The 143595-nt window shown below is 41.2% G+C and overlaps 7 protein-coding genes across 11 annotated transcripts in view; 2 read left to right on the top strand and 5 right to left on the bottom strand.

Annotated features, from left to right (window-relative positions):
- Window positions 1-33890: 33890 nt before the first annotated feature.
- CHRNB4 (cholinergic receptor nicotinic beta 4 subunit) lies at window positions 33891-45877 on the top strand. Its single transcript, XM_035553992.1, has 6 exons — window positions 33891-33945; window positions 38387-38532; window positions 39392-39436; window positions 39563-39672; window positions 42720-43692; window positions 45737-45877. The coding sequence occupies exons 1-6, from the start codon at window positions 33891-33893 to the stop codon at window positions 45875-45877; spliced, it is 1470 nt and encodes a 489-aa protein (XP_035409885.1).
- Window positions 45878-51820: 5943 nt separating this feature from the next.
- On the top strand, window positions 51821-58944 carry CHRNA3 (cholinergic receptor nicotinic alpha 3 subunit). Its single transcript, XM_035554135.2, has 6 exons — window positions 51821-51875; window positions 53700-53839; window positions 53916-53960; window positions 55159-55268; window positions 56261-57272; window positions 58710-58944. Exons 1-6 carry the CDS (start codon window positions 51821-51823, stop codon window positions 58836-58838), a joined length of 1491 nt encoding a protein of 496 aa, XP_035410028.1. The 3' UTR covers window positions 58839-58944.
- A 1110-nt stretch (window positions 58945-60054) lies between these two features.
- CHRNA5 (cholinergic receptor nicotinic alpha 5 subunit) lies at window positions 60055-74594 on the bottom strand. Its single transcript, XM_035554133.2, has 9 exons — window positions 74462-74594; window positions 68679-68830; window positions 67805-67849; window positions 66307-66416; window positions 64508-65339; window positions 62466-62495; window positions 61562-61653; window positions 61373-61465; window positions 60055-61030 (listed from the first exon to the last, which is right to left on the bottom strand). The coding sequence occupies exons 1-8, from the start codon at window positions 74577-74579 to the stop codon at window positions 61402-61404; spliced, it is 1443 nt and encodes a 480-aa protein (XP_035410026.1). The 5' UTR covers window positions 74580-74594; the 3' UTR covers window positions 60055-61030; window positions 61373-61401.
- A 6208-nt stretch (window positions 74595-80802) lies between these two features.
- On the bottom strand, window positions 80803-86356 carry PSMA4 (proteasome 20S subunit alpha 4). Of its 2 annotated transcripts, none has more exons than XM_035553810.2 (9): window positions 86270-86356; window positions 85860-85904; window positions 85722-85764; window positions 84759-84921; window positions 83347-83424; window positions 83055-83143; window positions 82046-82176; window positions 81687-81810; window positions 80803-81207 (listed from the first exon to the last, which is right to left on the bottom strand). In XM_035553810.2, the coding sequence occupies exons 2-9, from the start codon at window positions 85860-85862 to the stop codon at window positions 81053-81055; spliced, it is 786 nt and encodes a 261-aa protein (XP_035409703.1). In that variant the 5' UTR covers window positions 85863-85904; window positions 86270-86356; the 3' UTR covers window positions 80803-81052. The 2 variants fall into 2 exon arrangements, with proteins under 2 accessions (XP_035409703.1, XP_035409702.1); XM_035553809.2 differs by lacking the exon at window positions 86270-86356 and adding an exon at window positions 86167-86203.
- A 97-nt stretch (window positions 86357-86453) lies between these two features.
- On the bottom strand, window positions 86454-92519 carry HYKK (hydroxylysine kinase). Of its 3 annotated transcripts, none has more exons than XM_050712920.1 (5): window positions 92457-92519; window positions 91223-91575; window positions 90389-90543; window positions 87655-87838; window positions 86454-86963 (listed from the first exon to the last, which is right to left on the bottom strand). In XM_050712920.1, exons 2-5 carry the CDS (start codon window positions 91566-91568, stop codon window positions 86500-86502), a joined length of 1149 nt encoding a protein of 382 aa, XP_050568877.1. In that variant the 5' UTR covers window positions 91569-91575; window positions 92457-92519; the 3' UTR covers window positions 86454-86499. The 3 variants fall into 3 exon arrangements, with proteins under 3 accessions (XP_050568877.1, XP_035409700.1, XP_035409701.1); XM_035553807.2 differs by lacking the exon at window positions 92457-92519 and adding an exon at window positions 91986-92237; XM_035553808.2 differs by lacking the exon at window positions 92457-92519 and adding an exon at window positions 91753-91972.
- Window positions 92520-94066: 1547 nt separating this feature from the next.
- On the bottom strand, window positions 94067-119833 carry IREB2 (iron responsive element binding protein 2). 2 transcript variants are annotated; one of them, XM_035553806.2, is made up of 22 exons: window positions 119739-119833; window positions 118554-118643; window positions 115170-115335; window positions 113869-114006; window positions 111772-111993; window positions 110117-110186; window positions 108719-108902; window positions 108097-108236; window positions 107218-107389; window positions 105898-105998; window positions 105232-105348; window positions 103952-104111; window positions 102989-103124; window positions 102201-102285; window positions 101466-101622; window positions 101039-101163; window positions 100671-100775; window positions 100255-100397; window positions 98998-99145; window positions 98793-98915; window positions 97926-98111; window positions 94067-97284 (listed from the first exon to the last, which is right to left on the bottom strand). In XM_035553806.2, the coding sequence occupies exons 1-22, from the start codon at window positions 119755-119757 to the stop codon at window positions 97174-97176; spliced, it is 2898 nt and encodes a 965-aa protein (XP_035409699.1). In that variant the 5' UTR covers window positions 119758-119833; the 3' UTR covers window positions 94067-97173. The 2 variants fall into 2 exon arrangements, with proteins under 2 accessions (XP_035409699.1, XP_050568876.1); XM_050712919.1 differs by lacking the exon at window positions 118554-118643 and having other exon boundaries at window positions 94108-97284; window positions 119739-119793.
- A 20346-nt stretch (window positions 119834-140179) lies between these two features.
- Window positions 140180-143595, bottom strand: part of CRABP1 (cellular retinoic acid binding protein 1) — an 11839-nt gene continuing 8423 nt past the window's right edge. The window contains exon 4 of the mRNA XM_035554016.1: window positions 140180-140386. Coding sequence (XP_035409909.1) covers window positions 140336-140386 — 51 coding nt within the window. The 3' untranslated portion in view covers window positions 140180-140335. The remainder of the gene's footprint in view (window positions 140387-143595) is intronic.

The following is a 143595-nucleotide window of genomic DNA, read 5'->3' as shown; positions in this document are numbered from 1 at the left end:
TCATGTATTTGCTTCACCAGACCCTCTTCTTGCTTGCTTGCTATATTTGCTTGGTAAAAAATGTTTTCACAATTAGATAAGGGAATGAAAAATTGAGAGATCCAAAACTAAGAGGCACTGAGCACCCTTGGATCCCTGCAGTAAATAACATTTGAAGCACGTCAGCTAGCATCTTTGATTTACGCTTTTGCTAATTCTCTTTCATTTTGCACAAAATGTTTTTAACAAAGATTTGTCGGAGACAAAAAAAAAAAAAAAGTGTGTTGAAACAGTAATTGCTTCTGGTTTTGGAAGGACAACAAACAGGCTCACCTCATATCATCCTATCAATCTGGTTATCAACAGACTTACAAGCCTGCTCTTGGGGAAGCAATCTCGCAGCAGCTGGATTTTTGGCAGAGTCCACCCAGCATTCTGTCCTGTCAAAGGATTGGACACCACCCGTAGCATGCTCCTTGTCACACACTATAAGATACTTAATCTGCAAAATGAGATCTCATATTTAATTGATGAAGGAATGTCTCACAGGGAGGTTGATTTCTCTCTCAGTGCTAACTCACAGACTAACAGCAGGTCAAGATTTTTTTAGTCATTAAAAGAGAAACACAAAAGTGGGAGTGCCATTCTAAGTGCCATTTGCCTCTCAGTTTTCAGACTTCCAGGCTTTGTTTTGTTCTAAAGGGATTTGGAAGATGTTAGGGAGCAGCTGCTCACAGCAAAGGTTATCTGATGAGCACCAGTGTCAGAGAACATCAGCCTGAGACAGGTGTAAGAACCCTACACCACACTGTGCAACGTGCCTAAGGCAGTGCTGTTAAGATTTCTGCAAGCCCGGCCTGCATTTTGTCATATTCCAATGTGTAACTTTACCTGCGTTGTGAGGAAACCTGTCTGCCTTTTCGAGGCGTGGTCAAGTGTGGAAAGACACTACTAGCACCATGCAACATGGATGAAATAACAGAAAAGGAAAAAACAAAAAGCAGGTTTTAGTCAACAAACTATTTGAACAAGAATATCAGAGGTTGAGCATCACAAAACCTATTGACGGAGGAGACCATGGGAATACAGAACTGCTTGAAGGCACAGAAAAGCCATACCATCAGTGCTGTGGCTGCCACTAACATCCCTTAAAATTCTTTGCTACAGCCAGGAACTCCGTGACCATGCTCGCCTGCAGCCTCACACCTTGCTCAGAGATGCTGGACATTCTATTAAACTCTTTGAAGATCTTGTTGGAGTCCTCACTGTCTTCATTTACAACAACCTTGTAATGCTGGGGAATTTCACATTTGATGTTTGAGAGAGAGGACAACAATGAGGTTAGGACAGCAGTTCACCAGCTCTTGATTCAAAATGGTATTTGCATCAGAATTCCTGCATTAGCTGGGCAAGGCGTTCCTTGCCTATCTTGCAGACAGAGCAGGATACTCTTCCCTCCACCATTTCATGGACACGACCCATGTGGGACAGTACAAATAGATGTTCTTCGGAACAGAGATGACGTCTCTGAGTGCACAGCAGTGCAACAGGGCCCTGATTTTAATCTATTCCTGAGATTCTATCATAATATACTTGACAAGAGTCACTGCAGCAGTCACCTGTTGACACTAAAAAAAAAAAAAAAAAAAATCAATTTACTGTGGTATATTTGACAAACCTCTGCTAGCATCAGCACTAATTTCCACCAGAAGACATGACCTAGAATCTTTGCACTGGAAATGAAGGAAGCCATAAAAGACAAAATTCAATAATAAGTAGGAAAATGTAAAAGTGAAGTAAAATTAAAACAACTCATTGCTAAACTTCTGGAAGAATTGTGCCTAAATGAAATCCTATACTGCACATACAAAAGTTTGTCATCACTGTAAATTTTTAGGAAGTTTCCTCTGTCAAGTTTTATCAAGAATGAATAATCCGTGGTATTTTTACAACGCTGATGTCAGCAGCACATGTAAGCTAGCTCATGATTTTCATTCAGTAACAACATGGGGACAGGCTGTTACAAGTTTAACTTTATTTGAAACCCCTTGGGTCTTTCTACAGTAGTTACACAGATTGCTTTTGACATGAGTTGCAACTGCAGATGCCAGTCAGGGACCAGCAGACAGGCTAAAAGCAGCCTTTATCATCGCTCTAACTGTAGAGGTCACTGCACAACAAGGATTGCACTCAATATTCAGTCAAGAGCTTCTGGCTTAGTCACAGCTGAACAGACCCTGTGGTATTGTAGTACAGGGCCCCCGTCTTTAAGTTTTTCAAGTTCTCCCTACATGTATAATACCACCTACTGCACCTCGGTTTATATTATTCATTAAATAAAGCATACTGGAATGGAATTTAAATGAAGGATGCTATAAAAAAGTATCTCGATGTTACTCAGGAAAATACAAACTTTTAATTTTTCTGAATGTTTTTTGAAACTATTATTTAAAATGTAATTTGAAAGGCATCATACATCAAGGGTTCATAGCACTATGCCTTCATTAAATGAGTTAGAATTAAATGCAAAATAAATGCACATTTTCTACAAAATTTTGAACTGATTCGTACTACTGAAGTGATGGAGGCTGCTGACTGAACACATTCAGAAGATCAGTGTAAACATCTGCACAAATGCTGTCTCTTACACAGGTGCATAAAAATGTACTTTCTTCTCGTTTTGTTTCAATTAAGTAAGAATTGAAAAAATCTGGAAAGTATATTTTCTTCTTCTAATCCCAGACTAAAATCCAAGTAAGAGAGGCTAAAATCTACCAGTTCTTAATTTCTGGGCACCCAGCAGTCGAGTAACTACATCAATTCACTCTAGTATTACAAGAAATATTCTGTATGTAAATCACTGATCTTAAATGCAAAACATGCTTTAACAGACTTTTTTTTCTAAATCATTCAGCATATTAAATAGGTATTAACTCCTTCCAGTCAAAATTAACGGACATTTTCCTGTATTCTTGAGTGGAATTCCATTTGTAGCATATAAAAGCACCAGCCTGAGAAAGTACCTGCTGCATATTCCCTAGAAGAAGCTTTTATTTAAATCACTTCCTCCACTTACTTTATGCATACAAATATATAGATAAATATAGATGCCTGTATGTATATTTGTTTTCTTGAGTACTTTTTCCTTTCTCGTAGCACCAGTATGAAGCTCCCCCCTAAGAAATTCCCAGCTCCAGAGAAACTGAGAACTTCACTGGGAAAGCTAACAGATGAATTAATGATGTTACTAACACCAATACCAAAACAAACAACAATAAAAAAATACTCCATACAAATACACATGAGGAGAACCATTAAATGCTATTGCTCTATTGCTGCTAGCTTCAAAGTGTTACCGACATTTCACTCCTCCGGATGACTCCAGGGGGTCACTCAAGCAGCCTACGCCATCTAAATCAGCATGCAGCAGTCTGCATCTCAGGAGCAGGTGCAACTGCAGATCTGAAGGGTTCGCATTAAAGCTGAACCGGCATTTGAAAGCCCATTCAGCGAAACGAAGCTCAGTGTTGCAATTTGCTCTTTGCAAGTAATCCTAGTGAAGTTTCCTGACACTGTCTACACATTACAGCACTTCTGCACATTGATTAGCAGCCAAGAGCTACACGCATAAGCACGAAAATGCTACTTGAAACACTCATAGGACAATTTGCATGTTTGTTGCAGAGCCTAATTAGGATTGTGGTGCTTGAGACTAAGTCAAAGGCAAGTCAAACTTCTCCAAAGAGTTAACACTCAGCACGCTGCACAGGAGCTGAGCAAGCATTAGCACGAATTAAAACATGCAGCCCAGTGATGGTTCTCACATCCACAGATGTAACACAAGTCCATTTATATTCAGAGAAGTGTGGATTTATCTGCTACAGTGACATAGGAAAATGCTGCCTAATGAGGACTGACCTACTTTAAGAAGGAGGAGTGCACCCTCTATTTGCCTCTCCCTTCACTGTTCATTAGCAAGTCCTTTTCCCCTCTGACAGCCCCAGACAAAACCCAGCACACTGATGTTCATCTTCACGCAATGACTGACAAAGTCACATTTTTTTTTACCATCCCTTTAGGATCTGACTGGGTAACAGTAACTCTGAAGTCACCAGAAGGAGGACAAACAAACAAACACAAGGAAATTCCACACAGCTACTGCCTGACTTAGTCAGGTTCGGGGAACTCGGCACTTGAAAACTCAGAACCACAGCCCCTGCAAAGCATGGGTGTTATGTGATGTTAACATCATCATGACAGGGCCAAGGGAGGTGCTCCGAGCTCCTGGCTGGGGAACTTGTTTGAAGATTACTTATTCCAGCAATGCTAATGTACCATGAGGAAGAGACAACAGTGCAAAGCAAATTAAAATATTCCTCTGATTGCATTGAAAATTCAGTTCCAATTAAAAATCACTGGCACTGGGGGGAGGAGGAAGGATCTGCTTATCTTAAATGGCTCCTAAATTAGAAAAAGTCTCAGAAAGGCCCCTTACCCAGACAGATTTAATGACAGATTATTTCAGTAGCAGAGATCATGACTGCATTGCACAAGTACTTCAAAGAGAATCTGACTTACAATGTATCTGCATCCCAAATAGACAAAATATACCCAAGGTCAGAGAGGAAATGAAAGCTGATGGGGTTGAGATGCAGTGCCCCAAATCATGCTGCAGACCAGAGACAGGTCTACAACAGGTTTCCTGACTTCCAGTCTGAGACTCGGTTCAAACAGCCCTGAGAGGATATTACTCTCTGCATAATCTTCCTTCTGCTGCTCGTATGTCCGGATTAAACCAGAGACCTTATAAGCAACTTCTGAATTAAAAGTAGTCTTTCATCATAAAACCAACTTCTTCCAAATATACCAGAAAAATTTCTATTTGCTGATGTTAAAATTAACCTTTGTTCACATATTACACATCGTTCTGTCCTCCCAAGGTTTCCCTTTTTTGGGGCCTATTTACTTCCTCTACTACTTGTACGGCTTTTTTACACAGATGTGATATAAAGAAAAAATATTAATACCTAAAACCAATTAGCTGTGAAAGGATAAAGATATCAGGATAAGGGAACCACTGAATTACCTGTAATTATCTTAAGTTCTCCATTCCACATGTCTCAGGTAAGTAGCATCCTTTTACAGAACATACAAAGTAACTACAACTGACTTGTACAAACTAGCCGACAAGCAGTTGCATGAAAAGCTGCTGGGCAAATGACCATTATTCAGAGCAGTAACTCAAACAACAACATCACTGCATTTCTCACTGTTTCTTAGCACGTGTGAAGAAATCAGGGGGGTCTGATCTTTTCTGATATTGCAATTTCCTTTTTTCACATCTGGGAAAACATAAAAATTAAGTGAATCACTGTACTATAAACGTAAATTGCATGTTCTTGCACTACAGCCAGCTGAAAACCTTTAACTCTTTTCTGTAGAAGGGTAGAAATACTTCTTTATTCTCAGATAAGAAACAAAATCCAAGTTCATATGTAAGAAATCTCTTGTCTTCCTATCAATGCTTCCTGGCCTGCAACATGAAATGACGGCAACACATGGTGGATTAAACTGTCGCTCTCGCTGTATTTCCCCTCCCAGCTGCCTGCTCAGCCCTGGGGACTGTCACTCCCCCAGAGACCAGCACACAAGCCCACTCCCAAACCATTGCCTTCCTCAGCCTGGTAAACTGCATTTAATTTTGGCTCAATTTATACTCCATCCAAAAGATTACAGCCTGTCAGGTGCTCACTTGTGGCCCATTCAGCTCTCTGGCACAGGGAGAAACAGTGAAGAGGGCCACAACTGCTTTATCCCTTACAACTTAGTGCACTGTCAAGTGCACACCAGTCCTGTGAGTCTGCTGACACGAATCTGACTGCAACTTAGCCATGAAAATAAACCATGGTCAGTATCTTGTCACAGCAATAATTTAATGCTGCCGTTACTTACGCTGACTACTAAACTGTGTCTTTCTCCATCCAAGCAAGCTTAATTGCTTGCAGTACTGCACATGCAAGAGCAGAGCACAGTTCAGGTGAGACCCCTGTGGACAAACACTAACAAGGTCTCCCTGGTTCTGTTATCCCCTGCCTTCACTGCTGAAGACACCATCCTCAAAACAGCCTGAGAACCACACCTGTTTCCATATGGGGCTCAAAAGGCCTCTGGGCAGGCAGTCACTGGGGTTGGCACCAGAGCTGGGAGGCAAAATCAAGTCCTGCTTCATAAGGTAAAACATTCAAACGGTAGTAAATAAATAGATAGAGAGATAGATAAGTAGAACTGGTTAGTATCTTCCTCTTCTTTAAAGTGCTTTTATGTGGGCTCACCAGAAAGCACAGCAGGTCAGCATTAAGAAGCAGAGAATTAAGTCATTCTGCATTATTTCTGTGTATCATACTGACATCCACAAATATAATTGGTAGCTAATGGTGAATTAGTGATGTCAAGAATCCTTCCCTCTGTTTCCCTTAAATTACTTTCCCCAGGAGAAGTACTGAAAAGGAGACATTAAACTTCTATTAAATAGCCACTGACTTTCAGATGAAGTAATTCAGAAGGATGAAGCAGAGACAGTAACTTAGTGAACTAACTTCATATCCTAGGAAATGGTTTGTCCTCACATCAAGCAAGAACTAGATGGTCTCAAGAAAGCCTTCCTGGTTCTGCCCAGCCCACAACCACACAACATTTTTCACAGTGGCTGTGTTGAGAAACTACAGGAGGGAAGCTCCAGTGTAGTGCGCACATCCATCAGTATTAGCCACGTACTTTTCTGAATTCTGAGATGGAAGTAGGAAAGGACCAGGGTCATAGATGAATTTATAAAAGGAAAGCATCAGCTTAGTTAAGTCTGGTTTTGAGAAGTTTCCAAATATCCTAGAAGAATCTGGAAGCTTTCTTGGTAAAACCGCACTTGTGGTCATAATGAATACATGTGCAAGAGAGTGAAGCCTCTGATTAGAGAAACGTATAGTTGCTGTTCATTAAAAATAGCTATGGGCAGCCCCACAATAGGCACACACTCCTCAAATGCAGCTGCCTCTGGGGAGGAAGAAAACAACAAAGCAGGTTTTTCTCAACATGACTTATTAAGCATTAAATAGGCTTCATTCATGGCACAGCATTAAGTGCTCCATTTCAGACAAACTCTGGAGTTCTTGGGGTAAGAGGTAGGATGTCTTCAGTGAATTTTCACATGAAAAGACTGGCTTGATGGATGGCTCTTACCATGATAAATTGTTCATCCCAGAGCACCTACAGTCAGCTATAGACCACAAAGGGCACCTTTCCTTTCAGTTGCATTTCTGTAAAGGCATTTCTCATTTTCTACTGTAAAAAGACATCTAGTTCCCTTTCAAGAAATTCGTCGTCCAAAGAATTTACCTTTTTCATCCAATTCTTGTACATAATGAAACCATTTCTGCCACCAGTTCATAAAATTTATATTATTGATACTTTATTATTCTTATTTTACTGCATCTTTACAGAGAGAAAACTTTGCTTGCCACATTTAATCAAGCCTTTTCTCTTCTTTCAAATTCATACCAGACTGAAAACTACTTTCAGACACCAAGCTTGCCCTGTGAAGTTCATTTTTGGTTGTTCTCTCAGTACTGCTTTTTTCAGATCAGTTTTACCAGTACAAACAATTGTACTGGTAAACCAGTACAAGCAACTATATTATTAGCTATTACCAACTCCCTACTTACTGCTGCAATCCAACATAATATTTAGATCACACCTTCGAATACTGAACTATAGCCATCTCAAGTTATCAATGTAAAAAGCAAGACTACACTTTCTCATTAAAATACCTAAAATAAATGAGCCTTCAGTATTTCCTCCTGGTCTCCATAGAAAACATGCATTCTTCTATAAATGCAAGAACTGTATTAACTAACAAGAACAGAAATTGGGAGTTTAAGTAGATTGTGTTGTCTCTATGCACGCATGTGAAATTTGATAGTAAACACAGGAGGTTATCTCACCAATTCTCCACAGCTGTAATCAAATTATATTTTTTTTAATTCTGGACCTTAGCCTTAGTCCTTAGACATTTAAATCTGAAAAAAAATAAAAAAAAGCAAAGCTATACTATCATTAGCAGAATAGCATCAGCCTAAAAATCTGTGTTTATATTCAAAACACACATGCAATCAAGACGTCTCTCTCAAAGCTAAATTTCCTTGCAGTCCCATAGCTGACTTGAATAAGAAAGTTGCTTGACTGGTTTGGTACAAATACAGTTATTCTGGAAAATTAAATCTAAATGCAACTGCAAGGAATTTCAGAAAGATCTCCCACAATACTAAATGACTGGGTATTGAAATTCAATGTTCTTAAAACATAGTAATGCACACAAGGGTAAAAAACCACCAACTACATACGTGTGTACTTAGTAATAGACTAAATTACTTATAGCCCCTCAAGAAAATAACATGGAATAATTACTAATGGGTCAATAAAAATGTTAGTTTGATACTCAAAGGCCGTAAAAAGGGAGATGTTTGGAACGATTATGTTGTACTTCTCTGATATACCCGCATATGAGTGCTACTCTATTTCTTACAGTCTTCCCTAAGCATCTTATGTATTACCAACACCAGCATAGATGGGGTATTTGAGTAGGGACCTTTAGTTGCTCCAGTATGATTGTTCTTACCCCAGGTGTTATTTCCTAGTCACCTTTTCCTGCCTACATTTTTTTTTGAGGGGGGGAATTATGGTTAATGAAGATAAAATTGAAAATGTAATTCTTTTCTTTAATCCCTGCACACAGTTGAGATGTCATAGCAGAAGCTACTGAGCAGCCATCACTGTTTCTCACAGCACCCATTGGGCTTGACAGTCACAGGGAGCCTGCACCCAGCTCTGCCCAAACGCCTCACAGCACCACGACTGCTCCCCCCCGCCCCGGCACTTGTTGAGAGCACTTGGATTGCTGTTTGCAGAGCGTATCTGGAAGACAAATATGTGCTCAAGTGGGACTGATGCTGGTTCAGAGAGAACACCTTCAACACTGTGAGAACAGCAAGAGGTGTCTGGATGGATTCCTTATTTATGTGTTTATCTTTTCCACATCTGGAACCCTGGCATCTTATACGTTGGGACTAAGGACAACTTTTACAAGACCTGCTGATGCAGGAAGAATAATCAATTACTGTGTAAAGAGCAATGAATTTGATTCAGAATGAACCAAATTAATTGTGTTGCATAGGTACAGCAGCAGAGGAAGCAGTGTTTGCTAAGCATTCCCTGCCAGACACTGCATCCTTGCAATATAGTCACAGGGTGACTACGCAGATGTGGCAGGACTGAGCTGGCACAAAGTGGCAGCAAAGCAGTGACAGCATCCCCCTGAGAATGTGTATCTGGACAAGAATTGCCCAAAGCAGTGCCCCTGCTCCTCACTGCCTAGCACCAGGAGACAACAGTCCACTGAAAAGGATTTCAAAGAGACAGAAGGCCAAGACGGGTATCCGGGGCCCCCTGCAATTAAACAGGAACACAGTGCTTAATCCTACTGGTGCTACCGAGAAATCACTCTCCCTGCATGGCAGGAAACACCTGAAGACAAATTTTCATGGTGATTTCTGTGTTTTTTAGACCAGGTTTAAGCATACTTCCTTCAACCATTGCCCTTGGAGGCACTGTAACCATTCCCAGCTTCCGCAGGCAAAATGACTCATCTCCTGCAGTCACCATACCTTCCCTGCTCTGCCTTGGGAGCTGACAGAGAAATTCTTCCAGCTCCTTGATCTCCTCTGTGCACTTTCATCTCATACCACACAAAACTAGGGTGCTTACTGCTAAGGCCCAGTTATTGGCCGTTCATCTGTGAACTACTGGAATTCACACATTACAGAGAGAGTTTGGGGCAAGTCACTTGCATTTCTTCATCAGTTTCTGTATTTATGAAGTAAGGGGAGTAAGATTTATGCTATATGGAGAGTGCTCTCCATTGTGTGAGGGTACCAACTGCATATCATTACAAATAAAAAGTATTTCTCATCCATGAGCAAACTTTTTAGAAACTATTCTATACTGATTGTTATTAATGGGCTGCACTGATATCTACAGCCTGGAGCGCACACCGTTTCAGAGACCAGACCCTCTCTATTTCGTGCAACACTCGCCCTTCGTCTTTAAAAAAAAAAAAAAAAGACAGCATCACACAACCTAAATGCATTTGTAAACTGAGTAAATTTCACTATTTCCATTACCCACTGACTTTTCATTTTATGTCCTCTAAGTCCTAAGCACCCTGAAAGCAGAAGTGACTTCTTAAATGATTCCATGATTAGAGCAAGTAAGGAGCCCCAAAAAAACATGAGAACGTACTTTCAAAACCCTTTTGCTTTTATTCTGCATTTGCTACACAGAAAAACTTTCCAACCCAGACGTGGGGAGCTCTGGCAAACAGGTGAAAAACCCGAGAGCTGGCATTATCCAGTATTTATTATTTTTCTTCATGTCAGTTCTTCCACATCAGAATTTTTACAAGAGAGTCTGACAGTTCTACCAGCAATGCCAGGATAGAGCAAAAGACAATGAAATTTTTAATAAAGAGGTCACTATAACGCTCTGCGTGTGTCCATTTTCTTAAAGGCCTCTGGGATAGCTGGATATATAATTGCATGCCTTTCAGGAAAGTGGAATGGACAAGGCATATATATTTAAATATTAATACTTTTTTACTGCTCCAAAGCATTAGAAGCATCTCTGCTCACTACACACTGGAGAGCTGACCCAAGCACCAAACATACAACCCACCATTATCTTTCCAATGTCAGCAACATATTGATTTTTGTTCCTTTTATTTGCGCATCAAGGCTCCCACGGTCTGTGCATGTGCAGAGATATAAATAGCACACAGCACGCTGGCAAGCAGAGCAGTGACAAAGTGCTGTGCTGACTGCTGAGTGCCATCCTGAAGGGATCAGCACTTTTTTTGGATGCTACTTCAAATCTTTGTAATTGTAATAGATTGAAAAGATCAAATGTGCCAAACATGCAGATTCCAACTGAGTGCAAAATAGTAAGCACACAAAAGTCAAGGCCATGGAAAGAAAATACTCTCTAGAAATAGTCGCTCTTCCTCTCGCTTATCTAATCCGAAAGGATTTAGCCTAGTACTTAGCGTTCACACTGGCTAGAGAAAACAAACAATCCAGCACTGTGCATCTTCCAAAGCATCTGCTACACAAATTGAGTGTCCCAGAATACTCCCAACTTTACCACGCTGTATTGGAGTGAAGTCATGGACAAAGACAAGGGAAATAAATTACTACAGGCTGGGCAGAAAATGAATTTCTGGAAATCCAGGCTCATCTTGTCATTGACCTCAGTAACATTGTTTCAGGGATAATTCTACCCACAGCATAGCGAAGAGATGACTTCAAAAATCTGTTCCAGTTGACAGCAGAAACAGAGAAGGGACGAACAGGAGCGGTGCTGGGAGCATTCCCTTACTCCATCCCAATGGAACAAGGGAAGCACAGCAGTTAATTGACCCCAGCTCTCAGGCAAGGGATGGTTTGGTTGTTTTCAGCTACAGTTCATGGTTACCCAGCCCTTGCTAAAAGCTGTTCAAGAACAAGGAGGACTTGCCCAGTCTTCTCACCTTCCTACGTATACAACACTACCGCGTACTTTTCTCTGCTCCCCAAGAATGACCTCACTGGCTGCTGTACGTGCCAAAATATTTATCTTATTATACATGTCTATCAGTCTCCCAAAGTAAAGGCAGTATGAGAGAGAAGCCCAGCAAGACAGGCTTCAAAACTTCCTTTATAGTGACCTAGACAAACCAAATGACAGTCTTGTCCAGATTTCTTAGGCAGGTCTGCATCCAAAGGAGACAGCCTGGCATTTACAACGCTAAATGCTGCTGCTGCATACTTCAAAGGGAATCAGAGCAGAAACACAGTGCCTACACCCAGCTATGCAAGCCTTTCAAGGACAGCACAAAGGAGCAGAGTCTAAATCTCCCTCCTTTCCCAGGTTTCCTAAATCTGAGATCAGTAAGTATCTGCCAAAATGCTTGCACCTAGTTATCATTCAGAGGTTGCGAAGTTGAGTGTGAGCTCTAGTGCTGTTCTGGAAATCCCAAGGAGAGAAGTAATCATCCTCTCTTGCAACATTATAAGCAGCACTGACAGAAAGCATTTTCCACTCAATTTTTGATGGTGGTTTTTCTTCCCCATTTTCTTCTCCCTGTAGAGCAACAGGAGACTTTAAGGAAACACCAACAGTGCAATGCACAATCTTCCCCTTTGTGATCACAGCAGGAACAAAACCAACGGTATGCAAAGCAGAGAACTTGCTTGTCTGCTCCCTCTGTAAGGTGAAAAAAGAGCAGTGTGACATGATTTTTTAGTGAAAAAATCTCTCCAACTCACTCTTAAGAGCATATAAGATCAATTCAGTTACGTGATCCTGTCTTTTTGTTTGGGATAAGACAGCTACGCATGCTGGAGTGTAAATCACCACTGCACTATGGCAGGCTTCCCCTCCTGAAACGACTGAGACTGTAACAGATCGAGACCTTTACTGATGTGTGCTTACCTACGTGCACCTATTGGATCCCTATTAACATACGACATATCACCTTCTGGCTGTTCCCACCTTCCTGTTATTTAAATGACTTATTAAGTAAACTATCAGCAATAAACAACCTGCAGGTAAGCATCCTTTATAGCAGTAGATGAATTTGATTTTTTTAATTGCTGCAGGATTAAAAAAATCTAATTAAAATGCACAACTGAGAGCCAAACGGGAGCAGCATATGACATGACCTCCTCAGAAGCACATGCTATAAGGAGTCTGTTGCAATGCAGGCACCAGGAACCAGTTCAAAGCTGTGTCCTCTGCGAGCTGTCCAGGGACAGCAATCTTTCTAGCAGAATACACAGCTGGTCCTCAAGCCATATCTCAGGAGCTGGGCTATCTGTCTTTTGCCTTGCAAAAGCCATCAACTGCTATGTGGCATTCGTCAGAATGATGGAGCCAAATTGTTTTCTGAACAGTGATAGAAGGAAAAATAAAAACTAGCTGACCTATCATATCGTTTAAACCCATAATGTCTGCAACAGAGCGTCAGCAGCCAGAAATTCTAATATCTCATCGCCAGACTTACAGCATACATCTTTCACTTCTCCTGATCAAGGCAACCTTGACACAGGAAAACTGTACACAGGTTAGTGCCCGAGTTTGACAGACATTTGTTTAAGTTGAGCTCCCTCCCACAAATAGCTCAGTTCATAGCAGTGTATTAGCCAACAGTAACAAGTTACTTCTTAGCTGTGATGACAGCCAAACTCAGACACAGCCTCATGTTTTAACAGGAGATGCTCAACAAAGGCACTGCCAGGGTAAACTTACATCCCCTTACACAAAAACCGGTTTTGCATAGGTAATGAGAGCTCCATGTCCATGTACCCCTGGAGAATGGCAGGGAATGGCTTGCCCTCTGTGTGAGGAGGAGCCAAAGGCTCACTGCTTTGGTGTGCTATGCTGTGTACCTGCTATGTGGCTCTGGGCCTCTGTTGCTTTTTCAGCACACTAGCTTACTTGCTTGCTCCTTCTACAGAGTGCCATGGAAAAATACTCACAATATTTCTGGGCTGTAAGCAGCTGAACAGTGCTGTTTTTTTTTAGCTGGAGATGAGGAATTTGCAGTGATGAGGCATTGGGTACCAAGCTCAAATTTTGTTAGAGACTTCTGTGGGCATTGGATTGAGTTTACCTGTTTGCAGAAAAGAACTGAAAATAAAAGGATGAAATTCCAGGGTTGCTACCCTCACACACATGATATACAGGATACTTTCTATTCTTTGGCCTAAGCAAGCTTTTAGGTTCTGCTTCTGGTTGCTGACTTCATTTCCCTTGCACTTGGGCAGAGAAAATATAACTGACCTCTGAAGGGGAGCAAATCATTGATGTTCAGAAACAGTGAAATCCAGTCTTCATCCTGTTCAGGACCACCAGTGGATTTGCACCTGCTCAATGCTCTTCAGGACAGCTTAAGCCACCTCCAGGCAGACTCACCAGCTTTCTCTCCCCACCACCTTGCTCTTGGCATCTTGTTTTACAGGTTAGCAACTTCTGGAAGCTGACACTACTTCCTTTGCACAATACACACACACACAATGGGAGCATTAGGCCAAAGGTGGCATCTTGACACCATATGGCATAATAAAGACCACAGAGGTGGTAAGTCCACCCCTTATCATGTGCCAAACCTACAGTTCCTTAGCTGTTGGTTCACAAGCCTCTATGCCCTCTTCCAGCCCTGCTCTGCACTTCTGCTGTATTCAAAGAACATAATACCGGATCAGGCTTAGCTACCGACACCGAGCCTGGGTCTCTTGTCTAGCCATTAAGTGCACAAAATCAGCATCAATGATGCTCTGAGATAAAGTAAGCAGAAAAGAACCAGCTGACATGGGGACAAGGGAAAAGGAAAACTGTAACATGGAGTTCAATGAAACTGGACTGAATCTGGCTTTCCAGCATTTAGTTCTCCAGCTGGCTAGTGGCAAACATAGCAAGAGCCACCTGTGAAGAAACTTCGTGCATTTCCAACTTGCTGGTCCCCCACCAGTGTGATAAAATGGGAAGCAGAAACAGCTGAAGTGGGAAGCAGAAGAGGAGGAGGTGTGTAAAGGCAAGGGAGGAGTAAGAAGGTGCAAAGAATAAAGATAGAGAAGATGGGAGAGAAGGAAAGGATGTTCCTATAAATTAAACAGTGATACAGATCCTGAGGAAAGTTAATTCACAAAGATATTGGGATAAGCCAGTGCTGAGAGATTCAAATGAGAGAGAGAGGAAGGACTGGGGAAAGAAGATTCAGTATAAGCAACAGTCTAATAAAAACTACACCATCTGAGTGGAAAGCAAATAAAAACAGGGTCACTACAAAGAGGAGAAGCCCGGTTCCTCAACTTAGATGGGTAATGACTTCATACTTTATATTCCTAGCCTTGCTTCTCAAGTAAACAAGACTTCTGCATGTTACATTCCTGTCTACTTGGCCCCCAGTAACTTTTGAACTTCAGAGCTTATTGAAGCCTAGCTCACCAGAAGGGCTAAGCTTCCAAACACAACAGTACATTTGCAGCAACAGCAACCAGCAGTGTAGAGAAATGCCAATATGCTCATCTGAAATTAAAAGCATCAGGAAACCTATACAAAACACAGCCTTGTGAATTAGACACCATTTACAGCCAGTCCTGAAGTTTTCGACTCCAATTTATTCATGACTATAAGCAATTCTCCTTCAATGACCCCAGCCACAAAAAAGGATGCAACTACAAATCTGAGTTTCTGTGGAGTGTTTTTTTTTTTTTCTTGATAATTTATTTATTTATTGGCAGTAGCAACTCCTTAGAATACAGCACCACTTAAAATTGAACATAGTTGCACATTAACCCCAAATACAATAGTATGGCTTACTTTATATAAAGGAAGCATGTACTATGGAGCCTCGCCTTGGATATAGTATCAAGTTATCTTGACTCTTTGTATGACCCCAAGCAAATCATTTCAAAGAGTACCCTTATACAAAGTACTGTGACGATTTTCAGGTGCTCTGAAATGTTGCCAGGCAAATTACTAAGGATTCTCCCATTCTTTCCACAGGCATGCACACAAACGTACCCCAATCATTCTGGTATTTAGCTTTGGACTAACAGCTCTTACCTATAAACACGTCCTTCTTACGTCTTCACAAGCTGACTACCTACAGTTTTGTGGAATGTGACTCCTTAGACACCTGTCTGACCTATAGGCATTGCAGTGCTGACTAGCATGACCTCCCAAACCTCTGTACATCTTGTTCAGACCCCCATCTTGTGAACTATTCCTCGTGGCTGAGTAGCTACAAGGTCGTTGAAGCAGCTGCCAGTGCAGAGCAGGCTGTCAGGATGCTACTGAGCCTCGCCTTAGTTTTGTCATACAGTTTAAAGACTCAAAATAATGAGGCTTCCTTTATCAACTAAGGGCTTCCTGGGGAAACAATATTGCACAAATACTGACTACATGCACAGGCAGCCCCTCAACTGTACCTGAAAGCACTGCATTGTTTCCAGCACTGACCAAAGATTCATTTAGATTAGCAACATGTCAGAATATTTCTATTATTTGTATTGCACTGACTAGTTAGTTCAAAGCTATCTTTTGTGCTAACTACAACACAGAGGGAAGTTTCAGGCACAACCTTTCCAAACAGGAGTCTTTTATCCCCTGTACCAAGTGCTGTGAGATTCTCCCTCTTATTGCTGCTGCTTGAAAACAGCCTGTATCCAAATCATATTAGTAAAATACTAATCTGCCTTAATTGGAATATTTTGCAAGTGTATGTAATAAGGTAATAAGGAACATCCTAAAAAATGATTTACAAGACAGCAATGAAGCCAACATATACCTCAATGTGAAGAGCATAACTGCCTGCCAAAGCATAAGGGGTGGGGAAGACATTGTGGGATCTGCACCTCCCTCCAGGCTCACCGCCTTGCTGCCCCACACTCAGACTCTACATGAGTGCCAGGACAAAATGGATGGACTGATGTTGGATGAGTGCCAGGACAAAATGGATGGACTGAGTGACGGACTGATATTCATCTGCGCTCTGCAGAGTATGACTTGTGTATAATCAGCACTGCTTAGTTTAACAGGAAACAGCATTTCATGCTGATGGGGTGTGAGCTCAGAGCAGTTCTATTTCTGCAGCTTTGGTGACGTCCCCAGCAAAGGGATTCTGCAAACACATGATGGGTAATGGGAGGAGGTAGGATATCAGAGTCCTCCGAGTGCAAGCTGGTGGAGACAGGACTTGGGGGAGCTGGCAACGTGACACTTCTCCCCACCTACCACACAGCAACTGACTTCAGTCAGACAGACAGAGAGAAATATAAAATGTGGGAGGTGTGAGGGGTGAAAAAAATCTAAATAAGCTACTACATCACATGCTAATGCTCTGGGCTCACTTGTCACCACTTTCCTCCAAAATTGTTTTACGAAGAAACCCACTTAGTCATATAAAGGCTGGAATAATTCCTTTGTAAGCAGAGACCTGTTACACAGAACATGAGTGTTTTGGAACCCCCTCTTTAAAGTTTCTGCACACTGATCAACAGCATCTCCCTGTCTCCTTCTTGGCTCCAGCTGACAAAGCCTACAGTTAGGCTTTGAGAGCAGAGGGAAATTCTGTTGGCTTGAAAATCCAATTTCCTTTCCAAGGCAGACATTTGTATGCTTGTAATCCTACTCTTCCATGCCGGCCACTCTACAGCCTCCCTGATCCGAGCGTGATGTCAGGGAGACAAAATACAGTTCGATTACAAATGGATTATAAATCTTGTATATGAAAAGTGAGTTGTCGTGTTTCCCACATCCCCCCCAAGGATTCATCAAACCTAAGGGATACATTTGAAAGAATTTTTTGCACCTTAGAAGCATACACTTTATCAAGGCTAGTTTCTCTTGACATTGCTGGAGGCAAAGCTTTTGGCATCTCTGCCATTTCCACATCTAAGTTAGCAGGTAATAATGAATCTTTAACATACACCACACTTCTGCTTCCTCTCTCCAAAATACAAATTATTCAGAATAGGAAAAATAAAAGCAAGTTCAAAAACTCCATGCTAGCTTTAAATGAACAGAAGGGAAACCCTATGCCATCTTGCTCCTGATTCTTTGTAGTAGCCATTTCACTTGTACTCTGCTACTTCAGCCTTCTAACACAGAGAAGAGTCAGATGTAATCTAGAAGTGAAAGGAAGTCTCCCCTGATTTTAAAACCTTAAGCACTTTTTTCCTCATGCTTTTTTACCCAGTCTTACATAAAGCAGAAGCAAATCCAGCTCGTGACATCCTTGGACCAGATGCACATACAGGAAGGACTACCACTGGGTACCACTCCTGCACAGACAATTAATTACGCTTATTCAAAAACAGCAGTCACTTTTCTAACAGAACATAACCTCTCAGCAAAATGGGAAATTTTGCAAAGGATATCTGTGTTGGTCCAAAACATACTTGCTTTTTAAATGAGAAAAAGAAAAAATTTACTCTCACAGTTCTGCAAATTTCAAAACTGACTTTCAACTGGAAAAAAAATGCATTAATGTTTTTCACAACTACAGTTTTTCAAACTCTCCAAGCTTTTTCATCTGCCTTACACCCTCCCTTAGCCCACCAAGTACAGCCTTACAGCCTGGCCTCTGGGAGCTTTATCCCTCCACCACCACGAGCCTCTGGAACGAGGACTTGCCATCAAGCAACGTGCAGCTGTGCAGAGCAGAACAGCCTCTCCCCATTCCCCTCATGTCAATGGAAGTTGCAAAAGCCCCTGCCTGCTCCATCAGTAAATTTGTAGAAACTCAATGCAGCTGATCACTAATTAAGGAAGATTTGTTTTCTCCCCTCTCCAAAAGTAAAAAAAAGAAGAAAATAGCTAGTGTTAAATCAACAGTACCATTTTCTATGGCATATATGTCTTTGCTGTTGTAAAAGTATTCTTTAGGGGATACTTAAAACTCCTGTATATAGAATGGTTGAGAACGTTCAGATTAAACTGTCTTTTGCTCCATTTTCTTTTTAAACATTTACGTTGAAGCCATTTTAAATTCTTCATCCTGACACATCTAGCTGTTATAGAGAAATCCCACATTCCAAGCGCTCTGGGAAGTTTCTCCTCCTTCATAGAATCATAAGGTTGGAAAACACCTCCAGGATCATCTGGTCCAATTCTCCTCCAACCACCAAACTGTTTCTCAACACCTTGATTTCCAACCCCCTTCGTCTCCCATTCCTAAGGCTGCTTTAGCTCTGTGTTTCAATGGCAGCAGCCCAAGCCCATTCTCAAGAAGCGCGAGGACTAAGGGAACTCAGGTCACCAGGAGAGCTCAGAGGATCCACGTGATCCTTCAGACAAACCACTCAGCTCTAGTGGCAAAGGATTCACCTTGTTCTTCTCAGGCACTCACATTCAGTAGCTGTCTTCAGGTGAAAAACGACCTCTCCCTGACAGCTGTTAATTCTTGTAGCTCCAATATGACAAAAATTAATTACACTCAGAAGTAACTGAAACGTTAACAAAAGGATACTTGAGCAGAAACAAATAGTCTTGTAAATCATAACAAGGCAGGGCATGTCTTTACTACACAAGGTAGGGGCAAGCAGAAATACCCAGGCTAACTATGAATTTCAAATGACTGCACATGCTTGAAACCAGGCAGGTCTCCTGCTCCTAGTATTGCAAAGTGGTCATTCAAAGCAGAGGAACTAGAAATAGAGGGATATGAATACTTAAATAGCTCTGGGAAAGCAAAGCAGTAGCAATCAGAGACTGGAAGCACTCCACCCCAGAATATCTCCAGTTTAGTGACTGCAATGTTCTCAACCCATATAAAACCAAAACATTTTGTTTGGAATGATGAAAACTTGTTTTTAAAGAAACTCCACATGAGAAATGCTCAATAAATTAGTTCAGCTTTGATCTCGCCTGATATGTTTTTTGCCAACCCCTGTAAATCAATTACTCCTACAGCCTCAAATGGGAGTGTACCAAAGAAATCAGATGCAGTTCTAGTCTAGTGAAAATGCGATTGGTTTTGTTCTCCTGCATGCTCGCATGCTTCACACTTCCCCAAACATGGAGCAGATGAAAATGTAGACCGCACTGGGTAGCACTCAAAATAGATTTTTAGCTCTCCAAGACACAGTAGTCTCTGGAGACTCTCAATTACATACAAGAAATTGTAATGTTCCAGTTGAATTCTAAGAATACACTATCTCCACTGAGAAAAAAATACATTGTATGTTTATATTTAACTCATGTTCACATTCAGAGAGACTGCTGCTGTATTTTATGTGACAACAGGGAAACTATAGTGTTTAACCAGGCATTGGGATAGACATGTCACAAAAACAATTTGACAGACATTATAAGGACAGCTAGAGATAAATCTCTCTCACACACATGTTAATTATTCAGGAGAATCATATCATGTATCAAGCAAGCAATTAAGAAACTAAGATAGTTTGCTAATTACCTTATATGCACTACTTTTCAAACAAATAAATGACCCAGTGAGTTATATCTACTACTTGCCAAATCAGATGTATGATCTAGTGAATCAGATATATCATCTCCACAAACAGAGCCTCAATTTCTTAAACCAGAGGCAATATATTGCCTTATATGCCATGAAGCATCATGATCTATACTAGACCTATGCAAGCTGAAGACAACATCCCAGGACACAAAGGCTGTGCTACAAGCCAATAACTTAAAGAACAAAGATGACCCTTTGCAAACAAGGAAAAATCAAATAAAATGTGGAAGTAATCCATTAAGCATGTAGTGAGATCTCTACCTGACACTGCAGACACAAGAACTCCAAGCACCTTGACAAACTACAAAAAGAGCTTCAAGAATGACTTATGGTCTGGGAAAAGAACCCTGCTTTATTAACAAGACACCAAGAAACACAAGCTATTTTGTTCATCCACAAGAAGGCTAAGAATCTAAAACTTGTCTAGTAGGGGAGATTTCAGAGTATGAAAGGATCTTTGACAAAGACATAATGATATGCAGTGGTTGAAACCTAGAAATAAAGTGCAAAATTTTAACAAAATAATTAAGCATCAGAATTCTGCGATTTAAGGATATGGATATTGTCTAACTGAAAAAGCATAAGTTTTGCCATTATGTTCTAGATTAACTTTAGTTGTATGTGAGAGGTAAGAATCCTGTGGTCTGTAGCAGGGAGGACACACATAATGTGTTCTGCTTTTAGAGTCTACATATCTACAGTTGTCACACAAATACATAATTGTAAAATTCTTATGAAGTGAATAATCCTGTGCCTCCATTAACACATGCAGGAACGAAGAACATAGATCGTTCCACCTGCTGTGCATTAGCATACTGAACCTTACAGCAAACCTGTCATTTATTTATCGGCAGACTCTTCTGAAACCAGACATGGTCCTCTGCTAGGACTGAGGAAAAAGTCAAAGAAGCTTTTCTCTCAAAGACTGGGAAGGTTTGGATTTGATACAAATCCATCCCCCTCTCTAAGGAAGCACCACAGATACGTGACAATTTTTGAGAACTGAGAACTACATTCTAATACTAAACCCAATTTTGTCACTGATTAGCTACATGATTTGCCCAGATTTCAATCTCTCACTTTCAGTCTCCCTATCTGTAAAAGAGGACTAGTTGTACTTCAGCTGCCTAGCCAATGTGTGCCCCAAACATGCTGTGTTAGTATTAAACAGGGACTCATCATCTCCAGAAGAAGAAAAGCCTTACAGGGAGAGCTGTAGTGTTGACTAATGCAGCCAAGGCACATGGGTACCATTAGCTCTAAACTGGATGATGAAAGGTGGATGCAAGACTTTTGCAACAAGAGCTCTGGAAACAGCCACCCTGGGCTTAAGTGGCTCTGCTTTTCAGAAAAAGCTTAGCTGCAAAGCTTAGTCAAAGCACACTGTTACTTATTGAGCCTGCACAAGGCACTGGCAGCAGGGAAGAGGTGGCCTGTTCCCAAACGCACATGGCTATTGTGCAACCCAGACTAAGCATAGCATCCATCATTCTGCAGCACTTTTTAAAGCTGTTACTGTATACATCACTGCAAAGCCAGTGATCAGACATGCATGTGAAATGTGCTAAACACAAGGAACAGATACACAATATAAAATATTAAAGCAAAAAGCATGTCTGGCCCCAAATCCCACAGTCTACTACCTGAAAAACACCCTAGAGCAGAGGGATACCACACAAGCAATGCCAAAAGCTGCCCTTCTGGTATTTCTCTAGCTGTGAGTAGTGCAGGAGGACAGCACAGCTGTAGGACTGCAGCCCACCAAAGAGACAGCATCCTGTGCTGAGGGTCTGGAGTTTAGAACTACGGCTCTGAGCTTTGTGCATTTTCTCAGTGCCACCTTTAGCTGGTTCACCCTGAAACCCAGCTCCAGCTTCCTTCCTCTGTGTACACGAAAGCATCTGCGCAGCAGCCCAGGCACAGAGGACCATGCTAGCTACCTGCTGGGAAAAATGCAGATACGATAAGGTGCACACGGAAGGTAAAGATATGGTCAGTTGCTGCCAGACAGAGCTCCCCAGGGACATTACAGGGGTCTGAAAACAAAGAGTAAGTGGATGTCCCAAGGCCACTGCAAACATCTGCAGCAGTGCAGTGCCGTGCTGAAGGCAGGGCCCCGAGCACAGGCCTGGCAGGCTAAGGAGCTACGAACAACCACCGAGAGTCCAGAGGCTCACTGTAGGCTGTCACGCTGGCTTGCCACTGGAGAGGCAAACCTTGCCTGTTGCTCCTTATTACAACCTCCCCGAACGTCAGTAATTTGTGGGGGGCCTTTTCCTTGTTAAAACAAATGATTGCAGGGTTCTCAAAAGCACAGCTGCCATAAAGGATATAAGCCTTAGAATTAGTTACAAAACTGAGGTCCTCATAACGATTTCCTTTCAGTCATATCTTATTATATCCACATAACAGAATCCCAAGACAGTAGAAACTGTCAGTATGCAAGATGCTCTAAGACTCTTTGAATTAAACCCTACTATTGTCCTAAATTATAGATAAATTTCTCCCTTTACTTGGTGATATGCAACATATTTTTTCTTCAGGGCAACTATATGATGTCAGCACAAATTATTCCTTTCCGCACAGCGCAGATGATAGGACCAGAGGCACTAAAGGAGCTTACAAAAAGCAAATCTGAATTGACAGAAGGAACTGCTTCCTTTGATTTGGAAATAACAAATTTGGCTGTGGCATGCTAGGTAAGGCAAAGGAGAGAAATAAAATTTGGGACATTGGTGGAGCTTTAAAAACTTCACATACATAAAAATCAAAATTCAACTTTGCATTCTTGCTCTAAATTACAAAAAAACAATAGAAGTGCCTGTCTTTGGATGCTCATATCCCTCCATTAAATATCTACTGATGTGCAAAACTGAGATAATAGGTTATTGTCTAGTAAACAAGGGAGCTCTATTTGCGGCTTGGAAAAAAAAATGAATATAGAATCTCATTTAGAATGCTTTCTAGACGGCTTCCTATTCTTTCAGTTTTTCCTAGTAGACCAAACCAGAAGACACATCAGAGGAAATGCTAGAGGTCAGGTGTTTGGGAAAGGTTCACAAGATCTATATGAGGCAAGGCTTGCAGGGGGTGATAGCATCTTTTACTAGATCAAGTAATACAACCAGAAAAAAAAAGGCTGTCAGGAATATGGCTCTAAAATGTTTTTGTTAGCTGATATACAAATACTTAATTTGTAAATCCAAGAACATGGAAATACTTCATTATCTTGCATAATTTTCCTTTATAAGCATTTTATTATTGCACTGTATGCACTAGAAGTCAAGCTCTCGGTTGCCATCTGCCGTTTCTTTGTTTACATTTCACCATTTTGATCAGTGTCACAAGGAGTCTTAAAGAATTGTTAGGAGCAGGCACAAATGCTGCTTCCACAGACAGCCTGCCAGAGCGAGGTGACTGAAGAAATTCTGGGAGGCTTTTTTAATGAAATGCTGCCCAGCTATTCATATAGAGAATGTGTAATGCACTCTCACTCCCCAAATAATCCCAAAATAATACCAAATACCTTTTAAATGACCTCAAGGGAAGTCACTCATATTGAAATTTTTAAGCTTATTGCACTTCTGTATTTACAGAACCACATGCCCTATACATCTGTCCTGGCCTTATTCCCTTGCACTTAGCATGTTTAATTTTTAAAGAGTTGATAGACATCGAAAACATCCATGTTATCTGTTAAATACTTTCCAATCAATAGCCAGGTTTGTCAGTGCCTCTAAGAAGGTCTGACACAAAAATCACAGTAAACTGTGTTCCATCAAACCGAACTAAAGAATTTCTGCTTTGAATTTCTATGCTCCTGTAGACAACTATTCTGGAATTATCCGCTTCACTCTTCTCAGACCCTTCCCACTGTCTGCACCTTCAGTTTCAGTATCTGCCAGAGGCAGAAGCAGCAGGTGTTTCTGCCTTCTTACAGAGACTAAATTTTTGTTCTCACGGCTGTCTGTGATTCAGAGCTCCACACAGGAAGGTTTCACGGAAGAGCCGTGAGACAGCTTTCTGCTGGGCTACAGCTGACTCCAAACAGGGATCCAGCTCTCATTGGCAGCAGCCATAAACTGTTTGGCCTCCCCCAAAACTTTGTTAAACCTTACCTGCAAATAAAATCCAGTTTATGTCCTGCCAAAGTAATTAAAATAAAAAGGAATCTCGCTAACAACCCCCAGTGCTGCACTGAAAGCCTGCGTACTTTAAAAGTGCAGAAGCCTGAAACGTTGAAGCTGGAAGTCCAGCCTGTCCCCAGCGCTTTAATGGACTTCTGCCAACTCTTAATGTGATTTTAATGATCCTCCCTTTGAAGCAGTGATAATGCAGGTTATTGCTCAAGATGTGTTCATCACTATAGCCACATCTGGGTTTTTGTCTTCAAGAAGAAGAAAAAAACAAACAAAGGGATTACAAAGTTAAAAGGACTTTAATGACTATCAGCCCTGATGAAGCAGTATTTATTGCCAGGTTAGCTTCATGACAGATAGAGCCAATATATCCATTCCAGACCTTCAATCCCCTTCAAGATCTGCAAATCAATTTGGAAATAAATCCAGAAAGCTCTCTGTAGCTAACAACAGAGCTCTCTGATGAAAGACGACTTCGTGTTTGCTCCCTCTTAGTGCCCTTTGGTAAGGGGCATGTAGCATCTACCTTGCTGACACTGCAGAGCAGCCAGCAGTGATTTCACAGAGCCATGTGAGCTGCTGGGAGAAGATCTGTGACAACCCTTAGGAATGCTCCCTGACCAACTCAGAGCTGACCTATTCAGCTGCCATGGGGAGGCAGGGCACCTACGAGAGGGAGGCAAACATCTCTTTTGATAGCTCTCCCTTCCCTGGTTCAGTGCATGTATTAAAGAACAAGCAAAAACCTCTGTGTTATTAGAAATTAAGTGTGAAAGCCACAGTAATGCTGGGCTTCCTTCTGCTTTTATGATTCCTTTTCATTCCTTGCCATCCTAGCCTTTTACAAACATTAGTTAATTCTCTGGCAATCCTTATCTTTGCTTTACAACCGGGGAAGCTGGAGCACCGAACAGCGATGGTATTTACCTAGACAAGACCCTGGAGACTCATGGTAGAGCTGAGAACTAAGCCCCTGTCTTTCGGCTCTCAGTCTTGTATCCTAAACCCTTCTGTTTTCTGCACTTTCCAAATTACACATCTTGAAACGCAGCACTTCTAAATAAAAAGGTAAATGTCAAACAGCACAATTGCCATTCACTGTTCTCCTATTCCTCTGCTGGGACAGGCAGATACGGGTGCTCTGATTCCCTTCATCATGGGTGTGAAACCGAAACCTTTGGACTCCACTACAAACAGCTGTAGGGTTTTTTTTCCTGGCACACAGGTTATCTGAATGACAGAAGAATAACACATGCATGCCAATGCCCTGTCCTAAAAGCCCCAGTGTACAAAACACCCATTACTAACCTGGCATGGGCCCAACACAGTGAAAGCAAGAAAGGAGGTAGCAATGGGCAGTTCTGCCCCAGTGAAGAAGAGAGATGTTCAGAAATCAAGGAAAATTCTTCACATGTTGCAATGATGTGCTCTGCACGACAGCACTTATGGGTTTTCCAAATGACCATTTATGTAGCAGAAAGCTTTCTATTGCTATTAGCACCCTGCAGAATATAGAGGCATCTTGAGAAGAAAAATTATTTTACTGCCAAGTAAACAGGGATCCTCCTAATACAATTCTGTCTGGTGCAAAATCTGCCAACCTCAGAGATAAACCTCACACCACACTACAGTGAGCATGATCTGCAGGTCTGGCCCTGCACCATTAAATTCCACATGCACTTGGATTGAAAATATTGCATGTGATTTACTCATAACACCTACTTTTCATAGTCAGTAGAGCTCTTCTCAATAGCTTACCACAACTGGTAGAAATTATGCAGAAAAAAGCAGTAGTAAAGCATAATTTTAATCTGCCTCACTGAATGTGTATTTGCCTTAGCACAGTCTAATTACTCTTTCCTGTCTTCACTCTTGGGACAGGTATGGTTTATTTCACAGGAATGTTACACACTTGTAAATGTTGGCAGCCAGAGTAAACAGTGAACAGGTATAAATACTGAAAAAGCCTTACTAACTGACCCATAGGTTTGGTTTGATAAAGCAGAATAAAGTAATTGGGATTAAAAGGGGCGATTCTAGTAAATCTACAAAGCATGCTGTAAATACTAATAACATTTCACGGGAGCTCTGTCAAGGGATGTAACACATTGCTGTCACAGGAACGCTGGAAACAAGGCGACATTCACAGGGATTTGGCAGGCAAGGAAGCATGGTTTCTTAGTCAGAATAATGTAGCAAGGTAGATAAACAGAAGAAATAGAGCTACTTACTCCTGGAATTTACTTTTAGAGTTTTTACTTCAAAAAGTGCAAGCCCAAAGAAACGCTTACGCTGCATATAGGAGCATATTGGTATTGGCTAAAATGTGTTCTTAAACATCCATATATTTAGCCTCTTTTTATTAATTTCAGAAAAAATACAGGCATTACAGAAATGACCACGGCTTCATTTACAATGTTTTAAAAGAATGTATAACTGTTTGCCACCAGACTGATACCCCTACCAAAGTCAGGGAAGAGCTTCTGAGCTGATGTGAGCCTTTCTGAGGTAAGCATCAAATTCATTCTAGATATTAGTTTCGGGATTGAAATGGAGAGAGAGATTGCATCAGTGATCAGGAAAGAACAACTGACCAAAGCTCATGGATGAGACCCTGAGGAGAGCTAAAATCAGTGACCAAACCACCACCTGAAAGAACATAACAACCACTAAGAGCATATTTCAAACTCAGGCAAGAGCTGCAGCACATACCAGCAAAAACTTGCAGTCAGGAATAGCAAAGGCAGATGACAGACTTAAACAAATGGGCACAGATGCAGTCTTGGAAAAGACAATGCAACTATCTGAAGATATTTCTAGAGCACCTGATGTCACAGAATTGAATTTAAGCACCAAGGTATAGTTTCTTTGCTCTATACAAATTGAAAGCCTTCTGAAAGAAGGAATTTGGAAAATTTTCAGACATAAACGACATCACGGTGTTTACCACAGCCTTCAAACGGAGGAGGCTGGAGGGAAGACAATAACTGAGGTCATGAGAGTTATAGATGAGTGGGAGTTAACTCCCCAGGATATTTCAGCTGCTGCGGTATAACACAGAGAGAAATGGTCACAGAGCTACCTGACCCAAATCCACTACATATCTTAAGGAACGAGATGAGCATCATGATGTGGACCAAGAAACGCACAGTGAATCAGTACAAAACGTGGCATTTTACTGCAGTCAGCCAGTCGGGGACTACCCTACTTAGAATCTTCTCCCAGATTGCATTTTCCACTGAGAGAGACTTGATCTACTGAAGCCTTAAAAGCGCCTTCCCCAAGTTGGAATTTTAGTTCATCTCCCTCTTTTGTGCATGTCAGCTTTACGTTTTTAAAGAAATCAATAAGGTCTCCTTCTGAGGACAACATTGCCTTACATGAACTGGCTACCTAGATTTCTGTTACTGTGCCTTGTTTTGGAGTGGCACTTTCACAGGTCCACCTCCCCTCTCCTCCCTGTGACGTTATACCATCTCACTTTTCAACAAGTACAAGATTATTTCCATTACCACAACACCAACCATGTTTACAATCTTTTAAAAGATGTTTTGTACTTTTCCTTCATATCCCCTAGAGACTTCCCCTAAGTAAACTTGAAGGAAATTTCTATCTAGATTTTGGGAACATCTTTTCTGCCAGTGACATAAGCATGGCATACATAGTGGAGAAATCTATGTTTTATTCAGAGTCGTTATTTTCTATAATCAAGAAGAGAATTTAGGGTCAATCCCCAAATCTCTCATCCTTTTTTTTTCCTATCAGTTGGAATTTTACATAACACAAACAGAGCTAGAATTCAGTCTTATTTCTGAGTTTCTTTCAGATTCCATTCATGATTTTTCACATAGAAAAGTCTCTCACTATCTTAGTGATAACATTCATCTCCATTTTCTTCTTTAGCCTCCACTAAATTTTCAGTTTGATAATCAGGAAATATTATTACACTGAAATCCCTATAAACTGCCTGTCTTTGCTCAAGACAATCAAAATCTATACAGAGGATGGTTTCTATAAATATTTTTATTTTTTAACATTTATTCAACTCACTTGAACAATCGCACTGTCATACAACATGAAAATTCTGCCTACATATTTATAAATTTGCTTTTTTTTGATCTTCACTATGTGATATTTTTACTTCAGAATAAAAACATTTCAAACAATGTCTTGGCGTCAATTCAGTAATGTTGTTTAGGGGTTCGGTATAGAGTGTTTCAATGAGGTTACCCCCTTAAAGCTCTAATTGATCAGCTGGGCTTAATCCCTCCATGGTACAGTTTATATGAGGAGTGATTTAATGGAGATAAACAGTTACAGCATCACAAAGTTTAGATTAAACGACTCACAAACACTGATTAATCTGGGCTACATGAGTGAACAATGAACATGGGCTTCTCACTTCTACGATATCCAAGGTAACAGATCACCACAGCAGGAGAAAAATACAGCTTTGAGTTTCCCAAACAACTGATAATATTAGACTCAACTGTTTTGTCCCCAAACAGGGAAGCCAGTGGGCTACATTATAAGACTATCCTCAAACATTTCATCAAACCTTTTCCAGCTCCTGAATCTGCCCAGGCACGTCCAAGATGATGTATCCAACAGCAGACAGCTCTTTTGGAATAGAGCACTAGTTCACTCCCACTTCAAACCTCCTGAATCCCAACAAACATACATCTCAGATGTACTTCAAAAAGCAATATAAATATGTGTGTGTTTGAAAATTTACACTTTCAGTGGATACATTAAGACATCGTGAAACTGGCTTATTATTATACTGGTACTGCTCAGCACAGAACTGAAACATTGGGCTCTATGTGTAACAGGCAAGCCTGCAATGAATCTCAAAGCATATAAGAGGAAGCAAAAAAGACTGATAAAAATAAAAGCATCAGCTCCAAAATAGCATAACACACCCTCAGCTGCTGCTTCTGCAGTGCTTTAGAAAACACTCTGAACCTGTTACACTTGTGCAGTTTGGAGGTTTAAGACATTGATAATAATCATTTAGTGTCAGATGCTTTACTATTACTGCCTCAAAGAATCTACAAACATAACCCACCTGCTAGCTCATAAAGCATATGGTGATGACTTTAAAAATAAACCAGAAAAAGGAAAACATTTTTTTTCCAGAAGTGACTTTGTCTACCATCAGACATATTCCTAAAGTAGAAAGGTGGCTTTTGCATTGATCCTTAATCATTCATATTTTGACAAGGAGAGACAGAATCACATCCATTGCTACTGAATCATTTGCATGCATCATTTGTGTTATTGTCACAGTACTATTAGTGGCAATTCTCCGGAACATTTTGTTGGTTTGGAGCAGATTGTAATGTGATGATACATCAGGTATCAACATACAGTATCATCATTGTTCAAAACATTAAAGGAATGTTATTTATCTGAAAATTTGGTAGCATCCACAGCCCTGTTTCACACTGTCATTTACAAAAGTGTGATACAATGATACAATGCCTGAAGACAGCCTATCACAAATACTTGTCCATGTTAATCGGATCCCATTTGGGAAGGCAAATATAAGTACAGAGGTGCTGTAAGAAGTGGACTTTATGACATTATTTCACATGTAGACATGGTCCACCACCATAGAGTATACCTCTGGATGAAAACTAATTATCCCATATAAAGCATCTACTAATCAAAAAAAAAAAAAAAAAAAGGGGGGGCAAGAAAAAGGAGCTTATTAAATTCCAAAGTTTTAGATTACAATATACCAAATATTCCATGCATCCATGCCCCTCCCACTGCTTCCTACCAATAGTTGTCTGGCAGGAGGACCTAGCTAGTGTCATCCAGCTGACAGTTAATGGAACTACAGTGCCACAGTTTTGTTTTGCTCTGCAGACTTACCAGTGCTGTCGTGTGACCTTCTTCAGTGAGGCTACAGCAGTACAACTTATCTCAAAAACATTAGCAACCAGAATGGCTCAGGTACCAATCTGGTGTGATTCTGGTATCACACATCTCTAACGGAACTGTAAGTAGGCTTGCAGGGAAAAAAATATTTCCAAAAGGGAGAATGTTAACCCCAACACAGCTGTTCTAATGAGCTTGTTTAAAAAGTGTTGACTAGGCAAAACTATGATTTTAACTACAGGGGGCCACAATGGCTATTTGGAGAACTCACGTATCAGAAGTTCCATTTTTTCAACTGATCAGAAAGCCAAGTATGCCTCGATGTTGATGAGATGAGCCAAGACCTTGACAGGTATCACTGAAGTTCACTTCGATGTAAGGTGCTAGAAAAAACAAAGTTTGCCATTAGTTGACATCTTCTGTAGCAATTTTCATCCAGCAAGTGACAGCTATTCTGCAAGCACAACATAAAGACGGTCTTCTGTGTTTTGTAAGGCCAGTATTTTAGAAGATGATCTGAAGTCCCTTATTGATCCAGTTTAGACATGAGCTCAGCCCTGAAATTCATTTCAATGTCACAACTGCTGGAAACTAATTGTTGCTTTCCACCTGGAAGCATTTATTTTTTCAGTGATATCCCTCTATCTGTACCTGCCTCACTAAGGTGAGCAACTGCACTCCAGGCTGCTTCTGCTTTGGAAGCTCCAGCATTTCTGACTGGTTCTTTCCTAATGCAAGTGGAAACTTCAAATCACTGTGACAAATCCATGAAAAGGATCTGCCAGTTTTCTTGTGCACTTGGCCATCTTATATTCCTCATGTACCTAAAAGCTTTAAGACTGTAAGACATGCAAAGCATTGCAGCACCAGGAACAGTCCTGAGTGGATGGCTCTCTGCCATGCTATTCCCATGCTTGCACAGTGTATTAACATGCAAATCCAGAATAGTGCATATGCTAATGTCTACGAAAAGACTTGTCATTTCAGGATATCAACTTAATGAACAAGTGGAATTCTATAATATCACCCTGGGGAAAAGGATTGCATAGCACAAGTGATCAAGGAAGCCCTTCAGTGACCTGTTGGTAAGAATGAACAGACATGAATGGCAGAGGAAAGAATATGGCCAAAGAGAAGAAACACAGCTGTGGTCATTCTCCCTGTCCATCTTCAGCTTCAGCAGCAAAAATCAGTGAACGATCTGTGACTCTGGCTCTGTGACCACCCACCACTTTGGTGAATCTGTCCCAGTCAGTTTTGTTATACCTTGAGCTGCTATTCAACTCTCAAGCATCAAGCAGTGTAGACTGTACAAGTGCAATGGCTTCAGGGTGCATACATCTGTTACTCCTGTGACTGCTGCTGAAGCACAGAGGTCGGGTTGGCAGATGTAAGATTTGCCTTTGAGGATAAATAGGTCATACATCAGAAAGTAAAAACAGAGAAACAGATGCAGTCTTTCTTCCCCAACAGACTAGTACTTTGTTCAACCATACCCATAACAACTAAAGGCGCAGCTCCTTGAGAGCAATTTCCCGTACAATATTGCTTAGCAGCGGGCACAAGAGCATAGCAAAGTCTGATGGTAGAGGCCTTTGATGAGGTACAAGCGAAGCACACCATGGTGAGGAGCTAGGAGTGAAGGGCTCAGCATAAACGCTTTCCTTGGCACATACTTACTAGAGTTTGTGACTATTAAAACGGCAATTTGCTGTAGGAAAGTTCAGTTTCAACATGTGCTTTCTCTGCTTTCCTCCAGCTTTTGAAGTATTATGTTTTCATTGCACTTAGTCCATTCATATGCAATCACTTGGATTGCACTGGCTTCTTTCATCCAAGCAGATGTCCCCACAGTGACTATTCTCCTGTTTGTCCCACTGAAACCATTCTTTTCCTCCCTCAATTTCCACACTATTTTGAAAGTAGAATTCTAACCTCCTCTGTAAATCAACTCCAGCAAACACAGAGAGAATAAGAGAGAAAAGGAAGTGATGAAAGCACAAAAAAAGACTTACACTAACATGCAGAAGCCACCACAAGAGACCTCCGACACCAGGCTGGACCTAATCATTATCTTTTAAAGTAACAATTAACAAAACACCATAAAGCTTAAGAGATTATAACTGAGGGTGTTACATTAAAGGAGATTACTCGAGATTGCAGGTGAAGAAAGGTGAGAAGGTACCAGCCATCCTTCTCATGATGGACGGCTGACAGCTTTTTAAAGAACTACTGGGAAGCCTCAGTGGAGGATATGGTATAGTTGACATACCTTGAATTTTCAGAGGAAGGAAAGGCAACAGTTCAAGCCACTTCATCAAAGCTGACTCATAACAGCTTGTTTTATCTAAATAGAAGTCCATGCAGTGAGAGCTTTTCCATTTGTCTCACTGAATCCATCCTCCACCACTAAAAAAAATGAGCCCAAACCAACCAATTTACTCTTCAGACATGTAACATAGATTGTAGATAGTACAAAAAAAAATAGAGTTTATTTATTTATTGTACTACCTTTAATGGTAGCTCCTTTAAAGACAACAAAGCCACAACATGCTGGTCTGTTTAGTGAGGAAAAAAAAATAGATGGTGGCTACAGTGCTTAAAGGAAAGGCAATGAATTGCTCACTGCTACACAGACAGCTTGCCCCAGAATAGCAGCAGTTGCCCTTCTCCAAACAGCCCCAGTTAGACAGCAACTGTGCTTGATGCAGAAGTAAAGATTAAGGGTCTGGTACATACATGGGTTATGCTGGTAAATAAGGAATGCCTCCACTGGGAGTTAGACTGCTGGGAGATGGGACGAGCACAGAACTGCATCCTGTGGCCATCATATGCAGAGAGGAATCCCAATATGGGGATAAAATAGTAACTAGAAGATCAACATATGTTTTCTAACCAGGAACTTCAGTCTGTCCTACAGTGCTTCCAAAGGACACCTAAGCTCTTCTTATCCCTTCTTTCTATACCTCTTCCCATGGCAAGTCCCAAAACATGATACTCTATACTCTGCTGAACCCTTTAGCTATAAATGATAACTTCCATAAAATTTCTCTAACACTGCTCTGGAATGTCTTTATGGCTATTGGCTATTTCTCACCAAGCTGCATTTGCTTTCTTCTACAAATCCTGTCAAATGCTAATGACAGCAAATTCCCCCTTCCTCTCCAGCTGCTCCCAAAAAGCCTTTTAGAGTTCTAGTTTATAGAGATCACATGTGTGGGCCTTGGAGTCGAAGAGGGTTGGAAACAGGCAATGGACTGTTTCTCTTGACACAGAAGATAAGCCTCTGCTAGGGCTGTAATTAATTGACATGACTTTTACTAACAGGTCTTATGGCACAAAGTTATATCCAGCTCTTCCCACATAGCTATTCCCACCCACTGCATTTATTAACCAGAAATCCTTCTAAATGTTACCTAGTGGCATGAATTAAGCAGTTGTGTTTTGCAGATCATGTTCCTTAGCTTGCTCTTTCATTTCCTCTTAGTCAACATTATCACATTATGTTCCTCTTCTTATGTGCTTTTCCTCTCCACAAAGCTCTTTAAACAGCTGCAAAGGGGGAGGGACCACTATGCTTATGAAAACTCCACTTTGCAGAATGCTTCTGCCAGGTCCTACTGTCTGTCTCTTTCCAGGGATTTAATACCTCCAAGATTCAGGTTTGCTTTTACATCTCTTCCTTGTGCAACCCTGACAACAGAGCCTACTGCCAGCTGTCTTAATTGAAGAACAATAATCCAGCTCTTCTTTTTATTGCCATGAGGAATACATACACCCTCTTTCTCTTTGTAGTGGGCTCCTATTATTTTAACGGTAAGTGATCTTTTCTTTCAGATACAGTTTGCAGAACAGTGTTAGCTTTCAGGGCTACGAGATAGGACGGTGATATAAGCTCTCAAACCATTTGTAACTACCACCTCAGTAGGCTGCAGACTTTACGAAGATGCATGAAATTGATTGTTTTAGTGTTGTTTCTGGCTCATTCGGTATCAGCAAATCCACTAGGATGCATATGGACAGGCAGTAAGTTGGACATAAAATGACAGAGCAGTAGGAGATGACATTGATAACAAGTAAAGAATGTTCCTTTAGATGCTCCCAGGATTATCTGTGACAGGAAAAGCAGGTATTGCGTTTAGAATGAAAAAAGAAAAAATGAACCAAGACATAAAGCATAAATGACAGAGATCTCACCCCTCTGTACAAATATTGACTCGAGTTTGTGTATTTGCAAAGTTCTTATTTCCTAATTGTTTGATTCGTACATAATTAATGTTTAATTTCAATTGGAATACATAAATATATATTTAAAAATATAAACATACATTAAGAACATTTTCTTTAGCCCGTCAGAATTTCTTGCCTATGTTTTAGCCAACATGCACAGCTCAACAGCAGCACACAATAGTGCATTTACCTTGGGAGCATCTTCCCACGGAGCGACTCCACTGAAGTGTTCGGAGTGAAACTGGCTGAAAGTGAACTGGGACAAAAATCACATTTTCCTATATGTACCTAGTCAACCTGCAGTTTTGTTTCTTCTGTTACTGAAAGCCAACTTCAGAAAACATCTGCTTAGTAACAACTGCAGGGTGAGGGCCTACTTTAGATTACACATTTCTGAATCCATCAGCATTTCCTTTTTATTCGCATTAATTGCAGTGCAGAAGTTAAAACAGCCTTTAAAATACAGTAAATTCACTATTACTTCCTTAGGAACAATAATCATTCCAAAGTAGTGTGCATTGTCCTAAGACGCCATATAAATCTTTTTACTCAGGAGTACACTGAGAAGTAACAACATCACTAAGTAATTTCAGAGAAGATAATAGGATTGTCTTATTGCTGCATCCTACTTGCTCTTTCCTAATTATAGGTGGGAATTTGGTATGTCACCATTGTCAACATAAGCCATTTGCAAGAGAGGAAAGTCCAAAATGACAATAGGTTGTGCAATATATTATTTCTAAACTATTATTATTTCAACAGTTATTAAAATAACTGATTAGGGAAATGGGGGAAGCATGTCTTAAGTTAAATTCTACAATTTAGACAGTGATAACAGTGCACTTGCCTGTATTTGTTGACACTGCTCCTTATTTTGTTCTGTGGAAATCATGCCGATGTATTTGTTACTACACTGAAAATAAGCAATACAGCACAGGCTGAGGAGTTACTTCATTTTTATATTTAACTTAGACCATGTAGAAAGGAAAGTTTGCACAGAGTAGTGAATCACGTCTGGTTTTGTTTCTTCTACTGTGAAAGCATCCTAAAGCAATTTGTTTTTAATGGTAATAACCCTACACAAAGAATACAAACTTACTGCAGAATCTGGGCTGCAAGTTACGGGGTAATTTGCTTTCCTTGTCATGGAGGAGATGTGTAGCATGTTCAGTGAAGCTACAAAAATTTCCCTAGCTCAGGATCCATCCCAATGTGTTTTCCCTATTACTACTTTCAGTACACAAACACACTTTACCCCCAAATTAGGGCTGCTCCATCATTATTGTTAAAATCATTTCTCTAAAAGCAACGTTTTACTCTCTGCAGCATTTGTGGTGATGACTGCTATTTGGAAAAAAAGAGTTTGTGAGGGGAAAAAGTGCACTTGCATTTCTTCCAACTCTGAGGAGAAAAACAGGAGTTTTCAAATGCGCAACCACTGACATCATGAAATGCATATAAGGACAAACTTGAATGCCTGTCAATTTTGTTTTCATTAGGTGCCATCTGGTTACTATAAGATTGGTAATGGAAAGTAGATTATAAAAATTATTCAAGAGCCACTCATTTTTACACTTTATTTACAGACAGATTAGTCCTGGCAACCTTTAAGGCAGGGCACTGCTGACATCTAGTGGCAAGTGATACAGGCAGCTGAGTGAGGTAGAGTAGCCCCTCTGACCTTAATTTTTGATGATTAAGTTCTTTAAGGGTTGGGATGGCATGGCAATTTTGTTAACAATTCTTCATTATAGGAACCCCTTCCCTAAGAACAGAGAACAGTATCTCAAAGGGGTTCATTATTTAACAGACTGTTTTTATAATTAAGTCATGGCAGTCATTCAGTTGCATAAAGTTTATTGACAGAGGCAGTACTTGGAAATCTGAGCTGTTCTCATCAGACATGGAGACCCACAGTATGTTGTGATTTGCAGACCAGATGACCATGACTTCCCAAATCAGGTTTCAGATAACAAGCAGTGATTACTGTAACTTCAGAATTAGGTTTCTGTAAATATTCTGCAGTTTTCACTTTTCTCACTGCTTAGGCAAACACTCCATACACTAGAATAATTACAGAAAGATGGGAACACAGTGAAAACATATTTAACAATTCAAACAAGAATTCACTCTCTTTGCTAGCAACGTTCAGCAACCACTATATGAAACAAACCAAATGACAATTTATTTATATTTGAATTATAGCAGTCAGCTTATGTCACTTATATATACAGCAGCAGCACAAATATTTGCTTAAAAATTAAAAATAAAATAAAATAAAAATAACTAATCAAGATTATCTCTTCAGCTACCACAAGGCTTTTCAGCTATCCCTGTAAACACAAAACAATCCATTCCTGGAATGAAGCCCCATTTTCTACACAGTATAAACCTTAGCTCCATCTTAATTGCAATACAAAAGAAAAAAAAAAAAACAGAATCTGGAGCTTAGCAAGGATCAACATAGCTTTAGCTTGATAAGCCTTTGATTAGGCAGGCTTACATTGGGGATGAATATAACATTAAAATATCATATCGTACTAAGGTTTTCCTAATGACTTGTGCAGGAGTACAAGGCAAGTGTGAATCACAAAATAAACCAACCCAACAAACACAGATATTTTCCCAAATGGCTTGGGATGTACTTGAGAAGCCTATTCTAGAGGACACTGTTACAGTTAAGGACGTGTGACAAAATCTGTGCTACCAATGACGTAGCACATACGCCTTTTAAGAGAATTAAAGCATGCCTGCTGTTTATCTCATCCTTTCCCCACAGCTTGAGTGAAAGCTGTTCTTAGATATGAAAGATCTGTTTGATTAAATTTTCTCTGATGTCTCCCCACTTTCGTACTGGATCAGAAACAAGTTCTTATGGTATTTTTATATCTGAGTGTAATTCAAAATTACCAAGTTTCAAGAGAGATTTGTTCCCTCTAGCAACTTACAGACCAGTTCACATGGAAGCAAATATGCTATAGAGACACACTTTTAATTTCTGCAATTTCAAGGGTTGTTAGGTGCCCTTTCCTACCGAAGAATCATGTTATTCACTGGACTAGAATCTGTTTTCATTAATGCCTGTGTCCATCACTGTCAGGTGTATCACACAACACAGAATTACTCTACATACAGCAGAATCTCTCTCCTGCAAAGGGACAATACTGCTGGCAGGTTGTTACCAGGACCTTCGTCATCAGTATTATTACATGGTCAACACTGGTTTGAAAAGTCCGCCACCATGCCATAAAAAAGCAAACACGACAACATGGGACCCAGTCACCTCTGGAGCTGTGCAATAAGCCATCCTGCTCCACAGGGCATGTTCAGGCTTGGTTGACAGCAGCCTGCAGATACTGTATTTTGCAGTTACTAGACTCCAGCTTTAGCTGTCTAAGATTTAAAGCATTTGTGCTAGTCCATAAATCAGGTTTGGTTTTACACATAAAGTAAGGCTTATATTAGTGCCTCTGGATTTCATATAAAATTATTCTGAAACAGAAACATCACTGGCTACCAAAGAGCTCCCAATCCTTAAAAATACCCTATGACTCCTGCAGCTCATCCTCCGGTTTTCCCTACGCAGATCAGAGTCTTCCAATTTATACCTGTGCCTGCAACTCTTTCCTTGTCTCCTGTGACAATGAAAAGTCACACCCAGACTCCCTCCATTTAGATCTTTGATACATTCTTCCTGTGTTATTAAGAAGGTGGGTTTCCTTCTAGTTTCTGAACGCACTCCCAAAAGTACCTATCATTCTGAGCTTTGCATTTTACTGTGGGGGAAAAAAAACATAGGGCCCTGAATTATCTGCTTTTGATCTATGCTTTGTGAAAGACAGTCAGCTTCAGCAGAACAGATACTGGTGCAAGCACCATATCCTTCTGCTCCTGCAAAACGATGGTCTTTAGAAAATCAAAAGCCCTCATTACTTCATGAAGATGATCCGATGCACAGGAATTCCGTGATCTCTACATCATGCCACTTGGTGTCCCTTCCGTAACCCTGTTATGTGATGTTTTACAGGAAGCACCGCAGCAGATGCTGAAGAAAAGCTAATGAACCACCTACTGAGTCCTGACAGGTACAATAAGTTAATTCGCCCAGCTGTCAACTCGTCCCAGTTGGTATCTATAGAACTGCAGGTTTCCTTGGCACAGCTCATCAGTGTGGTAAGCTCAAATTAAGCTATGCCTTTTAGTTCATTACTATGTACACAGCACTCTAAGTAAAAGCTAGATTGGTGTTACTCTGTCCCCACTATTTTCTACTTTGCATAACATGTAGTAGGCAGGGCCCATACATGCAATTTGCAGGTTTTATTTCAGAATGCAGCTACAACTATCTATGCCTAAGGACAGCAGCCAGATCTTCATCCAATACAAACCCACTGATCAAAAATCAAGATCTTTCTCCGGATTCAGTAAGGCTGCAGTAAGTTACAGCAGGTCAGGATCTCTCCTGGGCTGTGCACATAATGTCACTGCTTGCCATTACTCCTTGGGCTGTCGCTGGACTCCCTGACAAAGCATTCCCTTTCCAGATTTCTTGTAGGCCCCCTTTGGTACTGAAAGACCGCTATAAGGTCTTCTGGTAGAAACTCCTACTAGTTTCATGAAGATGAACCTCCTAGATAAGAGCTTACATGGCAAACCTTACATTAACCCTACACAAATTCTTCTAGAGCTTTTTGGTGGCCAAAGTTTGCCTCCTGTTTCAAATCAGATCCACAGGGGAAAAAAATCAGCTTGCAGGGGAGAAATTGTTCCCAAGGAATGGCATTCGCACCAGTCACAACTGTCCTTGTTAAAAGCCACTTGGAGCTACCTGCTTGTGGGGTTACTATACATTATCAGTGTGTGCACAAAGCTGGGCATCTACCAGCAGAGAACTGCCTGTTTTGAAATACACCACGCAAAATCATTCTGTACAGTTGGAAATATCCTTGAAAGCCCAGAAAGAATAAATCTTATTACTGCAATAAAATGGAACATTTCAGAGGACAGCTTTTCTCTGTCTCTTCCCCTGCAGAATGAACGGGAGCAGATCATGACTACAAATGTCTGGCTGAACCAGGTAACAAAACACACAGATGCATGATCTTGCAAACCACAAACAGCACTGCTTTCCCTACATCACAGTGATTGTTTTGTTTGTGCTGGTCTGGATACTCCCATTGCTAATGTGTAATTCTTCTCCTAGGAGTGGATTGATTATCGTTTGGCTTGGAAGCCCTCTGACTATGAAGGAATAAATACGCTGAGAATACCTGCAAAACACATCTGGCTGCCAGACATTGTGCTTTACAATAAGTAAGTAAAACATCCCTAATTTATACAGACAGCAAACAAAATGTTAACCACGTATTGAGAAAAAAGCATCAGAACCAATGATGTAGGTCTGACAAAAGTCTGAAACTAAATGGTAGACATTTTAGCCAGTATCAAGTACATCTGACTGAGGTACTGGCCTTAAAGATCATTTCAGCAAAATCGGGGCTCTAGGCAGAGAGATTCTAGCAGACCTGTGGCGAGTCTGCAGCATGAGTTGTTACAACACCAGAAGATCGATGAGAAGGCTCACAACTGAGACGTAAGTCTTTATCAGATTAGACTACTTGGAAAGAATGAATTGTAAGTACAAGCACAGCTGCACACTGACCAGGTTTCAACAAAGACATCTGGAAGTCTATCAGACATCTTAGGCACTGTCCTACATTTTTATCTCCTACTTCTTCTCCCCTTCCACCACAGACTACAGGACATAAATCTGCTTCAAGCTCACAGACAACAGAACTCCATGAGTTAATATTAATTTTCAAAACCAGATTATATTCTATTTTCATAAAGCATTCAAAAGTCAATTATAAGAATACATAACAAATCTGTCAACATTTGACCCCACTGCTTCACAGTACTAAGAAAAATAAAACCTTGGGGCTAGAACATAGTTCGATTTTTCTTTCAGACAAACAACTGCTGATTTTTTTTTGTTTTTTTAAGTCTCTAGCAAAGCCTTGAAGTAGGTAATATCAAGTTTTTTGGAAAACAAACAAACAAAAACCACAATAACCAAAACTTATAATACACTTTCATGATACTTTGAAGACCAATGAATTCATGAACACAGGATGGTTTACTAACATGTACAGATGGGAAACCTAGGAAGTTTATATATAACTGAATTAAGTCCCTGGAATCCTACTACTGGAAATCAGATTTGAGAAATATTTAAATACTAAAAACTATTGTATTAGTCACAAAATAATTCAGCTAGTGGCTTAGGATGTACTCTGCCTCGTCAAATCTTGTTCTGCTAAATTGTGTCCCCGCCCCCGGCTTCTTTCTTCCTTATTTCCCAAATAGTATCATTTAGTGGATTGTAAGAAGGGCAATGAACATTTTTTTAAAGGCTTCCTAAATGTACAGAAACAAGCTTTTAGCCACACCATATTGTTTTGTTTTTTTTACATCAGTACAAAGCTTGAAATTAAAGTTTTAGGTGAAGACCAATCCCCCTGTAACTTTCTTCTGCTGGAGCAGTGTTTTGTAGGCAGGAGTCAGTCCATGGTGGTCCTAACAAGGAAGACAGACAAGCATTCCTGCACCACACAGCTCTGCCCAAATGCAGGCTGCACAGAGGGCTGTGGAGGACACTGAGACAGCACCAGCAGCTTGGCCTCAGTCTCCGAGCTCAGGCAGGGGCAGCAAGCAAAAGCACCTGCATATTCTCAGCCCAGAAGTCTATGCAGTATTATGGCTTAACTGTAAATCTAACTCAGGGAAATAGAGACGTGAGAGACAAGATACAGTTTCTTTACTAAAAATACATATATACATATATATATATATATATATATATATATATACTCATTGACTGGCAAGCAACTAAAGACCCTTACACACTGTAGCCTTTCACTTCTGCACTTACTTGTTTCAGTGCCTACATGAATTAGCTGCAAGGGTCTCAGCTCAGCAGTGCTAGGCTCCAGGACGTCTTTGCATCGCCAAGTGTAACCAATCTGGAGAGCAGCTATACATGTGCCAAACCTTGGATGCTTGCAGCAATTTTTTGCTCAGGAAAATCAACCTTAGCACTGAAATAGCTCTATTTTTATGACTTGTCAATGGACAGGTGATTCACTAGACTTTCTTATTAACTCCCAAGGAGCAAATTTCCCATTGGAGTAAAAGGGTGCTATTTAATCAGTCAGTTGAACTTCCTTTGTTTACACTTTGAATTTGGTATTTTAGTTTTGCAGATAATATATTGTCGCTAAATTGTATGCGCTTCTTTACAAATGTAGCTGTTTATCCAAAAGGAAATGGGATGTATCTAGTCCAGACTCACTTTTGCAGCCTAACAAGTGTATAACCCACTTTTAATAAAAGCAATTGAGTTTCCTCTTCCGTCAATAAAGAGTCACTGAAAGTTCCTCCTCCCTACTGTTACAATTTCCTTGGGTAGCAGGACTGGCTGAGTTTGAAAGGCGTTGCATAGCGTGCTTGAAAAGATGCAGTGAATACACTAAGAAACACTAGATTTCAATGAAATTTCTCACAATTGACCACATTTCTGCCTCAGGATACTTCATAGGATAAACAATCCCATGTTGTTTGCCCAGAAACACTGGGAAAGAAACCGTACTGACTACTGACTGATAATGATCCTCTCCCTGAATTAAAGGACCCATCATAACACAGGAGACTCTCCTGGTGGAAGTTCAGAATTTGGAGGAGATACAAAGCCAAGATCATTTGTGGGCATTAAGAACCCTGTGGCTTGTCTGGCCTGGTTTTGTAATACGTAAGCATTAACTGGAACAAGCTAATCAATTATAAACTACATAATTACATTTCCTCTGCCTGCACTCTCCCTGCATTTTTAACTAGCACTGCACATCCTTATTTCCTTGTCTAAGTCATTTAGGAGTATTGCTGTATGCTCTTAGCAGTGGCTGTGTTCCAGACCAAAGGTACCTCTGTTTTCTTGCTGGATGATCTCATTTTTACACAGCCTTCAAAGATGCAGTAAGCCCTAATTACCGTAAAAAATATTTAAAAGTACGTTCAGTTCTTTGGACAAAATGGACATGCAAATTTATTATTTAATAACCATTTTATGAAAATAATTTTCTGTAAGCATTGGCCAAAATACCAGTTTTCTAACTGGGCGAAATGCAGCTATCAAATTATAGCTGCCTACAACATAGATTTCAAAACTGAAATCTTCCTAAGCTTTAATTCTAGCAACAATTGAGGCCCACAAGACAAAGAATGCGAGTTTTTCTGTTTTGAACTGTTTTTCCTTTTAATGTTTGCTGGTCTTCTCTCCTTTTTCTTCTCCCTTGTTTCATTAGTGCCGATGGCACATACGAAGTTTCACTGTACACAAATGTAATCGTACAGAATAATGGAAGCATTCGCTGGTTGCCTCCAGCCATTTACAAGAGTGCCTGCAAGATCGAGGTTAAGCATTTCCCATTTGATCAACAAAACTGCACCTTAAAGTTCCGGTCTTGGACATATGATCATACAGAAATTGATATGGTACTAAAAACTTCCATGGCAAGCATGGATGACTTCACACCCAGTGGAGAATGGGACATTGTAGCACTCCCAGGAAGAAGGACTGTAAATCCTTTGGATCCCAATTATGTCGATGTGACATATGACTTCATTATTAAAAGGAAACCTCTTTTCTATACCATCAATCTTATCATTCCCTGTGTGCTAATTACTTCCTTAGCCATCCTGGTGTTCTACTTGCCTTCAGACTGTGGTGAAAAAATGACCTTATGCATATCTGTGTTGCTTGCCTTGACTGTGTTCTTACTGCTGATCTCCAAAATTGTCCCTCCAACATCTCTGGATGTTCCGCTGATCGGGAAGTATCTCATGTTTACAATGGTACTAGTCACCTTCTCAATAGTTACCAGTGTCTGTGTACTCAATGTCCACCACAGATCTCCAAGCACTCACACTATGCCTCCTTGGGTAAAGCTGGTTTTCCTTGAAAGACTTCCAGCCTATCTGTTCATGAAGCGTCCAGAAAATAATTCTCCACGGCAAAAGCTGTGCAACTGCAAAAAGATGAGAGCAGAGAATCTTTCCATAGACCCAGCCGTCTTGTACAAGAACTCTACTTACTTTGTGAACACAGCTTCTGCCAAAAAATATGATATGAAAATCACTGAGACTCTTGACAATGTCAGCAACCATCAAGATTTCAGGTTAAGAACAGGCATGAAATTTTCTCCTGAAGTCCAAGAAGCAATTGATGGAGTCAGTTTTATAGCAGAGCACATGAAAAGTGATGACAACGACCAAAGTGTAAGTAAAAATGAGAAATCATCCTGGTCTTTCCGAACTTCATCCCTTGTCCTCTGTAGCATGCCGTTCTTCAGGAAGGAGATTTGAATTCCCTAGCTAGCTTGAAGATTTTAGAGATTCTAGCCATAGGTTGTCAGATGAAATAACGTTTGCCATTAAAACAACTTAATGAATAGTAATTTGGTAAAGCCAATGCTTTCCTAGAAAGTAACTTGGATGTTTCTAAAAAACAGAGAATGGTGGTTACCCAGTAAATCACAAAACATCCTCAAAAAAGCTGCATTGTGACATTCAAGTAATGTCTGGCAGGGGGAAAAAAAATACTGAGTTCCAGGTCTGGGAGAATGCCATTTAAGAATATTTTTCCCCAATGTATTCAGAAAGACTTTAACATGATCAGCCCATGTTAACCAGAAACAACGTACCTGCAGCTCAAGCTTTAATTTACCTAAGTGTGCACAGAAGAAGGATTTAGTAAAATTGGGAAAACAACTTGCAGACACCTTCATCCTAAGATCTCTGTCCATAACTGAGCAAGACATTATATTGCTCTGTTATGGCAAATACAGTGGGTAGAATCAAAACCCTAATGCCAGCAGAGACGTTACTTCTTCCATTTGAGTTAAGTGAGACTTGTTATCAGCTATGAGAAGTACAGGATTCAAGTGTTGCTGGTGTCCTGTTCACATGCCCTACTCATGTGTAACTAGCTAGCACACTGAAGCTGATATAAATACACTGCACATAATGCTTGGAAAAACTCAAGTGGTTCGGATTTGTTTAGACCACCATTAGGAAAAACTGTCGGGCATCCTCTCTGTGACCCCGCTCAGTCCCAGATCCCACTCAGACTCTAGGTTCTATATTCCTGCTGCGCTCTCCCTCCTTCAGCCCAGCAGACTAAATAATGTTATAGTCTGGCTTCTGATATTGCAGAAGTCCCTTGAGGAATATGCTGCTGAGTAGTTCATGTTTTCTATTAACTGAAATTACTGTCAATATAAATAAAGAAGATCAGAAGTTAATGTTAGACATGAGCCTATACATATTGGAACTGACTGAACAGAGGCACGCTTTCCAGAGCAGGAAAAAAATATTCTAATAGCTCAGAAACTCATGCAAGAATATATTGCATATTAAAGGATCTACAGAGCCTCCACTAGAGGCTAAGAACAATTTCCGAGGGTATTTCATGCATTAAAAATGAATTGAATGCTTTTTACACAGGGTCTTCTGATATTACGTATCATTGTTTTCTGGATTCATACACTTAATTTCTGCAATCTTCATTACCATGCTCTGATAACAACCGCTCATGTACATTTCCTATAGCCTCTTTTCAGAAGTGCACAATTCCCATTAGCAGCAGTGGAAATTAGAAGGGTGCGCTGAAAGAAATCTATATAATGTTCTAATGTAAGACGTGAGATAACTGACGAGTATGGTAAAGTCACTGTGATGATGTCCCACGTGTAACTAGAATCAATGACAGAGGAGATGCAAATGAAGATTGATGTATTCATCCTTTACGATAATAGCCTCAAAGTCACTTCAGGTTGAGAACAGAAACTAAGGCTCATGTTGTGTTTCAACACATGCAAGGCCAAAGAGATTTTAATAAAAACAGCAGTACTAATACACATTAAAACCCTTGATTAAGAAGACTGCTGATAAGAGAAGAACTCAGAAGCTAACCTTGTTTAACAGCAGTAAATACTGTTTGTATTTGTCCACTGAGATTAATAGCATCTGCAAACTAAAATTAAAGAAAAAATTCCTTAATTGGATTGTAGTGTGGGTCCTTCCGGACTGACACCAGGCACTGACGCACCAAAGACATCTTAGATAAATTTACAGTATTTTTCTCCACTGCTCAGAATGGTTGCAGGAGAAAGAATCCTTCCCAAGTCTAAAGTGATTTTATTCCCTGAACCTTGAGATTTATTTCCTTTTGTTTTCATAATCAAAGACTGCATCAGCAAGAGGAAAAGCAAAAGAATACGACAAATTGCTAATACCTTTAATTGGCTTTTTTTTTTTCCAGGTCATTGAAGATTGGAAGTATGTTGCCATGGTAGTGGACAGGCTGTTTCTCTGGATATTCGTCCTTGTTTGTGTCCTTGGGACTGTTGGATTATTTCTGCAGCCACTTTTTCAAAACCACATTGCTGCCGTGAACCCTTAGTTGTCATTTAAAACTGTCAATGCCTACATAGATGCTGGGTCTCTTTTTGCTCTGTTTCCCCTCTGTTAAATCCGGACTGATGTCAGCTGAGTTGCTCTCACACCAGATTTATGGTAGGGATGTGGAAAGTAGAACTTGACTTGCTAGATTATTGTGATAGGAAAAAATCCAAAAACATTTCTTTTTTTCCAACAAGTTCAGGACTTCTGGTGGTATCTTGGCCCTTTTGTCAATTGTTTGACGTCTGAACATTACAGAGAAAGGCATTTACTGTACAATATGCCAGCTTGGCTCACAAGGATTATTTATTAAAAGGTATTTTATATACATTGCTTCAGGAAAGCCATTTTCTTTCCTTAGAATACTGCACTTTCCATACTTCAACGAAGGTATTTAGTTCTTTCAAATGCATCAAAACTATTTGTGTCTGATTTATAAAGAGCTCAACAGGTGGAATCACTGTTTAGCTGCTTTGAGTGTGATATTTAAGACTGAACAGAGGAACAGAGCCATACCTCTGAGGTAACCACTAACAGGTTTCTCACCTTGCCATTTCTGCTACTAGATCAATCAGCAGAGGCCAAATTAACATATTGTTAACAAACGTTTATATGCTCTGTTCAATGATGAAATATAAATAAAACGTAAAATTTCTCCTTTATATAGATTTAGTCCTGAAATGTTCCTGCAAGTTTAACAGCTCGTGTAAGTAGTGTTTACATATGCTTTCACGAACCTAAAGGCTGAAAGAAACTCCAGGAAAGCATCTAGAGGACACAACAACCGTGAAAGGTGGCTGGAATGAGGCTAGACACCTGAGAACAAACATATCTGTGCATTTTGCTGAGGAGATGTTAACACAGGTTTAAATACCACCCTCAACAAATTAGCTATGAAAGCTATCATTAGCTAACACACGTACAGTCTTTAAGCCTTCAGCAAAGGGCAGATCAGGGCCTAAGACTCCCACCACAGGACAATCTCACCAAACTTTGTCCCAGCCAGCTCATAACCTCCACAAAGAGAAGTGGGCCGCTGATTCAAGCTAAACAACCTCAGCTTTTGCTAGGGACGCTGTCAGGACACAGAACAATTTTACCACCACTGATAGGTACAACTAGTGACTGGTGAACAAACTGTTAAAACCTACTAGTTCTTCTGAAAGGGACCTGAGGCCGACCTGTCCCAGGGGAGGATTAGCAGATACTTAAACATGTATTATTCAGCAAGCTGCCGGTGAAGACACCTCTGGTTTATTTGCCCTCATCAGAACTAAGCGACATCCCTACCTAGATCACCATTCCCTAGCAGCTACAGACAACTGCACATTTCAACATGCCAAACCACTCACACAGAAGCCTTTCCAACTGTTCAGAGATAATCCAGGACCTTTGCTGACCCCTGCGTTTGCTCCTAGCCCTTGTGCTGAACACTCCCAGCACTGCTGCCACCCCTGCCCCCTGCTGCAGCCCCACTGCTCCCCGTGCCACCACCTGCAACTGGAGTGCTTGAAGGAGTGGCCTTCCCCAGGGGCCTGAGCACTGCAACACAGCAGCTTAAGAAAGACGCACTGAAAAAGCAACTGAAGTGGGGTGGGGAAGGCTCCATGAGCAGCAGCAGCATCTCCCCTAGGCCGTAGGCTAGAAGAAGGAATGGCTGTAACACTCTCATCCTCCCTTCCAGTCCACTTAGGCTGTGTCGTCAAGCTGTGCCGTGAAGGACAGGGCAGGAGGGCGAAGGAGGCCTGTGGGATGGCCCTATTAGTGCCGGTGTGCCCTGTGACCACCGGAGCTGCCTCATCCTCCTCTCCCAGAGGGTGCCAATGCTCTGGTCCCCCCCGCGAACATTAACTGTTCTGGGAATTTCCCATGGTGCCTGGTGGGTGGTGTAGAGTTGGAAGGGATCAAACCTTCCTCCACGCCTTCTCCCTCTTAAATGCCTTCTCCCTCTTAAACCCAAATAGCAGAGCTATTTGGCTGCAGGCAACTGTGAGACTGCTCACAGCAGTGAGATGAGATGGAGCACACGCAGCCCCAAGGGAGCAGAGGGGAGCCTGTGCCCTGCAGGGGGGCACTCCCCCATGTTAGGTTATACTCCAGAAGCTGCCGTGGCACAGAACACCACAAGCACATGCGCGCACACTGTCACAGCTGCTACACAGCCTTTTCTGCTTACAGAGAAGCCGGAGGGAAGCCAGAGCAGCTGCTGGTGCTGCACAGTGTAAAGGTGAAGCCCCTTTACATCCCGCAACAACCCTGAACAGCCAGTCTGGAAGGGGCAGCACAGACAAGCACAGACTTGAACACTGTCTCCAATCACTGCACCCACCTGCAGGGCAGGAGGGAGAGGGACTCATCCATCCAAGCAAGCGAGGCTGCAGCCAGTGGTCCTCAGACCCCGCAGCCCACCAGCAGGCAGATGCTGAGAGACCCCTCTGCGCTCCTTTTCTCCCCCTCCAACATCACTCCGGCTCCATCTGGCTCTCACAGCCTCCATCAGTCTCCTACCAATAATTACCCTCTTGCTTCATCCACCCCGTACTGCCTGAACGCATCTGAACAAGGCCCCCAGTGCTCCTGTCTCACTTAGTCTGATCCTATGAGCAGCAGCGACGGGTAACGCTTGGCTCTGTAACTGCAGCCTTCAGCTCCATTACCCCTGGCGCAGCCGAGAGCTTCCGAAAGGATCTGGCAGCTCAGCTAGCAGCCACCACAGAGCTCAGGCAAATCCCGGGCTCGACTTGACAAACCCAGAAAGGGCTTTCAGAAGGCACACCCCTGGCCCCGGGAAGATCCCATCAGGGCTCGAGCTCCTCGTTCAGGATATGGTGGGCTCTAGGGCTTTCCACGTACCATGGCTGCCTTACTCCTTTTTAATCACGAGTAAAGCAATATGCTTTTCTCAAGTTATGTTCTCAGAAACCACTTCGGCATTTTTGTCAAATTTTCAAAAGTAATTCCACCCATAGCAAACTTCAGAATGGAAAATTTCACCAATTGCTAAAATTTCACAAAATTTTGACCTCTTAAAACTGTGGTTTCAAATTGGTAAATGCTATTTTTGCCTAACTCTCAGCAGCTCTGCCTACGTAAGACATAAAGCATCTCAGATTAACTTGTCCAAGAATCACAGGGTTTTCCATCTTGATTTCTTGACAAAATTTCAAAACCAGAAATTTTCCAGAGAAATTGAAACATTAAAAATGTATTCTTGCAGGATAATATGAATATGATAAGGTCCCAGTTCATCAAACAAAATAAACTTTAACATTCCCACTTTTCAAGGTTTTTACAGCAATAATTTTCATTAAAAAAGGAAGACTGTGGTCATTCAAAACATATTTTCCACTAAAACTGTTTCAATGAAAGTGCACAACCAGCTTTTGCTTCCCTTCTAGTGAAGAAAAGGCTCTGATGGTGCCACCTCCGTTCCCTAGTACGATGTGAGGGTATTCTTTTTGTCATCACCTGAGTTGACCGAGATTTGATCTTAACAAATCTTAACAAAAAGGAAGTCATTTCAAAGTAGCATGATCATTAAAAAGCAAAGGCTACAAAGTTTGTTACTGCAGATGTTCTTGGGGGAATGAGCTTTCCCCTGTCCATACAAATTCTTCTATGTACTTCTGCAATGCAGTCATGGTGACGTGTTCTTATCGTATCACTCTCCCTGGCCAGAAAAATAATCCTACCTCAAATCTGAGCTGATTTCACCAGGAGCTTCATCACATAATGTTAGAGATAAAACATCTATGCATACAAACACAGCTGGAAATTTCAGCAACTAGGCAAATTAAGCTAAAATACCTGTACCTCTGGATACAGTGGCTCTTCACTGCCTCTGCAGACCAGCCATTTCCAAACTCTTCAGCTTTGGATACAGAATTTTTGGGAACACAGACTAGGCTCTGATTCTTGAAGCTTTAGCTCATTTCTAGTTAGGACTCAATCAAACAAAAATCCCAGTTATAATGTTGCTCTTTCATGGAAACCAATAAGGCAGAAAGGGAAAACAGCTAATCTCAATGTCCTGGCAAGGCAAGAAAATGTGTTCACAAAGGGTTAAGCTGCAAGACAAAACCGCTGAGTTCTCTGGAAAAAAATAATAAAATCAAATGGACAGTAAAGCCTATTTCCTCCAAGCTAATAGAATTACAGAAATTATCATGAGAGCATGTGTCTGGGGATGGAGTGAATGATGCTCTGAGAGATAGAGGAAACTGGATAAACAAGCTCTGTGCCAAGAGCAGCTGAACCCAGCCTAATGCTCATTCTCTCAGCACTGCCTCTTAACACAGCGCCAAATGGGGTCGTCATTTACCCTTCCCTAACAACAGGGACAGAAGCACCCACCAGGGGCTGCTCCCCATCCCACACCGCTTCCCTCTCACCACTACCCACAACCGGATGAAATCCCACTGTTCTCCCTCCTCCCTCCACACGCACTGCCCAGATGAGTCCAGCAAGCTCTGTGTGCACGAGCCCTGCGCCACCTGGCCATGCCAGGGGGAGGCAAAAAGCGATACACAAGTTAACAAAGAAGCTGATGGGCACCTGGGGAATGAGCCACTTTGCAAACCATGATTTTGACTGAAGAGGAAACAAACCAAACACTGATGGCTCTGAAAGGCTGATATGGGATGATCCCTGGCAGTAAGCCTTTCCCAGGCAAGAGGAAAAAGGCAATCCCTTACACCTCAACTTCAGCTACATGTTCCTACTTAAAGGTCTAAATTCAGAAAAACATGCCAAGAAAAAACAAACAAAAACCTATATTCCCACTTCTCTCTCTTGACTGGTGCAATATTCCCTCCCCTGAAGACTTTTTACTATAAAAACTCTGCTAAAAAAGATCCTGGCAGGAGCTTCAGTTGTTTTTATTTGTTTGTTTTGGGTCATTTTGGTTTTGATTTTTAACTTCAGGAAGAAAATCCGTGACAATAGGAAAAAATTGAACCTACTTCCTCTGCAGTGAGAATTTACAAGCCTCCAGGATCTCTTCTACACAGGGTTATGGTTTGAAAGTAACCTTCACCAGAACTTCAAATACAGTGTCCCATTCTCTCCCATCTCCTTTTCCTTGAACAACGGGGTTTTGCGGGATCAGGCTGGGATCCTATGCTCTTATTCCCTTTCCCAAATTCCACCTTTATAACCCATTAAAGCAGGGATGGTCCACCACCAGTTATTCTCAAGTGCTTTGGTTAAGTTTGGCCTCCAACTCAAACCCTTGGCTCTTGCCAGACCCTGGCTGCTGTATCACTCTGGGCTTAGATTCTGGGAAGTTATGCTTGTGCTGAATTACCCCTGGGAACAGCAACATCCTTCTTATACCATGAAGAACCAGGCTACAGTCAAACACCTAGCACTACCACTTGCAAGGATAAGACACAGTCAGAAAAAAAACCTCAACGTTAAAAGCATAACTGGAAATTCAGGTCTCATGATCTCAGTTCACTGCTAAATCAGGTGTCCCTAATGCCGAAACCCATTTCAGCACAATTCAATTATAAGATTTTCATTAACTAGACTTCTCCTAGTAGCTTGGCATGAGAATTTTTTAAAGAAAAATCCTCTATAGCAGCTGACGGGAAAAATCTTCAGCCTCGTCAGAGTACCAGATTCGTTTACGCACCAGTTTATGGACTCTTGCTTATTAATCTTGCCAGGACACCACTCTTTGCCTACAATAATATCTATTCTGTCTGCAATTTATTTGCTGTTTTCAATGCTCTGACAGTCCGGGTAGCTGGAAAGGGGGCAGCACAGCAAGTCTAATGGGAGCTCACTGCGCAGAACTGTGCTCAGGGTCCTGCCGTCTGCTGCTTCCAGGCATTTCACGCATCGGAGGAGCGGAGCTGCCCATACTTCCTATGCTCGTACAATCCTGGCAGCTCAGCTCATCTTCAGCAGCCTCTGTCGACAGACAGTAATTCATAACACCATGGAGAGCATACACGCTCTCCTTCTAACCGCTGCTCTTTGCATTCTCTCTCAAGGTGAGTGATCCTTAATTTGTTTTTTCTTTGTCGGTAAAGGGGGGACTAAAGAGGTGAGCAGAAGATGGCTTTGGCGACAATTATTTTAAGAAATGTTGAAGCTTATTGCAAACTAATGAAAGAAACGTTCAGAATCCTACCCCAGCTTTTTGTTACATAGTGGTTTGGTTTTTTTTAATTCCTTCTTGTGAAGAGGTTAAGTAGTTCTGAATCAAGATGCCAAACAAGACATACAGAGCCATTTTAACATTAAGAAGTGAGTGCACCATACATGTAAAGATTTGGTTTGATATATTGTAGAATACTGAAGGACTAGAAGAAAGAAAAAACATTAAAAAGCATTAAATATGTGCTGTAAACAGTGTGCATTATATCTGCAGATATAGAAAGCACAGAAGCATTTACATTAAAAAGAAAAAATATTAATACACTTACTCTCTAGATAAAGCAGGTGCTAGATTAATCAGATCGGTGGTGACACATAAAAAGTCTGGCAATTTGGGCTTGACTATAATGAAGTGTAGTTACAATCTAGCTTTAACATGATTCATCTAGAAGATTGAGTATTTCTTCCAGGAAGTCTCAATCTGAGAGATGAGGTATCAAAAAATAATTAGGGTAAGGCTAGCAGTTAAAAAGTATCAAAGAAGCGTGTTCATTTTTTAATTAGCAAGTTGGCTTAAGTGATTTCACTAATCTGAAAATAAAGTTGTCTTTGAAGTTTTCACTGAATACAGATTGACATGAGGGGAACCTTTCATCTGAGGGAGAGAAAAGCTCTTACAAAGATCATCTGCTAACAGATCAGCCACCTGCAGATACTTCTGCTTTCCCTGTCTTCACCCCCTTGAAAAACACTAGCCTGGAGGAAAAAAAAATAAGTGTCTTTGCAAATATCTGTAGATTTGTATTTGTGCTCCAGAGGAACTGTAGAGTTTGTTCAACAGACTTAAGGTCTGTGTCTTTGCCAAATTCACAGTGATAGCCAAAAAATACAAAAATAGTTTTGTTTTTTTTATTTTAGGTTGAAGTACTAGAAAACGTGTTGTCCAGCAGTGACTTTAAAAAAAGAGTCCCCTAAAAAGGAAAGGGCATTGACTTTTGAATAGCGTCCAGTTGCCAGGATGCTCGTTGTCTAGCTAGATCTGGGAATAAAAACATAGTTTGAAACACAGTTTCTCACACCTACCTCACTCTAAGCAGCTGAAGGAGCCTGTTGTTCAACAACTCCAACTTACAGCTTTCCCATCAGCCACAAGGCACCATGAGCAGCAGCATCAGCAGCAAAACGTAGAAAAGGAGTATACTGCAAATAAACATTACTTAGAATAACAAACAGGCAATGACCACATTTATTTGTATGCACTGAACAACGCTGAATACAATGGTTTATCAATTTTTTATCTTATTTGCATATTTCAACAAGCACCCTGCTATCACCACTATTATCACGCTGACATGACTGGGACTAGAAAGCAGAAAGTTACCCTTTATTGGGAATCTTTTGCAAACCCTCCAGCTGCTCCCACACTGCGCAGTCTGTGGGGTTCTGCTCTCCCCTTCCTCAGCTCCGCACCCCTACGGCTCCCGCAGGCCTGGGGGCCTAGGCCTGTGGGGGAAATGCGGTTTTGCACCTCGAACTCCTCAGTACCCCCTTCAAACTATCTTTAGAGCGCATTTGGGGAGATGCACGTGAGAAAAGCCTGTCACGGGTGGCTGCCAGCGCCCACCGGGGGCGGCGGAGCTGTCATCCCGGGCCTCCCCCGGGCCGTGAGGGAGCGGGCCCGAGGCCCCGTGCCCGCTCACCGCGCCATGCCCCCACAGGCTGCGGCGGCTCCGAGGCCGAGCACCGGCTGTACGCGGCCCTCTTCAAGAACTACAACCAGTTCGTCCGGCCCGTGAAGAACGTCTCAGACCCCGTCATCATCCAGTTCGAGGTGTCCATGTCCCAGCTGGTGAAGGTGGTGAGTACGCGGCCCCCCGGCGCGCCCGCGGGCCGGGGAGGGCCGGCGCCGTTCCCGACGGAGCTCTGTTTTACAGGACGAAGTCAATCAGATAATGGAAACCAACCTGTGGCTCAAGCACGTAAGTAGGGCTCACCGCCCTCACCACAGCGCGGCGTGAAACCCCGCTCCCGCCGGGGCCACCTCAGCCCTCCCAGCCCCCCCCCTACAGAGGAACACCGCAGCCCCCGAGAGGCGTCGAAGGGAGACAGGCGGGGCCCGCCCCAGCCCCGGCCGCTCCCCTCAGCCCCGTTGCCGTACCGGGAGCGCGGTCACGACGCCGGGCCGGGCGCATTACCGCCCCCCTGCGGCTCGCGCGGCGCCTCAGCGCCTCCGCCAGTAGCCGCGGCCAGCGGCCCGCGGAGCCCGGGGGCTCTTCCTGCCCCTCCCGCCCCCTCATGACCGGCCGCACAGCCCGCTGCTAGCCCCGCTGCCCTCCTCTGCCGTCAGCTCTGGCTGCCACAGCGCGTACAGGCGGGGCGTACCGCGGGAAGCAGCTGTTTAACTCAGGGTCAGAGTTGTCAGCTGCAGCCTCACCCCTCCAACGCTTAATGTGCCTCCAAATACATTTTTTCCCTCAGGAATCCCCAAAATAGTGTCTTGGTGGATAGGAAAATGTACAGAGGAAACACCTCAGCGTGGAGGTCCCTGGCCTGGCCATGCTGTGCTGTTTAGTCACCACAAAAGTGACAACAAAGCAAAAGTATCAACTTCACTTACAAGGAACTTTATAGGTTGAAAATGCAAATAATTACTGTTGTAAATAACAGCTTAATAACCAACTTAATATCTAGTTTCAGCTTAATATTCAAATTGGTTAAACTGGGGCTTAATGAGCGCTAATGAACAAGACTGTTACTTAGCTGAATGATGCTACCTGCAGCTTTTCCCAACCCATCTGCTGTAGGGGTCCTTCATTCAATGCTCTTGTCTAGAAATGGAGCTACCTAACAATTCCTTTTCACTGTTTAACAGTGGACCTGGCTTCTTGGGACCTAAATTACTATTCACATCCTACACTTTCATCTTTTCTCATCTACTGGGTACACATTCCTTGTACAGGGACTCGTACATGCCTAAGTCATACTTAGCCCCATGGGCCCATGGTCTCCACGTGAATAAACGCTAAACATACATGTTTAACTAAGAAACATCTAATCATTGTAGTGTCCAGAATAAAACAACCCTAAAATCAATATGACAGCACTTGTTTTGACTTTGGTCCACAGAATTTCAATTTCATCACAAACATAATGTAGACTTACTTCTTCCATAATTAGATTTGGAATGATTACAAGCTTCGGTGGAATCCAGCGGACTATGGAGGTGCTGAATTCATCCGAGTACCATCTGGCCAGATCTGGAAGCCAGATATTGTTTTATATAACAAGTAAGACTCTTGCATGTTTATCTTCTTAATTCAAGCTTAATTCAGGGGTAATGGTTTTAAACTAAAAGAGGGGAGATTTAGATCAGACATAAGGAAGAAATTCTTTACAATGAGGGTGGCAAGGGACTGGCACAGGCTGCCCAGAGAAGCTGTGGCTGCGCCATCGCTGGAAGTGTTCAAGGCCAGGCTGGATGGGGCTTTGGGCAGCCTGGGCTGGTGGGAGGTGTCCCTGCCCATGGCAGGGGGGTTGGAAGTGGGTGATCTTTAAGGATCTTCGAACCCAAAGCATTCTATGACTGTATTCTTTAGGAAGAAGGGAGGATATTTATTATTTAAAAAAAAACAAACAAACAGCAAGTTCACTGGACTTGCTGAAAAAGACTGCTTTTCAACATTCCACATCTCCCTACTGCTGTTCTTACATGTATGCCTTTGTACACTCCTTTTCTAACTGCAGACCCAAAGAAGTTTAACTACCTTCTTAGTTTTACTTTTTCATATGAACAAATGAAATTGTCACATGGATCTTATAAGATCAAGATAACAATGTGGGACTTAAAGAAAAAATACACCAATACACTACTCAGGCAAAGACACACCCCAACCCTAATCCCTCTATCTATAGTTACTACCTCCATGGTCCACAGATGAGGTGGAAATACCAATACTGCACATCCTCTTATCAGCCCTTGGGTTCTGATTTGCTTGATCTCACATTTGCTGTTTTGTATATTGACTGCACTGAGTCCTGTTCCTGTAAAAGAGAATATTGCCTTTCAAATTCTCCACAGTAAATTTACACAGTTGTTTATTTTAATTTTTAACTGTGCAAATTTATGACAGCCACTGACAGTGCTGCATATGCAGTTCAGTTCCACATCAGCACGTAACTGCTGCCTTTCACAAACCAGATTAAAGTTCTAATGTATATGAACTGTTTACACGAAACTACCTGGATCAGTTACATTCTGTTACTTTTATTTGCTTTACAGTGCAGTTGGGGATTTCCAGGTCGATGACAAGACAAAGGCCCTACTGAAATACACAGGTGATGTGACCTGGATACCCCCGGCTATATTTAAAAGCTCGTGTAAAATAGATGTAACCTACTTCCCATTTGACTACCAGAACTGCACCATGAAGTTTGGTTCCTGGTCTTACGATAAAGCCAAGATTGACTTGGTTTTAATTGGCTCTACAATGAACCTGAAAGATTACTGGGAGAGTGGAGAATGGGCTATTATTAAAGCTCCTGGGTATAAACATGACATCAAATATAACTGCTGTGAAGAGATATATACAGACATCACATACTCTCTTTATATTAGGCGTTTACCTTTATTTTACACTATCAACATGATTATTCCATGTCTACTGATTTCTTTTCTGACTGTATTAGTTTTCTATTTGCCTTCAGACTGTGGTGAGAAAGTGACACTCTGTATATCAGTCCTTCTATCTTTAACAGTGTTTCTTCTTGTTATCACGGAGACTATACCTTCTACATCCCTGGTAATTCCACTGATTGGGGAATACCTCCTTTTCACTATGATATTTGTAACTCTGTCTATTGTCATTACGGTATTTGTACTTAATGTACACTACAGAACACCCAAGACACACACAATGCCTGTGTGGGTGAGAACCATCTTCTTGAACTTACTTCCCAGGATCATGTTTATGACAAGGCCTGCCAGCGATGAAGAGACTAATCAGAAGTCAAAACCATTTTACACTTCCGAGTTTTCAAACTTAAATTGCTTCAACAGTTCTGAAACCAAATGCTGCAAAGATGGCTTTGTATGTCAAGATATAGCATGCAGCTGTTGCCAATATCAGAGAATGAAGTTCTCAGATTTCAGTGGCAATCTCACAAGAAGTTCAAGCTCTGAATCTCTAGATCCTCTGTTTTCATTTTCAGTTCTGTCACCAGAAATGAGAGATGCTATTGAAAGTGTTAAATACATCGCAGAAAATATGAAAATGCAGAACGAAGCAAAAGAGGTAAGAATGTATTTTACTATTACTCAAAATGCAGACAGCATTTGCAATTAATATATTTTGTAAGAAAAAAAGATATCTTTAAAAAAAACAACACCAACCATTATTTTATACAAGTAAATTACACAAGCCATATTACAAATACATGCAACTTTGAATGTAGGTAAGTTTGGTGAGCAGCTCTGTTGCATTCTTTTCGTTGACAACACGTATACAGGGTGAAGCATGTTAGGGTAACTAGACAGCCAGCTCAGTATCAACTCCTACAAGACTTACAGTGTAGATTTTCCAAATTATAATCTTAATAGTGGAATTTGCTGTTTCTGTGGCCTTAGAAAGTTACATTCTCCCTACACCTGACCATCAGTAGAGAGAATAAGACTTAAACTTCCTTCACAGTGAAGACGTTTCCTATTCTGCTGCTGTGGAATGAAGTAATGAAGTGAAATGAGACAACTGCTGTAAGACAGGGACCATCATCTTTCATAAATCTGCATCTTGATGCACTAAAAAACAAAACAAAAACTGTTTATCAGCATTCCTCAAACATTCTAAGAACAGCAACCACACCACCACAATCATCACTGAATCTAAATCCTATGCAGTAAGGCACTTAAAGTTAGGATGAAGTTAGTTTGTTTATGCTGAAATTAGAACTTGATTTAGAATTAGTTGATACAGAAAATGTTGTTTTTTTTTTTTAAGAAGTCTGCCTTCAAGAACTGCTTCAAAAGACTTCAAAAACAAAAAAATTCCCATTTCATATTACACTTCCTGAAGAAAAATTAAGTCTAAATTTAAATTATGATCTGAAGAGTACCTAAAATGATCACCTAATGTAGTTACTCTTAATATGTAACATACATAGATACATATATATTCGATGTCACTCTTGTTGTAATGTCCACTGGAAAAAAAATTGGAAACTTCATTCCCTCTTAAATGTGAGGTAAGGAGATTAGTTTTACATCTTGCAAGAGAACATGGTAAAATTTCAGTATTACACAGGAAACATATCAAATAACTATATACCAATTAATCTTTGTCTGCTACATGCTGCTTAAAGAGCAATAGGAACAGTCTACTTCAGTAAGCTTTTTCTGGGCAAACCTGATCACTTAAGAATGTAAGGCTTTTCACTTTCAGTATTAGCATACAGAGGAGAAATTGTACTTCCTGATGTTTAGTGTCTTGGTGAACAACTCCTTGTATTTGAAGAAATAGCTTTTGGCTTTAGCACAAATAGCATATTCAAACAAAGCTTCTTCAAGATGAATTAATTTATCAATGAAAACAGCAACATGAAAGTTGTACATACATGAAAGAAAACCTACATATGGAAAAAAAAAATCAGTGCTTGCTATATGAAATGCTCCTAATGGCTAATGCAACTTACTTATCTAATAAACTTGTTTACTTGCTATTTGATCTATTTTTCAGATTCAGGATGACTGGAAATATGTTGCCATGGTAATTGATCGTATTTTTCTATGGGTTTTCATCCTGGTATGTATTCTAGGAACAGCAGGATTGTTTTTACAACCTTTGATGGCTGGAGATGAAATGTAAAAAATCAAAATGTTATATTGTGAAGTCAAATAAAACTTTTGCCAACCAAACTCTGCACTCCTACCCCAGCACCTGATCTCTCTTCTATGTGTTTCAGTAGTAGAATAAGGATCTTTCTTGGCCTCAACTTTGCTTGACCAAGAAGGCTTTATTAAAAAATGTGAAAACATGAAAACAGTATTTTGAACCATTATGACAGCTAATTCCAAAGCAATGTGCACTATACTTGCCAGCTATTTTTTAAAATAACTGGAAAAGATGCAGATCGTACATTAAACTTTCTATTAATGTTTTAAGAAGCTAGTAAAGAAATTGAAAATTGCATGAATATTCTGAGAGTCAAGACAAGTAGAATACTTTGGACAACTTTGTCTGGTGTTAAGTACCTTGAATTCCTGACAGGATCTTCTGGGAATAAGTTCATATTTAGTTTAAGGAATGCCCTCGTGAGGATGAAATGATTTAGAAAGCATACATACCAAATTGTTTGAATGCAGAACATTGCCACCTAGTGTATAAACTGATGCAAACTGTGGGAAGAAAGGATATGGGCACATTTATTACAGAAGAAAAAGAAATAGGTGAGTAATAGATGATGGTAATTAAAGCATTGTCATGTAGTGTCTGTGTATCCCCGTATTGTCACTGCATGAGGAGTCTGTCAAAGTCATCTAAACATAATAACGTTTAAAACTGTATACAAATCAAACACAGTAAGATGCAGTCAGTGGGTTATGCAAAGTATCAAAATGTGGTATGATATTTTGGACACAGAAACATCCTGCACGGTGTTTTATTATAGCAGAAGGCATGTAGATATTAAATATTCCTGTAAAGTATGCTAAAATTGTCTCTTGGGTATATGACTTTTTTTTTTAATTAATATCTGCAAATCATTTAATAATAATAAATAATGAATAAACCATGCAACAAAATACTGTAATGAGAAAATGTTTTGTAAAGATATGAACCATTCTCTCTGTACCAAACTGGAAACTTTTTAGAAATGCAGTGGTATCAAATGATGTAACTGTTATAAAAATAAAGAGAATGAAGCTGTTGAAAATAGTGATTTTTTTTCCCATTTATTTTGACCAAGTGACAAAAGCCATATAAAGCAGCATTAGGTACAATTCAGCACATTCAGAAACGAGTTACATAAGTAGCTTATGGATGCTTCTGGGTCTGTTATTTATATTTTTTTTCATTTCAAACACACCTCAGGATGGGCTGGAGACACCAAGGATTTGAGCATCATCTTTCTAATCTGAACATATCATATGATTATAGAAACACCTTAAAGAATTTCAAGGATTTGCAAAAATTGTTAGTTACTAGTATAAAGATTGGGACTCCATTGCCAATATGCTGCCAAACATCTCATGATATAATTGGGCAGTATCCTCCGGTCATCATTGAACAAAAAGATGCAGTAAGGGAGGTAGTATGTGTGTGTGTATATATATATATACATATATATATATATATATATATATAGCTAGTCTATACCTTTCCTTACTTTGTTTTCTGTTCAGATAAATTTCAATAAGCAATTCAAAAACAAGGACTATAAAAAAAAAATTTGATTTTGAAGAGAAAAGAAGATAGCTAAAGTACTTTACATTTTCACACAAAGTTACTCATGCATTAGTCTTAGTAATACTGAGAAAGTTAAAAATTACATTAATAGATTAAATCAGATAATCATTATAAATTCAACTTTAAAATAAGTTATTGTGGGAATACAGAATATACTGATATCTAATGACAGATGTAATTGTATATCTAAGAAGAGATTCCTTTTTCAATCGTAATTATTTGAAATTAGATTTTAAAAATTATAAAAAAATAGAACATTGGTTGGCATCATTTCCCTGCCCGTGAGACTGAAGAAGCTATACAAAACCAAGAACATCCTGCAGATGAAAGAATTTGAAATAAACTTCCAGTTATATATGTTATGACATGAGCAATCGGTATTATAATCAGTACAATGTCAAACAGAGCTATTCTAAAGGTGATAGAGGAAAAATGTATCTTTTCCCCAAATCCATAACTACTATTACTTACATTATTAACAATATAACAATTTACATTAAACTTTTCACCTAAACATGCTATAATTGGTCTGAGAATTTAACCAAACAAAAAACTTACCAAGATTTGTTCTTCCTTGACATTACTCCATTAGTCTTGCAGGATACAAATATGTTATAAAATAACATAGTAAGTAACTATCAAAACTTAGGTGTAGGAAAACACCATCTCATCTCTTTCAGAAATAAAACTTTCAAGAAAAGTGACATTGAAATGAATTTGAATTTAAATTCATTATTAAAATATATTTTAATGATATAATTAAAAAGTTGCAATATATATATACACATGTTACTTAGTTTTCAACACTCAGAAAAAAAAAGAAAGGATGGAAAGCTTTAAGTCCTTGCTGTTCAGTTATATATGGTTCTGTAAGTGAGAGAACCTATAACGGTAATTTGCTAAATTCGGTTTAACAAACATGAAAATTTAATCACCTGTACTTTGTTATATGGCATAAGCATTTTCAGCCTATTTCCTTCAGAAATGCATTCTCCAAATTCCTGCTACTTGTGCTTAAAAACTTAATTCTGCAAAACAAACAAGGTCGGGAAAAAGCAACATGTTTGCAACTAAGATTAGTATCACAATCTTCATCAAGAATAAAGAAATCTGGATGTTCTGACCTATTAGAACAGTTGTGCAACTTGGACATCTCATTTAATTGCCTTTGCCTCTCTTTCCATAGCTGATACAGAGATCTCAATATCCATGTATCCTGTAAGAGTTTTAAGGCCTACTATGTTATATGCTCACGTTAGTATGATAGAGTTAAAAAGGTTTTAAGTTCAGCAGCAAATTCGACTGAAAATTTATAAAGACACAACACAACCAAATCACTATTTGTATGCTGAATATGCATAAAGTTCAGATATTTTTATCATCATTTTTAATTTATGCTGTAGAAACTGTACAATTACAATACATTGAAGACAGCTGATGCCAATATAAATTCACCTTTGCATACTATAATAAATAGAAATAAGCAACTCTACTGTGTAAGTATCTGCAAACATTTAATACGCAATAGAACAATTTGCATAGTAATTTAATAATGAGACTACAGCAATCATCATTAAAAAAATTTAAATCCTTGTACTTCTCAGCAGGTGTCAGTATATACTGTTTCTGACATATACATGCAAGTGCCTGAAAAGGTTCTTTTGAGCCTGACCTGATTTAGAAGTATATTAGTAGACTGGCACTAAGCAAATTGACTTCTGGGTATCCTATATGCCATGCTTTAGCATCAAAATAATTTTATGGCTTGGGGTTTTTCCTTTTTTTTTTTTTTTTTTTTTAAACCAGAAACATGCCTATAAAGAACATGCATGGAAACAGAGTTACTGCAAACCTTTTTAGAGACAGACGTCAGCAGGAGACAGATCCAAAAATATTTTATGCATTTGTACTGCCTATGTGCATAGGTACTATTATACTTGCCCATTTATGAATAACAGGAATAAATAACACAAGTGATCCAATTATTGAAACCAGAAGAAAAGTCCATAAAAACATTCGATCAAGCACCTGAGCAATAAATTTCCAGTCTTCAACAACCTAAAAACCAAAGAACACATAAGAGCTGTTCAGTACATGCAAGAGCAGGTAGAAATACAGCATCAGACCCTGCAATAGTTAACCACTTCACATTTGCTTCCCCCTCCCAATCAGGTCAATTTGATAACCCCTCTTTCATATTTACACACACAAACACGCACACACACACACACTATATATATAAGAATCACACTATGACCTAGAGCAGGAACAAACTTCTCTTTATGACTGGTAAACCATACAGCACAAATATTAGATTTTAATGGAGCAACTGACCCTGACAAGCATTGAACATCCTCAACTATATAGAGAGAAAAAATCTGTAGGCAATTTTATAACACACAAGGACTTAGGATTCATGCCACAGCCTCGTCATAAAGTAGAATTCCCAGGCAGGAGCTAGATGCAAAAGTTGTATAAGATTAACAGTACACAGCAGCTGTTGTATTATATACAAAACCTGAAAACTGAAGTTATCACTGCAGGAAATTACACACCAAGGAGAACACTCACAGTACTTTCAAAACTGTTTTCCTTTTTGATAGGATTACTCCCATCTATACATAGTTTTGCAAGTACGTGTAACATAGTTACGCAAACAAATTAAAACCCTGCCAGACAAGTATTTTTCATTTGAAATGGAGCTGTGTACATTTCCCAGGCCTACTACTTCCTAAGAGGCAAGGCTACAACACTAGTTGTGTACATTTTATTTTCAACAATCAGGGCTAACAACTTTCTGCAGGTAAAGCTTGCATTCTCTGGAGGCCAAATAACAAAACACAGGTGAGTCCCCCCGTCATCTATGTATTCAGTTCTGAGGTTTAGAGTCGCAGCAACATTTCACAAAAAAAAAAAAAATCATCTTTCTTGTCACTCACAGGTCAAACAGAGTAGGCTCAGTAAGAGAAAGAAAGCTAACCATCATTTTACTGGAAATTATATATTTAATAGCAAACTACTTTATTTGCCTTGTATAAACAAGGCATGGGTATACTATGCATTGCATATACACTGATCCTGTTTTAACAGTACAGTGGATATACCAGTACAGTAGATATTACAGTTATTCAAAATCCAGGCTGTATCTCTTGCGATAATATTAGAATCCTGAGAAGTTGCATCAGAGGAGTTAGCTTACTCCTAGGCTAGCATAGGAGCACATACCTCTCAACAACCAGCAACTTCTGAAGACAATCATTTCTGTGTAAATTGAAAGAATCTCAGACTTCACTGTCAGAAACATGTAGCAACATCATGAGACCAGACAGCAAACTTCTGTATTTCTATACTGGCCTGAAAATAGCGTGTCGATCTCTCATGCTCCGGTGGTGCCAGTTTCAAAGCAAGGAAAGAAAATAAATTCATAATGCTCTTACCTGCATGGCGTAAATATCCACTAAGGATAGTTCAGAGTGCAAATGTACAGACTGAAAAAACAACCCTCAGACATCTTTCGATATAATTTAAGAACCAATAATGATAGGGCTACAAGAAATCTCTTGAGATTGTTGAGTCCATGTGTAATCTCAGCATAAAATGGCTAATATACAGTAATAGCCTGTATTTGAAGTAATACAAATTACGGAATTCAAAAAATGCTTTTATTTGGAATCAAAAGCTCCAAAATAAGGCTTAGCAGTATTTATTGTAAAGATGTAAGCCAAACGTATGTTTCAGGTAGCCTTCAGGTACAAAATTAAAATGAGAAATACCTATTTCTTTCATCATGAAAATACCTACAGTGCTGCTGGATGTTAACAGCTACAGTATATGCTCTTATAACAGCCAAGTGACTGAAAACGTATAATTAACATGAGTTTACTTCTAGAAAAAAACAGAAGTACATAAAGAATCCAAGGACAGCCCAATATCTCCGTATTGTAGCATACTTCTTTCCCATGAAGTACAAAAATTGGAAATCCTAGCGCATATTTAATATGCAACCACTTAGCAAACCATTACTTGTTTGATTTCTAACAAAATTAGCGTAATATGACTAATACACCCACCTCACGAACTTCATTTTCCTTCATAACATGCCTCGTAATATACCGGATAGAATCTAGAGCTGCTTCCAAGGTGTTCCTAGATGATTCTGATCCATTCATATTTCCTGTTTCCTCCTTCTGCGCAAAGTATCTATCTACGTGACTTCTCATGCAAAGCAGCTTGGGAAGCTTGTGAAGAAATATCTTGCGAACCCAAGGTGCCATAGCATTGTGTGTAGACGAAGAGCGATGATGAATATTGATAGCAAAGACAGTTATCACAATGGACAATGTCACAAATATCATAGTAAACACCAAGTACTCTCCTATAAGTGGGATAACTTTAGAAGACGATGGAATAATCTCTTCAATGACAAGAAGAAAAACAGTCAAAGATACCAGGACTGAAGTGCAAAGGGAAATTTTTTCACCTTCATTTGAAGGAAGATAGAAGACAAGGACAGTTAGAAATGAAAGTCCAATACAAGGAATAATGAGAAACAACGTGTAAAAGAGTGGCAGACGTCTAATTATAAACGAATATGTAACAAAGGGATACCAGCAGCATCCGTCAGTTCTATTTCCTTTGCTCCCTGTTGCAGTCACTATTTCCCATTCTCCATTATCAAAAAAGTCTCTTTTGTCAACATCATAATCTTCTAGAATTATATCAACTTGTGAGCCATCGTAAGTCCAGGAACCAAATTTCATAGAGCAGTTTTGGAGGTCAAAAGGAAAGAAGGTTACATCAATAGTACAAGAACTTTTATAGTTAGCTGGTGGAGTCCAAGCAATGGTGCCATCATATTTTACCACAGTTTTTGTAGACGTTCCCTCAAAACGTCCATCTGCACTGAAAGAGAGATATACGTATGCATTTATGACGGAGTGTGTGTGTTTTAAATAGGAAAATATGTTTCGCTAATGTCATTTCAGCTGTTTGCTCCTTCAAAATTTTGTATTGCAGAGTCCACTTCTCAAGTTTTTTTGGTTGGTTGGTGTTTTTTTCTGTTTTGTTTTGGTTTTTTAAACCTGAATCTCATACAGGTAGACAGCTTTTCAATAGTGAAGAACATTTTTAAATCATGAAAAGATCTGTACAACTTTCGGTGGTTCTGATGATTAAAGCAAGGGATTGTAAAAATCCTGACTTTTAGCCCCATGACCAAACTCCAATGTTTCTGTTGCTAATACAGCAGAAATATATTTAACTTTCATGAAATTATCATTATTCAAGAAAAAAAAAAAACACTCTAAACAGATAATACTTGGGTGCCACCTCCAAACTTGAAGTTATAATCAGTGTAACAGCTTTTCTTGTCTCTGCAAGTCATAAAAAGTAAGTGTTGTACACGCACCTGAATTAAGCAGAAAGGTTCATTCAAAATTTATTTCTTCTGGGATCCATTACTTTACAGAAAACAAACTTACAGTTGACGGTCCTTCACTTTAAATCCATGCTGAATATGACTTAAAACAGCATGAGTTAGTTAATCCTCTCCCATCACACACTCCCGCTACACTATTAGTTTGTACCCAACACTGTGCGAGACGTTGTCTTCTAATTAACAAAGAGCTAATATGAATAAGTGGAAATAAACTTTTCAAAGACTGGAAACCATACAGAAGCAAGTGTAAACTTGCATTTTACATAGCAACAAAATCGATATGCATTTGGAAGCAAATTCTAATGTCTTCCACACATTCTTAGCTCTATTAAATGTACATTCATGGTCCATTCAGCGAGCCCTGTACAAGCAGCTTGGATGGTAAAGTGAGAAACACTAAACGTATTTTATATGAAAAGATTAAAATCTTACTTGTCATACAACACAATGTCTGGAATCCAAATAGAATCTGATGGGACACGAATAGATGTTATTCCAGCATAGTCTTCAGGATTCCATCTTAATTTTACATCTATCCATTCCTGTAGATGCATGAAATGAAAAAATCATAATTGTGAAGTTTGTTTAGGCAGGACAAGAGCTGAAGAAAACAGATATAAAGGCAATTTAAATTAAATAAATGCATCAAACTTCCAAAAGTCTTCTAAAACATACAACACTGAATGTGCTGAACAGACAACTGATATCACGTTTGCTTTCTGTTATAAGAGCCAATTCACAGTATTTCTGCAGAGACCTTAAAATATTAAATTCCTTTGTCAGAGCATGTTTACACAAATAAAACATATTATAAGCTGAAACAAATTTGAAGGAACAAACAGGTTCTGAATGAACATAGGGAAGTTTGGAAACTGATCAGAGGCAATATAAAATTTTTCATCAAAACAAACAAAAAAACTGGCTGCAACTCACCATCCTATTTCCACCAGCAATGCTAAAAATAACACCATTAAAAACATAGTAGTATTTTGGTATTTTTATATTTGAACTAAAAGCTCAAGAAGAAAAAAAAAGGCAAGTTTCTAAGAGTTAGATGTATGACAATTTTAAACACATTCAGGTCAGTTCTTATTTTATTTGAACTGGTTCAACTGCAACAAGTTTTGCAGAAATTACTAAGAGGGAACAAAGTTTTCTCATCAACATATTCCTATTTATCTCATATTTGCTAAGTAGCAACAAAGTTTTCCAGAAAATAAATGCCTGAACTTAGTTACTGGAGAAGAAGAGAATGGGAAGAACCAAGAAAAACAAAAGGAAGTTGCCAAATAAAAATAATTTAGTTAGTGTGTAAGTAGAATTACGGTCTGCAACAATTCCTCAAGCTTAAATTCAGAATGATTTGTGAGAAGCATTTCCCAAGATAATAGTGGCCACTCAGTGTACCATTGGACTTTGATTATTATCAAGCCTGAGGCTTTCTCATAATGAGAAACAAATATTCTTAAGAGGAAAAAGTAGCTTTCTGTAGCAAGCATATACAACTCTGAAATTCTTCAGTGGTAGTTATCCAACTTCTGACAACGGAAATACATTAAAACAATAATACAAACAATTACACAAATCCATCATACTTTTCTTAACGCAGTTTTAAAAAGAAAGCTTATGTACCAAAGCAGTTACTTTTACGGCTATACACATGCTTTGGTCTGCATGCAGCCATGCAGTGCAGTGTCAGATTTCTTTTAATCAGGTACTTTTTCTTCCTCCCAATTTACTTTTTTTTTTTTTTAACTGACTTTTATAGCAATTAATCCTTTAAAGCACTTCTAGGGACATTTTGTAAAGGTAACACATAAAACAAGAATTCATGCACTTAAGTTCTCAATACATAAATATTTAACGTTACTTCCAACTTTTGATTTGCAGTTATGAAACTTCAGTTTTTTTACTCATATTTTACACATACCTGTTTCAACCAGACATTTGTTGTCATCAATTGATTTTTCTCATCCTATAAAATGAAGTGCATTTATGAAAAAGATTGCACAGCACATTCATAGTAATTAACCTCTATAGTTCATGCAGGTTTGTAATTTAAAATACAGAAAGCACTTCTAAAAACATTCTCGTCTTTGGTAAGTACATTTATATGAGAGCCTTTTAAACTTTACTTTTTTAAAAGGTGCATTTTCCCTCTTCTGTGCCTCTTTCCTCCCTTCATTTTATTTTGACTGTTTTTCACGCAGTCTTACTGATTTTCTAAGAGGAAAAGAGCTATAAGATGAAAAACTCCTCTTGCAGCCATAACCAATGTATTCAACATGAAAAGAATATTCTGAAGTTGAAAGTTTCAGGAAAAAAAAAATCTGGTTCATCTTTTTTATATGACAAGTAATGCCAAGAGATAATCTTTCTTACTATGGAAGCAACGTATTTGAAGGCTTTCAGGGTATTTGTTTATTTTTTCCTGGTTAGGAAGGTGAAAAAAGGAGTAGTATTTGCAAGTGTTACTGAATTTTAAAAGAGAAGACAGGTAAGGCTTAAAAATTTGCCTTTTTTTTTTCCCCTAGTGAATAAGTACATTAAAACACAATTCCCTAGGCTTATTAAGCACTTCACTCACTTTTTTTTTTTGCTGAAAACTACTAAACGTAAAAGCCCCTTGTTTTCTCAATCACTTTGTCATCACTTCTTCATGCCCCCCTTCTACAATGTATTTCTCATTACGCTTATAATCACTTTAAATGTTTAATCTACCATGTTTAAGCTAAAATATGCACACTTATTTCACCTCATACTACATTCAAAAATTGTAAGTAGGGAAAAAAGTAAATACATACCACATCTACTAGCTGAGAGATTGCAAGACCAAACTTGATTTTTATTGTATCATTCAAGCGTTCCACTGGACGAACCCATCTTTGATAGTCTTCAAATAAGTGTTTAAACAAGCGATCTTCACTTTTAGCAATAAAAGACGGTTCAGATACGCCTATACAACAAAAGTAACTTATTAACATTGATTTAAATGAACAGAGTACATCTGCCTTCCTGTAAGACGACCTCTGGTATACCAGCACAGCACCTCCAGGGTACACGCTGTCCAGAGGCAGCTTCTCTTATGCTGTGCTAAACAAGGACGTGCTCCCTTAACACTTTTCCCGGTTTAAAAAAAGTTTTTTCAAACATTTTTTCACTCAGACCTACAGTATACTCACCAATTAATAAGATGACCACATTTACTAACAACCCCCCACCTTTGGATGTTTTATTTCCTAGGACCACACAGCTCACCCATCACACAAATTGCAGGTGTTCAATTTCTCCTTTCTGTGTGTCTGTATGCTTTTAAGATTATAAGGTGTGTAACTGTTAAAGTTTGTTACTGGTGTTAGCACCAAGAAAAAGATTCTGAAGAACTGGTGCTAAACAGAAAACAAGTACAGGAGGAATGAAAGGTGAAATACAGTTAATGGCTTAGGACAGCAGGCTGGCTACACCGGTCGGAGGCGAGCAAAAAGGGGATAAAACCTATGAGTAGCGTGATTAGCAAGCAGACAATCTGCAGCGTGAGTCCCGCCCTAAACCAGACAGTGAGGAGATGGAAGCCCCCAGCTCCGCCACCAGCGCACTGCCCCACACTCCGGGAAGGTTTTGTAGCCTTTGAAGGGCCATTCTGAGCACCCCTGTGCTTACGTGGCTTTACTTTGGCTGACATCAGGTAAGTTCTGCGTCCTAAATCCAAGGTAGTAGCCACCCTGTTCCGTGACAAACCCAGTGGCAATGTCTACTTTTATTTACACCTGAAACTCTTCCCCACTCAATCTTTTCCAGAGTGATTCCATGCTGAGCACAGAAAGAGCCCTCAGTCATAGGAGGAAGTGCTAGATGTTGGCCAAAAGTTTCTCTCTGCAAAGCACACTCACGATTTAAAACAAAAAGCCACCAACTTTGACGTAGTTTGTAGTTGAAGCATCCTGTTTGCCGAAAAGCTCAGTATGAATTGCAAGCAGTAATAAAAGTAGTGACAAAACGTGTACGCTTCCTTAGAAAAAGAATATGTGGGAATTCCAGGAATAAATGACTTAAGTCAAAGCATTTCCTAATTGATAGGACTGAGTGGTAGCAACCTCGGGTGGTCCTTGGATCACCACCTGGTGTGCTTGGAGAAGAGATTCACGGTCCAGGGGAGATGGGTAAGGGTCACTTTTTAGGAACCTAATGTTAAGGTGCAGATTTAAAATAAATACATATTCTTAATGCAGATATATAACCAAATATCACTACAATGAAAATAACACTACTAAGGACAATAATTGTGGCCAAATATTCTTACTTTCCGGTTAACGCTAGACTCTTTAATGACCCATTAGCATAACGTATAGGCAGCTCTCCACAAATCTAACTACTACGGACTACAATACAACTAGTTTGCCCACAAACCAGAACGCTGAACGCATATGCACAGTACATATGCTTTCAGTACACTTGCATTTTTAAGATGATACTCTCTTCTTTTTAGTACATTTTACATGATTTATAACAAAGGAAGCACCTTGAAGGCTACAAGTGCAACAGCAACAGTTTACACCTTATTCTAAAACTGTTCAGTGGTCATTTGGAGAGAAATTAAAATATATTTCCATCTTTCCTATAAACTCCAATTTTTTCTACATTCAGCATTGGTGTTTTTCCTCTAAGTTTACAGCCCTGGTCACATCACAACGTTTGGGTAGCTGGTGATGACTTTAACAGCAAGCCACGTTTATAATGCAGCAGACAGGAAAAAGCAGAACAAGATGATTTTCAATAGTACCTACACAGATCTCTTTCTGTCTAAAGCTTTCTTTGCATTTTCAAGAACCTCCTGCCACCACTTCATTGATCAGAAGAGATGTGAAAACGTTTTATGCTCAATTTAATACGTTAATCTTTTCATTGATTTCCCCTCCCCCCCCCTTTTAAATGATTGCGCCAGTTTCTGTATGGCCCTCAGTATTTTTCCCTACTTCTCCTTCTGTGCCTTAGTGACCGGATTGCTGTCAGCTGCTGACAGTTCAAGTACCCAGTTAGGAGCAAGCATCAAGAAAGCACAAAACGAAATGTTACCAGAATGCCCCTACGTCAAAGCAGGATTACCACCAATTCTGCCCAGTTTGCTGAGCAAGAGCCCGAAGAGGCAGTCCCTGTGTTCTGTACTTCCTACGGGCCTTTTTTTCTTCCCTGGCTAAGAAATAAAGCCAAACGCCACCACAAGCACAGAAAACACACCAAAGCCAAACCAGACCCCACCAGCACAGGAAAGGCAGCCTTTCTTAACCATTGCTTCTTGGTGGCTCTTTGTGCAAAATTGTTCTGCTTTCTTCTTTTCAGACACTGTCTGGATACCTCAAAGGTTAACAGCCTGCGAGTGACAGCCCTGTGTTTCTGTCACTGTGTGTGACTACACCCCTTAGAGCGCTACCTACCACAGTAACTTTTAAAAATTTTCCATTTATTTCAGGATTTTCAAGTTCCTTGGAGGATTTCTACTTTCCCTTGTACCTAGCACAGCAATAACCTGCCAACCAGCAGCAACACCCAGTGACTTATTGCAGGCATGAAACTCCCAAGGATTTTGAACTGTGATGTTGCTTGGCCCTAACCACTAGGAACAGAGGTACATGACCTGCAGACAGAAAGCAGGAAAGACATTTCTTACATTCAATTTTAATGAAAGTTTTCCACTTGGTAGTTGAAAAGTACAACTAGACTATCCCCTACCAGCTTAGCATCAAGGGATAATTACTGCTCGCATTAACGAATGCATGTGCAAGTTCTATAAATAACAGATCAGCATACTGTATGGCCACACAGTTTGCAGTTAATCAGGAAACACGATCAGCTGCAGACTGTCCCTTCCCTGTGTAGCGTTCTTTAGATGCGCTGTTTGGAGCACAGACTGCCCCTTTCCGAGTACCCACGTTGTATGGTAAGTACATGGATGTGCCAAACACCTTCCTGCGCTCTCCAGCAAAGCCAGGGCCAGCGGCAGTCTCCTGATAAAGCACCACCTCCACGTCCGGAGCGCTTCCTTGTGAGTCCACTGGCACCCACACTCTGCTCCATTTTCAGGGTAGAGAACTCTGATCCTCCTCCCTGCCCAGCAGCGAGGGCAGGCCTATGAACAGGCTGCCTAGAAGCGTGGGCAGAGCCTCAGGGCAGAAGTTCCGGTATCTCAGAAGCCACTGGGCCCTTTTTTGTTGGATTTAAGAGATGCAGGAGTCTGTCACCTCTCTTAGGCCACTTTTAGCCTCAGCTCACCACAGGAGATGTGCATCGTTCTCACCCGACTGTTGACCTGCCAGCAAGGACTGAGGATGAACCACAAAGGCAGCACCGAGGAATGCTGAGTGCAAGCAGCAGAAAACATTTACACAGAAAGTGTGGATAGCACAGGGAGTAAAAGGAAGAGCGAGTACATAGAATTTTAAAGGTCGAGCCATTTATTCATACAGATTTAATTTAGGGGGCATGCATCATGGAAGCAAACCTAAGTAAACACTTTATCAATGGATGTAAATCTTTATGCAAATAGGACACAGGCCTTGGGCTTTTGACAAGTTGCCAGCACAGCCCTGGATAATACAAACGTTGCACACTGGCATTATCTTCCGCCCACAATAGCAGTTTGCTCATGCAGCTTGATTCCAGTCTTGGACACACTGGAACATATGAACACAGCTCACAGATATTCAGAAACTCTGATAAAAACAGAGGCAGAGCAGGAGATTTCAGAACATATCAAATAAAAACCAGGTTTAACCATTGTGGAAAGTGGGAAAGTACCCAAGTACTTCCTTTTCCTGTTCCTCTCACAAATCAACATTTCTCCACAAATCAGTGTTTGCATTTTTCTTCCTAAGAATCTCCAAAGAAAGAAAAAATACATTAAGAGTAAAAATAAAAATAAACAAATAAATAACAACGCAAGAGCCACTTCCAAGGAGGAAGGCCTGCAGCTCCCTGTTGGTCAGGAGAAGGATCGGTTGTGTCAAGCTGAGTGGCGCACGTTGGGGTGAACGAGCTCCCAAGGAGACACCACCACAGCCCCACACACGGCACAGCAGTGCTCTGGGTGGTGGTTAACTCCTGGCTCAACCCGTGCATTTAAATCTCGCCTCCTTGTTTAAGATACACAGCAAGGAACAGAACTTATGATTTGGCTGTATATTAAATCAGCTCATGCTTGATCTTGTCAAATCAGAATGATCCAGGATAAAAGGTTAGTCCATCACTAGACTATTAACTAAAGGAAACATCAAATTTATTTTCATTTGCTTTTAAGGTATCATCAAAACAAAGTCACATCCATAATTCACTTCTGCCCATTAGAATGATTGCTGTACCACACGCAAAACAGCAGTCTAAAATAATTTTACCTGTATGTCAACTGTACTTTTTGAGGTTATTATTTCAGCTTGGCCCATATCTTAATAATAGGCAGCAGTAATGTTTTCTAAGCTTAACAGCAAATCTCATTTTATTTTAGATCAAACGTTGTGAAAAAACAGCTTTATCCTTACTACATATGGTGCGTTCTCAAAGTTACAACTACTGGCTTATGCCAAAAGGCCAAATTTGGCCTAACCTGGTTGCAGGTACTTACATACACTGCCGTATGTGCTACATAATGCCCCACAGTAATACCACTTCACAAGATCTTTCACCACGATGAAAAGCACTGCTTTTGTAAATACTGAGACCACGACTTTTCTTTTAAACCATATTTAGCAGTAACAGATTGCAGTTTTGTATGCTGAACTAAAAACAAGATGCCAAAACAATTCACTGTCCTTAAGCCACACTTATGGCCATTCTTAAACTTTGTGCTAACATTCAGAAGAGTCAATTTTATTTTTCATTAATTTCCTTTCTGCTTCTGAATACTGCAGTTGTGACTTCAGGATTTTTTTCCAAGAGCCTCAGCAACGTGCCCAAACCTTACACAGAGTGTTCAGAAGTGGTTATTTATCCGTAATTCCTCGCAGGAGCGTTGGCTTCGCCCCGCCGGCCCCGGGCCCCTCACGCCCGGTTCCTCCCCACACCCGCTCCAGGTGTCAGGCCCCGGCCCGACCCCGAGACCCTCGGGCTGACGCGTGGCAGACCGCGAGGACCCGCGTTACAGACGTGTAGGATCACCGCCCGCTGGGGCGGCGGGACCCGCTGCAGTGACCGGAACGGGCTTTGTGAAGTTTGCCCTCCCGCCGGCTGCCAACGCAGAGCGCAGGCACCACGGACCTGGGATCGCGGCTTTGTGAGGGGTGAAAGGAGCGGGACTCCGAGGCAGAGCCGCTTCGGCGCCTCGGCAGCGCTGCTCGCGGCGTGCAGCCCAGCTCGCCGGACACTCCTTCCCCTCCGCCGGGCACGGCTCCTCAGCGCTCCTCAAGGGCCGCCCCGCGCCCGGCCTCGCTTGGCCTCAGCCCCGCCACACCCGAGCGGCCCCCGCCGGGCCCTCGGACCCCCTCAGCGCCCGTCCCGGCGAGCCGCTCCCGCGCAGCGGCTGCCCGGGCTTCGAGAGGGCTGCCCGCTCTGCTCCGCGCCGCGCCGTGCCCTCCCGCCCTCGCCCCGCGGGGCGCCTTACCGGCGTAGGGGGCACGGGCGGCGGGGCCGGCTCCGGGCTTGCCGAGGACGGGCACGAAGAGGCAGGCGAGGAGGAGCAGGGGGCGGCCGCAGCGCAGCCGGGCGCCCGGCTCGGCCATGGCTCGGACACGGCCCCCACCGCCTCAACGCCCCACGGCGGGCACGGGGCTCGGCTCCGCTCCCAACGGGCGCCGCTGGCCCCGCCCCGCCGGGGAGCCGTGAGAGGGCGCGAGGGGCGGGCGCGGTGCCGGTGGGGCCGGTGGGGGCGGCAGCGCCCTGCCCTCCCCCCCCCGTCTGCCCTCCGTGAGGGGAGCGGCGGGACGAGCCCCCGACAGGCGACCTCCTGGGCCCCTTCCCCCAGCGGCCCTGCCTCGAGGTGGCCCCAGGCTCGGGAGACGCGGGATCGGAGCCCCCCGGGCTGCCGGGAGGAGAAGTGTCCCGTGAGGGAGCCAGTGCGCGGCAGGCGGGGGTTGGCGGGTGCCCCTGAGGGAACCTCGGGCACCTCCCGGCCGCTGCCGCGGTCACAGAGGGGCTCCCGCCGGGCTGGGGGCTGAGCCGCGACCGCTGCGTCTGTCCCCCAGCGGCAGCTGCGCTGCGAGCGGTGAATAACCAAGGTAAAGCGACCCGGGGCAGTGCAGAGCTCGACTCTGGTAACATGCGCGTCTGGGAGGGGTGCTTTTGGCCGAATTTCAGGGGAAAAGAGATTCCTGAGCAAACGACTTTTTAACCTCCGTTCCATACAAAAAAAATTAGAAGCTTTTTCTAAGTTTCTAAACCGGAATGTTTTAGCAGTCGTCATCAGAAATAGATAAGCTGATGCAAGCTAAAAAGACCTAGGGTATTCCCCTGTTCATGTGTGTTATGGATATCCGACAAATAATGGATGCTCCAAACACAAACTTTTTTTCAATGTCAGGTAAATAAAAGCTGTTAGGAAGGACACCTTTAAAAGCACCAGCTGTGAAATATGAGTGATCTTTCCTAAATCATCCTGATGTTAATGTACAGAGTCTACACATTTCCACAGAAAATGGAAGCAGCTGGCATTAAGCGATACATTTTTCGTCTTTAAGGCACTGTTTGTGAAGATTTTTACATTTACACAGAGAAAAGATTTGGAGAGATGGGCTAATGGCTGTACCCGGTGCTCATCATCTGCTACATGAAGTGCTAGAGAGCAGACTGCTCAGAAAAAATGGACCTTGTTCAACTCGGATTATTTATTACAACTTTAGACTTCCTAGAATGAACATTATCCTAAGAAGTAATTTCATTAAGCACATTGTCAATTATCAAAATTCTCTGTATCAAGTATTCATTTTATAGAAGAATAGTTATCTATTTTTGTACACTATGAATCTGTTCATCAACCAAAATGGAGTACTTCAGCATTTCAATCACTCCTAATTTTTAAAGTCATCTTTTTCTATATTTTCTTATTGTCCTGCAGCCATATTTAGGCTATGCGTGTCAGTGCAAGGGACAATGCAGTCGGTACAAGCCATCTGAAAAACAGGTGCTTACACAGCAGTTTCTTCCAGCACACTTCTGGTGGCATGTTGTATTGATTGGAAGGCTCTGCAGTGAATACGGTCATGCTGTATATTGAGAATCCATTCATACATTGCATGCCCTCCACAATCAAAACGTGTGTTAAAGGATGCAGCGTATGACTCTTATTTTGAAATGCTCAGTGTGCATGCAGTGGCCGACCCAAGATTTTACAATAAATAAAAACATATTTTAGCCCAAAGTGTGGCACAAAAAAAAAAAAAGGCAATGAAAAGAAGAAAAATAAGCCACAAGCATTCTAATCTCTTGTGTTGCACTGGAGTTTTGATGTTTTCCACGTACTCCAAAATTACTCGGCATTGTTTCTACAGAAATTGGAAATCTGTAGTATTGGATGGCAACTGGTCCACCGCTGCACTGCACCTGCTATTCCTACCGTAAGGTTATCACGTAAAATCCCTATTTCTATTAACAGCTTATGTGCATTGCAGTAAATGCATTTCAGAGCCATGATGTTTAGTTATCGGTGCTAAAGATAGCTGCCACTCAAACATGCAGGACATAGCACACTGGTTTTATTACATAACCATGAATTTGTTTGCAGCTGCGTCCTAACTAGAAAAAACAGATGCTCTAAGATAAAAAAGGATTAAACTGTCTAGGTTACATGCCCAATGTTTTGCTAAATATTTCATATAACATCATCTGGCATACGTTAATTATGTCATTATTACTGTTACAGAAAAAGAGTAGTAATAAATAAGAAACCAATTTTTTCCTTCTGCTTTGAACTTGGAGCAAAACGTTAATACTGAGAGCATCATGTTAAGTGACAAGCAAAACAATTACATGAATAATGTCTGGTATCTTTCAAAGGGTCCTTCTCAGTGGGAGCTGACGTCTGAAGGTCCCTGCAGAATCATGTTCTGTGAATCTCCAGTAAATTGGCTGATGGCAGCTTTTACTGTGCACCAAAGAGTACTTTAACTGGAAAGCCGAATGCTGAATTAATCACAGATAAAAATAGCAAGCTGTTCAGTTTTCTTTGTGAAATCAGAAATATTTCAAAAATTTTCTACGAAGCTGAGTTTTCTCCAGATGAAAGTCAAGAGCTATACAGCCAGCAAAGGGTACTCGTCAGTTCTTTCAGAGAATTTATTTTAGCAGTTCTTCCTATTGTAATAGAAATAACTGCATTTAAAACTTTAAAATAAGGAGAACTTTTACTACAGAAAAACTGTAATGGAAAATTTTCTTTAAAGGACATGAAAGACATATAAAGAAGTCCTAGAACCTCATCTGGTCTGAAACTACAACACTTCTCTCTTTTCTGCTGTACCCGAGTGTATTAACTCCTTGGACTTAGATGTCTTGTGTATACATACCTATGTATAATCCATGCATCACATATCACATACAGCTCTGTGGCCTCTAAAAGCATTACATCTAAATGCTTTGTAATAATTAGCATATTCTTTCTCACCACACAGCAGAGAAGTATTATCCCTAGTTTTAAGATTATGAACTGAAAGAATAATGACCTTGAGAATCCATTACAAAACAGAAGAAGCAGTCAAATTTAACACGTTCTTTAGCATCTTAATGTGTGTATTTTTTTTTTAACTAAGCGAAGAAAAACATTCAGATGAATTGGGATGCATATCTAAAGGAATCTTCTATCTTTCAGTGCACAATACAGTAAATCACTCATAAGAAGCAGTCTTAGAAGTTGAATTGACTTTATTTGAACAGAATACGTTAATCTAGAAAACAAGCTAACTTTTTTTTTCTAAACACTGACAAATGCAAGAGACAGCACAGGTATTACTAGAGAAGCAGTAGTTTCATTATCCGTTAAACTACTTAAGAGTAACAAAACACATTACAATTTATTAGGACAATCTATGTGTGAGTACCTGTCCTAGCAAGTTCTATCATGCACTCAAGTGAGATATAAACTATCCAGTCTTTAAGTTTACTAACATCATATTATGCAAACAATTTCAAGTAAATACTTTTACCTAATTTGAAAAATTTGTCACCTTCCACAGCACCACATGAAGTTCTGGTGTTAAAATAACATTTAATCCACAGCAATAGCTAAATATTTGAAATACTTATGTAATACACTGTAAACTCTACATAAACACTACATACACCCAATAAATAAATAAATACAAAGAACAGGAAGATCATTTTGATTAGCAAAGAAATGTATCGCCAGAATCATTTTTCTGTTCTTACGACTTATCCCCAAACCACTCCCAGAAAAGGCACAGATAGTGGTGATTTTTTTTTTTTTTAAACACACAAAGCCAGAATCAACACAGTAGGCCTGAGCAGTCAAAGGCTGCTCTATTTCTAGGAAAAACAGGTAAGAAATTTGCAGTAGGTGTCAGAATGTCCCAGGAAGATTCGATTCAACAGAAGATCTCCAGCATCTGCTTACTGTCCTAGGTTCTAATGCAGACAAGAATCAGACATGAGGTTTAGCGGAATGTTACTGAATATTTTGGATATGGGTGTTAGCTAGCGTATAGCTTATTATAAATATTGTAGTTACTTGCATATTCCAAGGCAGTAGAGACTCATCTCACAATCAGCTAATAATAGCACTCGGTAGAGATGGAGCTTTTAAAATTAAAATGGTTATTACTGTTCAAAGATTACACTTGTTAAATATTTGCGAATACTTTTAGTAAACAAAACCTTTCAATATGTAGACCTTTTAAAATGCAATGTAACTACACAACTTATCATGTTTCCTTACACGTAACAGAGTAGAGATGAGAAAATGTAAATCATTCCAATGTTTGATTAATACAGCATCTGAAAAGTTCCCCTTTACCGGGAAATGATGTAGTGTTTGGCAAAGAAATACTATTGGCAGTTCTTTAAACAAAGACCTACATGTATTTGTTTTCCCCTTTTCGTTAGAAATAGCATAACTTAAGAAAAAATATTTTAATACATTTATAACCTAAACTATCTAGTAATACTTGTAGTACACCAGTGAGATTACCTTGCATGATTTATATACATTGGTGAACCGTGACTTAAATGCTCTAATGGATTCCTAGAAGACAGAAAGCATTGCTGGAGTCTATCACGTTCTGTTTCAAGTGATCTTTGACAAGGTGGAAAAAGGTCCCTTTCAGCATTGCTGCTTTTAGGGCATATTCTGAGCTCTTGTATAACAGCCATCCCCAGTGATTTAGAAATCTGCAAAAGATGCTGAAATATTGCATTTATGGCATCAAAGCATAAGAAGATTGGGCACTAAATTTTCTACATAAAAATGGAGCTTGAGGTATTTATACAGTCCTATAAAGGAGATTGTAATCTCCATGTATAGTGGAGATTAAACCTTTCTCAACGGATGGTGTCTGCAACTATTCAGAACTTGTTACATATCATTCCTATGTTATGATATGGAAGCAAAGATCTAATATTGCACAAGGTACAAAAAAAATTCTAACCTTTATTAGCTATAAAATTTGAAAACAAAGTACTGAGTATAAAAGACTAAAGCAATTGTCCTGCACTGAGACTTGCAAAATTAACAACAGTGCTGCAGCCTGCTTAGAACCCACATCACTCCACAGCGCTGCCCGTACAGAGGTTGCTGAAGTGAGCGCGGTACATCTATGCAAGCTATAGCACAGACACCTCAAGCCAGATTCCTTCCTCTGTACTCAACACCAAGCCTTACAGCAATGAGCTCAAAAATGGGTTTTGTTGAGACTAAGGGTAATTTCTGTCCCTGTTGACAATGTACATTTTATCAGTGAAAAGGTCTGGGATAGGTTAAAAATAAGGTATGGATTCACTCACTTTCTTTAAATGGTCATATTAAATCCTATGAACATCGGATATCACGCGCGCATGCACACACCCACAATCAATCCGGGTCAGTCACAGAGGCTGAATCAACAGTAGCACAGTTTGAAGAACAGCAGGTAAGGCCTCTCAGTTAAGAACGGGTCAATTGAGTGGGCTTTTCATCTTGCTTTTTACAACTGAAAGGATGTAAAACAATTTTCACTAACTTGTTTACATTTCCTCTATAAATTCCCAATCAGTTTCAGAACTAGCAGAAATCTTTGTCCCTATTCTGAATGCAAAATAATAATCTCAACAAAAGTTGTTCTGATTTTTAATTCATGTACATATATTATGATTTCTCAAGTGGTTAACTGGTTAGTTTTCTAGCCTGTTGTCAGACAGAAGGGAACTGAATTCTTTGGGGAAGTATCAGCAACACTAAGCTAAATATAAAACATGTATATTTCTTTTCAGGATAAAATGTAAAATAGTCAACGTGGCCTAAAAATTGCACACTATTATTTAACTATTTGTATTTAGACAAGTTAGCTTATCATTTTCCTGTGGCCTTTGTAAAGTGTCTTTCTAGTTTGTGTGACTATAACTAGTGTTATATGATTAATTTTGTAGAAAACACATGCACTCATGAAAGGTTATGCTAAACTGAACACATTTGCTACAGGGCATGTTTAAAATACTACTGCTTGCAAGACCATCAGTTTGACACAGCCTGTTATAGAACAAAATAGGCCAAAATTAAAACTTGGCATGCCAGCACACTTTATTTCAGTATTTGTGAAGTGATCACGAATGATTTTCCAAACTTAGGAGCCCCTTTCACTACTTTAAAAGACCCCCCCACACGCACACACACAAAAGTCTAACAATTCTAACACCATATTTGTTCTTTACCAACTAGCGTATACCTTTAATGGTTTAAAGCGATTAACTCCCTCAAGATTGTGCATAACCAGGCATTACTGAGGAAATAAAGACACTCATCACTATTCTTCTTAAATTTTATTCCATAATAAAAAATAGAAGATGAAAGAAAGAGTGTTCAAGAATTAAAGCAATTATTGGTCAATATAAGGAGCGGAAAACTAATTATCTGAATGATGATTAAGGACCTGGTTCAGCAAAAGTAATTCTGGGTCCCCCATGGCGTATTTGTAGGCTGCTACAAAACAGAAATCCAGATTATCTTTTACTGAAGCAGGTCCTGTATTATCTACAGGATATTTGATTTCATATTCTATTTATCTTTCTCTTTTTGTTCTTTTTCCTTCTTTTCACGTTCAGCTTTTGCTTCCTCCTCCTCATGTTGTTTTATCAACTGCTCCACCTCCTTCTGCTTCAGAACCCTTATTACTGTCTTTCCGTTCTCTCTGGTCAGTGTTGCAATTTCAACTGAAACATATGGAACAGACAGCGGCATTACATTTTGTCCTTTTGAAAGAGCAATCATTAGATGGGTTAAGATTTGTTACAACTGGCAGCGAAGCAGAAGGTTCTTGTCCTGCCTCCACCTAATCAACAAAGCCTGGATGTCGAGCCAGATGGCAGCAGTCCTCTTCCGCAGCAGCACACCCAATACCTCTCCAGTGATTCTTCCAACAGACACATAGCCACTTCTGCTACTGCATCCATGTGGCCCAGCTACAGTCCCTGAACTGTGGTCTAGCCCCTGGAGCTGACCACAGTGGATCATCCTCAACCAAGTCATAGGTAGGTCTCTCAAAGTTAACAAGGATTGCTGCTACATTGTCAAAGATTTTTTACATGAGCACTAAAAATCCAGTAAGCCATGTGTGGAATATAGGAATTCACAACTTCTTTTTTTTTTTTTTAAAGGAAAGAGTGTTATCCCATGTTGGAGAACTGCTTACCTTTCTCTGCAGAGAGTTTGCTAACATCCATGGTCTTGTTTAGAACCTTAATGGCTAACGCAAGCGCAGTCTTTAAGGTCATTTCCCCTTCTTTGTAGTCTTGTTTTAGCATTGACACAGCCGCCTATAAATTCCACAGAAATTAAAATGGTATCATTGGGCAATCAACCAAAAAGTTTTTTGCCAGATAATATCAAAACATAAGTAATTGTGTTTGTACATTTATCCATTTCTGCTCTGTACTCATAATCAACAATTCAGTTTAATTAGTACAATGCAATTTATGTGCTTTTGTTTTCATTACTTTTTCATTGCTTTGGGGGAGGGGAAAAACACAGAAATTGAAACACAGAACTTACAGCACTATTATTCCCAATGCATGTGGCTTTCCATCCTCCATAATTTCCACTAGGATCACTTTGATACAACTGAAATCCATAATGCTTATCCCAGCCAATGTACAGCAATGAAACACCAAAAGGACGTTTTCCTGTTGGAAAGAAGGCCATTAGTAACCTAAATTTAGTAACAAGATTGGTCACAATTATTTTCTTTGATTTCCTTTTTCAAACCCTTTCCTGTGAACTAGGATTTAACAGACTGTTCTGCACTTCTGTTACTTGAGATAAGCACTACAGCATTATTTCTTTCTAAGTGAAGGGGGGGGGGAGGGGGAATAGCAGAGGTTTATTTCATTTAACCCCAATAAGCAGCTCATCTCCATCTCCACAAATTGGAATTTATCATCTCTGAACTTTAACTCAAAATTCAGCATTTACAGTACGTAGCTTAGTTGTTAAAGCATTTAATTTATAAGAGTCAAAAGGCAAATACATTAAAGGTCATTCTTCCACACTACATATACATAAAACACCAGAATAGTCAGTTCACATTCTAAGGAACACTCCTTACAGTGCCATTTTCTAACATGTTCCTCAATCCACCAAAATACTTTTTTTTATTAAAGTTTTACAATATTAATACCCTGCTACGTGTAGCAGAAAAAAACATACTTGCTATTCATTACAATGGAACTTGTAACCGAAACTTTTAAAAGGCTACACAGCAAACAATTTTCTGTTGGTCTTTTGGAAGGCGTTCACTAAACTCAAGAGCACTCAAAGCACTGGGCCTGAACCTCAGCCATCAGTTTCTCAGTGACTAAAAAGCAGCATCTTCAATAGCAAATCAAGTTTGTTACTAATTATGACTGCCTGTTCCCCTCCTAAATTTGGCTACAGTTCTTCTCACTTTAACTTGTTACAGAAGAATTCAGTAGCACTGTCCAAAGACTCAGTTGCTTCAAATTACATAACAGAATCTTTCTTTAGACATTTAAAAGCACTATGGTTCCTCACACCTCCTTACCTCCAAACTGGGTATAGGCCTGCTTGATATCACACAGCGTGGTTACCAGCTGCTCACAAGGAATGGGCTCCTGATACTGTAACAAATACCTAGTATCAAAGACAAAAGAGTTCTCAAAAATTTTGTTGACAGTATCCTGGTACATCTAACAAAAGAGCAAGCTCCTAAGCTAAAGCCTCTCCGATCTAGCTGTTCTATTTCAAACAATCTGAGTGCGTGTTCATTTTGCTTTAATACACAGACAGAACTGAATCTGGCATCGCAGGCAAGTAAAAACTATCGGCAAACCTACCTCTGGGCAATCAGTCTCAGTTCATTTGTCAGAACGTTGGCATCGGAAGTTATTCCTGCAACACTGCAAGCCATATCCCTGCAAGAGAAGCACACGAATGAACTGGATTCCTATCAGTCTCCAATAAATACCCATCTTCACGTAGTAGTTCAAGCAGATTACCTGCTGTTGGGTTTCTCTGATCAAAACTACACAGCTGCCACATGCAACAGATTGCTGAGCTCCTGCATTTAGAGTACGTTGAAAGTATAACTGTTTTGGCAGGAGCAGAGGTGGACAGCAGAAAGCAAGCAGGTCAGCTACTCATACAGTTCTGAGGACTATGCCAAAGATGATTAACCATGTTGACAAGATTCTGAGGATCTTCACAAGAGCCACTAGCTACACGCAAGTATCTATTCTGGGCACCACCTGACACAGACTGCATGCCAGAATACCAAAGGAGCCATACAGCTTCTGTGACAGCCTTCAGTGAGATTCACCAATCACACACTGCATTCATGTAAATGTGAATTAGAGATATTGATGATTACAAAAATCATCATTAACTGCTTTAGCTGAAAATTAATCTTCATTTTCAGCAACATATAGTTTGCGTCCTTGACTGTTTCTTAATCTAACACCTTTTATCTAATTCTTAATTGTCTTTATTTTTTTTTTGCCAAATCTGATACTGCTGTAGAATTTTCACTACCAGACAATAATCCACATTCTTCTTAGCAAAATTAAGAACTTTTCAGAAGACAGAAGAGCCAGCCTAGACCGGCTCCACTCCACTGCAGTTACTATACCACCTCCTCGGAAATCCAGTACTTCCTACAGTTCCATCTGCTTTCAAAATAATTCAGAATGGGAAACTGACAGATGAAAACCTGTTCGTGTTTCATATGCACCTTACAATAAGGCTGAAGCTCCATAACAGGTTTAACTTTTATAGAGCTAAAAGGTCACATCAGTGACATACATCATCTCTGCTACAGCTGCGGCAAAGAAAGCTAAGGCATGTTTTACCTGATTTGTCTTACTATCTTTGAATAATACAAGGGGAAAAAAGACTTAAAAGAGGATGCTGAGCTGACGCAGCGCAGTCATTTGTGGATTATCTATTACCCATCCACCCCTTGGTATTTTGTAACCAGAGAACTCCCAGTTTAAGAGTGATGTAACAACATTATAATGTATGGGTAAGTAACAGGAAACAGGCTATTCCACCTGGAAAATTCTCTTTAGAGATAAAAACACGATGCTTCTTTAGAACAATCACTGAAGGCAATAACGACAAAGTAGTCATACACACCAGTAGCACTGAACAAAACAAATACAAACATTTCAAATAAATCCAGGCTCAATGCTAAAATGTCTGAATAGTTAGCGGTAACATCAGTGAACATCTGGTCATCATTTCAACTTACTCATTAAGTTTGTATATTTTCTCTGAAAAAAAAACTTCATCGAGAAGCTTGTGAATGTTGCGTCTCTCTGCAGCTAGCAGAACGCCATCGTTTGCTAGAATCCCCAAGCAAGTACCCGCATGTCCGATTGCTTCCATCGCATATTCGACCTGATACAATCGACCTAGGAAACAATTTAAATTATAACAGCCATAAAGTAGCACTGAATGAGACCAAATATGCAAAAAGGTGACTTAAATTTGCAAGAATATGACAGATGCTTGGTGTGCAACTTAGGATTAGTTCTTCAGTCTATCACCAGTCACTAGCAGATTAATTTTTTTGAAATACAGGAAGGAGTCAGAAAAGAGAAATCCACAAATCTGATAAGGCAATCTTGGGCAGAGTCAGTGTGGAAAAAAAAATTTACTAAGCAAAAAAAAAAAAAAAAAAGAACTCTCTGAAACAGTAGAACAAGACAAAATGAGTTTTAACTGAAAAAAAATTTATACTAGATTTTGTATCAATCACTTCTACAATACATGGAAAAAAGTGATTTGCAAGTGCTTGCTTCAGTACGTACAAGAATAATAGGAAGATACGATCACACCAGCAGGATGCTATGCGTGTTCCAGGGGCTAGGGGGCAAAGCAGTAACAAAACCCATCCACACTCAAACAAAAGATGAACGGTAAAGGTTTATTTGAATTATTTAAAAAATGCAACAGTGGAATTTGGTAGAAACGTACGCGCGTTACCGCTTGAATTAGAACAGAAAAGAATTTAAAGCCTCCACATTTGACCTTTGGAGTCCGTACAGAATCGGGCACTACTCCGGGCAGGTAAATACGATTTCTGCAACTCACGTGTGGGCGGAAACGCGACCGGCCTTTGGGGAAGCGATGCTTATCTGTGTGATGCTTGGTTCTGAAAAGCGGGTTAAAACACTTAGAGCTTATTGGAAAACGCGGTGTTAAAGAGTACCTTCTGGAGAGAATATGGTAGTTCTGGAGTCGTATCTTCGAGACTGCAAAAAGCAACAACAGCCCGTTACCCACCCGCTTGGTCAGGCCGCGCCGAGGGCACACGCAGCCGCGCGGGGGCCGCGGAGCCGCCACTCACCATGGTGCCGGCGCGGCGCTGCGGGCGGGCGGGCGGCGAGCGGGCCTGCAAGGCAAACGGCAAGGCGCGGGAGCGTCACCCCGAGGCGGGACAGCGGCACCGGTCCCAGCCCCTGTCCCTGTCCCAGCCCCGATCCCGATCCCGGTCCCGGCCCCGGTCCCTTTCCCGGCCCGCCGCGCCCTGCCCTCCCCTCCCGCCCGCCCGCCCGCAGTGCGGAGTCATCCCCGCCGCCCCTCCGGAGGACGAAGGCCCCGCAGGCTCCCAGCGCGGCGCAGGGCCGCCCCGTCACGGCACCCCCCGCACTCACTGCGGGCCGGCCGGACGGCGGCGGCGGCGGGCTGGCGGGCCCGGGGGGGGGTGGCGGGGCCCTGCCGGCGGGGAAGGCCCGGGCGCGACTGCCGCTCCCGCACCTTCACCGCTGCGTCGGAAATGGCCGCCGCGCATGCGCGGTGCCGCCGCCCGTCCGAGGGCGGGGCGCGCGCGTGCCCGCCACGAGGGGCCGTAACGGCCGCCCGCGCGCCGCCTCACGGACCCCGCCCCCAGCATGGCCCCCGCCGTCAGCTCGCGGCTCCGTCAGCGGCCACGCACCTTTACTGCGGGGCCGGGGGCGCCGTGCGGGGGGGCAGGGGCAGCCCCCGCCTCAGTCGGCGGCCCCGCGGGGCCCGTAGGCGCGGGCAGTGTCAAACCAGAGCTGCTCGACGGCGGCCTGCCCCGCCTCGGCCATCCGCGTGAGGTGCCTCCAGCCGGTGCGCGCCGTGACCAGCAGGTAGTCCCGGTTCTCCGGGTAGGCCAGGGCCGTGTGGGCCGCGATGACGAGGGACTGCGCGAACCTGCCGCACACCAGGAGGAAGAGGGCGCCCCGCTCCTCCTCCGTCAGCGGCAGGACGCGCTCAAAGCCGGCCAGGACGTGGCCCCCGACCCGCAGCGGGTCCGCGCTCTCGATCATCATGTACATCATGGCTATCGCCACCTCAAACACGTAGTAGCCGTAGCTCATGTCACTAAAGTCCAGGATGCCGGACACTGTGTACTGAGGAGCCCCCAAGGAAGGAGAGGTGGAGTCCACCAGAATATTATGGTCATTGAGATCTCCATGATTGATACCTAAACACAGAAGAAACAAATAATATTAAATAATTATTAATCAGCAGATTTGTTTTTTTTTCCAGTTTCTCAAAGCAACGTCTATTAAAAGATGCACAGAGGCTGCAATTAACACTCAGCTACAAAACCAGACTAGTTTGCCCCTGCATCAAGTGCTGCCTTTAACAGCCTTGCTGCTCCCTAGGAAATACAAGGGTCCTAGAAATTCCACTAACTGGTGGCCAGACAGCAAGGGAGAGGTACAAAATCTGATTCTGCTCTGGTAACACCCGTGATATGCTAGAATAGCAGAGTTTTCAAATCATCAGATTGTCAAGTTATCACAACATCATTGTGAGTTGAATTTAAAGAAATATTAAATATTTATTTAGACCTTTATGAAAGGAGGTAGTGTACTCCATATATTCTTAAGCTGATGAAACAGCATGAAAGTCATGACCTTAACTGGAAACAACCTCAGCAGAAAGGTGAAGAACTGAACCTGACTTTACCAGTACTGCACAGCACGTTCCCCCAGCAAGTTCTGCACTGCCAGCAGCAGCAGTGCAGAATTCAGCACAGTATTTTTTTTCTTGTGTGCTATGGATAAAGGAGGCTTCTTTTGCCTTTTTTTTCCTTTCCCATGAACCCAATCTCCTGTAAGAAACCTGTGTCTCAGTTCAACATAATTTGTTGAGAATAAAATACTCACAGGCTCGAAAACTGCTTAGTTTGGGTATGATTTTCTCTTTAAATTGCTCAATAACTTGTTCCACAACTTCACGATATTGGTTCTGGCCCAGGGCATAAATGTACCGATCTAGAAGAGGGACGTTGGCCAGGTTCCAAATGAACTGGCCTCGATGCAGACTTTTTACTGATGGATGATGGAATTTCTTTAAAAAAGCACAAGAGAAAATAGGCCATAATTAAAAACCTGTTCCTGTGATTAAATGCCTTGATTCAAAGCCCCTTTTAACAGGTTCCAAACAAGACTCGCTGAAAAGCACCACACCATTGACCATTTATATCAACCAGCAAAAGAATAATCTGAAAGATTATTTCAGGCAAGCATCTTAAAATCTACACAAAACATGATTATTTTTTCCCCCTGTTCTTTAGGTACATAAGTTATCTTAAGTCCTTTACCGCTGAACTCATTTAAAATTGATGCTTTCTGCAATGTTTCTGCAAGTGATACTGACTTTGTAGCAGTTCTGAGGCCTTGCCAAGGCTGGAGCCGCACACAGGCAGGGCTTGGATTGTGCTGCTGAGCTGGCACTACAAAAAGCTGCCGAAGCCTTAGAGACAGAAACCGCACCAGCGTGTCAGAAACTGCACAGTCAACACAGATGCACTCTGTGCACTTAAAGGTGGCAGCTTCTGGGGTTGAGCCTTAGAATCCACTGGCACATGATAAATCCTGAAGACAGAAGTACTTTACAGAGCTGCTGGACAATTTTATTCTTATGAAAACGTCTACAGGATCCAAACGTCCCAGCAGTACACAAAGACCCCAGCGAATTGACCCACATGCAGTAGGCTATGCGCATCTCACTTTACTTGTTTGGAAAGGAAGTTCAGCCAAATCAGCTGTATATGACTTTGCCTTCGTGCATCCAGGTATCCTAAATATTTTAAACAAACAGGATCTCTCTCTCTCTCACTAGAAGTAAAAAAGGTGGTTTGGAAAGTGACATTTTGGGAGGAAAAGCATCTCTTTATACTGGTGTACAGTGAGCTGTACACCACTCTTATCCTTGAACCCTCTAATGCTCATTAAGGTGACCTGTGAGCCAGATTCTGCCACTGCACAGGGCACGTATAAACACTTCCCATTACAGCTGCTGCCTTCCTCTTAAAAAGAAATTAATGCTTAGAATTAAGGCTATTACTTAAAGATACCTAAATGATAGTTAAAACTAGAGCTATATGAAAATTTATGGAGCAATACCAAGCCTAAAACACAAATCACCACAGAGAGTCCCTAACGCTATATAAAGCACCACCCTGGTGCTTTCTGGTGCCATCTGGTGAGCAACCACTGCAATTTCCCCCGCACAAGTCAGGTATTCCAGCAAACTATGAGACACCAGATGCATGAAAGGTAATAAAAAGGTAGAGATCTTAATCTCATGAGCCCTCATCACTGTGAAGCCATTAACAGCCACTTTTTTCCACTTAGAAAATGAGAGACGCATCCAGACAAAAGAAGGCACCAACAAGAGAAGGTGGAGTTATTATTTTGTGCACAAAACAAAGCATGGCACATTCCTTTGCTACCAAACTGACCAAGCAATTAACTGGATAGAAAAGGCTGTACGTTCTGATCTGTCATCAAAAACTAGAGTATCGTAGGTATTACTTTTGGTATCAGTGATATCTGGGAGTTTTGACAGTAACAATTGCAATTTTCTTTCTTTTAAATGACAAAACTTGGTAAATAATAATTCTTATGTTACGGGCATGAAGAGCATTTCCCTTCAAAATTTGCACTCACATCTACTGCTTCCTACTGGGCAGGAGAAGTCACAGACATTTTTTGAGACTAGCTGGTCTATATAAATTATTTTAATCATATTATAAGAGCAAGAGCAGACTATTAAAAGCCAACAGTAAATTATCTTTCCCAATGGAAAAATGCTGTTGTAACTTAGGAATGCGGTTGGTAAAGTTAGCAATTCACATTTCATAATTGTCTGAAGCCGGTAGCCAGAACATGAGAAGGAAAGGTTAATGAAAGGCAATAAATAATTCAAGAGTTCTTTTATGTATCAAACAATCACTGGATGATTTATCAGCTTTATTATTCTGCATAGTTACAGAGTAAAGAAAGAACTTACTATGCATTAAGATCATTTGACTGGAAGCAGAGAAACTGAGAGAAGTGTCCTAAACCTCTCTTCACTAGCACAAGTGCCATTATAAAAAAGGAACCAACTGCTACCACTGCAATAACTGGCCACAGTTCTAATGACCAGCAGAAAGAGAGCAAGTCAAAATGAATTCAAATTAAAAGATTACCCAGTTGTGCTTGACATATGCATTTTACAAAAATGCTTCAAAACAAGCTGTACATGCTTTAGTTCAGGCAGCCTACGATTCAGTCTCCTTATTTGCCAGACTTGAAATACCTGACAGGTGAATTTTGAATAAATAAAAATAAAACCTTACGTCCCTGTTCAAGGTACAAAAATGCATTGCAAAAGGATCACCAAGGCTCTGTCATAAGCACTGGCTGGTTGTGTTACCTGGGGAAATGCTTTAGTAACAGCCAGCTTCCCCAGTTACAGCATGGGGGCCAGCACCTGGAAGTTGAATTCAAGTCTGCATTCACCAACTTCAATTTTACAGGTCAGGAAAGTTGACAGCAAACACAAGAAGAAACAGACAGGAAAAAATCAATTGAAAATGAAGTTTGTCAAGCCAGAGCAACAAAAACTCACCTCTGAGAGAGCTTTATCCAAACTGGCAGCTAGCTTACCAATCTCATAGAAAATCTGGGGATTTGTAGCAAGTTTTGCAGCAACTTTTGCTACTGGTGTACCTGGCAGGTAAGTCAGTAGTCTGACCATGTACTTTTTGCTGTCAGGTCCACTACCTAACAAGCAAACAGAAATACACTCACTCCAATACATGCTATTGAGTATTAGTTAACACAAGAGGCAAAATGGTTTCTCCTGGAGCAGAAGTCAGATGTAGCTGAAAAAACAGATTTCGTTCAAAGATCTTGCGCCATACCTCAAGCCCACACCTACAGACACTTGCAGCACTGCACAAACCTTATCAGTGGTGCTGCTCTTACTCTGATCAAGGTTCTCCAGTGTCTCTATACATTTTTCTATATTTACCACTCTGAATTAAACAGGCAGCTCGACCCCAATGTTCTCACCATGATATTCCTGCACTCCAAAGTAGATATTTCAACAGGGAAGTTCTTGTTCAAAAGCTACAGGTGAGGTGCAAGACGGATCAGGATCTACAGGCTTGAGAAAGTACCAGACCACTACTGCAGGCACAGGAACCGCTACAGGTGGAAGCTGAGCACGGAGTGCCTGGTGAAAACCACAGGCTCTCTTGCAACTTGCTCTGGCTCGCTCACGTATGAGCAAGTAATCATCCAAGATTACTCCACATTCGCATCAGTGCAACAGAGCAGAATGCAGGCTGACTATCACTGATCCAAACCCTCTGTTGTATTGCAACAAGCGCATCACAGAGAAAATTACCACTGAGTTAAGGGTGATAATAGGGCAGTGAAGGTCCTTGCAATTGCTCACCTCTTGGCTCCAGAGACATGATGTTACCATCTTTTGTAAGGTAAGGTGTAGCTGAAGGAAAGCCTTCAGCACTGAGAAATATCATGGCCTGTGTCTGTGCTTCAATGAGATCAGGCTCCTGGCTGTCTTCCGAATTGGTGATTTTGAGGACATATTCATCTGCACCTTCGGCCTCACCTTTGCTTTTTGTGACACGCACATGGAAATTCTGATCATCATAGCTGGGGAGAGGCCTGATCCAGGACACCTTTAATCCAAACACCCTGTCAACCAATTCTGTCGCTTCCTTTTCACCAAATGTTGGTTTGCTCAATGTCTGCGGTTGGCAGTCGCTTCCAGAAGACATCGTGTCTCTAGGAAAAAAAAAGAGATGCTGGAAGACACAATCTGTATTCTGACATCGGAAGCAGTGGTTAATGCAACAAACTGCGTTCAGATATGGGAGAAGAGTGCGTTAAACAAGGAAAAAAACATAACACGCTAAGCAAGTCCACGTTTCTTATATCACAGCTCCTTGCCAACTGCTTTACCTGTTGCCCCTCAGAAGTAAGCCTTCTAAGTGAGCTGCACCCAATCTGTTCTCAACAAGCAGACGGAACAAAATTATTAATGATCAGCACTTCTATCAGCTGCTTTCCAGTAACAGCCTAACCCGGCACATTGCTAACCAGGCATGATTTCCTAAGGAACAGAGTTACTTATTTCCTAACCAGAAAGTTCGCAATTCACAGCCGCAAAAGGTAAGAAAGACTTTTGTGGATACTTTGTGTCAGAGCAGGCCTGATCGCTCAGCCCGGCCACGACCAGCTCGAGCGCTCAGGGGCGCAGAACAGACCGCGGATGCCGGCTGCGTCTCGCCTGCTCCAGGCGCAGCTCTCGGCGCCTGTCCGGCTGCTGGAAGCGCCGAGCCTCAGCCTCCGCTCCGCGAAGCGAGCAGACGCCGGGGGGCTCTGCCCGGACCTCTGGCCTGCCCCGGCAGCCCGGGGAGCGGCAGGAGCAGGAGGGCGGCCGAGCGCCGCAGACCCGGCCCCTGGCAGCGCTCCCGCTCCCCTCCCCGCGGAACCGCCCGCAGCCGCGCCACCGCCCCGGGGCAGCGCGGCCCGGCCGGCCAGGGGGGGCGCCGCCAACCCCGCGCCTGCGCCCGGGCCGCCGGGCCGGGGCCGCGCCTCACGGGCTGCGGGGCGGGGGAGGCCCCGCGGGACCCTCGCACGGCGGGGCAGGCCTCAGGGCGCACCTGTGCTGCACAACAGCTCGCGGCTGAGCCCTCAGCGAGGACGGGTCCAAGGCACTAGGCCGTACGCCGCTCGACTCCTGGGGTTGCTCTCTAGCGGCATGGAAATCTGCAGCTTCCTGTCAGAAACTGCAAACATTGTCCAAACGTTCCCCTGCTAGCCCCAGAAACAGGTCTACGTTTGTGTTTAAATCATTTTAGGAGTACACGAGATTTGGAAAACTCTTGTTTTGACCTATAATCATTTACCTAAAGCAAACTTGATGCATCAGCCAACTCTGTCCTTTGGACTGTACCAGAATTCAGGCTGGCAACACTTGAGCGGTCTCAGAGAATTTTAAGACTTTGTTGCTGCTGACAAAGCTCACTTCCCACACACATACACGTCTTCAGTATAGAATCCTCTTCTGAAATCCCTCATGACAAAAATGGAGTAATCCACAACAGTTGAGGTTCAACAATCACAGCATGGGGAATCTGAGGAAAAACTGGTTTTAGAAAGGCCAACATCCTAATGTTTTTAAGTAGATCAATTTAAAAAGCCTGTCTCAGTAGTTCAGTGTTATGAATAACGTTAAATAAAATTGAGAATATTTTAATGCAGTTGGGAATTCAGATGACAGAAACTTCTTCCAAGTAACAAAGACAAGGTCCTTTCTTTTTTCCCCCCACCCCATTTTAGAGCAAATATTTCTACACAAAGGGATTGACCAACCCCTTCTTTAAACCCACCTCATTTTCCTTCCCCTTTCCTCCCAGCCCCATGAAATCACAAATGAGCTTTTCAAGAATAGAGGTGCTCTAGAAAAGACTGAAGAGTCTCTCAATTTCTGAGACAGAAGGTTTAGCTCACTGAAGGGAAACAGAGATAACAGGAAAGCATTCTTGCTATGCGTGTGACTAAGGTGCATATCAGGTTACTGAAAAATCAGAAGGTACTCGCTCTCTCTGTAAACAATAACTACAACGCATTTTACAGTTAGTCCTGCCTTAGTTTCCAGACAGCAGGGCCAACATTTAAGACAGTTACGCATGCTTCTTGCCTGCCTGGTACTCCGGTGGAAAGCATGCTGCATTCATAAGGCAACCCCCAGGGCTAAAGCTGTACTTCAGCCTCTCCTACCATTATCTGTAAGAAAAATAAAATTTTAATTGACCATCTGCACTGGATGCCAGTTTAATTGCCTCTTCTGAATGCAAGTCTTTGAAGACTCGCTAATGTTAGATAGCCCCAAGTCAACTCTGGAAAAAACTTGTCACATGTCTAAGCTCTGCATGCCATAAATGTAACCTTAGTCAGCAGTATGCTTTAATACATGGGTTGATCTACATTCTAAATTGAAGTAGATGTTTTCCTTAAGAAAAATAAGCAGATTATTCAGAAGTCATTTGATTTAATATCCACAGGGATATCTGGAGCTCAGCTGACAGAGAAAGCCTCTTTCTAAACTGATTAAGCATGCTTTGGAAACCACACGAGACACTCCTTAAGAGAAAACTACACTGATGCATAATGATACCCTTTTCCTTATTCACCCTACACTTTCAGACTTCCTGTCATTTTAACTTTATTCCACATGATCTATTAAAAATAGATGGTAACTACAAGAACTGTGATACAATTTTCTTTATTAAAAATAATTTACAGCATCAGTAACATTTTATGCACAATTGTCATCAACTGAACTTTTATAAGATACAGCTATACAATACTTACTGAACTTAAAACTTACGACTGCTTTGTTGGCTTTAAACAGCAGACAGATTTGCAGTTGCTTAAATATTATCAATATACATAATTTCATGTCCTTAAACTTTGGTGTAAAGTGTATAAACATCAACACTATCCCAAAGTTTTGTCATTTGGAGGGGGGGGGGGGGAAGGGCACAGAGTAAATGTTTAGAAAAACTGTAATGGATTCTTCTCCAAATCAAACTGGAGACAGAATTCCAGGTTAAATACATCTAACGCAGTCAATTCCTCAAAAAGGAGCACTTCCTCCTATGTTTTAAGATGCTATAAAGTCTGATTGAACAATGCTTTTTTGTGTGATCACAGCAATCCTCAGACTGTGTTGTATACTGCCACTGCCAGAAGGCAAACTTCACTGTTGCTCACAGGTTCCTAGCACTATGTTCAAAGTCAAATGTCCCTCCTTCACTGCTGAGTTATTGACCTGGACTTTATAATGTTCACTGCTGCACATTGGGAGAGGGGACAGGCACATTGCCATGGATAATCACACAAGGGTCCTTCATTGGCAGTTCACTACCACATGAGAAGCAGGAGATGGCTACACAAGCAGCGCTGTTCCTCTCGGCACCTGCTACACTTCATATGTACAGATCTTAAGGGTAGGAGTCATTCTGCACGAGAGACCAAGACGCTATCAGCATGAGCCTCAAGGTTAACAGCATCTCTGCTTTGAGCTGTCTTTCATTGATGTTAAGGCATAGGAGTGCAGCAGATTTCAAGTAGTTGCTGTGATAATGAAGCCATCACGTTTCTTTTAAGAGATGACTACTATTATTGGTGACAATAACTTGTGGATAAGTCACAGCCCTTGAAATTGCACTTAACTTCACAATATTGGTTTACCTTGAAATGGCTTGGATCACTATCTCCGTCTGAAGCAACAAGTGTTACTGCACTAGAGAGGGTGGGAGGCTGGATCCCACTCAAGCATAAGCAGTCACAGAAAAATTTTTTAAACAGCCTGGTAGCTGTATTTTCATTTATCATCTGCATGAGGCATCATTATGTGACAGCTCTAAAGTCTTACTTGCTCCTCAATAATGAACATGCATTTTCTTCAATTAAGAATATATCCTTGAGCTGAAAAAGAAGTTATTACGCTGTTATACAAGGAATAAGATCTTAACTCTTGATAAAATTAGCCAAAAGCGTACCGCAGAACACTCATTCAGCATTCAGTTGAATACAGTATTCAAGAATTCATTGATTTATTACTCAATGGTATGAGTCACTGGAATGTTGGTTGTTTTTTTAATTTCAACTAAAACAGCCAAATTAGTGAAACATACAGAATTTCAACCCTTAAGGAATTTTGACCAGTAAAATAAGAAGATATATCAGAATTATGCCAAAGAAATGGAACGTAGCATTTGAACTGTCCAGAAATTATACTGTATTGATATAATTGTCAGTTTTTTACTTTATATTTTTAGGCATGTCAAACATACACCATTCAAATCCTTAAATAGCATCTTATTCTGCAAGTCAACTGGCTTAGCGTCTGGTTATAAATTTAAATAAAGCACATGTAGTAAAGCTAATGTACTCCTCTTACAAGTTTTGACATTTTAGACAACGTTTATCAAGAGCAAAAATCTAAAAGCAAAATCTTGACAAGTTATAGGCAAGTTATTGCAGCTTTGCCCTTCAAAAGAAGTTAATCTCTGCATAACAGTAAGTGGTACTATGAAGCTGTTCAAGATATAGGAGCACAGAAATAGCTATCTTGAAGCTATCAGTAAAGACTCACTTGCACTGATTAGAAAAATCAATGATTATCGCAGTGATAAAACAAAAGCACTTATGCAGAAACTGTGCATCTTTCATTAATATTAAATATGCAACAGTGGATTTTTTATTATTATTTTTTTTTTTTTTTATCACCAATACACTGATAATTACATTTATTGGAGTTGCAGTGGCTAAGAGCCAAATTTGTTCGGTATCCAGAGATCTTCAGCCGGGGAATCTGATACGTGTTCAGAAGAGCTGCAAACTAACAGCATATTAGAAAGCAGTAAAAGGCAGTATGGCTATCTCAGCTAGTTAACATTTGACAAGCAGAATTTATTAGACATACACTGCGTTTAAAGCAGAGGAATTTAAACAATCATAATAAACTTTTTTAAAGGTTAAAATTCTAAAGGGAAGTACTTTGGCTAATGATATCAAACATTACAGTAAAAACCTGATGGCATAAAGGACTAACTGCACACCTTAAGGTAGACATGACAAATTGCAGCTTACCAAAAGGCCAGGGTGCTATATTTGATCAGCATGAACAAAATACATCGTGGGCATTTTCTTAAATGCAGAGATGTTGCCCATGAAAACTTCACACTTCTAGCGCACAGTACTTCATGGCGTGAGCAGTTTTAAATCCATATGGGATATAATGCCATAAGGTAAATCATGATCTATCATACAGGACACCGTGGGCCTTGTGGACTGCTTTTTGCTCAGCCCATAATTTAAAGAGCAGATAATTAAAAACTGAAGATCTGTTCTAAGACTTTGATGCCAAAAAACATGTCTGGCCTTTAACATTTCATACCATCTGCTACCCTTAAACCAACAAACAGCAGTACACAGATTTACAGGTGCAAAAACTAAGTGGAAACAACTGCAGAAAATCTTACATAATAATCTTCAGCACAATCAGTTTCAGATTTCGTGTAGTTTATTTACAAAATGGTCTCATAAAACATCCCCTCCATACTTACAGCTCTCTGCCACAACACACATGTTGATTTTAGCAATGTTTAATAGCACCATTAGAATATTATTTAAAATCAGGAAGGATCTTCTTGCAGTTACAATGATTCACAATCTTTTACATCCATGGACGAAGTAACTTTGAGCACACTAGGACTGTTTGCAGTTCCACAGTACAGATTCCTGGGTTCACACAAGGCATTTTCAGGATTACCAGTTAATGCAAGGTACCCATAGAGTCAGTAGTTACTATAAGAATCTTTGAGCCACAAAGTTTAGACTTCCACCATATTTGTATAAAGTTATCTCCACGTCGTTTTCAAACAAGGCAATCACGCTGAACACTTTTCCAGTGCTTGTCTTCAAAATAAAAGCAAAGAGACCACAATCAAGAGTTTTCCTTTCACCTCCCCTTGCTTATTCTCAGTTAGTATTCTAACCCCAAGTTTTGTCTAACACAAGCAAATTCAATTTGATTATCTGTCACTGCAGAACAGAGATTTCTGGGAATAGAATGACTCTACCAGCTTCGATCCAGTTGGGGGCATGCTACGTATTGTAACTACACTACTGGTAACAACAAAAAGCCATTTCCTTAAAATGGCAGATTATATTTACCATAAAGATCCTTTACACAGGATGGAAAGCTGAATCCTCCCTCAAATAGTTTCACTCTTGTCTTTCAAAGAACCTGAATGAGCTAAGACTCAATTCTACCCTAACAGAGTGCCCATAAAGGGGGAAAGCAATGCTAAAAAGTTAAAAATCAAGGATTTCAGGCTGCATAAGGAGTGCATAGAAGGAAGGCTTATTACCTAATATGTTTATATGTACTTTGGTAAACTTTAATAACCAGGACAAACTTTAGGCCAGACTATCAGTTTACTTTCAAAGAAGATCAAATACTCTTTCCTGCTTCCAATCATCAGGACTGAAAGCACAGAAAGGAGTTAATCATGAGCACGTTCAGTAAGAAATTAAGAAAAATACTGCAGAGATACCTTAATATCCAAAGTCATTCCAGGCGACAGCTCTGGAGGGAACAATATAGAAAACTGCTCTCTGCCAGTGAGACCCAAAGTATTTGGATTTTCCCCAGGAAGAAACTGAAGTGGAGCTATGCCTATTCCAATCAATTGGCTTTTATGGACCTTCTCGTAGCTTTCAGCTAGCACAGCTTTAACACCCTGCAAAAATACACAAAATTTAGTACTTCAGTACAGTAGTGAGTTACAGTTAAATACAGAAACAAGCTTCAAATAATTTATGTAAAAAATACAAGGTGAAGAAAAGAGTGCTTTGTATGAGTCCTGTAAGTAGGTAACATCTTTTAGCTTTATAGCTAGACAAAAGCAAATAAGCTGAAGCAGGTCCATACAGTATGAAACAGTTTTAGAATGAAGTGACAATGCTGTAGTTATCAGGGAGAAAGTCCCACATGCAATGTAGTTGCTTCTATTACTCCAGACTTGTGCAAGAATTACTGTCTAACTCAAAATATATTATGAATATTACAAGGAATTAGTCTACAACAGCTAGATGCTAAAATCCCTATAGAAACGAAACAGAGCCCAACACTAGGTAAATACCTAAGCTACCTCAATGTCCGGAGTCTAGGATGCTAAGTTACACATTTGTAAGTTACATGTTTATGAAATTCAGATTTACTCCTCTGACCAGTCACTCTTCCACGAAGGTTCTTCTACAAAGGTTCTAGCAAAGAAATTACTTACATTTTTACAAACAAAATGTGGTATTATATTTGAGGTTGAAGACAGTTTCTAAACAGATTTATACCCGAAGCTATTTTTTTTAAGGTACCAAAAAAACACCAAAAACCACAGCTGTTGAAAAACAGCTAGCAGTACCAGTAGAAAAGGTCCTTTTGCCGCCCAGTCTCTTGAGCTGCCCAGTCCATACTTCTTTCCTGCTAAAATAATTACAGGAATGCCTTCTTTCTGGTACAACTCTGCTGCTTCAAACACATCTAGCTGTGGAATGAAATGAAATAATTTGAGTGAGTTCTAAATTTTATCACATTTTTAAAGTAGCTATAAAAACAAATATTTTTACCGTTTGTCCAGATGGAAAATGAATTGTTTTAGGAGCCGGTTTTCCTATGAACTTATTCAGAAGCTTGATATTTGCAAAGGTACCTCTTGTCATCACAGCATCATTACCTCTTCGAGCTCCATAAGAGTTGAATTCACGAGGTGTGAGTCTACAATAAAAACATTTAAAAGGGAATCAGTTGTTTCAAAGATTACCTTATTTAGAACAATATTATGATTTTAAGTATCACGGCATCTCAAAAACATTAAGTTATCAGCACAAGAAGTAAAGAACTATTTATCTGACAAATGCAATTAATTTTTTAATTTTATTATAATGTTTATTATAATAATATAATGAACATGTAAATCATTGCTAGATGAAAGCTGAAATTTTAAATGCATTTTCCGTAACTTCATTATCAAGTGTTATGAGCAGTATGGTATTTAAAACAGGAGTTATCTTACATGAAGCATGGTTACTTATCCTCTCACCACCAACAGCATGTTTATCAATAAATATTGCACCAGAATGACAGCTTTACTCTTAAATCAAACCACCATCTTAGGAGCAAACATCCATTAATTCTCTTTTAATACTACTCATTCAGACCGAATACAAGTTAAAAACAGAGTCCACACCACAGGCTATTATTTTGTCATGCTCCACTGATACTAATCATAATACATCTTTGCAAAAAATACTCAGTGGAGTTGTGACATGGAAGAGATCAGCATCTCATTATATGGTCTCTAGAGAATTTCAGAAGAGATGAAAGGCACCCACCACTACCACTGCAAGATGCTGTCTGATGCAGAAATAAGCTAAAGCACCAAATTTACATTTGTAAGACCAGGCTTCACTTTCTCAAATAACACATGCTTCTGGAACTTCTGATCTGTTCTGCACATCTATCCGACTCTTCTTGAGGATGGTAACAGTAGCAGTCACTAACCTCACGTTAACATAAGATCACACTTTGTAAATTAAGTCATTTTTTCTTTGGCGGCCTGTATTTGGCAGCAGATGTTACCTTAACAGTTACAACAATGAGCTCTTGCAGTAGGTCTCAGTTGTTTGATGTAATGTTAGACAGGACCACAAGATCAGTAATTACTTATAAATCCCAATAGCAATTACTATTTTCCTTAACCATGTACAATCTCCACTTGATGCAGACAGGTATTTATATTGACAAGCAACGATGATGATCAGTTATTTGACTTGTAAAGCAATCCTCTGATATAATCAGAGCTGTTTAATATGAAAAAAACATACCCTTTGTTGGTCAGATACTTAGCAGCAGCACTACTCCTTGCAATGCTTCCAGCAGGGGATATGTGATCTGTAGTCACAGAATCTCCCAAATATAGCAAGACATGGGCATTTTCAATTGCTTGTGGTGAAACTGGTTCTTTGGCCTAAAAGAGAAGGGAGGAGATGTGATGAGGAGGAATTGAACAAGATAGATAACACCCATTTTTCTTCTAAGAGCCTTTCAGACATAACAGGCATCTGCAATATATGAAGAGAATACACAGGCTCCCCTCATTCCAAATATACAAACAACATTTAGAAGACAAGTATTAGCGATGATCAAATTTGATACTTACACACCAAAGCTTTACTGGAACAGCTATTCCCTTACTTAAATCTAATGCATACAGTCTGGTAGGTAGATCCAATGTACTTACAAGTTTATCAAAAAAGGAAGGGCATCTGATATAAGTAGATTTCAAATCCCAGGGAAACAAAGCTGACTCAGGCGCTTCCAGTGAATTCCATCGTTTGTTTCCCTTCTACATAAAAGTAAGCAAAATGAACAGGAATTTGTTTACAGTCTTTTTACATTCTGAAAGCAAACACCTTTTGGTGATTTTTTTTTTTTTTTAAGTTATATGACATAATATCAATAAGGTAACTTGTAGTATATAGGTAACCATATCAGTCAAATCCTCCTTTAGCATAATGGAAATAACTGACAATCCAATCACATTCAACTGGAATATAAGACTATAATGAAATGCACTCTAAGTTACTTAGAACAAAAGACCATTCTTACCTCCATTTTTTCTTTCAATTCCTTAAACATAGATGATATCACACACTCTTCCTCCACTGTGTGTAGCTCTTTTCGGGTGGGCCAAATATCTCGTAGGTAGATACTTTTGCCATTAAAGCCAGTGCCTGAGGAAGGTTTTAAACAGAAAAACAATTTTGAAGCAAAATACTTAGATTATTAATACACATTATATTCATATACATACACACACTCAGCTCTTCAGAGAAGATACCAGACACGAAGAATTTAAGAATCTTAAGAATTTAAGAAACAGTTAAGTGGATGTTTTGTTTTAGCTGCTAGCAACGTCAAATGTAACTGTGCATTCTCTTCAAATATCCTGTTGTAGTATGCTGAAATGCACAAGAAGAAACTTCTTCTAGGTATGCATTAGAAATAGAAATATGAGACATATGGAAATACTTACCCAAAGGCTCAGTCTCAAAGTCTATTCTAACAGTGCCTGCAATAGCATAAGCAACTACTAGCGGTGGAGAAGCAAGGTAGTTGGCACGGACACAGTCGCAGAGACGTCCTTCAAAGTTCTTTGTTCCAGACAGCACTCCACAGGCAATTATATCACCCTGAAAGTCAGATCCAGATGTAATTTTTTCAGGACTTCATAGCACTACAACAGCTTGTGTTATTTTTTTTGATGACTAAGATGTGCTTTTAGCATTCCACTTCAAAAAGATACCCTAATTCTTCAACACAAAGGCACTTTGTTCTCCAGTGCTACCCCTCCTCTTCCTCCTACCATCAAAAGGATTTCTCTCAACTCTAATGTGTCTTCTAGTCACTTCAGTGAACTCCTGCCTAATTTGTTACCTCTTCCTTCTATTTCACCGGAGAAAAGTGCTGCAGCTATTTGGACACCGCTGGTTCAAATCAATCCAGGACATAACTCCTTAAACTCCTTGCACATTACATCCTTCCTAAGATTAGGTCCTATGTACTTATCTTACAGTTTGTATCTGTATGCTATGAAGACTATGTTACATTTATTTCACATAGCAATCAATGGTCTCCCTCTGAAATGCAGAGGCTTGAGAATATTAAGTCCAAACCAAGAACAAAGTTCCTTTTGCAGATTTCTGTATTTCTTTGTCATTCAACACTGTAACGAGTATGTTTCTGTATTCAACAAGCCTTAGACCTCTACCTGTTTTATTGCATTCCTGATGGCTTCTGGAAGGGGAGCAGTGTTTCCAACACAGGTTGAACACCCATAACCGACAACCTCAAACCTACAATAAAAAAAAAATCAAGTAGCACATTAAATCATTAAGAGCAGTTTGTTAGCAAAAAGCCTTTTTTATTAGTTGTCACTAAGAGGATTTTTCTTCCCCTTTATTAATTAGGCATTTTAGGAATTTAATGGCAGACATCGCATCTCATTGATGCAAGCAAGAAAATTTTTGTAACCAATCAAGGTTAATCAAATAAAATACCTCAAAAGGTTTCAGTTCCTTAAGTACTGGCAAAGCAAAGGCAGTAATGTTCCTCACAGAGCACAGCGGGGCACTATTAGAGAACTATGAACCTAATCTAACTATTATTTCTACTAAGTAACCAAAAGCATGCTAAACACCCCATGAAAGCATGAAAAGGCCAATTCAGGCTGAATATTAACTGCCCTGAAGAATTTACATCCAGCTTCCATTTTCAAAATACAAGAACTAGTGCATCCTGAGAAAGATACTTACACATATGTAGCTTGTTACTGAAACTCAGAGCTCAGCTACGGTAAAAATTTACACACAATAAATTCTAAGGTGGGAATAAAATTGAGTGAAACAACTGTAAATAAACACGTAGCTAAAATGACAGACTAGCAAGCTTAAGAATTAGCCATCCCAAAGTGAATAGCAAGCATGGTTATCAACCTGTACAAAAACCCACGTGAACTATTTTTCTGAAATAACAAATGGAACAGGAATCAAAACGTACCCAAGCTTACTGAGGTATGGTAATACTCCACTTGAACTGAGGTAATGTGTAACCATTCCACTGCCTGGTGATAAACTTGTTCTTATATAGGGCTTTACCACTAGGCCAGCTTCAACAGCTTTTTTGGCCAGAAGTCCTACAAGACAAAAAAAAAAAAAAAAAAAAGACAGCTTATGTTTTGTATACCCCTTAAAATAACATTTACACGATGCTAGCTTATTTAAACCAAGCATAAAAAAGGCCATGGGGACCTTCAATTTATTAACGTAACTACTTGTCTGAATAAAGTTACTTCATTCGTAACAATATCATTCAAGTTTTAGCTCTCATTCCTGCCCTGTAGATGCCCATTTTCTCTTCTATAACAAAAATATTTCCCATGTTCTAGCTGGCCATCAGTACAACACTCCTCCACTGATAAAGGTCACACAGCTTCAAAGTGAAACTTGCCTTAGCCACAAGGGATCTTAAAGGAAACAAAGCAAGGTCTGAGAAGAGTTAACCGTTCCAGGAAAATTACATGCATCTTATAAAGACATAGCACGTAGTACCTAACTGTTAAGGCACAGAGCAATTCTTCAGCAAACTGGATTTACTTTCCAGACTCTGCTGTTAACCATGCAGTTCAAGCTATTATCATCTATGACAAAGCCCACCTTCTGCATCAACTTGTGTCAAGATGTGCATCCACCTGAAGGTAGCCCTAAACCTGCTTACCTGTTGAAATGCTACCAAATAGAAATATTTTTGAATTACTATTATTACAACTACTTTATGACAAATTTTGAGATCATATTATTGAAGAAAATCTCACATTACCTAACCTCTTGAACATACAAGTTTAAGGCTAGAAGTGTACCACTTGAAGCCTTCCAGTCATTACAGAGAACCTACAAAAGTGAAGGTAAAGGCTGTGTAAACATGGGCACAACATTAAGATCAGGTTGCTACCAGACAACATACCTGCAGCAAGCATGACAGACGGATTGCAATTATTGGTACAGCTGATTACTGCAGCAATGACAATGCAGCCATGAGATAGCTTGTATTCATTTCCTTCATACTGAACAGGTACAATGTCATTCTGTTTCTCAACTGCAATCTGAAACCCTTTAACACCAGTCTAGATAACAAAAATATGTTAGCAAATATTATACTACATTAAGTATGACATTACAGCCTGACCAAGTGAACACCCATTTTAGACTAATACTCAGCTGTCCCATTAGGAACCCTTACGCAGATTTTGGAAGTCATCAGTTCACACACCTCACTTGCCATACATATAAGTCTCATCCTTTCTTTGTAGTTACATTAACTTTGCAACAACTGTGAACAAATGCCAGTCAAAGGATGGTTGATGCCACGTATTTCTTGCTACACACAAAAGAACAGTTCCTTAAGAGTCTATCTCATTTTATATAATGCTTGTTTCTGAATTAGAGGCATACCCAAGACTAATTTGAAAAGGATAACTAAATGCAAACTAGCTCCTCCAGCTCTTCAGCACAGTCATCCATAACCTGTTCTGATTTCTTTCCCCACCACAACTGATCATTCCATTTTATATACCTCATTACAAGCCAGAAATGCTAAAGCCAAAGAATTTTGACGGAACTTCTAAGTGGAAATGTTTCTGATCAAATATTGTTGCTAGCCCTTAACTTTAATGACCAACATTAAAAATGACCATGCATGTCTGTATTATCTACATTCTTAGATGCCTATGCTTACTGCAAACCAAAAACACCAGCTTAAGAGTGAAATAACTTCCTCTGAAGTCAAATTACGCTGCAAGCAAAGAATTCCATGCAAGTAGATGAAACAGAATTTAAAAACCTAGACCACTAGGTAGCTTCAAATCTTGAAAGTCTTTCTGCATCTCCTTTAACACAAGATGGACTTTTTCCTCTTGTAACTCTGTTTAGGAAATTAAGTAAAATGAAGCTCTTTAAAAAAAATGGAAAATAAAACACTTCCCAGGCTTACACTACTCATTACTAAAGCTTCCCTCTGTACAGTCTAAATTGTGAGAATAAGGACTTTTGAATATTATGTTCGTGATGAGCATGCCTACGATTTACCAGCTACTACCCTAGGGACGTTTGTCAAGCAAGAAAGTAATATCTTTAGATCATCTGTTCACATAGTAATAACTAGGGCTCAGCAGGTGTACAAGGAGTAAACAACATTTACTTGTGTGGATTATAGTACCTTTCAAAGAGTACATCAGTTGTACAAACCTTTTCATTTAAGCAGGCTTGGAAATCACTTTTCATGTTATTAACAGCCACTCTATCTTGGGATCTCTTGGGGCCACTGACATACGGAATTATAGAACTTAAACTAATTTGCACTATCTGAAAAAGAAAGAAAAGAAGCATGCATTAATCAATGCCAGCTCCACATTATTTAATACACTCCTTTGAAACACCCAGGACATGTTTTGTTTAAAATACCAGTGTTCCGAGACATTAAAACTCTAGCCTTCCATTTTCAAGATGGTTCATTGTACAAGGCTATCAATCACAAAATCATAGTCCAGGTTAGAAGGGACCTCTGAGATCATCTGGTCCAACCTTTTGGGGTAAAAACATGTTGTCTAGCCAAACCTTAAAAGGTTCTTCTTCAAACTGCTTTAAACATTATCCCCTAACTTTCTACCATCCCTAAGAGTTGCACAATCACTTGGGAGCAATAGGAATTAAAATACATACCTCTTCGTTGAAATGAACATTATTTCCCCTTTCTCCCACCCACCCAAATTTTGCAAACATGCCCTGTTTAGAATTGAGAGTTAAACACAACTTCATTAAAGCAATACAAGTTACAGCAGGAGACACTTAAATCAGCAGCTGTTACTTGTTATTAGAAACAAACGTACAGAAAACAAGTCATTTCAAGCATACCTGGGAATACTCAGGTTCTCTGGAAGAACTCTCATAATTTCTAAATAACTTCACAGCTTTAAGATATGCTTCCATGACTTCAAGCTTGGCCTTGTCAAAACCTTAGTAAATACAAACATGAGAAAGTCAAATAAATAAAAACAAAACACAGCTCTCAGAAATTGAGACTGTTTCAATCAAAAATTATCCCTGAACATCCAAAGTAGTCCTTTTTCCAAGGCACACCACTTCTGTATCACACCATCTAGGAGCTATCAAGAATGACATATCAATTAAAACACATTTTGTTTGTTCTTTATTTGTTTTCAAATTCATTTAACTTTCCCTCTTAGATCAAAGAACAAAATAAGCTGTCTCGACACTAGCAATTGTAGCTCTAAACTTACAGATTTTTCCCTTAAGTTCATGAATTTCTTGCCCTACTGAGATTTAAGACAGATCATGTGTTTAGTTGATAATATGACATATTACTGGCCATGGTTAGAAAACCTGTTTTGTTTGCTCTGTGCTGACCAGACAAAGCATATTTGGTATTAAAAATATTTTAACTAGTACTTAAAAACGACAGACTTCAGTTTCAGAGAGGCTTACTAATGTTAATGAGCTTTTGCTGTTTGTTACCCTGTGGCTTTCTGCATTTGCTCTAGGTTGATAAGGAATAGACACCCTTCTACCTTAGCTTAAAATGTCATTGAAATAATGCTTTTCAAAGGAAAAAAAAATCACTGTGAAAGTCAGAAACATGTTGTGGGTTTTTTGCTGTTTCACTTCATAAGAAGTATTTTAGATGTTGATTTCGTAAGGATTCTACAGGTGGTTAAGGGATTAATTCCATATATAGATGTCCCTTCCGACCCAAGCCATTCTATATTCCATATATTCTTGAAAATATGAGAATTTTCTTACACTTTAAAGTTTACACATGCTTTCAAAAACAAGGATTCTGAAAGTTAAAAGAACAGTTCAGCAAAAACAACACAATATTAATAAATTAGCTATCAGACAAACGAACCAGACTGGATGCAAACCTCAACAACAAGTCAGTTTTCCATGGCCCAGCGTTCTATGTGCAAAAGTTACAGCCTCACTTAAATATGGGGAATACATGGAGACAAGATAGGCCATGAGATTCTACAGGATAGAAGTTTTAGCTTAGTATATCCCACAACACAGATCGTAATTGTATGGCAGGATTTTTTATGTTAAATCCAAGACAAACAGTGATCTTCTGCAGGGTTCTAAGTATTGAGTTTTCTGCAAGTGCATTAACACATCTGAAACTCTATTACTGTGAACCAGTACCTTAAATTTCATCTTTACCTGTATGCTTTAAGTGCTTCAATGTCACATTATCAACAGGGAAAAAGCTCAGAATAGCACCATATTCAGGACACATATTTGCTATTGTGGTTCGGTCTGCTACAGACAGCTGGGAAACGCCACTCCCAAAGAACTCAACAAATTTTCCGGCAACATCAGCTTGCCTAAGATGCTGTTTAAAAGAACACACAACAACATTTGTTATCTCAAGAGATAATGTAAGCAATACCTCTTGCAACAGCACGCAATTAGGAAGTCATGAATGTCTGAAACAAAACAAAGTTTCACATATGCAAAAAAAATAAAAATACTCCAAACCCCATTAAGACACTGAGTTCTCAAGTCTAGACTGGAACTTGACGTGATTACACACACCTCCATTCGCAGCAGAGTTCTTCAGATTTCCTAGTCAAGAACATACAGATGCTTCTCAAAGCATTATGCCAGAATATATTTTCAAAGCAATCAAAGTTCTTAAATACTTTGACACTAGCTTTTCATCTACTAAATCTGGATAGATGGCAAAACCCAGGCTTCAGAAAATACATTCTTCAGTCATACCAGACTATGGCTATAGATTGGCCTTGTGTCTAGCAGGATTTTAGAAGAAGAAAGGTATCCAGAAGAAGTTTGAGCTAGAGAAGAAGCCTACATGCTGTAAACAGAAGAAAAAAGGGAATTAAGGCTTCTCTGTGTTCCTCTATCCTGTACAGACTTTTTTTTTAAGGACTTATAAATAAACCACTACAGAGGAAAAACACTCTGGAATGTTTAAAGGTATACCAGAACTACCCCCAGCATTTAATTTACTTCTAAACCTCTCCCATGGTGGAGCTCACAACATATTTTACTTGGTTTGAGAAGGCATTGAACTCTTACCTTTGTAATGCTCAGAACAATATCTATGGATGTAGCAAGTGGGCTGGCTGTGCCTGTCAGTTCGCACCCAACCACCTCCGGCAGAGTTAGAGTAACTGGCATCCCCAGCATCACTGCTTCTGTTTCAATCCCCCCAACACCTGGAAGGTGAATATTATGTTGGTTTTCATCAGTTTAAGTAACAGACTAAATATTTTTAAGTTCTAAAAATCTAATAAAGCTCTTCCTGTTAAGCCTAAAGGCTACAGCAAGAAATGCAGATATTTTCCATTAAATATTTGTACATGAAAGACATTGAGCAAGACTACTGCTGAAGTTGCTGGACTTCACAACCTAATAGAAAATACTCCGCATCTAAATTTATTTCCCATGAGGAAGGAAACCTTTCTCTAGATTTTTTACTGCATGTCCAAAAAGCACTTCAACACCAACAGTTCTTTTGCTATTTTCTTTTAAAATTCAAGTAGTTTCTTGATGATATACTAGCCGAGATTACTATTAAACAAAAAACATTTTGAAGAATAATTCAAGACAGTTTGTTATGCTTGAGACAGAAATATTCAGTAGGAAACAGCTCAGTACGCCTTTCAAAGTGCTATCAAGTTACTCTTCGCATACTTACCCCAGCCCAAGATACCCAAGCCATTTACCATGGTCGTATGAGAATCTGTGCCAACCACACTATCTGGATACAGGAAATCTTTAACTTCAAAAACAATTCTTGACAGATACTCCAAGTTAACTTGGTGCGCCATTCCAGTCTCCGGTGGAATTATGGAAATATTCTTGAAAACCTTTGAACTCCACTGTGATTTTTACAAAATGAGAAATAAGATTTTTTTTTTCCAAAGGCTTATTCAACTCTCACTAGAACACAACTAAAATGACAAAGCTAATATGCAATATAACAGTACTTGCTGTTTATCTAAGTGACTTTTGCTCATTTGTCAATGAGTTACTTGAGCCCCCTGGATTCTACACATTCTTAATGATTAGCAATTGAATCGATTCATTCAATTCCTGTTAAAGGCTGCATCAATAATTCATACTTACCTTCCCAAAGCAGGGCTTTGGGCTAAAGTCTTAACTTCCAGTTCATGCAACTAATTTTCAAGCACAGCTAAGACTAATATTTGGACAACAGAACCTAACCATTAATATTTATAGCAGATTGCAGTTCAGGTTTTACATCTCTGTATAATACTGAACAGGCAATTTAGAAAACTGTCTTGATACACATATACTCAGCATGCTAGATATAAAAGAAACTGCCATGGAGACTTGTAACAAAATTCAGCTTGGCAGTTTCCCCTTTTCAATAATATTCAAGCTAATCTGCAGCTTTTCTGAAAGAAATATCCTAGTTTCCTTATACGAAAAGATTTTTGGATCACTGCATTGAATTCATAAACAACATTAGTGGATGAGGATCAAATACCAATCCTGCAGATCCATGACTAAAAAGATGCTGATGCCACAGAAGACTTGTATTAAACACAATGTCTACTAGCACGGCTGCCTAGCTGGAGACTAGCAATGCCTCAATACCAGTTTCTTTTCAACACTTCTAACTTCAATAAGATTTTCAACAGGAATAGGGATAAACCAACCTTTTATTCAAAAGCTCATTGAGATCTACAGCACAGAGCTCATTAAAACACATTAAAAAGACTAATGCTTCATAAATATCCACTTTGTCCATTACCTTCACATTTGCAAGACCAATCAAATAGTGAACTTTTTCAAATCAGAATTAGAAATATTTTATCCCCTTTAAGTGACACCTACATTTAGAAACTCTGCAGTCTAACAATTTTAAACAATTTTAAATTTCAAGCCATAAACCTGTTATTAGCTAATTTTCTGTTCACATATTAAATTTAGATTTAATTAGCATCTGACATTTCCAAATTACTACATTTCTTTTATCATCTAAACCTGAACACCAGCAGAGAACAGAGCAAGATCTTAAAACAACCAAAACACACAACATGCAAAGCCCGCAAGTTCACAGACATACCTTAAAAAATTGAAGTCTCTCTCTATTTCTGCCGAATTCCATCTCTTGATTCTTCAATACTGTCTCAGGCCTAGGCAGATAGTAAGTTTACAAGCACTATCATAATTTCAAAGTACAAAAGAACAAGTTATTTTTGCTTGTTTGATAAAAGACTCGTTTAAGCCTGCAGCAAAATATGAAGTGGTTTATTAAAACAAAGGTAATTCCTTCCTTACAGCAAACATTCTGAAAACAGTCAAAAATAACTGATTTAATCTGTGCCAAGAACAGATTTATTTTTAGGTATAGTTTGCCTCAAGTATTTAATCTCAAAAAATAAGATCTGTTCCCATCATGTACTACAGTGTAAGGAATCTTCTTCCTCTAATTAATGTTCTGCTGAGTTGCACACCTCAAATTTCAACTATCGTAAAGAATCAAGGTGTTCACTAGTTCATGTGGAAAACGCCCTCCATGTTCAGTACTAGCCTTTTAGGAACTGGGTAGAACATTAAGACATTGTAACTATCCTCCATATCCGTACATTTTTCCTCTATGGCACTACTTTTTATTCACAATTTCTCATTAGTACAGTCTCTTAACATGAACTATCTTTTATAAGTTATATTAATGAAGAAACTGTTATTCATTATGGAATAACCCACAACTTAAGAGCAATAACCTCTGCTTTGAGAAGGTGGACAAGGAAGGAATTCACTTGTTTTACACCAGGAAGGAAAAAAATCCTCAGTTCTCCAGAGGCTGATTTTACATCATGACCCTTCCTCCTTTCTTCTTTGCAGTGTCAGAAGGTTAGCAGGTATATTGTCTTGCAAAGCCCTGAGGGACAGTCATCATTCAACCTTCAGCTTAACAAATGCTACTGCTGGTTTCCTGCCAGAAACATCAATATTGCTGAAAACATCACTAATTCTGTATTACTGCACCTGCACTGAGCAGGGACATTTGCATATCTATAAAATAACAAAGACAACCAGCTTTTAAATTCTACACCTGTCAGGCACAAAGAGACAGACATCTGAATAGTCTATCAGAGAAACGAGGTAGCAGCTGAAAGAAGGATGATTATATGTAATTGTCATAGATGGAACAGTACACAATGATCTGTTAATATTGAAAATCTGAAAAAGACAAACAGATGAGGTTCCTCTGTGCCATTACATAAAGGCAGGATGCACGCTGACTTTCAACTCAGTGACAGAAAGACTGCGAGACTACAGAGAGGGAAGTAATGTGTAGGCTGAGAGCCAGAAACTCCTGCAAAGCTCCCATAGGGAAATGAAAATTTACTTTGAGCCATGAAACAATGTTTCATTGCCATTTACTTTCTAACTTACACAGGATTGCTCCTGTGCTTTGTTGTCCTTGTAAGGAAAGGAAGTAAGTCTCACAATGTCATTTAAGATGACAGTCATCAGTCACACAAACGGCCATCTGCACTGTTTACTAAAATCCTTCTCAAAAATTTAGACTAATTAGACTAACTTAGACTAATTGAAACCTGCTACATCAGACCTTCTAGATGCTGAAACCAGTCTACAGAATGTGTGACTAGAAGTACAGAAGTATGTTTAGAAAAATGTGTCTCTCTAAACTGTCCCAGGCAGTACTTAACACAGAAAGATGCAAGTAATTAAAATAGGAAGTTTTCATACTCAGGCACCGGCTGAAGGTGAAAAGGACAGAGGATTGGCGTGTTTTCAATCTGCGCAGAAAACTGTCCTGAGTTGCGACTCGAATCTCCAGCACTACACGGCCCCTTGCAGCCAGTCTGACCCCTGCAAGGTAACTTCCGAGGCTGTATTTTAAGTGGAGAAAGCTTTGCCGTCGGCTTCTGTGACTCACCACCTCCAGGATTTGGAGTATTCTGTATTGCACTGTAATATAAAATAGCAGAATCATTTAAACATTAGGTTTGTTTGGTTCCTAACCACTTAAGCTCACTTAGTTATTACCCCACTATACTAGTTAAGTGAACTGCAATGAATTTCCTTAAAGATTAACACCAGACAAGTAACTCCATCAATTCGTTCATGAAAGATCATGTTTAAAAAAAGAACATGTTGCAAAGGCTAAACTTAGGGCATTACACTTGGAATGGGTGGGGAGTGCCTCATGCAAGCAGAGGACTGGCATGTTTCTTATTCTAAGGCATGTTTCTTATTCTACAGTAGTACTATACATGTTTCATACAATCCATTAAGGAAGATGACAAAGCCTTTTCAAGTAAAGAAATGTAACTTACTATTTAATTAAGCTTTTGATACAAATTCTCAAAAGCTCAGATACATTTTATGCTCAAATCAACTCTGTCAGAAGACAAAAGTTGTGCTTTTTTAAAAATAAAGTCCATATGGCACACTACCCACTATTTGTTGGATATTCAGTTTCTCCATGAGAGTCAAGAAACCAGTTGTGAAAGATGGATGACTTCTTACATATTATTATTTACTAAATCATTGACTTGTAAAGCCACTGCTTTCTGCAGCTTTAACACAGAAAGATAGGTAGTTATCTAACTGCAGAATACTGCATGGCCTTAGAGGATACCTTGTCTAAATCCCAACTTAGTCCATGAGCCTCTGATCAGCAGGAGATAGAAGCTGTAAAAAGCAGCACAAACCATCCTGCAGGGAAGGGTTTCTTATCACAGGTCAGCAGCTGCTGAGTTCCTGCGAGCTTTCCAGAAGTGAAACTACAGAAACCCGATTTATCATTACAAAGCAGCACGCTGAGACCTCTTGTCAATACTTGGTGTTGCTGATAATTTCAGGCTAGCCCAAATGTAATTGAGTCCACTGTCTCTTCAGACACTAGACAGACCACAGGACTGAAACTGCATATGCAACATGCTTTCCACTCTCCTAAGATATTAACCAAATTGAAATCCTGTACATACTTGGAAGGTCTACAGAATTATGACTCATATCCATACCCGGTTTGTGAATTCTAAAAATTCAGGGGAAAAAGCCTGGAGCAAAGAACAAGCAATTCACGGTTCTGCACACCTTTGGGAAAGCTCCATGATGAAGGGGGAACAGGGGTGGAGGGGAGCTGCATTAGAAGGGAACTTCAGCATACACTGAATAAAATTCAAGTTTTCCTTTTCTGCAGCATTATGTTTCTAGCACAAGGCAGCCCCAGGCTGTTTTCATCACATCAGTGTGTGTCAGAATAAAACCAGGCTGACAGTGTTCTAGTCCTAATACTTTTCCAGACTCCAAGTACACTCTTCCCCCAAATCTATACAACCGTTCTTCATCTGTAGCAAAATCAAAGCCTATATAAAGTCACAGTTGTAACTTACGAGCTGAAATTACAGTCCTTCAATACATCTGACTGCAAAGCCATTTCTCCAGAGCTGTGACAAGGGACTTACTATTACACTAAACTTCCAAAAAGTTTTATCAGTAAGAACAGGGAAAAGCAAAAATGACAAACACTCTACCTCATTCTCGAGACATTATCTTCTCGAAACCATGACAGACCCAGTTTACTTCAGCAATCTCCTGCCCAGAATTTGTATTCTGTCAGCTCCATCTATAACCCCTTAGAACCATTCTCTCTCCCCTTCTAAAGTATTATTTTTTTCTACTTTTATCTGATCCTCTTTTAGGTACCATCAAGTCTACTTCCAGGGATCCAGACACGACAAGTGATTTAATGGGATGGGACAATACAAAGACCAGAGTGAACCCACAGTTCAGTATCAGATAGGAGTGTGTATTTCCTCAAAAAAAATAAGGTATTACCATTTGCTGAAATCAATCTGCAGAGAATGGTCAACAGTGAGATCAGTTGGGCAAGCAGGATTGACTTTCACAGGATCTCCTCCAGCATTTCTCACCGCTTCCCTCATGGCAGCAAAATCCACCATTGCTGGAATTCCACTAAGAGAAGAAAAAGCAAAGTAGTACAGTAACATCAGACATTAATGCTCTAAAATACAGAAGCTTCTTTCTAAGTCTATATCTAACTATCTGAGTTCTGTTTCAGACAGTATAACCCTGTTTTTCCATTCTCTAAGTTTTAAAGAAGTCCAAATATTTTTATAATTTAATGGAATTGGTACTAATTCACAACACCAAACAGCATGCTTTAAGGTAACATACCAAGAAGTACAGAAACACCTTAAAGAAAATAATTGTATTTGCTCTTTTGTCCTGCTATGCTTCTGAAGTGTTATGTACATCATTTTCAGATGCTTACTACCTTATAAAATCTTGTATTGCAAACAATGCTCATGCTATACATTTTAATACTTTAGCATGTATTACGGTTCTTACAGAGCCAGTCATTTCTGAAGCTCAGCATTTTATAGAAGCTGATACCCTTGTTATTACATAGGTAAGAATAGCTGAAGTACAAAACTGAAGGGAGAACACACTATTACGTCATTCTTCTTAATTTCGCTTGCTAAACAGAAGTTACTTTTTATTATTACTATCACAATTCTTTTTTTTTTTTTTTTTAATTCCCTCACTTCTTCATAAACACTTAGACAATGATTCACCAAGACATCCTGCATTTAATATTTGCAAGTTGCTGAAGGACTGTCCTTTCAGCTAGGCCATACTCAAATCACAGAAAGTTAATACATTAAAAGACTTACTAAATATCTATTATTCATGCTTTGAACTGGGTTACATATTCTTGCGGAGCAAGCAATAGTTATCTCCAGTTGTCTCAAGCACAAACTATATATTTCAATGAACTGTCAGCCATCTGGCTACAGTCAAAATGCTGTCACTTCCATCTGTGTTTTGGCACTTATCCTGTAAAGTGTTCCCTGTAGGCCAACAGCTTCGTCCTCACCAACCTGCGCTAAAACCAGGGTAGCATACGAACGACTCCTATTCTTCCATCACATGCAATTATGTTATATCTGCTGAACAGCAGCAGCAGTGCATGAGCTATTTAGAAAGAGCTATTTCAGTATCAAAAGGCTAGCTGCTACTTCTATTTTCAAGCTGAAGTACACCTACTCCTCAGTGAGTTTGCACAGATATTTCACAGTATTTCATGCACACATGTAAGCACACATTCCACTTACGTAAAATCTTGAAGAACAACTCTGGCAGGACAGAAGGGCACTTCAACATTATTCTGTTTTGTCTTCCAGTCTAAAATGTTCATAGCATCTGTTTCTTTCACTAAGAAGCCATCACAGTTACGGATACTGGATTCAAACAACACTCGAATAGAGTAAGGCAGAACATCTAGGGTAGGCAAAGTGACTTAGTTAGTGCAACAGCCTCAAGCTTCTATGTTTTGCTAAGTTACAATTTCACATTTCTAAAGAGGTCCAGTTTGCTAGGGATTAGAAGGATGAGAGCTACAGGAACCCAACTGTCCAGTTGCTTTTGGGTTTGATCTTCATTATAAAATGTGGAATGGCGAGCTGCAGAGTGCGTACGTTGCAGAAGAGGAATTATCATACGGAATTTGAACAGAAGATACCAATGTCTTGACTGCACTGTGTTAAGTCAGTGACACTTAAGAGGTATGCTGTGCCAGCAGGAGATGCATATAAGGCATCTAGAGCCGGGATTACCGAACAGAATGGGTGACAGGCAACAGCAATGAGAATATGCCAAAACTATCTCTGAACTGTAAATTTCATCATTACTTGAGATATCAAGCCAAAAGCAACTAATGTCACTTCATTTTCTTTGTCTTTGATAAAAAGTGATATGAAGAACAGAAACCATTCTGACACGTGCCATAAAAATAAACATATTTCATAAAACAGTAGGGATAACATTTCACTAAATACAACTTCAGTTACTTCGTTTCTGATCTGGATTAAGGTATTGAAACAAACAGCTTTCTGGCATGGTGAAGTTCAGGGAACTGGAAATAAGAATGAAAAAAGCAGAAGGAGAAAAAAAGCATGTCACTATTCCCTGCAAACAACAAAAAAAAGATGAATTCACATTTTCCTCCAGATACCATTCTTCTCAGTATAATTCAAGGAAACAAATGACTTGGTAACAGTGAGAAATATTAAATAGTTGGAAGAAGAGGGTTAAACAGTTACGTTTAGGCTTTAGCCAAAAGAGTTAAGATCTGGTGGTCTCAGCCTAGTCCAGAAGTTCACCCACAAGCTATCAATACAGGATTTGCTGACTGTTCTCATCATGCATCTTCCTCAGGTATCTACTGTTGTCTAATTAGACGAGTCAATCAAAATAATACAGAAGTGTCACCAAGCCTATTCTGAAGCAGCTGTAATGCCACCACTTCACTTAAAAGCCAAATAACCAGAACCAACCTGCTTTGCTTTTTCCTGGATTACAAACAATAAGCAGGGCACCCTTGCAGCAATAAGAGCACATTGGGCCAGGTAGCAGCCAGCAGCCACAGAGGGATTACTTCTCCCCGCTAGACAGCAGTAAGGTCCTATCTGCAATAGTGTGTGTAGCTTTGGACCTCTGAGGAGGTGGCAAATCTCAACAAACCAAAGCATAACCAGAGAAGAACCTCCTAGGGCTGTTATGGGGCTGCAGCTCCTGTCACACAGGAGCAGGTAAGAGACCTGGTTTGCTCATTCTGAGAGAAGAAAGCAAAGCAAACCAACTATAATCTTCTACAGCCTAACAGGAACTGCAGAGAACGCAAAGTCTTACTCGGAGACGCGTCCAGTGAAAACACAAAAAAGTTAGAAGGCACAGGAATGGATACTGTGATAGGGTACAGCGAAGATGATGTGACAGGGAGGATGGTGAAGCACAGGGTCAAGAGACGCAGTGGAATCTCCATCCTCACAGACTGGTGGAGCTCAAGTGAGAAAGGCTCTCCCAGTTAGCCCTAGTGCCAGCAGGGACATGGACCTAGATCTCCAGATGTCCCTTCTGTCCTACATCATTCTGAGGTCTTTCTAGCTACCATTTTACCCATAACTGATTAACGTTTTCAACACTAGAAAAATTGGATTGTTCTTATCAAATTGGCAAATAATTAAATTAACATTTACATTAGAAATCTGATTAACTTATTGTCAGACTATAGTCAGATGCCCTAAGGCAGAGGACAAACAAGCAACAGCCAAAATTAATGTTCTAGCAACAAATGCAATGAACAATTCCAGATAATGGATTTCTTATTAGTGCTGTCCCACACTGCACTTAAATCCGTTTAATATGCAGTTAATATGAAGCCTCCAACTTCTGCACATGAGTCTCCACTGGAAGAGAAAGGCCTTCTTATCCTATTCTGTTTACATGACTTCTCTGAATTTCTCCACCTACTTCCACTGCTGTTCCAAGCTTTACTCACTCATCCAGACAGAAAGCAGTATCTTCTGTTTAAACTCTCACTCCAGCCACAAGGACCTTCAGAAAAACTAGAGCAGAACTGACTGGCTTTGTTGCTACCACCCTACTGCTGCTTCTCAGACAAAGCCATGAACAGAAGCATTCTACCTCCTTCTCACGTGCTTATCTGAAAGATTAACTGCAGCATTACATTAGTAGACATTTGCAAGAGCACAAAGCTGTTGCACAAAATTTGCAGCAGCCATTGTTGTCCTGGAAAAAGCTCCCCTCTCTTTCCTTTTAAGGACAAGCAAGTAATTACTGCTGTCAAACACGGGTTTAAAGTGAAATATCCACTGGCAATATTTTAGTTAAGAAACACAGCCTTAAAAGAAGCAAAACTGAAAAAATCCCAAATAACTCTAATAATATATACCTTGTATAAGTATTTTATGAGTTTAACATGAAAACTAAGAAAATAATGAAAGTATGCTTTGATTATCTGCAAGATTAAAACCTATTCCAGCTAACAGTGATCTATAGCTCTCCCCATCTGCAGTTCTATCCCTCCTCCCATCACACACACAAATACTTTCTATTTTTTAGGAAGCAACCAGACAGACGCCCAATAAAAACCTTCTTGGCACATATCACTTAGAGACACATAGCATACTAATGACATGCTGAGATTAAGCATTTGTTTGCACACCACCACAACTCATCCTTCCGCAGCAGCTGTGATAAAAGCTACGTTCCAGTAAACAAAGTTATCCACTATCTGAAGATGCTGTTAAGGTGAAATTAGCATACCAACAAACGGGACAAAATTGTAGTTAAAAAAAAAAAAAGTTTTTTGGAAGCACTACACTCCAGTTCTTGGCTACTTCATTTTTAACAAAAGATAGATTATTTGGATCTGTAGTATTAGAGTAAGACTCTGGTGATACCTGCTGCACTTTCTCCCCTGATGAAAAAAAGCTGCATGAAATATTATCCCCCCTGCCCTGACCTATTAATCAGCTTCACAACGCAATAATAAAGTAGAAAATTATAAGCTTTCAAATATACCTATTAAGAGCCCACAAACTCACAATTGCATCTCCTAACGTTTTACAGCAGTAAGTGGTGCATGTTTACTACTGGTACTGTCCTAATTGCCAACTGTTAAAAGTTATCATTACCATACTTGGTGCCTCCAAGCTTCGAGACATTGTAGAACCTCTTTTGTGGATAGTTTGTTAATGCTTCAATTACAAGCTGGTAAGGGCTTCCTGGAAAAAAAAAAAAAAAGTTGCAGATAGGAAAGAATGGAAGGCTTGATAACTGACAGAAGGCCAGATTTTTATTTCCAGTTTTACCAAAAAATATTGTTCCTCTAGGACGGTAAGTAAATCACGAATGGAAAAGCTTCCAAGCGGATTGGGACACCTAATGTTGGAGATGTGTGACTAACATGAATTTTAATATTACTAGGTATGTACAGGTCAAGCAAGTCATCAGCATAGTCAGAGGCCTAAATGCACATTTGACCTTTATTGTCTCAGTTTACCATCTACAGGACAGAATAAATGCACCTTACCAATCTAGATAAGAGACAGATATACTACAGAACATAAGTCATTAAGTGTTTGGCTAGTGACAGGCAAGCAAGAGCCAGAAGTAAACCTCCTGACAGACGTTAAGTGAGAAGAAAAACGCCTTCTGGAGAAGACCAGGGGTTCACAGAGGGGCTGGGGTTTGTCCCATCGCTAGCTAACCGAAGGGATCGCACCACTGACATTCCACCGAGCCCTGCGGATTGCGTACAGCAAGAGCGTAAAGAATTACAATCTGGATCACGAGCAGCGGGGAGAAAGGCTTCAGACGTGACGTGACCGGGCTGCTCCCGGGGGCACCAGAACCCAGCGCTGGTCCTGCCGCCGCCGCTGGCCCTTTGTCTGCCGCTCGCGCGGCTCGCCGCCCGCTGCAGCTGCACGCCCGCCACGGGGCACGCGCCGCACGCAGCTCGCAAAAGCCGAGCACCAAACGGGCACCACGGCCCCGCTAAGCCGGGGACCGCCGCCAGGCCTCGGCCCCGCGAGCAGGACCGCGGGGCGCCGCGGGCCCCAAGATGGTGGCCGCGGACAATGGGCGGCCGGCGGGGGGGGGGGGCCCCGCGCTACCGCCCCCGGCCCGCCGCAGGCCCGGAGCAGCGCTGCCGCAGCCTGGCGGCCTGCGGGAGGGGGCGAGGGGGCGGCCCGGCCCGGCCCGGCCCGGCTGAAGAGCCGCGCAGCCCCGCGCTCGGGCCCGCGCCGCCGGTGCGGAGAGCGGAGGCGAGGCCCGGTCCCGGGGCGCAGCCGCGTCGGCGCCGCGCCGCCCGCACTGACCTGGCCTGGCAGGGTCCATCGCCGGCGACCATATTAGCGCGGCGGGGGGAGCGCGGCGCCGGGGGGGGGAGCGGGCCCGGGCGGGGCCGCACAGCTCTCGCGAGACTACGCCGCGCCCCGCCCGGCCGCCTGCCGCTCGCGAGAGCCGCCGCGGCGCAGCAGGGAAACGGGCGCGGGGTCTCGCGAGACGTCGGGGAGCGGGCGGAAGTGGGCAAGTGAAGGGAAAGGGGAGGGCGGGCAGCGTGCTCTCGCGAGACCCGTGGGGCCGGTGACGGAGGCGGAGGGGCGGGGCTGCCCGACAGGGAGCGCCTCGGACGGGGCCGCGGGCACCGCCCCTCGGCCACCGCCCCTGAGCGGCATCACGTGACGCGGCGCGCCGGGCGGGGCGCGGCCTCACCCTCAGCCTCAGTCTAACGGCCGGCGGCTAACGGTTAACGGCTGAGGGCTAACGGTTAACAGCTAACGGCCTCAGGGAGAAACGGAGGAAGGCAACAGCAATGAGAATGTCCCAAAAATATTTTTGGAACTGTACATTTCATCATTACTCGTGAAATCAAGCCAAAAGCAACCGATGTCACATTATTTTCATCCCTGTTCTTTAGTAAACAGTAACATGACAAACCATTCCGACATGTGCCAGCGAACTAAACACATCCCATAAAACACGAGCGTTCCCCCAGCCTGCCGTGGAAAGGCAGGCGCGATGTGCAGCTGCTCCACCCTCTGATATTAGCCTTCCTTCGGAGGTTTTCTTCCTGTCATACCTCACGATTTTTTCTTTCCTTGCTTTCATATTACGATCTTCCTTCATAGCTGGGGGGTGGAATATTTTTGTCTTGATCTTCAGCACAACGGTGCTGGTGCCTGAGGTCGCAGCACAGCGGGGCCCCATCCCCCAGTGCTGGTTTCTCCCGGCCATGAGGCCCAGGCAGCACCGGGGGCACGAATCCCCCCAGCAGGCTGTCACCAGGCTCAGGCACCCAGGAAGGCTGCCGAGGAGATTCTGTGACTCGCCCGCTAATTGATTCCAAACTGCCTTTTGTCTGCATCCCTTTTTACCTAAACTGACACTGACGTCCTGAGCTGTGACAGAATGACTTGAGGCACTGATTGCAAAAGTTTTATTCAAAGTCATCTGAGAACCATAATTCTGGCATCCTTTTTCCATTCCCAGGTCACAGTGCTGTCTGCATTATTGCTGAGGGAGCAGGGGCAGGCCCTGATCAGCAGGAGGGAAGATGGTGGAGGATCTGGCTGAGACGTCTGCCCAGGGGAGCTCCGCCAATTCCGCTCCATAAAGCGAGTTCACAATGCCAAAAGCTATCTGGTTCTTCAGACAGATTGTTTATGTGCGGCATCTTGTTTATAGCTTTTGCTCTTGTTGGATCAGTGCAGTCATTTTTCATTAAAAGCTCAAACAGGGAGGGCTGCAGCCTTGTGCCTTGGCACACAGGGCAGCTGGCCACCCTCTGCTCCCTGGCGCAGGCGGCTGTGACACGTGCTGGCCACGCGCTAGCTCCTGGGGACGGGGACATGGGCAGGAGCCTCGGGGGGCAGTGCTGGGAGGGACACGAGGGGCAGATGAAGCATTGGCAGACAAACAATGGCAGCTTTGTCTCTTGACAAATTCAGAGGAGATGCATCTCCAGGGATGCTCTGCACCATCGCTGACCCACTTGTTTTCCTTTCTGAAGGAAACCTCTAGTCTCACAGGGCTGAGTCTACAGGGTGCCAGTGGCAAAATTACTTCTGGTTTTCTTCCACTGTTAGCTGAAGTCTGACTTTGCTCTACTTCTTGTTCATGTGCTAAATCCTTTATTATCAAATGCTTAGTTTTTAAGTTCCTTTCTCATATGAAAGGAACATCAAATCCATCAAATCAGATGGATTTTTGGACAGCAAATCCCATATATATTTTGATTTAACACAATGTTTGGCCACTTGGTGTATGGTCTTAATTTGTACCGAAATTTTTTCTTTCTCTTTGCTTAGTAGCAGTTGGGTTACCCCACTGTTCTGCATTCTGTGTGATTCTTTGAGAATCAGGGTGTCCTTTAAGGTGTTATGTGACTGTCTAAAAAGAAAGGTGTTTTTGCAGTTTCCAAAATGTTTTCTCCATTTCCCAGCTGGAGTATAACATCCCAAAATAAGTCAAATTCAAGGAAGGGCTTGCCCAGAAGAAAAATGGGGATAGATACTGCTGGTTTATAGTTAATTGGAGCTGACAGAAGCAGGCTAAATGGAAATGTCTTAGTGAAGAAGAGAATGCAAATAGAAGGAAGCACTTTGTGCTACTTCTACAAAAGGCAGCCAGTGCACACAGTTTTGTTGCAGAAAAAGCTGAGCTAAATAATGCTTTCAGTTCTGTGTCCCAGAGTAGTATAATAAAGAAGAGAGACCATGCTAAGAAACAGAAAACCCAGTGTAATGCAAGACACTTTGCTGGTTGTGCCTTTCTCCCCTTTCTGTAAAGCTAGATGAAAGGCAATAGCAGGAGCAGCCATGCAGCAGTCACACCATTCCCATACGTTCCGCTCGAGGAGAAGCAGATCAGTCCAGCAGTTTGAAGTACAGGCCTTTGAATCAAATCTCTTTTAATCCTGGCTACATACAGGCTTCATGTGACTGCTGTATTTAGAGCTTGAATGCAGTAAACCTTACACAGTTCTCCTGTCTAAAGCAGTAAGGGATATTTAGGGGAAGAGCATAATGTTTAATTTCCATATCTAGCTGTAGTAGATTGAAAACCAGAAAAACTGCCGTTTATTTTCCCTATGTGAGAATGTAGGAGTTTAAGAATGAAACCTAGAGAAACCCGTGTAGGATATTTAAGAAATTGAGGTCAGACCAATCAATCAGGAGTCTAAAATGCACAAGTAAATCTACAGAGATGGGTAGAACACAGAGTAATCTATGCACAGACTGTGTCGAAGTTGTAGCTTGGGGCAGCTAATTAATAGGATCATAAAGCTCTTTTGACGTTAGCATATTTTTAGTAACAAAAAATTGAAGAAAAGGTTTATACATTTTTTATTGGACAGCCTGTAAGAAAAAATATATATATATATATATGTATATATACAGCATGTTCCCATGCCTTGTGCTACAGCAGCAAAGTTGCTGGAATTAGGTTAGCTGTAAACGAACAAAGAATGTAGCTTCCTGACATGTAGGCAGGTTGAATGTTTCAGCAAGAACCCGACTGAATATTTTGTTTTGATACCACATGGTTTGAGATACATCTTAGCTTTTGTAATTTGTTTGTATTGCAGTATCTTCAGTGCCGTCATGTAGTCTTCAAGAATATGAATTTAAGCTTTACTTTCAATTGCATTTTGTTTAATAATCCCTACACAAAATCCCTAGTATTAAAATGAGCAAATAAATAAATTCCAGAGGAAAAAGCATTTACTGCTAACACTAACTGTGTGGCAATGAATCTGTGTTGCATGAGCCAGCTTCACAAAGGACACTGAAAATTAAATTCCTCACCCATGCTTAGGCTCCACTGAGAAATAACACTCCTTTGATTTCTCATCCCCTGGGATATTAATTATCTCAGACTGGTGTTTATTACTTGATTCACTGATAGCAATTCCATTTGCCTCAGTAAATTCTCCTCTGAAATGATGGCACTCAGGAAGTCAAAAAGTTTGTTTTAATCTCTTACAAGAGCTGCCATTTACACAGATGTACACAACGCTAAAACCCCTCTAAAAGTCCCTCCCAAACATTCAGCAGACTCTCAGTAAATCAGATGATAATGCTGTCTTATAAATATCTGCAGATAGCACATGAATTGTTCTCGAGTTCAGGCTGAGTATAAGGAGAGGTTCAAGTATCATGGAAGCTGCTTTTCAAAACTTAATTCTGGGGCTCAGTATATTTCATAGTCCAAATGGTGTGTGGGAGAATAGCCTTGCTGTGAAGAGTTTATTAGCACCAAAGGGGAAATTCAGCAGGGTAAACATGCTTACTTCCAAATAAATCATGTAATAAAAGAATAAGATGATGAACTTTTATTATTTCAACAGCAGACGTCTATTTTCAGGTTACAGTACTGTTGGTCCTGCTGTACTGTTGGGAGTCTGAAAATCTCTTTTCTAGTTGCTCATTAGAGTCTAAACATGCAAAGTCTTTTCTCAGAGATGTCAGGAAGAAGAAGGGATATTCTATGCTGCTGGCAGATTAACTGAATTCTGAGTTGTGAGCACGAGGTCTTCATTTCAGGAAGTACAAGCAACTGGGGAACCTCAAGCTACACTGTCCAGTGCTTGTGGCAGTCTGTGAAATATCAGGCTTAACAGCCATAGAGATGACATCTGTTTTGGTTCAGGCTGTGGTTATTACTGACATGCTTGTTTTAAATGGATGGCATCTGTTGCCTTCTCTCCTAAATGCTGCTGGAAACTGTGGAGGGAGGCACAGTTCAGCTTTCTTACCTCAGGAGTTTCGCAAGCCTGGACATTGCTGGCAGAGCTTTCACCCCAAAACCTCGGGGCACAAGTATTTTCCCTCCCAGGAAGGTAGGGCTCACCTGCCATCTGCTCCCATGCGTACTGGAGAGCCAAATCGCTTGCTCCTCACTCACTGCAGGAGGGCTCTTAATTTCGCAAGTACCACCATGTGCATTTCTCACAGCTGGAGGGAAAAAAAGCCAGGAGGGCTGAATGTGGGCACCGCTGCTGGGCACATCCGGGCCGCAGAGAGCCACAGCTCCATGCCTTCAGAGAGGGACACCAGCAGGAAACACATTTCATACCCCCACAACACAGAAAATTGGTCTATTTAGTGAGACAGTTCGCAGGAATGATTGCAAAGTTGTGCCCTTCAGCACCAGGCACTGCAATTCCCTAGTGCACAAGGGGAGTATGGACAGAATTAAAGCTCTTTTTAACTGCTGATTGTTATTAAATGCTTCTAATATGAAGACAACTTATGCCCACCTGACAATCTTCAGTCATCCACCAAAAACTCCACAGCAGGACAAGCCACTTTCTGCATTTTGTTTTCTGATTAGTGGGACCTGGCTCATTCACAGCAAGTGAATGAGGCTTTTAGCAAGATAAAATCCAATTCATAAAGCTAGCGACCAATCAAAACCATACCCATCCTTAGTAGAGACCAAGTATTGTTTTGAGATAAGAACACCATATCATCCGTGTTAGAAAATGGTCCTCGAGTCATGATTAGGTAAGAGTCCCAGAGACCTGTGCATTTAGGAGAACCCAAGAGGTATTCAGGGATGGAAGTCATCTGGGGGACTCCAGTCTTCCTGTCTAAACACTATCAAACATGTTTGGTGGAGGCAGGAAACCCAAAGCTTTTCCAGGAGAGACCTGCAATCTACAATCTATGACCTAAACCAGGAGCGTGCCTGAGCCAAGCAGTCTCCCTCCCAGCCCCTGGCTGAGGGCAGTTTTGCTGCCACCTGCCATTGCAGCTCACGCCACAAAAAAGGTTGTGCTTCCTTCTTGGGATGCAGGCAGTCTCCTCTCTGATGCCTCTTCAGCTGCTACAATTAAATCTTCCCTTCACAGCTATTGTGGCCTCCAGGAGGCTGGATCGAGTGGCTCCTGCAGATGGCATCTGCATCCTAGAGATGGAGTGAAATCCAGGCTAGAGCACAGCAAGAGTCTCATTTGATGCAGCACATCGCAGAGCAATCAAAGAAGCTTAGACAAACTCCAAACCCTCTTTCTGTCACTGCTTCCCACCAGGATCACTCGTCTGCAGCTCTGTAGCAGAAGAGGAGCTGCTCCAGCCCTGCTGTCCTGGCCACTTCGGCACAGGGCCTCTCGTGTATTCCCTTTTAAATGTACACGCTCTACTGCTCACTTCCAGGTGCGGTCAGAGGCCTGAGTCTTCAGCCCTTCTTCTTCGCTGCATTGCTACCAAAGTTTTCTGCAGAGGCAGAAACAATTACTTAGTGGTGGTGGCTGTGCAGTCCTCACCACCTCACCTCCAGAGCGGCCCATACAAAGCAGTGCCTGCCCTGCTGCCTCTGCTGAGCAGCCCCAAGGCAGGTGAGTCGCTGGCTACAAGCCCAATGTCAAGGGGAGAGGAGCGCAAGAGGAGCCTGAGATCTCCCATCCTCACAGCATCGCTTCCTTTGTGCAATTTCATTCTGTTTACTGGTAACCCCATGCCCCGCTCCCTGCTCATCAGTTTCGTGCTGAAGGTTGTTGCTGGGAAGTGCAGGGAGGACACTGGAATGAAGACACTGGGATGAAGGCTGCTAGGCCTGAACCAAACCCCCAGGCGAGGAGGAGGAGGGGGTGGAGGAGGAAGAGCAAGCCTGAGCGGAGTGGAGTGGATGGCGCAACCTCCAGAAGAGGGACAGCTACAGCAGGATGTGGCGCTTGCTGGAAGCATTCTTATGACCAGTTGGGGAACAGCTGTGCTGATTTTAATCCAACTGGACTGAAGTGCCTCCAGAAGAGCCATAAAGCCCTTTGATACCTACCGCCTATGCAATAAAATGTTAATCTCAGCTGAAAGCCTTTGTTCTCTTGGTAGTGGTATTTTTCTGTTTAGAGGTAATGGACTGCTGCCTCCAACCAGAGGCCCCACTGTAAAATGGATGTGCATGTGGGACAGAGGCTGCTTCTGCTGCAACAGCTTTAGCATCTGAGAGATGACAGACGGCTGGGGAAGCCCCAAGTACCAGCAGCCGTCAGGAGCAGTGGCACAGCACAGCCCTTCTGCTGCCACAGCACTGCCCCGTGTGTCACAGACTCCCTGGCACGGGAGGCTCCCTGAGGAGGGACGATGCTGTGGCCCTGGGGATTTTTGCAGATGTGTAGTTAGAAAGTCTAAGTGAGCGACCAGGGCAAGTTCAAAAGGGAGCAGGCTGAGGTTTCAAGGGCAGGTGTGAGACAGATTCTCAATAGCACATGAGAGGAGAGGCCATGAAGGGCTACTGGATCATTTCTAAGCCATCCTAGTGAAGTTAGTAGTTGATGTCTCTCTGGGAGGTCACAGACTCCCATGATATACCTATGGTCTCCTTGGATAATGGATCTAACCTAATTAATACAGGCTGCTAGCTGTGTTTCAGCACTGCTCTGTAAGTACCACTGCTCCAATGGTGTGTGCGCCCCGTACACTTACAGCCTTGCTCTCAGCAGACCTCAGTGACCACCTGTATTTTGTTGTACGTAGAACAGGCCTACCCAGACTCAGACAGTGCCCACATTAGCATCCAAGAAACCTGTGATGAATTTGACAGAAATGAACCAACCTTTCTGTTTTCCTATCTGTTGTGTCCCATCCTTCAATCTTCTCAGTCCCCTCTCTAGAACTGCTAGCTCAAAATATGTTCTTTCTATTCCTTTGCAGAGAATTTGCATCCCAAGGATTCTTCAAAAGCAGAGGAAGTGGGACAACTGGACACTTTCCTGCCCTGCCACATATCAGATGCATAGATGTGAAGTGATAAGGGGACTAGTATTCTGTTCTGTTTCAGAAGAGTTTAGACTAATTTCTCTCAGATCTTTTCTTCATTTCTTAGGCCTTAGGAGAAATCTCCATGCCATCAAAAAGCTCTTACCATCAGTGGGCACCTTTCATATCATCAGATTGAAGCTCACAGCATCATCTAAAACAGGAAGAGTAATTTAGAACCAATTTTCTTGCAATACTGTTGAGTGCCCAAATTACTGGGATGTTTTCTGTAAGTGATTGCTTTTACAGTTAAAACCCTGTGCAAAAGCTACTGAATTTTCCTGGCTAAAGTTCCATAACTGACAGGAAAGGTTTGGCGCCCATTTGATGTTCCTTGGCAAAAATAATTGTATTTCTGAAAATGTTGTGACTATTTTCCACCTAATACAGTTCGCTGAGATATCTCATTTGGGAGAGGGCACTAGAGATGCTCCTCATACTACCTGCAAGAGCAGGCAGGGAGGCCATAGTGTACTTCCATTATTCAGCACCTACTGTTTGTGTTTTCATGATCTCAGCAATGATTTGCCACCTCAGACTTTTGTACATATCACTTTCAGATTCTAAATAACTCTTTACCTTTCTAGCTGTTGTATATTTCAGCCTCCTAGTGCATTAATAGGCTCCATTATGCTATTATCTTTGTTGCTCTCAGAATCTAAGGCTGAGGTGAATTCTAGGCATAGCTTGTTTCCATTATTCTCTTTATTGGCATTTTCAAGCAACCATTTGTCTTCAATATCTGCAGCTGCATCCTGAAGGATTTTGAAAAGGTACATACAATATTTTCCTCTCATGGGAGCTTGTTTTTTATGCAGGGCTTTCCCCCCTCCTCCTGCCTATTTGGAAAAAAAAAAAAGTTTCCACTCCACTGCTGACTTGACAACATAACAAGCATCTCACAGATGGGCTGACTCTCAAAGAGGCAAGAATCTTAAAACCCAGCAGATCCTAGTCTAAACCCCACCGTTTCCCGGCTGCATTATGAATCAGCGTACCCTGATGTAGTTTCTTTCCCACTGCAGTTTTCAGCATACTCCATCTTTTTCATTTCCTCTGTAGCTCTACTTACAGCTGGCAAACTAATCACTGTCTGAGCAATGCACCTCTAAATATTTGTTTATGCTGAATGAGTCTAGCTGGATTTTCTGTTTCACATCATCTGCTGGTCATGTTAATCTGTATCAAGGTTTGGTTCATGGTACTGAGCTCAAAGCACAAATCTATTATTCAGGGTAAGGAAGTAAAACTGTAGGAAAAACACAGTACGAGCTAGCTGTAAAAATGAGCATTCAGCATACTTTTAGCAAGAGCAGAAGCAGAGATTATTTGCAATAGCACAGGTAAAACAATTACGAGGTCATTGTGTGGACTTGATTAAACATGCAATTCAGTTTCTTCCCACTACAGAGTCTACGTGGGTACAGACCTCTGTTCCCACACAATATTTATCCTTGCAAACATCTAGCTGAGACTCAGGCTGCTGTTGTACACAGGTAATTTCAGCCTCACTCCCATTGCCTTCAGTCAGTCCCTCCAACAGCCTTCGTTGCTGTGACCTAGATTGTGAGCAAGTGCTTTCTGATGGTGTTTCAGAGGAAACTAATCTCGCACTCAAACTGAATTATGAACAGATTCATCTGTGCCTGAAAAAGTTTATTTCTGCCTCCATCCTTGAGCAGCAAATCCCTAACGACCTGTTCTTACACACAAACTCACCTGCAAAGGCACAGACTGCAGAGAAGAAGCCTTACAGGACTTTTCTTTCTCCAAAAGCAAAACTGCTGCTGGCTATAGGCACCAGAGGTTTATACATATTTTTCAGAGGTTTTCAGAATTTTAACATTCAAAATAGCTAAGGTAAAATAAAAGCCTTAATTAGCAACTGCAAGAGCATGACAGAAGACTAATAATGACACCTCAGCAATCACCACAGACCCCAGTTATACTGTGCTAACCAAATTCCCCGTCCAATTGTGTGGAGTAACATACAGTCAATAATACCCCATGTGGACAGCAAGATATCAGTATTAGCATTGGAGTGAGATGTCCTCACTGCCTCTTGAGCTCTGGGATCAATAATGAGAGGTGGGGAAAGAAAAATGCGAGTAGGAAGGCCAGCTGCTCAAAGGATCCTTTTAAGTTGGCATACGTACAGGTGGCTTGCTGCATGAAAACAGCGACATTGGAACGGCCCTTGGAGAGTGGTGTGTCAGTATTAGCACCGCTAAATCTGCACGTTACGTAGATCATATATGAAACAACTTTAGCGTTCCTCATTAATTTCTCCAAACAATGCTGCCCATTGCCTTCCTGTTAAAGGTGCTTGTGCATCTGCTGTTGCAAACCACAAACCTGTCCTTAGTGTTTTCCTCCAGACATTGCTATCGTCCTGTTCGTGCATTATTAAAGCCTTGCTTTTACAAGGGGACAGTCTGATTTAAGCCTCGCTGGCCACTATCACATTCATGCAAGCACTCACTTCGTAAGAGGGACTAGTCCAGAGAAAGTGCTGGATATATGGACTAGAAACACGTGCCACCCTTCTCCCAGGTATGGAAGGGTTTGAACTTGCAACCCTCTGATGTTTCCTGTCATTGACTAGGAGCATCCTTCACGCCACAGAAATGAGGAACACAACTCTCCTTCCAGTGCTCTCCCAGGACACCTCTGGGTCTAGTCCTGCACACATACACCTGTTTACTCAAGTGGAGTGCCCACTGAAGCTAAGACACAGATGCAAAGAGGAATGAAATCTGCTGCAGTAATTCCTGGCACTGAGGGCCAGGGCTGATGGGCTTCCTTCCAGGGACATCTGGTCATTAACCCTCACAGTATAAGGGCTTTTAGGCCCTTTCATTCTGGACAATGGGCTGTATGGTAAGAAATGCTAACTTCATGCAGCAGAGGCTTTATCACACCTTTTGGGACTTTAAAAGCTGGTCACTATTGATTGAGGCAAGGGTGGTGAAGCGAGGTCACAGCTGCCTTCATCTTTCATATGGGGTCCATGGAGACCATGCAAAGTAGCACGCAGAGCTCCCTATTGATTCAGGTGGCTTGGCAATTAACAAGCCCTGTATTCATCTTTCAGTCATGTATCCTTCACCAGACGAAGCCTAGTGGGCTCAGCCAGCTATCGTGGCTGAGCAAAGCAAGCTGGAGGCGCTCGGCTGTGACACCAGATTAACGCTGAGCATGGCTTCATTTCACACAAGTGGAGGTTGTCCTGAGACCCAGCCCGCAGACTGCACAGATGGGGCAACGCTGCCATGCCTCTTCTGCCAGGCCCAGGTTGTGCCAAAAACCCAGCGAAGTGAAAATGGTGTGGCGCTGGAGGAAGGCCTTGCTGTGCAGAGCGCTGAGAGGGGGGGCCCTGAAATGAGGCTGTGTGAATGGCTTCTTTTCTGTGCTGCCCTAATCCTACTTCTGTCCCGCCAGCTCAACACTAAAATACGAGCTGGAAACCCACACGTAGATCGTCTGAACCCCATAGGGACAAGGAGTGTGCCCTCGGGCACCTATACAGAGGCTGAAGTTTGGGAGATCCTCAAACTGCCTTTGTAGAGCACCTAGCACAGCACAGTCTGGGGCAACAGAAGGGCTTAGTCCTCCTGTGCCCTCTGACGACGCCCGTGGTGAGTAACAATGGCAAAGGCACAGTCACAGCCCATAGTCAGCTCTGGGGCATAAAGCACCCGGTAATTTCCCAGCAGGGAAATGGGTGTGTCTCACCATACACCACTTTGTTGCCCAAATAAAATAAAATGCCATTGCATTTTCATAGCCACAGTTTTATAAAAGAGTAGTCAAAAGCACACAGTTTATCATGCACACAGATGATCAGGCAGCTAAATGATGCGTTCAAAGTACAAAGATTTCCAGAAACAATAGTGAACTTTACCACATGTTATGGAGAACACAGCATCTCTCATGCAGGCTTCATGCAGGCTGAATGCCTTCTGGCTATTCTTGCAACACTAAGAATGCAAAGACAGTAGTTATTATACTAATGTAAGACAAATGCTACCCTTGAAGTCACGTATACAAAGGGCACTATTGCTATTTTTATAGTCAGAAATGCAGTTGGTACTTTACAGACGAACCTTAAAAGAAATTCCCTATGCCCATGCCAGTAGTTTTCCTCCAGTCTTGCCCCACAATCTCCTAGTGCAGAAGTGTGCACACACAGCCCACACGTGCTGAGCAGCTTCCGAGCACATAACGCCGTTTGCTTTCAAGTGAGCAGCCGTCCAGCATGCTGATGGCAGGACTGAGGCCTTAACTAGGGGGAGGGAACGGGCTGGGCAAGGCACCCAGAACTCTAAGGAGACTCCTGCATCTATTTCCAAAGGATAAACATGTGTCCCACACAAACACCTTCCATTTTAGCAACTCATGGCTGCAGTCCCTGACCACCCACCTTCCTGTCATTTCCTGCATTCCTGTGCCTTACCCGTGGACATAGCGGGAAAGGCACCACAAGCAGGGGCAGAGGAGGAACAAGAGCTGCTTCCTCGCCCAAAGGCAACTTGTTTTGGTCTACTGATTTGCATTGGCTCCACGCACAGCGTTCCCTACCCTGCTGCTCCACGGTGCCTCACAGTGTGACATACATCTTCTCACATTGTATTTCTGCGGATATCCCTCTAAAGCCAGCTAACTCCTTCCATCTTCTGCAGAGACTCAGTGGACTCTGGTGGGAACATAAGCCACATCTACAGAGTGAAAAGTTTATTTTAAAAAGCACCTTTACTATATGTGTGGGTAACTATGGTCATAAACTGCTTGCCAGGCCATAATGCACTTTTGTAGGAACCTGCTGCACGGATCTCAGTGCCTCACAGTGACTGCACGCCTCCCGGACTGGGTAAACAAGAGGGAGACTCGCACCATTCCCAGCCAGCAGACACCAGGATGTTTGTACGTTCGCATCATTTATTTGGGGCTGATCTCATCTATTTATGACCCATTTATGTGCACTGTTCTCTTTACCAGATGCACATTAGCAGGCTGCCATTGGATTCTTCTGCTCCATCCGCCGCAATGAGTGGCTGCCCCCAACTGTCTCCATGGGCCATTGCCCACTGCTGCCTCCAGCCACCCAGCTGTGACTGCTCCCCTCTGAGAGGAGCTCTGTCACTCTGCCACTGTTGAATCAGCTCCAAAAATTTATTTAAATCCTGTCTGCTTATGGAGACTTTTACGTTTAACCCAGTATCATCTTCTTCAAGGTATAAGCTTATTCTTCTCACCCAGCAATTTTCTTACCTATTTGCTCTGTGTTATTCTATGATAAAACCTGGCTAAGGGGCACCCTAATTATTGCAGCATCCAAATGATAGGCTTCAGGCAAAATGATAATTACTTATTCGAAGTAAATTAACATATTCTGAATACATTCAAGCTTAATTTAACAGACCATTATACTTACTACACGCATTTAGCACATGCAAATGTTTAAACTTGGTAGAGAGCAAAATACTCTTTCACAAGGTATTGGGGTCAAAACTAAATGCAACCACAATTTGCCTTAACATGAGCAAACGCCAAACAATTTAGGGACCTAAACAGCAATTTGTTCAACTGCATCAAGTTTTAAAAGCATACAAAGAAGCTCTTCCCAGGCTTTTAATTACAACAGAGAATTCAAACTCTTCCTTAAATTCTGTTCCTCAGCCAAAATCAAGAAGAAAAAAAACGATGGAGAAAGTTATAAACTCCCTCTCTCCTCCTCCCTACCCTGGAACAGATTCAGGGCTTTATTCTGAGGTCCTTCTACGCCTCCAAGTACTACACTTTAGATTTTTATCACTTTTATCTACTGACATAATACACAGAATGCTCTCTGGGGTGAGAGGGAAAAGAGCTGTCTGAGTTTTGTACAGGAAATCTTGTGTGCCACAGCATCGATCGACTTGCTCAGATCACAAAGCTCTGGGAGCAACAACGTAATGATCCGTATCGCGGCGCTGCCTACGGGAGCGTATCGCGTTCCCTTCTGTCACTGCAGCTGTGTCAGCTGTACATCTCCCGCCGTATTTTAGCCTGTCTTTTGAAACAACTTTTGAACAAATTTGGTCACTTTTTAACAAACTGGAAGGAAGGCAAAAAAGTACTGCATTCAGCTTTAGCTGTGACTGCCAGAGCTGTGTGAAAACCAGGTCCTCTGGCATGACGGCTGTTTCACAGCCACGCACGCACACACTACACCTTTCTCACCTACTTTTTCCCTTTCTTGAAAATGTAATTTTGTGTTCCTCCTGCTTCTGACTCTGGCTACGGGGTGAGGGGAAACATTGCACTATGTTCCCCACCCCACGTCCCAAAGTATCGTCCTAGGTATTTTTTCCAGCAGGATGAACTGAGGGCAGTAAAGCAGTGAATTAATTCATCCTGCTGTTACTTAAACACTAGCAAAGAAGAAAGCTCTATCCCCAGAATGGCCTTTTCACAGCATTCTGACCGTTCTTATAGCTGCCCTATGGCTTCGTGACCCATTTTGAAGATTCTGCTGCTGCAACAAAGCCAAGGACAGTAACACTGCTGTATAAACTGTGCTAATGGCCGCATTACAGGTCTTTAGTGTTCTTCATGCTCATCACAAAGTATTGATATGAAGATCATTAAGGGAATTAGGAAATAAATCACACTTGAGAGAACACAATGCCAGCCATGTCCAGATGATTCCAATTTCCTTCACTAAAATACTTTTGATTAAAACGCATTACTGGTGACGTGTCTAAAAAGGAACTTGGACTTCAGGGTCTGTAATAACTGCAATATGTTCACAGTCTCCAGCCTTGCCACAGACTGCATAAGCTCAGTGTTAAAAACTGCTGCAAAAAGAGTTATTAGGTGCTTGTTTCAGACACAGACTTCTCACTGCAGTCATTGCTGATGTCCTGGCACACCCTGTGCAGGATCGTCTGCAAATTAAAATCATTATTTAGATGTTCCAGACACACTGTGCACCATAGTCACACAGTGTCAATTTTACATAAATTTCCACATATGGAACATTTTAAAAATCTCCCAGCTGCAGCAAGAGAAATTGAAAGGAATAGTTTCAGCAATCAGTAACCTCCTAATAGCACCAGAATCTCAGCATTTACATGGGCAATGAACTAGTGCTCAAAAGGTCTCCCTGACTCACACTGATAACACTGCTTTCTATCAAGATTGCTTTAAATTACTCATCTTTCTCCAGAGATGCTAAGATAAACTCTTACCCCATAGGTGTATGTTCTGGGTTTGTGTCACAGGGCAGAACAGAAGCCAAACGCAAAAGGATACCAAAGCTTTTATTTTACTCACATTAGGTAAAAGCTGTAAGTCATTGGTCATCAAAACTACTGTAGATTTCAGAGAAGCTGTTTGTCTCAGCCCAGCCTGAGATGCCCAAAATTCTCAATGCTTTTAAAAAGGTGGTTTCAATGGAAGACCCCTTCGACTTTTTGAAGGGTCCTGCATTTTTCTGTGTAGGTGGGACACAAAGGTGAGGAAATTGAGAGAATGGGACACAAGCACACAGATTTCCAAGGCCTGGTTTAGAGGCAGACTAGCTGTATGTCTCTCAGCCTGCTGAAGTGATATGCAGGCTCATCAGGGTCTCAGGGAAGGGCCTTAGGCAGTGGACACACAGGGAGAGAGAATCTTTGCTCTTACCCACTACAGCTATTCCTACCTGCAGTTTCCATGGGATCACTCAATTTCCAGATGCACCTTTACCTCCCAGCAGTGGCAGCTACTTAGACATGAAAGCTTTAGCCCTTTGAAAACTTTGTGAATTCATCAGACCTATGATGAAATCTTGTGAAGATTAACACTGAGATATGTATCTACAGAGCTTTTAAGAAATTTGTAATTCAGTCAGTCACTGGGACTCTCACCTCCTTTCCCCCTGGGCAAGCGAACTGTCTCTCCCAGTGAACAGCTGGTTTGTGCAGGAGGTCGCAGTATCTAGTACAAGACTGAAGCATTGCCTGCCACTGAAACCATCTCAAGCCTTGCCATCTTCCTCTCCAGTCACATTGTGTGATCATACAGCAAATTCTAACAGCAAATTGTACTGAAGCTCATAAAACCAAGGGGCTGCCAGATTCCTCTTTGTTTTGAGAACATGGTGAAACAACTGAGTGCCTGCCACAGATTATGTTGGTGGAGCATCCCCGGCAGGCCTCAGATGGAAGCAGGATGACAGACAGAGGACGAGTTTTCAGTTCCAGAACTTTCAGAACTCGGATTTATCAGAGTGCAGCAAGAGTCAGGGAAGAGTGAACTAAAATTTCAAGAATCCTGGTGGGGCTTTTTTGCCTCTGATCCAAACTGGCTTCATGATCTGGGAGGTAACATGGGGAATGTTGAAATGAAGGGACTAGCAGAAAGGACTATGACGTCTGTTCCCACCTATGCCTTCACTATTAAAACCAGCATTTTTTCACCACTCTCCTCAGCCAGCCAGCCATCTGTAGTATCAAAGAGAAAACTCTAGGTTGTTCCACTTCTGACAGGACAACATCCAGACAGCCCATATTTTAACAGGACTCGGAGACTCTGGATTCTGCAGCCCTGTGGCATTTGGAGCTTCCTGCCAGCGGGAACAGATCCCTTTGCACTACGAGTGCAAAAACTGATCCCTTCAGCTAACGCAGCACTAGCTCTTCAGGGCATGCAGCATGCAGGGGGACAGCTCTGTTCTCATACAATAGCAGCTGCTGGGACAGATATGTACAAACTGAACAATTCAAAGCAGTATCACATTTCTGGCTAAGACTTTTTTCCCTATGCTGGGTTTCCCACAGTGGATTATTTTGAATCCAACTTCACTGCCTGATCTGTTTACTGGTTAGGATGTTTATTTTTCATGGAAAAAAGAAAAACAATACATGTTTTATGAGAGCGGCATGAGAACAAAGTATGGAAAACCAAAGGAAAATCCTAAAATGAACTCTTCTTGCCTAGGGAAGAGAACATGGCTGCTCTATCCTAGTATTCCACTCATGTGGAGAAGCTTTGTTTTTGTGAAACGTTACACATGCTCCAAGTTGCTGCAGATAGCTGTATAGCCCCTTCTTTGTCTTACTGTGGCAGGCAGTTATCATCAGTCGTGCAGTGCACAGCACGGCCCCAAGCCTGCAGACACATTGGCTGGAAGTCAGTTGCCTGATCACAGCCATCTACGTTGTAATGCTCTCACGTTTTGTCCCCAGTCTGCTTCTGCCTCTCCAAAAAAAGGCACAGATTTCATGCACAGCCTGTGTTATACGCTAGCCTGGTGCAGATCTTGTGGATACACAGGATATCTAAAACAGCTACAGGCACCTATGTTTAGGCAATGGAATACTCCCTTGGCCCCTTAAACCAGCAGGACTGCTCAGGCAACTGAAGTCAAGGCATTTCTATTTTAGTGTCTTCCTGAGAGGAAGTCTTCCCACCTTCTTAGTTATCTGTAACCAGCCGTCTTTGTGTGGAGAAATACTCTTAACCATAAATAACAGCACGGAATAAAATTACAGAGGAGAGCTCCCGAACACACTCACTTGTACAGTTCACAGCAACAAAGCCCTAAGGGCATTTGGCCATCACGGTTGGCCACCAGCAGACCTCGGAAGTCGAGCTCCTTGGGCAGAGAGACATGCAAGACACCAGACATGCAGCGAGTGGTTTCTATACAGAGACTGAGCAGCCACCAGCTGGACGGAGGTGAGCTGTTTGTCACCACGATATGCTTGTAACCACCGGGTGCTTCCAGGCCAAGTGCCAATGCACTATCTAGAACACAGCAGCACAAGGGGAAGGAAGTTTCTTCATCTCTGGAGGAGCACAGCTTGCTTGCTGATACACACAACTGTGAGCAGGCCCTACTGCTTGCTCCATCATATGCTTGATTAAAAGCCTAGAGATGCAGAGAGTCTGTTTGATCTGGATGTGGAAAACAGTATCCATAAATGCCATGGGCCCTTTTCAGGTATCCAAGTGATATCAAGTAGTCAACAAACCCTCTGTGTAACCCTTAGGTGCTCCATTGTCCTGACATCTTTGTCTATTGAAGTCCCTCACTCCCATGTGCACAGAATGGCCACCTGAAGCTTTGAGGATCTTACTCTGCTAAGCAACTGTTTAACACTCAGACACTGTGACAGCAACCTTTTGTGGATGGTGGCTACAGTCACTCCACTCTGCTTCCATCACCTCATCTGGAGAGAAGTGAATTCTTTTTTTTTTTTCCCAATAAGTGTATAAAACTGTCTATGTTGGCCACCCTGGCATTGCTCAACTCCCATGTTTCCCAAGGGGCCTAATCTCAGCAAAGGAAGAAAGGGCAGGAGATGGCTGCAAGGCTTTTGGCCAGCAAAATCATTCCAAATCCTTGTGTGCCTAGATTTGAAGAGCTTCAAAATCCAGGAGGACTCACAAAATGCAATTTGGCCTTTGCAGAGTTTCAAGAATGAGCCATAAAACTAACTCTGGACCAATTCTAGTCTCTGTTCATACAAATTTACCCATGCTCCAGTAACTCTAATGTAACTCCATGAAAGGTAATCAAGTGGTGAAGGTTCCACACTGAAATTACTAAAGAAATGAACTTCTTTCTTGCCAGACTGTAAACAAAGCTTGGGGGAACAGTTTAAATCCTGGAAGAGGAAAGTTCCCAGTTACGCTGAGCAGCTCATATCTCAAGAGTCTGTTTTTAATCATAACCTCTACAACCCAGTTTCACAGCTCGTGCTTTACTGCATGGACAGCAGTTGCCAACTGGATGGAAACCTAAGTTGGTATTTTCCAACTGATTGTAAAGCTTTCTGAAGGCTATTTGCTGGAGCGGCATGACAGCTTAGCATGATCCTTCCTAGAAATGAGACATAGACATCACTGCTTCCATTAAGTGCACTCACGTGCTCTAGACAGTGTGAGTGAGGTTCATACCAATACTTTGCTGAGTCCTCACAGACTGTACACAAGGGCTACTTTAGATACAGGCAGAAAAGGTAGTTGCCAATTTTCTGGTAAGGGAAAAGGGTCCTGAACCTACCAGCCTTGACTCTGGTACTTGCCCCCTCTTGCTTGTACCAGCTTTCACATCCACCATCCACCTTCTCACCCACCCCAGAGTCAGGAGTTGGAAGCAAAGCACCCACCCTACAGTGTTGGCAGGCTCCTGCTGATGCAGAGATACGGCATGAGCCAGCATGCTCTACAACACAGTGCTCTTTTCTTCTCAGCCTTGATGTGGCAATACACAGTTTTGTCCACATCACCGAGAAGCTTTGAGCTAGTTCTGCCTGGCACTTTTTGTGGAGTCCCTTTGGTGTAGCTGATTGCACAAGCAGGTCCAGATACTCCTTAAACGGAATTTATGCGGGGAAAAATTACAATTTGTATCTTAAAAGAAGATAAAAAATAAAGATATATCGCGGTTTTTCCCTCCTTATGGTTTTATTCTCATCAGTGGGCAGCATGACATAAATCCAAACCAAAGTGAACTCATTTCAGTTGATGCTTCAGTGCAAGCTGACACGCTGTATAATTGGTACCAACTGAACCAAGATTGTGAAAATGGGGCTTGGCTTAAGGTTAGAGTGTGGAAGGAAAAGATCCCTCTCTTCAACTGCAATATGTGAATTTGAATAATCTTGAACTTGAATCATTTTGAATGCTGACCCTTGATGAAGGTGTGACCTGTCAGGGAGCAGAGGAGACAGGAATCATCCTGTTTCTCTCCTGTTACGCTGCTGTAGCTCACTGCGTGATATATAGAACAGGTGGCTATTTTCTCCACAGCAGTTTAAGAATCACGTCAAGGGGATTCTTTTGCTTAGCTACGAAGAGACAAAGTCATTTTTTTTTGCCACAGATGTCCCAAGACAATCAAGATTTGGACGTATTTTACTGTTATGAATATTGAGTACAGCCCAGTGAACAGGACATACACTCTGCTACCTCTGAACCTCTTCAAAATCTGCTATGATTGGGTAATGCAAAGCTGATAAATGATTTTGCAAAGCTAAAAATTGGTCAGATAAGCTTGGAGACTGCACAGAACAAAGTAGTGCTCCTAGCATGTATCTCTAGGTATTTCACACACTGAAGAACAGGAAAGTTCTTGGTTCATCATAGGAATGTCTGTTCAGATTGAATCTAACATTTGATAGTGCTGTGGCTGGAACTTTGCGCCAGAATAAGTACGTTAAATTTGGTGTTTCTTTCATTACTGAGCTATGGCCCTGCTTTGCGAATTTACTCAGTTGTTCAACAAATGAAATACTGAAATGACAAAATTGAGAGCTGTAATATTGAGAATGGGAGAGAAGCCATCAGAAGTTGAAAAGGTAGGAGAAAAGCAGCTTTCCCCAGCATTATCTTTTTGTGACCAAAATAAGTAAAGTCTACCAGATTCTGCTGGCTCTCTAACCAGGTCTGAGATGCTTGGGTGTGATGACAATAAGTATTAGTCATGATCACAATGTTATTTGTCCTGTAGATACAGCTGGGTTTTGTATTTGGTTAATGAGTGTTTCCACCCAGAAAGTGAACCAATGACAATTCAAAAAGAAAAATGGTTGCTCTACTCGGTCATTCTTCACAGATGCAGCTGGAAAGAGGGCAATGAGCTCTCCTTGTCTGGTTCCGCTGAATCACAGCCCCAGCAATCACAGGAATTGTTCCTCAATGACTCTCCAAAGGAGACAGGTCAGAAAAAAGAAGAGGCAGAGATCCCAGTTCGAGAAAGCAGCTTGCAGCTCTGCGAAAGGCCTTGCAAAAGTCTAGCCAACAGCAGTGAAACTCCACACTGACTTCAACAGAGGTTAAAGTGTTTCAATCCTAATCAAAGCACTTCTGGGTTTTCTATTAAAAACACCCCAAAACAGCTCTGAGTTATGCCCAATAAGTTTAATAATAGATGAAACCATAGCAAATGACAACTACAGAATACAAAACAGACACAAAAAAATGATGGCATAAAAATGAGAAAGAGTAGTGTCTGTGATGAAAAATAAAGTGAAATACACTTAACAGGATATGGATTCATATATAACACACACGGTCACATACAACACCGCATTAGTAACAGCACACATGGATACTCATTACACTGGGGCTTTTCACAGTTCTCCACTTCATCCCAGATGACAAGTAAATGGATTTTTTTACTCTCTTACATAAATTCTCGTGCACACAACATCATCAGCACCAAAGGTCTGGAAAAGAAATAGAAATCAATCAGAGGAGATAGAATCAGCAAACGCTTAACACCATTTTCAATGTTACTTTTACTATAGTAGCTAGTCCTACAGCAGAAATGCAATTTCCTATGCCTTTTGACAGATGAGAGCAAAGAAAGGAGTCATTTTGGAAGAGGAATGCACTGTAGGTGACCTTCTTTCCCAGGCACCATGAATTTTGTCAGAATGATAAATGACCCAGAAATTCCCTTTTTCTATAGTTCCATGGCATGCATTTATAAATAAACATGAGAAAAGAAAGACAATTTGGAATGTAGTGCTGTTATATTTAGACACATTTGCAACACTTTGAACTGGAAATGGTGGGGGTGGAATTCAGATCAGATGGCATGTTCAAAACGTCTTCTCTAGTATTTGCAGGTATAAATCAGAGTAGTTCAAATGAAGTCAGTGGAGCAATGTTGAAGAGTTGGTGAGTGTGTATGTATAATCTGTGAACATAACACTGCAAGATGTTGACACACCGTAGTAGGATATTGAAACCTTCACTCCCAAGCTGTAATGTGGACAGGGTCAATCACAGCCCTCTTTCAGGATATGTTGACCTTAACCAGTGAATTAGTTAACTACAGAAAGAGTCTGAAATGAGGTCACATAATGGAAAAAATGTAGTGGAGATCAAACTCATTTCACGTGAGGAAAAAACTATGATATCTCGTAAATATTTGATCACTACACATCTGAGAGTCACTGACTTAATACAATGTCCCATTACCATCCCATTTCTCATGCCAGATTCAGTACCTTAGAATGCTTTGATTTTCCAGGTACCTAGAGTTGGTCTTATATCACGTTATACTGACTGAAATAGGGTTTCATATGTATCTGAAACCTGAGTTGTTTTTGGTGTTGTTGGTTCATTTTTGTTTGCTTGCTTGCTTGCTTTCAAATCACCTTCTAGTCCTGCAAGTAAAAGGCAATTCAATGACAGCAATATTGCAGTACAGATTATCAGGGCCTTTAGGCATGAGAGAGGTTGTGGCAGCTGCCTGAGAAAGCTACCTAAACCCAAAGTGTTTGTATGTGATTTCAAGTCTGGCAGGCTAAAATTGAAGTAAACAATTAAACATAAAGGAAATATGTGTGCAAGAATGAGGAAATACTGACTACATGCACAGTAGATGTCCAGCTACACTGACAGGGACAGTTTCAAGCTCACTACTAACAAGCTGTGAGGTGGGGTGCTTGGCTCTAATAACTGCCAAGGTCTCACTGAAAATATAATTAAGACCTACCCCGGTGTGTTATGAAAATTCATCTGGACTTTATTTGTTTTAACGCTTCCTACACTTGCTTTGGCCAACACCACTTCGAAAGGATTTGCCTTTAAAACTGCCTCTGGCATGTATTTTGTTCACGTTAGTGAAGAAAAAGGCCTGTTAAAATTTTGGATGGTAAGATTTTTAACTTAAACATGAAAATGTCTGAAAAGGAATATTCAAGGATGCGGCTAGTTTCCTACTGCCTGCAGCACCAGCTGCAAACACCCCCACTATGGCTTCCTTCAGCATTTCCAAAATTATACACAAATGTGAAATTGCTTCAGCAGGAGCTCTGCCAGAGAAAGGAAGTCAGAATCAAGACCATGCAGGGCTTGAGGTTGTCTGTATAGACTAGAAGGTCACTGACAGTGATAGTCTTTCTGTGGTACATTCAGATTCTGCTAAGCACACTGAAGTTTTGGTCCCTGCTGCTCTTATTTCTATGCTGAAGCACATAAAGAAATGGCTGTGATTGTTGTTGTTATGTACATGGTTTAAATGTGGACTTAGGTAAAAGGTGTTTCCCTACCTTACTGTAACTTACTAGTAGTGTTGATAAAACTCCACTACATGTTGCTAAACCAAGCAAAGAGGAACACGTTCAAACGTGCTGCATTCCTTGTGGTTAATCGCAGAAGCATCTACTGTACAGCTGGGCCCAAGCTCAGGGGAAGATCCAAATCAAAAGGCTGTTACTCTTATATCCTTCACACTTAAATCCTTGTATTCAGGGGTAGGATGGAGCAGTTTAATATCTAAGGTTCTAATTCTAGACTGGCAAAAAGTGCTAGTACCTGTCAGAACAAGCAGACTTTAGGGGTTCCCATGACTCAGAGGAGTAGAACTTTTTAATAGAGAGAACAATCCTGGCTACTTGGTGGTGAAGTTGCAACTCAAAAGAGTGCAACACTACCAAGCTGAATTCAAATCTAACAAGAAGATGCAGGATTTTCAAACACCACACTCCCACCAGCTTGCAAAGTACCCACTCATTTACAAATTGCTACAAGATCAGGCTTCTATCTAAATCTAAAATAGGGTTTTTAATGTGCAATGACTGCAAATTACAGAAGAGTTTTCTTCACTTAGCTTGACATAATCTGTGGCTAAAAGAGTCCAGATGCACACAGCTAAAAAAGCCCTGCACAAGGGGATAATCCAACAAACTGCTCTCTCTCAGTTCCCTCAAGATCTGATGATGACATCATTAGAGATAAAATGAGAATTATGGGGCAGTAGTATATAATTGTATGAGTAAATTGCTTTTTAAGGCCTCCTTTATAAACGTTTGCTGAGGAGCCTTTGTGATAAGTGAAACAGTATAATCAGGAAAACTGTCACTGAAACTGTCACTGGCTAAGATCAATTCTGCCACCGTATGCAAAAATCCTGTTATCTGCTCATGACTGACCAACCTGCAGAGCCAACTCTCAAAAGGAAGACAGAAGACATCAGCAAATAAATGGAAAAGAGAAGATACTACTTAAATGAGTAGTATCTTTCCATCCTCAGAAAAGGCTTTGCATGGATCCACGTGCAGACTTCCATGTGTACACGTGCATATTATAAAGCAGAGACACTACTTTACACCCCCCCACACTGACTTCCATATGAGGTGGCCCTCCTTTTGTTAATTGATTGAATTTAAGATCACTTAAATACACTGATCTAATGGGTAGCATCCCTGCCCATGGCAGGGGGGTGGGAACTACACCATCTTTAAGGTCCCTTCCAATCCAAACCATTCTATGATTCTATGATCACTTCAAGAACTACAGAAAAGTTAAATGCTTAGGTAGTTTATCATTGTTCTGTACAAGGTTTAGGCACATCACAAATCTCAACATTTAGCTGCAAAATATCTTTCCCAATCCTCATTGACTTTTCTCACCTGCTATGTTT

The sequence above is a fragment of the Cygnus atratus genome, chromosome 11, assembly GCF_013377495.2.
Source record: "Cygnus atratus isolate AKBS03 ecotype Queensland, Australia chromosome 11, CAtr_DNAZoo_HiC_assembly, whole genome shotgun sequence".
Classification (NCBI taxonomy): Eukaryota; Metazoa; Chordata; class Aves; order Anseriformes; family Anatidae; genus Cygnus; species Cygnus atratus.
The sequence above is the reverse complement of the archived record's forward strand: the minus strand, read 5'-3'. Positions and strand labels throughout refer to the sequence as shown.

What these genes read in the sequence shown, in the direction of transcription:
- HYKK (XM_050712920.1), bottom strand. Translation starts at nt 91,568, where the DNA reads ATGTCTTCTGGAAGCGACTGCCAACCGCAGACATTGAGCAAACCAACA. An exon ending in TGGATAAAGCTCTCTCAGAG is followed by an intron (nt 87,839 to 90,388) that starts GTGAGTTTTTGT and finishes GCTTTTTTAAAG; the next exon opens with AAATTCCATCATCCATCAGT. An exon ending in ACTAAGCAGTTTTCGAGCCT is followed by an intron (nt 86,964 to 87,654) that starts GTGAGTATTTTA and finishes TTCTGTGTTTAG; the next exon opens with GTATCAATCATGGAGATCTC.
- CHRNB4 (XM_035553992.1), top strand. Translation starts at nt 33,891, where the DNA reads ATGAGGAATACATACACCCTCTTTCTCTTTGTAGTGGGCTCCTATTAT. An exon ending in CAAATGTCTGGCTGAACCAG is followed by an intron (nt 39,437 to 39,562) that starts GTAACAAAACAC and finishes TTCTTCTCCTAG; the next exon opens with GAGTGGATTGATTATCGTTT. An exon ending in GTGATGACAACGACCAAAGT is followed by an intron (nt 43,693 to 45,736) that starts GTAAGTAAAAAT and finishes TTTTTTTTCCAG; the next exon opens with GTCATTGAAGATTGGAAGTA.
- PSMA4 (XM_035553810.2), bottom strand. An exon ending in AAAATATACAAACTTAATGA is followed by an intron (nt 83,425 to 84,758) that starts GTAAGTTGAAAT and finishes CTTCTCTTGCAG; the next exon opens with GGATATGGCTTGCAGTGTTG. An exon ending in GCATTGGGAATAATAGTGCT is followed by an intron (nt 81,811 to 82,045) that starts GTAAGTTCTGTG and finishes TGGAATTTATAG; the next exon opens with GCGGCTGTGTCAATGCTAAA.
- IREB2 (XM_035553806.2), bottom strand. An exon ending in GCTTGGAGGCACCAAGTATG is followed by an intron (nt 115,336 to 118,553) that starts GTAATGATAACT and finishes TGCCTACCCTAG; the next exon opens with ATGTTCTGCCTTACTCTATT. An exon ending in TTGTTCTGAGCATTACAAAG is followed by an intron (nt 107,390 to 108,096) that starts GTAAGAGTTCAA and finishes TCTTTTAAACAG; the next exon opens with CATCTTAGGCAAGCTGATGT.
- CHRNA3 (XM_035554135.2), top strand. Translation starts at nt 51,821, where the DNA reads ATGGAGAGCATACACGCTCTCCTTCTAACCGCTGCTCTTTGCATTCTC. An exon ending in TGTCCCAGCTGGTGAAGGTG is followed by an intron (nt 53,840 to 53,915) that starts GTGAGTACGCGG and finishes TCTGTTTTACAG; the next exon opens with GACGAAGTCAATCAGATAAT. An exon ending in CCAACCTGTGGCTCAAGCAC is followed by an intron (nt 53,961 to 55,158) that starts GTAAGTAGGGCT and finishes TTCCATAATTAG; the next exon opens with ATTTGGAATGATTACAAGCT.
- CHRNA5 (XM_035554133.2), bottom strand. Translation starts at nt 74,579, where the DNA reads ATGGCCGAGCCGGGCGCCCGGCTGCGCTGCGGCCGCCCCCTGCTCCTC. An exon ending in GACATTGTGTTGTATGACAA is followed by an intron (nt 65,340 to 66,306) that starts GTAAGATTTTAA and finishes TCTCTCTTTCAG; the next exon opens with TGCAGATGGACGTTTTGAGG. An exon ending in ACTGGAAATTTATTGCTCAG is followed by an intron (nt 61,654 to 62,465) that starts GTGCTTGATCGA and finishes AAACTCTTACAG; the next exon opens with GATACATGGATATTGAGATC.